This window comes from Pristis pectinata, chromosome 13 (assembly GCF_009764475.1).
Source record: "Pristis pectinata isolate sPriPec2 chromosome 13, sPriPec2.1.pri, whole genome shotgun sequence".
Lineage (NCBI taxonomy): Eukaryota > Metazoa > Chordata > Chondrichthyes > Rhinopristiformes > Pristidae > Pristis > Pristis pectinata.
In genome coordinates this window covers 3,485,279-3,609,158 of record NC_067417.1, presented here as the reverse complement: position 1 = coordinate 3,609,158, position 123,880 = coordinate 3,485,279, and the positions used below count along the sequence as shown (strand labels likewise).

The following is a 123,880-nucleotide window of genomic DNA, read 5'->3' as shown; positions in this document are numbered from 1 at the left end:
CCTGATGGGTTTCCCAGAGCATTGTATAAGAGTAACCAGAGCTGACTTTGTCATAAGACAGTCCATGAAGTTATTGGAACTGATCTTGCTCTTTGCAGTAGGAAGACACATTATTGTTGCTGAGGGCCAAGACATGTTGTTCTATTGACAGTTGTGACTCATCCGCCAACCATGGCAGAGAACTTTCACAATGAATTAACAGCTGCTTGACATTTACTGTATCTTCAGCTGGAAGCATAGACACAAGCAACGTCAGACACACAGCACCAGACCTGCCACAGCGACGAGAAAAGGCAGTTGAAATTTCCTCTATTTTCAATTATTTTCATGACCTCAAGGAGTCAGAAGGTCAAGTGCTATATAAATGTGCCTTTCTTACACACACAGGAAGACTCACTGAGGTGCTACTTCTTCCAAACAGATTAATTAAAAACTGAAATCACTGTAAAAACAAAGATCGATAGTTCGATAGATCTTTAAATGTTAAGAGAATTCGGGGATATGGGACTATGGCAGGAAAGTGGTGCAGAGATAAGTGACCAGTCAATAATATATGATCAGGGTGTCTAAAACTAAAGGAAATTGGCTAAAGGTGAGAGGGAGGAGGTTTAAAGGGGATCTGAGGGGTAAATGTTTCACTCAAAGAGTAGTTGGTGTCTGGAATGAGCTGCCAGAGGAGGTGGTGGAGGCAGGAACAGTAACGTTTAAGAGGCACCTGAACAGGGAGTTTATTGAGCGGGGCATAGAGGGAGATGGAATTAATGCAGGCAGGTGAGATGAGTATAGATAGGCACGATGGTCAGTATTGGCGAGGTGGGCCAAAGGGCCTGTTTCTATGCTGTACAACTCTACGACTCTATGAACGGTGGAGTAGGCTCAAAGGGCTGAATGGCCCACTCCTTCTTCTATCCTCCTGTGTTGGAAATACTCAGCAGGTCAGGCAGCATCTGTGGAGAGAGTTAATGATTCAGGTTGATGTCCTATCATCAGATCTTCCACCTGAAACGTTACATATCAAAGACCCCACCCACCCGGGTCATTCGCTCTTCTCTCCTCTTCAATCGGGTAGAAGATACGGGAGTCTGAGAGCACGTGCCACCAGACTTAAGGACAGCTTCTATCCCACCGTGATAAGACTACTGAACAGTTCCCTTATACAGTGAATAGACTCTGACCTCATGATCTACCTTGTTGTGACCTTGCACCTTATTGCACTGCACTTTCTCTGTAGCTGTGACACTTTACTCTGTACTGTTATTGTTTTTACCTGTACTACATCAATGCACTCTGTACTAACTCAATGTAACTGCACTGTGTAATGAATTGACCTGTACAATCAGTATGCAAGACAAGTTTTTCACTGTACCTCGGTACAAGTGACAATAATAAACCAATACCAATACCAATCTGCTTCCTTTCCTGAAGTAGCTGACTGACCAGATGAGTGTTCTCTGTTTCCTTTCAGATTTCCAGAATCTGCAGGGCTTTTTTGGGAGGAATGTTTTAGTTGACTGAATGGGAAAGGCGTGGGCAAATATCTCGCTCCCCCATACCCCTCCTACTCCATCCAGAACTAGAAGGCAGAAAATTCACTCCACTAAATATTGAGATGACCAAAGCCTTCACCTCAACTCCATTCCAACACAATCTCTCCAGCTGGCCCCAGAAGGGTTTTCTTTGTCACCCTTCGATAATGAACTCACTCTGTAACCAAGAGCCACTAATACCAGCTGCACAACTTGTCACCCTCCCCTATGCCATCCCTGCCTCAGCTTCTCCCCTGCTCAAACCCTCACGTCCTTCGGACCCACCTACTGCCCTTCCTACCTCCCATCTTCTGTAGATTGGAGGTCCATGTCCCAAGGTTTACCAAGGCTCTGGCTTACACTGGGTCCCAGTCTATTTTTATATTGTTGGCTCAGTTCTTTTCTTACCCTGCTCATTGAGGAGGGGGCAGGACCCTTTACCTCACAATTAACAACACACTACACAGACAAGAAGCTAAATGTGCTAGTAATTGCTGCCATTTCAACTCATCCTATCACAGACATTCCCTTTGTTCTTCACATCCCTGCCCCACCTTTTGTCCTACTGAAAACTAACTTGTTTCCTTCCTTTCCCAATTCCGAGGAAGAATCGCAGACCCGAAACAGCGGCTGGTTTCTCTCTCCACAGATGCTGCCTGACTTGCTGAGTTTTTCACCGTTATATATTTTCTAGCCTCTCGTACATTGCATTGTTGGTGGCCGTGCCTTCAGCTGCCAAGACCCCCAAGCTCTGGAGCTCCATCCATAAACCTCTCCACCCCTCTCCCTCCCCCTCCTAGTTGAAGATGCTCCTTAACTCCTCACCCATAGCTAAGCACAGAGTCAGTCAGACAGCATCAGTGATGAAAGTCATAAACCCTTCCTTTCCTCTCTCCAACAAAGCTGCCCAACCTGTTCCCGTCCTGATGGCCACTTATATGGCTGGGTGTCAAATTTCCTCTTGTAAAACGTTGTGGGACATCTCATGGTGACATTAACTGCCTCTCTCTCCACAGATGCTGCCTGACCTGCTGAGTGTTTCCACTATTTTCTGTTCGTATTTCAGACAGTGCAGGGAAGGGGGAATTCATGGGATCCACACAACCCAATGACTGACAGAACTGAGCAGCTCTCTGTTGTTAGAAAATGGAACGTGGAACATAGAATAGCACAGGAACAGGCCCTTCAGCCCACATTGTCTACACCAAACATGATGCCAATCTAACTAATCCTATCTGCCTGCACTTGGTCCATCTCCCTCCATTCCCTGCCTGTTCATGTGTCCGTCTAACTGCCTCTTAAATGTCGCTGATGTATCTGCTTCCACATCCTGGTAGCATGCTCCAGGCACCTACCACTTTATGTGCAAAGAACTTGCCTCGTGACTCTCCTTTAAACTTTTCCCCTCTCACCCTCTTGACATAGAGTCACAGAGCAATGCAGCACAGATACAGGCCCTTCGGCCCAACCAGTCCATGCCAACCATGGGGCCCACCCAGCTAGTCCCAATTTCCTGCGTTCGGCCCACATCCCTCCAGGCCCCTCCCCTCCATGTACCTATCCAAGTGCTTCTTAAATGATACTGTTGTACCTGCCTCACCCACTTCCTCTGGCAGCTCACTTTTGACCTTTCCACTCTGGGAAAAAGGCTCTATGTACTCTATCTATGTCTCTTATAATTTTATAAACTTCTATCAGGTCTCCCCTCAGCCTCCGACACACTCAGAGAAAACAATCCAGGTTTGTCCGACCTCTCCTTATAGCTAATACTCTCTAATCCAGGCAGCATCCTGGTGAACCTCTTCTGCACCCTCTCCAAAGCCTCCACATCCATCCTGTAATGGGGCGACCAGAACTGCACACAATACTCCATATGTGGCCTAACCAAAGTTTAATACAATTGCAATCTGCTAATCCACTCCCAAGGTCATCAGTGAGGATCAAATACAAGTTACAGCGTTCTCTCCATTAGCAAAACACACTGTTCTGCACCAGTATTTCAGGGACGCTGCAGAAAGAATGGCAGCAAACAGCACAGTCAGATCTTGGATCGCCTTTTCCAAGCCCTGAGCTTTTCTTCCCACGACTGGAACTTGTGGAGTTTCAACTATTCACTGGTGATGTGAAGTCCCTGTAGTCTTTGCACTGGTTTTAAGTACTTATTCATCAGACGTGAGTAAATCTCCCCATTCACTATCATTTTAATTAGACGTGGCATACAGGGTCTCAGGGGACCTGGTGTTTTGCTGGCTGTTACCAGATGGGACCCTTGCATAGTGTAGGCAAATATCTCCCAAACTCTCAACTCACAGATGGGCCCCACTCGGCACGTATTCCCCAAGCTTTCGAGTTGCATCAGCACCCTGGGGCAGCTCACAAGCATCAGTGATTCAACGGTGGGCAGGTTGCCTTGAATCGGGAAAAGGAACTAGTTGCATTTTTATAGCAAATTTCACATCCCTTCAAGACATCCCAAAGAGCATTGCAGCCAATGAAGAAGTGTGGCCATCATTAAGGTGTAAAATGTGGCAGCTCATGCTCTCACAAACAGCAACATGCTTCCAGTGATGTTAAATATTGGCCTCAGCAAACTAACGATAAATCCCCTGACCTTCTTCAAATTGTTTTACATCTGCCTGAGGAAGTAGATGGTGCTTTGGTTTAACATCTCACCCAAACAACAACATCTGAGTGTGCATCAGTCTCTCACTGTGCAATGGATTGTCAGCGTAGGTTACCAGCCCTTTCTTGACTCCACCTAAGATGCTGGAGGACCTCAGCGGGTCAGGCAGCATCTGTGGAGGGAAATGGACGGTCGATGTTTCGGGTCGAGACCCTTCATCAGGATTGAAAAAGTGGAGAGGGGAATAGCCAATAAAAGGGTGAGGGGAAGGGGTGGAGCAAGAGCTGGCAGGTGGTAGGTGGATCTGGGTGGGGGGGGTGATAGACAGATGGAGGAGGGGAGGGTGGGAACAGCGACAGAGGCCAGGAGGTGAGAGGTGGAGGTGACGGAGGGCTGCGGATGGTGGGATCTGATAGGAGAGGAAGGTGGAGCATGGAATCGGGAGGGTGGGGAGGGCAGGTGGGAACAGTGAGGGAGGGGACCCAGTGGGAGGGGTGTGTGGGTGATGGGCAGATGGACTGGGTGGAGGGGGGGAAAGAAACAGGGTGATGGTGGTGGGGTGGAGGTAGGAGGACAGGGACAGAGGGGGCTCTCTCTTTTTCTGGCTCCAAAGCCTTCTGAGTTACCTGAAGGTCAAAAGTACCAAGTGGTCCTCGTGTTGTTGCTCCGATGAGAAGAAATATCCTTGCCTCTCAGACGGTCATGGGTTCGGACACCACCTCAGAAACATGAGCCTCCTCTGGACACTCTCCAGGCCCAGCATGTCTTTCCTTAGGTACAGGGCCTGAAGTTGCTCACAATATTCCAAATGTGGTCTGACCAACGCCTTATAAAGCCTCAGCAGTACATCCTTCCTTTTATATTCTTGTCCTCTTGAAATGAATGCTAACGTTGCATTTGCCTTCCTTAACCTTCAGGGAATCCTGCACTAGGGATCCCAAGTCCCCTTGCACCTCCGATTTCTGAATTCGCTCCCTGTTTAGAAAACAGTCTACACCTTTATTCTTCTAACCAAAGTGCATAACCCCACACTTCCCTACGCTGTATTCCATCGGCCACTTCTTTGCCTGCTCTCCCAACCTGCCCAAGTCCTTCTGCAGACTCCCTGCCTCCACGACACTACCTGTCTCTCCACCTATCTTGGTACCATCTGCAAACTTGGCCACAGTGCCGTCAGTTCCTTCATCCAGATCATTAATCTATAAAGTGAAAAGTTGCCGTCCCAGCACTGACCCCTGTGGAACTCCATGGTCACTGGCAGCCCTCCTGATAAGGCCCCCTTTGTCCCCACTCTCTGACTTCTGTCAGTCAGCCAATCTTCTACCAATGCTAGTACCTCGCCTCTAACACCATGGGATATTATCTTGTTTAGCAGCTTTGTGTGTGGTGCCTTGTCAAAGGCCTGAAAATCCAAGTAAATAACATCCCCAACTCTCTGTATAACCTGCTTGCTACCTCCTCAAATACTTCCAGCAGATTTGTCAGGTAAGATCTCCCCCTTAATGAAACTGTGCTGACTTCACCCTATTTCATCATGTACTTCCAAGTACTCCGAAATTTCATCCTTCGTAATGGACTCTAAAATCTTACCAACCACCGAGGTCAGGCTGACCGATCTATAATTTCCTGTCTTTTGCCTTCCTTCTTAAACAGGGGTGTCACATTTGCAATTTTCCATTCCTCTGGGACCCTCCCTTCTTGAAAGATCACTACTAATGCCTCCACAATCTCTTCAGCTACCTCTTTCAGAACTCTGGAGTGTAGTCCATCTGGTCCAGGTGGTTTATCCACCTTCAGGCCTTTCAGGTTCCCCAGCACCTTCTCCTCAGTAATGGCCACTACACTCAGCTCTGCCCCTGACTGTCTTGAATTTCTGGCACGTTACTGGTGTCTTCCACTGTGAAGGCTGACGCAAAGACTTAATTACCTCCTCCACCATTCTCTGTTGCCCATTACTACAGCTCCAATGTCATTTTCCAGTGGTCCAATATCCAGTCTTGCCTCTCTCTTACCCTCTCTGTATCAAGAAAACTTTTGCAATCTTCTTTTATATTATTGGCTAGTTTACCCTCATATTTCATCTTCTCTTTCCTTATTGCTTTTTTAGTTGTCCTCAGTCCACCTTTGGTTTCATATTCAAAGCCTTCTTTTCAAATTGCTCCATTGTTTCCCTTCTTATTGATTCTGTATCTCTCTCTGGCATATATGTACAGCATTATTTCCACTACAATGGGTTGAGAGCCAGTGCATGGACTTATTTACCTGTAGAGTCAGTCACAGAGACATACAGCATGGAAACAGGCCCTTCAGCCCAACTCATCCATACCGCCTGTGCTGCCCAGTGAGCTAGTCCCATCTGCCTGCGTTTGCCCCATAGCCCTTTAAACCTCTCCTATCCATGGACTTATCTAGATGGCTTCAAAACATTGCCTGCCTTAAGCATGATTTCTGGCAGCTCATTCCAAATACACATCACCCTTTGCGTAAAGAAGCTGCCCCTGATGTCCCTTTTAAATCTCTCACTTCCGATCTTAAACCTATGCCTTCTTATTTTTAGCAGCCCCTCCCTGGGAAAAAGACTATGTGTTTCACCCTGTCTATGCCCCTCATGACCTTATACACCTCTATCAGGTCACCCCTCAATCTCCTACGTTCCAGGGAATAAAGTCCTAGTCTACACAATTTCTCCTTGTAACTCAGGCCCCCAGGTCCAGGCAACATCCTGGTAAATCTTTTCTGCACTCTTTCTAGTTTAATATCATCTTTCCTATAACAGGGCGACCAAAACTGTACACAATGCTCCAAGTGCAGCCTCACCGTCTTATGCAACTGCAACATAATGTCCCACTCTTATACTCCTGTATTCAGGGAAACAACAGAAATATTCACCATTTTCTAGATTAAGTAGTAACAAATTTGTCATCCCCAAAACTTCACCCTGAGTTTAACTAGGAATTTATTCTGAATTTTGAGATTTGTTCCTCTAATGTCTAAAAGAGTCTTAGAGAAGAAACAACCAACAATCAGCTGGAGGAACAGCGGGTCGAGCAGCATCTGTGGGAGGAAAGGAATGGTTTGTTCCTCCAGATTCCAGCAGCTGCAGTCTCTGGTGCCTCAGAATCAGAATCAGATTTATTTTCACTTACGTATAACGTGGCAGTAACAAGAAGTGGGCATGTCCCAGATTGTGAGGGTCCTCAGTGATGGATGCCACCTTCTTGAGGCATCGCCTCTTGATTATGTCATCGATGGTGGAGAGGGTTGTGCCTGTGATGAGTCCACAACCCTCTGCAGCCTCTTGCGATCCTGTGCATTGGAGCCTCCGTACCAGGCGGTGATGCAACCAGTCAGAATGCTCTCCATCGTACATCTATGGAAATTTGCAAGAGTCTTTGGTGACATACCGAATCTCCTCAAACTCTAACGAAGTAGAGGCACTGGTGTGCCTTCTTCATGATTGCATCAACGTGTTGGGCCCAGGATAGATCCTCTGAGATGTTGACTCCCAGCAACTTGAAGCTGCTCACCCTTTCCACCGCTGACCCCTCAATGAGGACTGGTGTGTGTTCTCCCGACTTCCCCTTCCTGAAATCCACAATCAGTTCCTTGGTCTTGCTGACATTGAGCGCGAGGTTGTTGTTGTGACACCACTCAACCAGCCGATCTACCTCACTCCTGTACGCCTCCTCATCACCATCTGAGATTCTGCCAACAACAGTGGTGTCATTGGCAAATTTATAGATGGTGTTTGAGCTGTGCCTAGCCACACAGTTATGAGTGTAGAGAGAGTAGAGCAGTGGGCTAAGCACACATCCTTGAGGTGCACCTGTGTTGATAGTCAGCGAGGAGGAGATATTATTGCCAATCTGCCATTCTGATTTGGTCTGGTCTACAGGTGACTCCAGGACTACCAATGTGGTTGACTTCTGGCTGCCTCTGAAATAGTTAGGGACCAATTTGGTGCACACAAACAAACAAATCTATGAATTAACGGCAGGAGTCAACCCTCAAGCCAGCTACCATGCAATAAGAGCATACCCAAACTTCTCACAACCTCATCTCCACGTTGCCACGAACCCACAGCCACCTTCCACCCCCTCGCTTATCAAGAATCAATCCACATCTGCCTAAGAAATATTCAAAACCTCTACTTCCACCACCATTTGAGAAAGAGAGTTCAAAGCCCTCTGAGAGAAAAAATACCCCACATCTCTGCCTTAAATTGGCACCCCCTTATTTTTAAACAGTGACCCCTAGTTCTAAATTCTGCCACAAGGAAACATCCTCTCCACACCCACCCTGTCAAGACCTCTCAGCATTTAAGGAACAGACATAAAATATTTTCCTCTCCAGCGATGGCCACCTGCTGAGTGATTTTTCTTTTAAATAGACGGTCAAATGAGCTTATAAAGATCTCAGTTAAAAGACACCAATGCTTTGTCTTTTGTGTTTCTGCAAGTTAAACTACATTCTGATTTCAGTAAATGTAAGGAACCCTGCTCAAAGCTCATTGTAAAACTTGTAATTTTCACGTCATAAGAATTCTTTTTGGAGGGATTTATGATTTTACAACAACCAACAAGCGGTAGTTTTAACCAATCCATTCACCAGTTCATTGCATAAGGTCAAAGCCTGGTGTTGATACTATGGAGTGCAGTCTTACATACACACTTGACGTGTGGCTGTCAAAATTCCATTTCCACTGCATTAAAGTCAAAGTCAAAGTTAAGTTTATTGTCAGATGCACAAGTCCACGTGTGCACAGGTACAGTGAAAAACTTACTTGCAGCAGCATCACAGGCACATAGTATCAGATAAGCAGCATTCACAAGAAAAACAAATTAATCATAAATTATACACAACTTTTACCAGAAAGAACACAATTAGAACAAAATAAAACAAAGTCCATTTTAGTGCAAAGTGATCAAAGTGGTCATAGTGTTGCTAAACTGTAGTGATTAGGGTTGTGCAGGTTGGTTCAAGAACCGAATGGTTGAAGGGAAGTAGCTGTTCCTGAACCTGGTGGTGTGGGACTTCAGGCTTCTGTACCTCCCGCCCGATGGTAGCTGCAAGAAGATGGTATGGCTCGGATGGTGGGGATCTTTGATGATAGATGTTGCCTTCTTAAGGCAGCGCCTCCTGTAGATACTCCCGATGGTGGGGAGGGATGTGCCCGTGATGTATTGGGCAGAGTCCACTGCTCTCTGCAGCTTCTTATGTTCCTACACATTCGAATTGCCGTACCAGACCATGATGCAACCAGTTAGGATACTTTCAACAGCACATCTGCAGAAGTTTGTCAGAGTGTTCGGTGACAAGCCGAACCTCCTTAACCTCCTAAGAAAGTAAAGACACTGGTGCACCTTCCCTGTGACTGCATCTATGTGCAGGGCCCAGGACAGGTCGTCCGATATGTTAACGCCCAGCAATTTAAAGCTGTTGATTCTCTTAAAGCTGCCAATCCCCCAATGTGGATATTAGAAGGTCACGTGAAGTGGACAGATTAGTGCAGGTGGAACTGCCCTGCACCAGAGGGCTGAAAAGCATGTTTAATGTTGATTTTTACCTCCTATCATCCACTCTCAAGCTTATCAGAATCAGGTTTATTATCACTGACATATGTCATGAAATTTGTTGTTTTGTGGCAGCAGCACAGTGCAAGACATAAAGACATAAAAATGACTATAAGTCACAAAAATAAATAGTGCAAAAAAAGGGAATAACGAGGTGGGATAGACACATGAATGACAGAGGAATAGGGGGCTATGTGGGAGGGAAGGGTTAGGTAGATCTTAGAGCAGGATAAAATGTCGGCACAACATTGTGGGCCGAAGGGCCTGTACTGTGCTGTAGTGTTCTACGTTCTAACAACAGTGGTGGCATCGACGAATTTATAGATGGCGTTTGAGCTGTGCCTCGCCACACATTGTTGTATCTTCTGCCAGACAAGAGGAAGAGAGAGATACCGGGGTGGGAGGGGTCCTTGATTATGTTGGCTGCTTTCCCAAGACAGCAGGAAGTGTAGACGGAGTCAATGGAGGGGAGGCTGGTTTGCGTGATGGACTGGGCCGCGTTCACGACTCTCTGCAACATGGATGATGCTGGAATCTGGATGAAAAACACAATGATGCTGGAGGAACTCAGCAGGCCAGGCAGCATCCGTGGAGAAAAGCAGGCGGTCAACATTTTGGCACAGGACCCTTGCAAGTTCTCTACCTGGAGTGGCTCAGTGGTAGGCACAAAGATCTGGGCTGCCACATCATTGGTCGAAGCCAACATTCTGTCCGCGCTCTCACCTGGTGCCAGAGCTCCCTGGTGCTACCGGGGAGACCAGGTGAATCTAGGGTCAGTCTTTCTCAGTCAACCTTACGAAAACAAAAGCTGATCTGGTCACTATGGAGTGTTTATGTGGAATCTTGCTGTGCTTGAATTGGACTGCTGCATTTCCGACAATGGTGATGTGGGGAGAATAAAATATAAGGATGATTGTGGATGGGCATTTGATGGTCGGAAGTGGGCCGAAGTCCGTGACCCTATAACTTCAGAAAATCCTTGAGCGACTATGAGGCCCTTTGTACCCTTATAAAACCCTAAAGCACACCATGTGGATAGGAGAGGTTTAGAGGGATATGGGCCAAACACAGGCAAACAGGACTAACTTAAATGTGCATCTTGGTTGGGAGGGCACGGTAGTGTAGCGGTTAACGTAATGCTATTATAGCGCCAGCAACGAGGGTTCAATTCCGGCCACCGTCTGTAAGGAGTTTGTACGTTCTCCCCATATCTGCGTGGGTTTCCTCCGGGTGCTCCGGTTTCCTCCCACATTCCAAAGACATACGGGTTAGGAAGTTGTGGGATGCTATGTTGGCGCCGGAAGCATGGCGACACTTGCAGGCTGCCCCCAGAACACTCCACGCATAAAGATGCATTTAACTGTGTGTTTCGATGTGACTATTAAAAATCTTATCGTAGCATGGACTGGTTGGGCTGAAGGGCCTGTTTCCGTGCTGAATTACTCTGTGACTCAAACTGTGCTATAGGAATATTTCATTTTTAAAGATGTCTAATGGCATTGGGCTAACTTTTAATTTTATTCTATAATTAATATTTTTGTAATTGAAAAAACAAATTAAGATTTTCAGAAGAGATTTTACCTCTTGAAAAGGAAAGGGTGGCCCTTTAAAATCTAGAAGTTGGCAAGTCGCTTACATATAACCAGATGTTCAGATAATAAAGTCACATGGAGATATTTTAAACGTGGCTGCACAAATTCTTGCCCGGGATCCCTTTCATACTACACGTTGAACAGGAGGACAAGGGACCACCCTTCCTCCCAACACACCAAGCTTGCTGGGATGTATTGTCATTAGTTTTTGGATAGTGGCGCAGCTATCTCTTCGAAGTAATCCATTGCTTGCATTTTACCGGAGGGAGAGCAGGGGGGAGGGCGATCAGATAGGTCGTGCAGTGTGTTGGAGATACAGATTATTCGTGCATTTGCAGCGGCGGTTAGCAGTGGGGAATCTTTTGACAGCGAGACGCAGAGAGGGAGATTACAAGCAATGGCAACCTGGTCCAGCCGAGTATCGGAAGGATAAAAGGCCCTTTTATATATATATATAAAAAATAAAACTCCCACCATCTCTGCTCCGGCTGGCATCCGAGTCGCCCACCATTAGGGGAGGGGCAGGGACAAAGGAACATTCACCTAAGTAGTTATTTCGCCGGCATATGCAGTTTGATGGGTTGAGACCGGCGCATGGAGATTATCAGTTACCTATACTCAGGTAAGGCAACAAAAATATTCCTCATTTTCTAGATTAATCAGCAACAAATTCATCTTCCCCAAACTTCACCCCGCCCTTAACTCGGAATTCCCAATGTAATATTAGACCTTGCCCCTCTAATGTTTAAGAGGGGTTAACAAAGATAACTAACGTCCACCAATTTCAAAAATAAAACTATGACGTGGTTTTAATTATTTTTATTTCATTTTTTTTTGTGAAAGGGTTTTAGTTTTCCTCCCGGTTTCTTAAATGCATTATTTTTGAGGTGTAAAATCAGGTTAAATTCGGATTGCTTTAGGCATGAAACAATCTGCTGAAGGAACTCAGCGGGTCGAGCAGCATCTGTGGGGGGAGAGGAATAGTCGACGTTTTGGGGTCCGGATTGTTTGCAGTTTGGTCCCGGGAGCAGCGATGAGTGTTGGGTGTGTGCTGGCGTGAATTGTCTCTTCCATCAGAATGTCAAATCCCCTTCCCCTAATTATTTTTGTCACTTGGGGGGGGCTTCAAGTTGTCCGCAAGGTTTCACTCGGCGGTGAAGTTTCGAGGGTCTGTCTCCATCGATCACAGGAGACTGGCCGCGTCTTTGCTTTTGAACGGGATTTAAAGGGATTGTTCTACCCTGACCCAGATCAACTCTCTGTGATACCTTGTGCAGTTCACTGCACTGGTAGTTAGTGCCAACGCTGCTCCCTACTCTATATTTACATAATGCAATTAAAATATAAATTCTTACGCTGAAATAAATGCTCAAAAGTTCCCAGGTCATCCCTCGAAGTCTGTCAAAATGAAATGGTTTCAATTATTTCTTTTCCAAAAACCTCCATTGCTCTAAAAAGGCGCAAAGGATAAACTCAGACAATGAATGGCATTCAGATATCTCTGGGGGTTTTGATCAGACTGTTCACTCTCAGCACCCAGACAGCTGGTTTGTTTTTCAAGGGCTTTTGTTCTCTGGGATTGGTTTGGTTTGAGAGGAGAGTGATTTGTGGGGGAAGGATCACTGCTTTGGCAAAGGAGCCGTATCTTGGACAAGACATCGCTATAGCCCTGTTGGCACACAGTGGAGCAGTGGGTAGAGTCGCTGCCTCACAGTGCCGGAGACCCGGGTTCGATCCTGACCTCCGGTGCTGTCTGTGTGGAGTTTGCACGTTCTCCCTGAGTGTATGAGTTTCCCCCGGGTGCTCCGATTTCCTCCCACGTCCCAACAACATGGGGGTTGGTAGATTAATTGGTCACTGTTAGTTGCTCCCAATGTGTAGGTGAGTGGTAGAATCTGGGGGTGGGGAGGAAGCTGATGGGAATGTGGGGAGAATAAAATAGGGTTAATGCGAGATTAGTGTAAATGGGTGGTTGATGGCTGGCACAAATCAAGTTGGCTGAAGGGCCTCGTAGAATTATACAGCATGGAAACAGGCCATTCAGCCCAACTCATTCACTCCCACCAGTGGGCAGCCTTCTGTTTTAGCCCCATTGCCCAGAACTTGGTCCACAGCCCTCTATGTGATTCAAGTGCTCATCCAGACACTTCTTAAATGCTGTCAGTGACCCACCTTGCACCGCGCTCACACACAGTGCATTCCAGGTACTCAGCACTCTCTGGGTGAAGAAGGTCCCCCTCAGATCTCCTCTGTATCTCCTCTCCCATCCCCTAAATCTATGTCCTCTAGTTTTATCTACCTCTGATATGGGGAAGAGTTTCCTGCTGTCTACCCTATCTACACCCCTCAACTTTATATACCTCAGTAATGTACCCTCTTAACCTTCTCTGCTGCAGGGAGAACAGACCCAGTCTCTCCTCAGAACTGTCCCCATGCCTTCTCTCTATGACTTGTCGGGTGAATGTAGAAGACCCTGAGATACCATGTTCCTGAGAGAGGGTGGTCTCCCCATCGTCCTGGCCAACATGTATCCCCAGTTAACATTGGTGTCGTGGGATCTTGCTGTACATAAATGGGCTGCCATGTGTCTGACATCACAACAGTGAGTCCAGTTCACAAAAGTACTTCATGGGTTGTAAAGTAGTTTGACACGTGCTGAGGGAACATGAAATTCAAGTCTTTCTTTCAGAGTTTAATATTTGTCTACCAATTGGTAGGAGTCCTTCCGAGCCTTAATTATATGAATAGGATTATATAACATCTCTCCTCACCAAAAAACAACACACGCAGGTCATATTGCTCCTGCAATTACTGCCAAAGTGTTTCTAGCAACAAGAGGTGGGATGCATGTGTTCAAAGATGAATTCTCTGCTTTAATGTGTTCTGTTGGGATGTAAACCATTAGAATGAATGCACTTGTGCTGAAAACTCCAGAGTGTGAGTCTTTGCACCAGAATTTGAAGAAACATCAAGAATGTAACAGCGGAGTTACTAAAGTAGTGCTCCTGAGTATTTTTACAAAGACAGGATTAAACCAAGCGATAGACCATTGTGTTCCTGAAATGCAGCAATGTGTAGCCCAGTGTTTAATTGCTGGGGCTTCCTGATGGATGGAAGCTAATTGCATAACGGCAAATCCTGAGCTCAATTAAAGGTCAAGTTGACTGGCCTTCTTTCCTCTGCTGTTTTGTTTTATTAAGTAAAGTAACATCCATCTGCCATCTTGAGTGGGTGTGAAGGAACAGGGCAATTCTCCCAAGGGTAATGGACCCAAAAAAGCAACTCATTCCATGGCTATTTCACTGCTGTTTGTGGGAGCTTCCTGTACGCTTTCCATTGTTACAATAGTAATTCCACTTTCAAAGTACTTGTTTGGCTCCAAAACATTTAGAACCATAGAAAACTACAGCACAGAAAACAGGCCATTTGGCTATTCTGCTAGTCCCATTTACCTGCCCCCAGCCCATACCTCTCTAGACCTCGCTCGTCCATGTGTCTATCTAATTTACTCTTAAAAGTTAAGAGCGAGCCCACATTTACCACGTCAGATGGCAGCCTGTTCCACATTCCCACCACTCTTTGAGTGAAGAAGTTCCCCCTAATGTTCCCCCTAAACCTTTCCCCCTTCACCCTAAAGCCATGTCCTCTCGTACTTATCTCTCCTAATCTAGGTGGAAAGAGCCTACTTGCATTAACTCTGTCTATACCCCTCATCATTTTGTAAACCTCTATCATATCTCCCCTCATTCTTCTCCGCTCCAAGGAATAAAGTCCTAACATGCTCAATCTTTCCCTGTAACTCAACTCCTGAAGACTCAGCAACATTCTAGTAAATCTCCTCTGCACTCTTACAATCTTACTGACATCCTTCCTGTAGTTCGGTGACCAGAACTGCACATAATATTCCAAATTTGGTCTCACCAATGACTTATACAACCTCACCAAAATATTCCAACTCCTATACTCAATACTTTGATTTATAAATGCCAGGATGCCAGAAGCCTTTTTTTACAACCCTGTCTACCTGTGACTCTACTTTCAGGGAATTATGTATCTGAACTCCCAGATCCCTTTGTTCCTCCGCACTCCTCAGTGCCCTACCATTTGGCTCAGATTACAGCCACGGGAAAGTTCTATGCAAATCATGGAGACACAAGGGACTGCAGGTGCTGGACTCTGGCACAAAAAAACCGAAACATCAATTGTCCATTTCAAGTCAAATCGAGTTTATTGTCACATGCACAAGTACACATTTGCACAGGTGCAATGAAAAACTTACTTGCAGCAGCATCACAGGCACACAGCATCAGATAAGCAGCATTCACAAGAGAAACCTAAATTAAACATAAATTATACACAATTTTTACAAGAAAGAACACAATTAGAACAAAAAAAAGTCCATTTTAGTGCAAAGTGATCATAGTGTTGCTATACTGTAGTGATTAGGATTTTGCTGGTTGTTTCAAGAACCGAATGGTTGAAAGGAAGTAGCTGTTCTTGAACCTGGTGGGGTGGGACTTCCCTCCACAGATGCCACCTGACCCGCTGAGTTCCTCCAGCAGTTTGATTTTTATTGCTCTATGTAAATCATGCTTTTTTTTTAAATTTTTGGATTATTCTACATTTGAGATCTTCCCATGTGTGCCCACTTGTTGGGGAATAAAATATATCTCCACCTCCATCCCAGAGAGCAGACAGTGTATCATCTTAATGTCTCATCTGAAAGGTGACAGCTGTCACAGTGCAGCACTCCCTCTGCACCAGAGTGAAAGCCTAAGTTTCATACTCAGTCTCTGGACTGGGATTTGAATCCCCCCCACCTTTACCTCACAATCTACCTCGTCGTGGCCCTTGCACCTTATTGTCTGCCTGCACTGCACTTTCCCTGTAACTGTAACACTTTATTCTGCATTCTGTTATTGTTTTCCCTTGTAGTACCTCAGTGCACTGATGTGGTGAAATGATCTGTATGGATGGCATGCAAAACAAGGTTTTTCACTGTACCTCGGTCCATGTGACAATAATAAACCAATTTATCATTCTAACCATTTAGCCAAAGCTCTTCCATATCAAACTTATCAACAATTTCCCACCCCCACCTCAATGTGCTGCCTGATCTGCTGAGAACTTCCTTCTCTCGCCGTCCTTGGCTGAGATTTCCAGTGTCGGCGGTACTTTGGTAAGAGATGTTTCTCTTTCCTCAAGTTGTGATTCTTGTTTTTTTTAAATTTTCTAGCCAGTCTGTTTTGCCTTCCTCTCATCCTTGGGAGCTCCATTCGGGTTGGCCTGGGAGGAAATTACTCCAACCTCTGTGAGTGACTCGTTGATGTGACTAATTTCTACTGGGGGGGGAGGGATTCAGCTTTGTGTGGCCTCACGGAGTGAGATCACTGGCTGTTTGTTGACTGCGTCTTCACACGTTTCGTTAGAATGACTCCTCTGGAATCGAGTGTGTAGGTGGTGAATATGAGTTGCTACCCATGTTTGCACATTTGCTCAGCACTGGCAAACAACAGAAAGTTCCTCCCTTGTTGCTGGGTTAGAGATGGGGGTGGTCATATGACCATGATCTTGGAGCAGAAAGGCCATTCAGCCCATTCCATTCAGTCTGTTCCGCCATTCAATCATGGCTGATTTTGTTTTCAACCCGTTCTCCCCGTACCACTTAACCCCCTTACCAATCAAGAATCTCTGCCTTAAACACACCCAATGACTTGGCCTCCGCTGCCCTCCGTGGCAGCAAATCCCACAGATTCGCCACCCTCTGGCTGAAGAAATCCCTCCTCATCTCAGTTTTAATGGGACGTCCCTCTATTCTGAGACTGTGCCCACAGATCCTAGACTCTCCCACTACTGGAAACATCCTCTCCACATCCACTCTATCCAGGCCTTTCAGTATCCGGTAGGTTTCAGTGAGATCCCCCCTCATCCTTCTGAACTCCCGAGTACAGGCCCAGAGACATCAAACGCTCCTCCTATGTGAAGCCTTCCATTCTTCAACCTCCTCTGGACCCAGAGACATCAAACATTTGCTCCTCGTACATTAAGCCCTTCATTCCTGGAATCTTTCTTGTGAACCTTCTCTAGACCGTCTCCAGGGGCAGCACATCTTTCCTTAGATACAGGGCCCAAAATTGCTCACAGTGATGGGACTAAACATGAGGAAGTCAAGCAATAGGAAGTTGCACAACACCAGCATTCAGGAGCTTTACAAAAGTTGGCAAGGCTTGAGGATGGGGTATAGAGGGTAGTGACCAGGTCAAGATACCAATGCCCCAACTGCATTAAATATTAAAGCGCTTAAGACTGGAGATGCTGGAATCTGGAGGAAAAAGCAACCTGCTGGAGGAACTCAGCGGGTCAAGCAGGACCTGTGGAGAGAATGGAATTTTCAAAGTTTTGAGTCAAGGTCCTGATGCAGGTCTTGATCTGAAATGACCGCGGTTCTTTTCCTCCCATAGATGCTGCTCAACCCGCTGAATTCCTCCAGCAGTTTGTTGTTTTAAATATCCACCATTTAAACCACCTGTGTATCAAATAGAGCCATTCCATTATTTAATGTATAACAACAATACAGTTCTGATTGTTCCACAATGCATGGGTATCATTTGTCATCAAGATGTCATTAAGCTGGAGAGTGCACAGAGGAGATTCACAAGGATGTTACCGGGACTGGAGGGCCCGAGTTACAAGGAGAGGCTGGATAGGCTGAGGCTTTTTTCCCTAGAACGGAGGAGGCTGAGGGGTTTATAAAATCATGAGGAGCATAGATAAGGTGGATGGCCACAGTCTTTTCCCCAAGGTAGGGGAGTGAAAAACTAGAGGGCATGGGTTTGAGATGAGGGGGACCTGAGGGGCAACTTTTTCCACACAGAGGGTGGTGGGTGTGTGGAACGAGCTGCCAGAGGAAGCGGTAGAGGCGGGTACAATTACAACGTTTGAAAGACATTTGGACAGGTACAGGGATAGGAACGGTTTAGGGGGATTTGGGATAAACACAGACAAATGGGACTCGCTCAGATAGACATCTTGGTCAGTTTGGACCTGTTGGGTCGAAGGGCCTATTCCGTGCGAATAACTCTGACTCTGTGACTCTATAAGGTGGGGAGCTGGGCTCCCTGACTCCAATTCCTCCGCCCAACCTCCACTTCCCTCTTGTGTGGAATAGGCCCCCCCTTTTCAATATCCTCCACAAATCCACCCCCCCCCCAACTGTCCTCCCTGTGGTTCTGCAAACTCAATTGTAATTTTAAAACTTCAAAAGTTTATTTATACAGCACGGTAACAGGCCCTTCCGGCCCAACAAGCCCGCACCGCCCAATTACACCCACGTTAACCTACTAACCCGTACGTCTTTGGAATGTGAGAGGAAACCAGAGCACCCGGAGGAAACCCACGCAGTCACGGGGAGAATGTACAAACTCCTTACAGCCAGCAGCAGAAATTGAACCCCGATTGCTGGCGCTGTAACAGCGTTATGCTAACCGCTACACTACCGTACCGCCCAATGTGCAGTACTGTGCACTGCAATCTTTCCTATGAAATTATTCCTCAGTTCCTGTAAGTGGGAAAGTGCTCCCTTCTTGCTCTTAGTTAAGTGAATGCGCAGGGACGTGACGGATGGAATATAATGTGGAAGAGTGTGAGGTCATCCACCCTGCTGGGAAAAATTAAAGGTGTTTTTTTAAATGGTGAAAGGTGTTGGTGTTCTGAAGGGCCTGGGTGTCACTCTAAGTTGACATAGAGATACGTAGCATGGCAACAGGCCCTTCAGCCCAACTCATCCATGCCAACCAAATTGTCTACCTGAGCTAGTCCCATTTGCCCGCATTTGGCCCGTATCTCTCTAAACCTTTCCTCTCCACGAACCTGTCCAAATGCCTTTTGAATGTTGTAATTGTACGCACCTCTACCACCTCCTCTGGCAGCTCGTTCCACACACCCATCACCCTCTGGATGAAAAACTTGCCCATCAGTTCCTCTTTAAATCTTTCCCCTCTCACCTTAAAGCTATGCCCCCTAGTTGTAGACTCCCCTACCCTGGGGAAAAGACCGTGACCATCCACCCTATCTATGCCCCTCATGATTTTATAAATCTCTATAAGGTCACCCCTCAGTCTCCTCTGCTCCAGGGAAAGAAGCCCCAGCCCAATAACCCAAGCCCTCCAGTCCCAGTAACTTCGCTGTGATGTGGGTATAACGTGAGGGTGTAGCAAAATATTAGGAAAGCAAAAGGTATGTTGGCCTTTATTTCAAAAGGACTTGAGTATTAGAGTAGAGACTTACTCCAATTATACAGAGCCCCAGTGAGGCTGTGGAGACGCCAGAGACTGCAGATGCTGGAATCTGGAGCAACAAGCAATCTGCTGGAGGAACTCAGCGGGTCGAGCAGCGTCTGTGGGAGACTGTATTTGGAACGTTGTGTACAGTTTGTTGTCCCTACCTAAACAAGTATATACCAGCAGGAGTGCAGTGAAGGTTCATCAGACTTATCCCTGGGAGAGAGGGTTTGCCTTTGACCCTGGCTTGGTTGTTTGGAACCAGAGGCCACAGTGCAAAGATCAGGGGTCAGCCATTTCAGAGGTGAGGAGACAGTTCTTCATCCAGTGGGTGATGGATCTTGTGAATTCTCCATCCGAGGGCTGTGATAATTAGGTCACTGAGTATATTCAAGATCGATAGATCTTTAGGGATGAAGGAACCTGTGTGATGTGGAGGTTAGTGCAGAGAAGTGCTGAGTAAGAGATCAGCCATGATCTCTCTGAATGCTAGGGGAGGGGCTCTGTGGCTTATTACTGCTTCTATTTCTCATGTTCACAGAACTACTGGCTGCAGTCAGCAAGACTCAGACTGAAATGAGAACACAGATCTTTCCTTATTAGCCAATAAGCCTTGGATTTACATACAAGACCCCTGCAGGTGACCAGGCAGCTCTCCAGAAAACAACCGATTGACTTTGAGTAATTCAGTATGTGTTTGTACCACAGCTGCATTCAGATTGGGAGGGAAAATAGTCAGCTGAGGTTCCTGTTGTAAACCTTGGATACCGTTGAAGTTTTTAAGTTCAATTTGCTGTAATAACCATGGAACGTGGGGCTTTGGAACAAGGATAATTGAATTGTATAATGTGATGCAGTCACTGTGTTTTCTGATCCCATGACTTGTTCACCTATGCAAATACACCACACGTCTTTCCCTCTTTGTAAATGCTCTTCACAGTTAATCTCAGTCATTGTAGCTTGACTGTCTTCCTTAGTTGCCTTGACCTCCTTAGTGGAATTAGTGGAATTATGATCTAGTGATCATAATTCCATTAGTTTCAAGATAATTATGGAGAAGGATAGGTCTGGCATGACACAAAGGTTAGTAGTGTTGTGGATAGTGTAGCAGGTTGCTGTAGGTTACAACAGGACATTGATAGAATGCAGACCTGGGCTGAGAAGTGGCAGATGGAGTTCAACCCGGAAAAGTGTAACGTGATTCACTTTGGAAGATCGAATTTGAAGGCAGAATACAAGGTTAATGGCAGGACTCTCAGCAGTGTGGAAGAACAGAGGGATATTGGGGTCCACGTCCATAGATCCCTCAAGGTTGCCTCGCAGGTCATTAGGGTTGTTAAGAAGGCATATGGTGTGTTGGCCTTCATCAGTCGGGGTATTGAGTTCAAGAGCCGCAAGGTGATGTTGCAGCTCTATAGAGCTCTGGTTAGACCACCCACATAGTATTGAGTTTAGTTCTGGTCGCCTCATTATTGGAAGGATGTGGAAGCTTCAGAGAGGGTGCAGAGGAGATTTACCAGGATGTTGCCTGGATTGGAGAGCATGTCTTATGAGTATAGGTTGAGCGAGCTCGGGCTTTTCTCTTTGGAGAGAAGGGGGATGAGAGGTGACTTGATAGAGGTGTACAAGATGATAAGAGGCATAGATCAAGTGGGCAGTCAGAGACTTTTTCCCAGGGCAATAATAGCTAATACAAGGGGACATAATTTTAAGGTGATCAGAGGAAGGTATAAGGGGGATGTCAGGGGTAAGTTTTTTTACACAGAGAGTGGTGGGTGCGTGGAACGCACTGCCGGCAGAGGTTGTGGGGACAGATACATTAGGGACATTTAAGAGACTCTTAGATTGCCACATGAATGATAGAAAAATGGAGGGCTATGTGGGAGGGAAGGGTTAGATAGATCTTAGAGCAGGATAAAATGTCAGCACAACACCGTGGGCCGAAGGGCCTGTACTGTGCTGTAATGTTCTATGTTCGATATATGTCTGGTCCTCGGGTTGAGATTCTAAACTGGAGAAAGGCCAGTTTTGATCACGTCAGAAGGGATCTGGCAGGCGTGGATTGGGATAGGCTGTTTTCCGGCAAAGAGGTGCTTGGTAAGTGGGAGGCATTCAAAAGAGAAATATTGAGAGTGCAGTATCTGTATGTTCCTGTTAGAATAAAAGGCAAGGCTAACAGGTTTAGGGAACCTTGGTTATCAAGGGATATTGAGGCCCTGGTAAAGAAAAAGGAGGCGCATATCAGGTGTAGGCAGTTAGGATCAAATGAGGCACTTGAGTATAAGAAATGCAAGAGAACATTTAAGAGAGAAATCAGGAAGGCTTAAAAGAGGACATGAGGTTGCTCTGGCAGACAAGGTGAAAGAGTATCCCAAGGGTTTCTTAGCTATATTAAGAGCAAAGAGGTAGCAAGGGACAGAATTGGTCCTTTTGGAGATCAGTGTGGAGCCAAAAAGGATGGGGGAGATCTTAAGTGAATTTTTTGCATCTGTATTTACTCTGGAGACAGACACAGAGACTGTAGAACTGAGGCAAAAGAGTAGCGAGATTATGGACCATATCTGGATTACGGAGGAGGAGGTGCTGACTGTCTTGAGGCAAAGGAAGGTGGATAAATCCCCAGGGCCTGACAGGGTGTCCCCTCAGACCTTGTGGGAGGCTAGTGCAGAAATTGCAGGTGTCCTGGCAGAGATATTTAAAATGTCCTTAGCCATGGGTGAGGTGCCCGAGAACTGGAGGATAGCTAATGTTGTTCCATTGTTTAAGAAAGACTCTAAGGGTAGGCCAGTGAGCCTGGCGTCAGTCATGGATAAAGTATTGGAAGGTATTCAAAGGGACAGAATACATCTGTATTTGGATTGACAGGGCCTGATTAGGGATAGCCAACATGGCTTTGGATGTGATAGGTCATATCTAACCAATCTTGTAGAGTTTTTCGAGGTGAAGGTTGATGATTAGCAAGGCCTTTGACAAAGTCCCACATGGGAGGTTGGTCCAGAAGGTTAAGTCACTGGGTATTCAGGATTAAGTAGTCAATTGGATTCAACGTTGGCTTAGCGGGAGAAGCCAGAGAGCGGTAGTAGATGGTTGTCTCTCTGACTGGAGGCCTGTATCTAGGCTGTGCCACAGGGATCAGTGCTGGGTCCGTTGTTGTTTATCATCTATATTAATGATTTAGATGATAATGTGGTAAACTGGATCAGCAGATTTGCAGATGACACCAAGATCAGGAGCGTAGTGGACAGCGAGGAAGGCTATCAAAGTTTGCAGCGTGATCTTGACCAGCTAGGAAAATGGGCTGAAAAATGGCAGATGGAATTTAATGCAGATAAGTGTGAGGTGATGCACTTTGGGAGGTCAAACCAGGGTAAGACTTACACAGTGAATGGTAGGGCTCTGTGTGCGGTAGAACAAAAGGACCTGGGAATAGTTCCTTGAAAGTGGCATCACAGGTAGGGTTGTAAAGAGAGCTTTTGGCACTTTGGCCTTCATAAAACAGGGCATTGAGTACAAGACGTTGGTGAGGCCGAATATGGAGTATTGTGTGCAGTTCTGGTCACCTACCTACAGGAAAGATCTCAATAAGCTTGAAATAGTGCAGAGAAAATTTACAAGGATGTTTCCGGGACTTGAGGACCTGAGTTACAGGGAAAGGTCGAATAGGTTAGGACTTTATTCCCTGGAGCGCAGGAGAATGAGGGGAGATCTTATAGAGATATACAAAATTATGAGGGGTATAGACAGGGTAACTGCATGCAGGCTTTTTCCCCCTCAGGCTGGGTGAGACTAGAGCTAAAGGCCATAGGTTTAGGGTGTAAGATGAAATATTTAAGGGGAATCTGAGGGGAAACTTCTTCACTCAGAGGGTGGTGCGAGCATGGAACGAGCTGTCAGCGGAAGTGGTGGATGTGGGTTCAGATGTAACATTTAGGAGAGGTTTGGATAGGTGCATGGATGGGAGGGGTTTGGAGGGATAAGGTCAGGGTGCAGGTAGATAGGACTTGGTAGGTGGCATGGACTAGATGGGCCAAAGGGCCTGTTTCTGTGCTGTAGTACACTATGACTCTGTGACTAGTGGAGTAGTTGCATCTGATGTCGTATTTTGACATTGAAACTAGTGAACTTGCAACCTCTTCACTCGACTCACTGCTGGACTGTGACTATACATCAGTGATTGACGTCAGGAATGGATTCATCGTCCTATATTGCTCCTTTATCACAGGCAGATCAGATTTACATGGATGTCTCTGGCATGATTTCCAATATGAAGTAAATACTTCTTCAGAGTTGAGACTGCTTCACTGAAGTCCCATTGCTGAGTCTCATCTTTGTCCTGACTCTGATCTCTCACTGATTCAAAGTTGCTACTCTCTTCCTAGAAACATAGAATATAGAACAGTACAGCACAGAACAGGCCCTTCAGCCCACAATGTTGTGCCGACATAGCTAATCCCTCCTACCTACAGAATGCCCAGATCCCTCCATTTTCCTCTCATTCATGTGCCCATCCAAGCCCCTCTTAAAAGCCCCCAATGAGTTTGCCTCCACCACCCCATCAGGCAGCACATTCCAGGCATCCATCACTCTCTCAGTAAAAAAACGTACCCCTTCACGCCTGTTTTGAACCTACCCCCTCTCACCTTAAATGCATGTCTTCTGGTATTGGAAACCTTACCCTTTGCTTCAGTCACTGCCTTTCCACTTGTCTGTCTAAATTAGGCTGTTCCAAGACCAAATGCGTGTGAGGGTGGTGACGCACCACAGGTCTGCCAGATCAGAACCAGTGGCGGCAGAGCGTAGAAACATGCAGCATTTGAACAAGGAGTCAGCCAATTGATGATTGATTTACAATAATCTTGAAACATTTATTACTTCAAGGCTTCTTTTAACAAACGTACAGATGTCTCTCCTGCCCTATTGGAAGCACCGTGATACAGAGGAATCAGTAGATGTTTGATGCCATTAGATGGAATGAAATTCCCAAATGAATACAAAGTACGCCGTGCTTCATTGTCAGATATTAATTCTAGTGCTGGGATACCATGCAAATCAACTCTTCAACAGTACTTTCAGCTGATGTACGAGTACCAGATGTCTGATCTCAATCTAGTTTAAGTGTGTGTTGATGGACGCATGCAAACGATAATTGCCGATTTGACAGAAATCATGGATTTTCTCGGAACCGTTGGGTTATAATTAAATGGCATCGATGTGTATTTCTGGCAAATTGTAACGTGGACACAACTTCCTCCAATTCTTTATTAATGTTCACCCTACACACAACAGGGTCGTGATCCGGCGCTCCTGGTGCAGCCTCCTCTACATCAGTGAGACCTGACGCAGGTTGGGGGGGGGGGGGGAGCGCGGGGTGTGGGGGTGGGTGGGTGTCACTTGGTCGAGCACCTCCGCTCCGTCTGCTGTACCAGCCAGGATCTCCCGGTGGCCAGCCATTTTAACTCCACTTCCCATTCCCACACTGACGTGTCTGTCCACGGCCTCCTCTACTGCCAGGTTGAGACTAGACGCAGATTAGGAACAGCGTCTCATATTCCAGCCTCGGTAGTCTCCAACCCGACAGCATGAACATTGATTTCTCGAACATCTGGTAACCGCTCCCCTCTGTCCCTTTTTTTCCCTTTTCCCACCAGCCCCCATCACCCCCTCTCTTTCCCCTCCCCCACCCTCTCTATCTGCCCACCACCCACTCGTTCCCCCACTCCCCACCTCCTTCCCTTTATTCCATGGTCCACCTGTCCTCTCCTATCAGATTCCATCTTCTTCAGCCCTTTGTCACTTCTGCCTGTCACCTCTCAGTTTCTCTCATCATTCCCACTCCCCCCTCCTCCATCTGCCTATCACCCCCCTCACCTGGATCCACCGATCACCTGCCAGCCCTTGCTCCACCCCTTCACACCCCCGCCCACCTGTTTATGCCGGCTATCTCCCTTCTTTCTTTCCAGTCCTGATGGAGGGTCTCGACCCGAACATCGACTGTCTGACCCATTGAGTTCCACCATCTTTTTGTGTGTTGCTCTAGATTCTAGTGTCTGCAGTGTCTCCATAATTCCAGTGCGTTTGGGATATAACCTGTCTATAGTCCTTTTCTTGAGAGGACTTGGAATGAGTCATCAGTGTTCCCATTTTAGACATCCTTACTCAATCAATTGGTAATTCAAACCTGCAATTGAAGAATGGCTGTAAATTTTCACTTGGATACTTGCCCAGGCAGTTCCACCCCAACAGACTTGTTTCAATACAACTTCTTGCTGAGATGCCTGAGCCACTCTCGCCCAGAAGTTGCAGTGTGAAAATCAAACTTTCAATCCTAATATCAGATGATTTTCCACAGTAATCCAGACAAGGTATCAGTTACCAAGTGCTGCCTCACTGAGTGATAATCATATTGTGCCTTCCCATCCACCCTCCAGCTTTGCATCTTGGGATTGAAATTCCAGGATCCAGGAATGCCAATAGTGTCTGATCAGAAATGGGAACAGTATGAACTGATGGAACTTCTTCCTTAATTAGGGCATAGTTTCACTGACTGTTGTTGAGAGTATACGAAGCAAAAGCAGTGGAACATTCCAGCCCGTCATCTGCATCGTGGCTGATGATGGCACCTCCTCCTTTAGCGTTCTCCACGAGGAGCAGGATAGAGGGAAGTGAAGCAGAGGTGGGCCGTATAGCTCCTTGTCCACTTTGTCATATCCCAGAAAGGTTCACCACCCAGACTGTGTTTGCATTAATCAAGCACTCTCTGTGCAAATCAGTCTAGTTCTATCCTTGCTCTAACGAAGTTGAGGCCATAGCTCGATCAGGCAAGATTTTGGGACACTAATATGTCAGACAAAACTCTGCGATGTCATCTGGCTTTGATAATATCACTGAGGTTTGGGAGGTCTCAACCCATCAGATCAAGGTACACCATCACTGCTTACCATGGCCCACTTGGACTATTTCAGTTTTACTGTGCAGTGGTGAAGTCACTTAATGCTTCCTGCGAGATGCAAAGACTATTCTCTGTGCTAACCGATGGCAATGAGAAGATCCTGGTGAACAGGAGGGTCCAGGATCCTCTGAGGACCTGATTCTGTCAGGCCAGTTATATACAAGTCAACTGGAGAGGGTGCATAAAAGATATATGAGGATGTTGCTGAGACTGGAGGGCTTGGTTCATCAGGAAGGGCTGGATAGGCTGGGACTGTTTTTCCTGGAGCATAGAAGACGAGGAGTGACCTTATAGAGATTTATTCCATCATAAGGGGCATAGATAAGGTGAATAGCTGAAGTTTTCACCCCAGGATAGGGAGCCCAGACCTACAGGGTGTAGATTTAAGGTGAGAAGGGAAAGATTTAAAAGGGACCCAAGGGGCAAGTTTTTCACACAGAGGGTGGTGGGTGTGTGGAACAAGCTGCCAGAGGAAGTGGTAGAGGCAGGTACAATAACAACACTTAAAAGACATTTGGACAGGTACATGGATAGAAAAGGTTTAGAGGGATATGGGCCAAACACAGGCAAATGGGACTAGGTTAGATAGGCAAGTTGGTGGGTGTGGAAAAGTTGGTCCAAAGGGCCTGTTTCCATGCTGTACAACTCTGACTCTAATGCAGTCTAAGTGCATTGATTGAAGGGATCATCCTCATCCAGCTGTATATAATCAGGTGATGAATATGGTTTTGGATCTGGCTCGCTATGTATACAGGTCCTGGGAAGTTCCTTGTCAACTGTGCAATTTCTCACTATCGTGTAGTCTCTGCATAGTTTACTGTTTTACCTGCTTTTGCTGCATCTGCACTTGGAATTGCCCCATCATTGAGTTACTTGGAGTAAAACACCGTTTCTTTCCAACTTCTTGCTCTTTGGAGCTTGTGCCAAACTGTAGCTCTCCACTATCTCCAGCTATGGGTTGAAGTTATCTTCTGGGCTTCAAACTATCTCTGCAAACTAAATACCTGTGGAACCACTGAGATAATGAGCATGTGATACACTATGGAGTCTCTAACAAAAGGACATGGTAACAAGATAAGGGAGCAGACATTTAAAACTAAGGTGCGTCTTCTCACAGAAAACAATGAATCTCTAGAATTCTCTACACTGGCGGTTTATGGAGGCCAGATCACTGGAGATATGTAGAAACAGACACTTGGGCCCACTGCGTCTATAGTGAGCATCCAGTACTGGTCTATTCTAATCCCACGTACCAGCACTGGGTCTGTTGCCTTCTCTGCCTTGGTGAAGTCAAATTCTGGTAGAATATTTAGAGTAAATGGGGGGTGGGACAGGGGTGGGATCTGGGACCATTGATATACAGAGAAACCTTGGGGTTTCAGTCCATTGGCTCCTTAAAAGTGGTTACGTAGGTGGATAGGGTAGTGAGAAGACATTTGGTAGTTGAGACATTGAGTATTAGAGTTGGGACGTCACATTGAAGTTGTACAGAACATTGGTTAGACGGCACTTTGAGTATTGTGTACAGTTCCGGTTACCACACTACAGGAAGGATGTGGCAGCAATAGAGAGAGTGCAGGAGAGACTCACCAGGGTGTTGTCCAGAATGGAGGGCTGTAGTCATACGGAGAGATTGGACAGGCTGGGTTTGTTCTCACTGGAATGTGGGAGGCTGAGAGGTGACCTTAATTAGGTTTATAAAATTAAGGGGAATAGATAGAATAGATAGTCTTTTTCCCAGGGCAGGGGAGTCCAGAAATAGAGGGCACAGGTTTAAGGTGAGAGGAGAAAAATTCCAAGGAGATCTGAGGGGTAAGTTTGTTACACAGAGAGCGGTCGTTATCTGGAACAAGCTGCCAGAGGAGGTGCTGGAGGCAGATACACTTACAATATTCAGAAGGTATTTGGACAGATACTTGGATTGGAAAGGCCGGGAGGGGTATAGTCCTAATGGGGGCAAATGGGGTTAGCATAGGTAGGCATCATGCTCAGCATGGACAAGGTGGGACAAGAGGGCCTGTTTCTGTGTTGTATTTTTCTATGATTCAAATGCTCATCCAGGTACTTCTCATATGTTAGAACATAGAACATAGAACACTACAGCACAGAACAGGCCCTTTGGCCCACAATGTTGTGCCAACATTTTATTCTGGTCTAAGATCTATCTAACCCTTCCCTCCCACATAGCCCCCTATTTTTCTATCGTTCATGTGTCATATCTAACAGTGTCTTAAATGTCCCTAATGTATCTGTCCCCACAACCTCTGCCAACAGTGCATTCCACGCACCCACCACCCTCTGTGTAAAAAAAAACTTGGCATCCCCCTTATACCTTCCTCCAATCACCTTAAAATTATGTCCCCTCATGTTAGCCATTGTTGCACTGGGAAAAAGTCTCTGTCCACTCGATCTATGCCTCTTATCATCTTGTACACCTCTATCAGGTCACCTCTCATCCTCCTTCTCCGAAAAGAAATAAGCCCTAGCTCACTCAACCTATCCTCATAAGACATGCTCTCCAATCCAGGCAGCATCCTGGTAAATCTCCTCTGCACCCTCTCTAAAGCTTCCACATCCTTCCTATAATCAGGCGACCAGAACTGAACACAATACTCCAAGTGTGGTCTGACCAGAGTTCTATAGAGCTGCAACATCACCTCGTGGCTCTTGAACTCAATACCCCGACTAATGAAGGCCAACACACCATACGCCTTCTTAACAACCCTATCAACCTACGTGGCAACCTTGAGGGATCTATGGACATGGACCCCAAGATCCCTCTGTTCCTCCACACTACTGAGAGTTGCTCTGAGAGTCTCTGCCTCTGCCATCCCCTCAGGCAGTGTGTTCCAGATTCCACCCATCCTCTGGCTGAAAAATCATCTTCTACACATCCCCTTTAAACCTCCAACCCCTAACCTTAAACCTATACCTTCTGGTTTTGTATACGTCTGCTTACCATCTACACCCCTCATAACCTGTCAGCTCCCCGCCACCCCCCCCCCCCCCCAGCATCCTGCATTCCATGGGATACAAACTCAACCTATCCTGTCTCTCCTCATGACTAAAATGGAAATATGCCATCTCAGAGGAGGTAGATAAAGTTTAGAAAGATTGGGGAATTCAGGACTGTGGAGATCTGCAGGGAAGAAGAGTTGAGGCCATGATCACATTGAATGGCAAGGCAGGCTTTGAGGAAACAGATGGTTCCTATTTTCATCTGTTCTTGTGTACTGTATGTCCATGGTGAAATCAAGCCAGTTGGGACCAGGGAATTGGAAAGGGTAGAAGTGACAGAGGGCATCAGAGTTGTCAGGGATGAAAGTGGGAAGGGACAGGACCAAAGGTAAAAGGGTGGAGCATCACACAATCTGCTGGAGGAACTCAGCAGGTCGAGCAGCATCTGTGGGAGACAAGGAACTGATTTTCCCTGGTGCTATCTTGATGTACTTGTGGACTGAAATGATCTGTATGGATGGCATGCAAAACAAAGTTTTTCACTGTGCCTCGGTACATGTGACAATAAAATATCAATTACCAATTGTTGACATTTTGGGTTGAAACCCTGCATCAGGACTGAGAGTGGAGAGGGGAGATAGTCAGTATAAAGAGGAGAAGGGGAGAGGTGAGTTGGAGGCCGGAAGTGATTGTGGATTGAGGGGGGTGGTGGGTAGCGCGAACCAGGTAGGGGTGGGGGGGTGGAGTTGGGACAGTAGCAGGTATCAGAATCAGGTTTATTATCACTGACATATGTTGTGAAATGTGTTGTTTTGCGGCAGCAGGACAGTGCAAGACATAAAGATGGAAAAATGACTATAAGTCCCAAAAATAAATAGTGCAAAAGAGGAATAACGAGGTGGTGTTCGTGGGTTCATGGACCGTTTAGAAATCTGATGGTGGAGGGGAAGAAGCTGTTCCTGAATCATTGAGTGTGGGTCTTCAGGCTCCTGTAACTCCTCCCTGATGGTAGTAACGAGAAGAGGACATGTCCCGGATGGTGAGGCTCCTTAGTGATGGATGCTGCCTTTTTGAGCCACCACCTCTTGAAGACGTCCTTGAGAGTAGATGATAAATGAAGGCAGACAAAAAAAAAAGGTGGAGGCAGGAGGAGGGTGGCAAGAGTGAAGGAGGGAGTTGAGAGGCAGGAAGAAATAAGTTGATTGGGACCTGCAACAATGAGTCTGGGACACTTCTGGTGCATCTTCCAGTGGTTCATATTTGATTATCCTCTGTCACAGTCACATTTACTGAGAACCCTTGACTGCTTGTGTGGGCTATCAGAAATTTAAAAGAAGTAATTAATTCCCACATTTCCTAACAACATAGAAGGAGGTCATTTGGCCCATCGAATCTATGCTGGCTCTCAGATCAATCCCATCCACCGTATTCCCTTGCTTATTTTCCTGAAACCTATTCTGTTAATATATTCCCAACAACTCTCTCTTACCACCCACCTACACACTAGGAACTATTCACAGTGGCCAATTAACCTACCAACCTGCGCATCTTTGGCATCTGAGAAACAAAGGACTACAGATGCTGGGGGAACTTAGCCGGGTCAGGACCCTTCTTCAGTCCTGAAGAAGGGTCCTGACCTGAAACATTGACCACCTGCTTTTCTCCACAGCTGCTGCCTGGCCTGCTGAGTTCCTCCAGCATCATCATGTTTTTCACCTTTGGGATCTGGGAGGAAACCAGAGCACCTGGGGGAACCCGTGAAGAAACGGGGAGAACGTGCATACACCACACAGAGAGCACTGGAGGTCAGGATTGAACCCAGGTTGTTGGAGCTGTGAGGTAGCAGCTCTTAGTGCTGTACCACTACGCTGCTCGTTCATGGTGTGTTTACTTTCCCATATACCTTTTGTGGCTTCTGGGCACCCCAGCACACTTCACAGCCAAAGAAGTGTCGTCGCTTCAGTGTGACATTGGGGCAGCCAGCTCGTGCATTGCAAGAGCCCACATATGTGACAATGACCATTTGGTCTTTTGGCTTATCAATTAAAATATGGAACATTGAACAGTACAGCACAGAAACAGGCCCTTCTGCTCACAATCTCTGTGCTGACCATGATGCCAATCGAGACTAATCCTATCTGCCTGTTCTCAACCTGTTCATGTGTCTGTCCAAATGCCTCTTGGACATTGCTATTAAGGCTGCTTTCCACCACTACCCCTGGCAGTGTGTTCTGGCACCTACCACTCTCTGTGTATATATATTAAAAAATACCTGCCTCACACATCTCCCTTAAACTTTCCACCTCTCACCTTAAAGCTATGCCCTCCCAGTATTTAACATTTCTACTCTGGCTCTCTCTGTGTTGCAAGTTAACAGAAATCAACAAAAGAATAAGATTATACCACGCAAAATACATGGAGGCTTGTGGATCCAGAGGTCCAGGACCATTGATCAGGACAGTGCAAGTGTGCATCCCACCACATCATCTGTGGCACTTAAAGTACAATTAATGAAAAAGGTTTAGAGCAAAAGACCAGGGGTTCCCACATCACATCAATGAGTTTTGAGTTATGAGCATTGAACCAGGCCTTTAGCTCTGATCATCAAACATTCATTTACACTAATCCCATTTTGTTGGGCATAAAAACCAGCTTTTTGTTCAAAGTTGGAATTAAAATTGGGGAAAAGCCTCCTAATGTGGCCAAAACCTTTACTTAGAAATGAGAGGAGGCCCTCAATGTGTTCCACCTTTTCCACAACATCATGGCTCGGCACAGTAGTGTAACAGTTAGCGTAACACTATTGCAGCGCCAGTGACCCGGATTCAATTCCGGCCACTGTTTGTAAGGAGTTTGTATGTTCTCCCTGTGTCTGCGTGGGTTTCCTCCGGGTGCTCCAGTTTCCTCCCACATTCCAAAGACATATGGGTTAGGAAGTTGTGGACATGCTATGTTGGCGCCGGAAGCATGGTGACACTTGTGGGTGCCCCCAGAACACTCTACGCAAAAGATGCATTTCACTGTGTGTTTCGATGTACATGTGACTAATAAAGATATCTTATCAATGCTTTAATTCCTTGCCACTATTTCCCCAAGTACCTTTTGGTCAATAATAATCTATCAACTTTGTATTTAAAATGAACAATAAAATAATTGTCCTATTTCTGCCACCATTTCAGATAACTGCCACCATTTCAGAGAACCTTTGGGTATGCAAGATCCTGTCTGTTGCAGAGAGAAGTTTTTTGTTTAAATCCTGGTTCAGTAGCCAATATATAAATCCCCCAAGTCAGAAACAAAAGCAAGAAATTGCAAAGTGTACGGAAAGCAGGTGCAGGGCAGAACCAGGCCCTTCAGCCCATCTGACCTGTGTTGGCATCCATGCTTCACATGCCATTTTTTTCCACAAGTATTTCTCCTGAGGCATCGCCTCTTGTAGATGTCCTCGATGGTGAAGAGAGCAGTACCCATGATGGAACTGGCTGAGTCCACCACTCTTTGTAGCCTCTTGCACTCCTGGAGTTCCCATACCAAGCCATGATGCAACCAGTAAGAATGTTTTCCATCTATCCATCTTGTGTGGGTGCATTCTCTTACCCTGCAGCCACACATTAATTCCTTGGTTTCAAATCAGGCATCATCTCATTGGATAGTAGAACAAGGTATTAGATCTGAAGATAATGTTGACCAGAAGGTTCTTCAGAAGTCAAGAATGAGGTGAAAATCTTATGATCACAGCTGCTTTATTAGGTGTTCATCATAGTACAGGTCAGGCAGGGTCAGACAGCCAGCAATGCAACAGTTACGAGAAGTAACTGGACTATAACAGAGGGACCAGAGCACATGCTTCCCTTTTTTACTGCAAACCAGTCTGGACCAGTTTTGATAAGAAACCTGTTTAGCAGGTACTGACTGAATCACACTTCAGCTTTGCGGACAAAGAAATTACAGAAGTATAGAACCAAATGTACTGCAAGCAACTAAAAGTTTACAGACAAACAGGTGGTTATAGAAGATTTATTTATGAAAAGATGTGCCAACATTGGAAAGGGTTCAGAGAAGATTCACTGGAATGATTCCAAGAATGAGAGGGTTAACATATGAGGAACGTTTGCTGGCTCTTGGGCTGTACTCCTTGGAGTTCAGAAGAATGAGGGGGCACCTCATAGAAACATTTCGAATGTTAAAAGGAGTAAATGTGGCAAAGTTATTTTCCATGGTAGGGGAGTCTAGTACAAGAGGGCACGACTTCAGGATTGAAGGGCGCCCATTCAGAACAGAGATGCGGAGAAATTTCTTTAGCCAGAGAGTGGTGAATCTGTGGAATTTGTTGCCACGGGCGGCTGTGGAGGCAAAGTCATTGAGTGTATTTAAGGCAGAGATTGATAGGTATCTGAGTAGCCAGGGCATCAAAGGTTATGGTGAGAAGGTGGGGGAGTGGGGCTAAATGGGAGAGTGGGTCAGCTCATGATAGAATGGCGGAGCAGACTTGATGGGCCGAATGGCCGACTTCTGCCCCTTTGTCTTATGGTCTATTGGAACATATAAGATTGTAAAGAAAGCTAAAACTACGAGGAAAAGCACAATAAAAACAATAGTCTGGACCCTAATCCAACAAAGGGAACCAACAACCTCCTTGCTTTAGTGCTTCCTTCCGATATCCTCGTTCCCCTGCCTTCCCCATCTCCATGTGTTTGCTTTCAGATGCCCCACTTCAACCCCAGCTACCTTGGGTTATCTTCTGGACCCCACACGCAATGGCTCAACGTGAGGTAGAGCAGCTTAAGTGGACCAGTAGGATTGGGTGTGGAGCAAGTTTAAAGTAAACTTGGACTAATGCATCGAGTTCAGTCTGGTTTTCAGATCACCAGTGCCAATAGCTATATCTAAATAAATAAAATATCTCAGGTGACGTGACGCTGAGTGACTTTTCAAAAACGTGAATGTAAGGTTTGTTCATATTAAAAAAATAATTTCACGCAGTGGATTGCATTTGGCCCAGATCGATGTACAATGGAAATCAATGAGAAGGGATTTGGTCTATTGGAATTATGTGCAATGGAAGTGAATGGGAAGGGGGTTGGTTCCACTGGGATTCTTTTACAAACACGGTAAATGGGAAGGGGGTGGTTCCACTGGGATTCTTTCGCAAAGATGGTAAATGGGAAGGGGGTGGTTCCACTGGGATTCTTTTGCAAAGACGGTAAATGGGAAGGGGTTTGGTCCGTGATTCTATGTAGAGGGGATATATGGGAAGGGAGTGGTTCCATTGGGATCCTATGCAAATGGGGCTTAAATGGGAAGGGGTTTGGTCCTGTTGGGGTTCTATGGAATGGGGATGCATCCGGTCCACTGGTATTCTGTGCAATGGAGATAGCTGGGAGAGAAGTTTCCACATCTGTCAGACATGTATTGCTCAAGAGTTCCCTGTTCCATGCCTTGCTATGTAACTGATGTCCACCTCCTCTGGTTTAATCAGATGAACAAAACATACTTCCCTGCAAGAAGGACGAGCGGCAATGTGGAAATGGCCTGTGTCTTCTCAACTGGCTGCGCTGTCACTACAGGAAGGACTGTGGCCGAGAGTACACCTCCATCAAGTTAATATGTTCAAGTAGGTTCTGCCTTTGAAATTACACCACGCCGTGTGTAACGGCTTAAAAACACTGAGCCCGGACAATTCCATCGACCCCTCTCGTCACCAGGCTTCTGGCAGACCTCCCAAGCAGCGGGCTTTTCAGTGCGTGCACCCACCTGTAGCCTGGGGCATCGTAGTCCTCGTCTGAGTCCTCTGCGGAGAAGTCATGTGCAACCTCGCCCTGTGGTGAGCTAGCGCCAGTGCTGCCCTCCCCCCACGCCTAGTGTCTCGTCGTGTGCAGACCCAGCCTCAATGCTGTCCTCTAAGTTCCACACAGTGTCAGTGTCTGAGCTGGTGGATGCAAGTGTGAAACCACGTGACGGTGAGTGGATCGTCACCGTCTTCTTACTGTTCCGCCGCTGCTGAGGTGAAATGGGGGAGGAGGGTAAGTGGTGCTGAGGGGCTAGTGGGGCAACATGTTGGCAAACGTTATCTGTAATGTGTAACTTGAGTAATTGGTATTGGTTTATTATTGTCACATGTATACATACAGTGAAAAGCTTTTGTTTGCGTGCCATCCAGGCAGATCATTCCATACATAAGCACGTCAAGGAACTACAAAAGGAAAAACGATACAGAATAAAGCATTACAGTTACAGAGAAGGTGCAGTGCAGGCAGACAGGTAAAGTGCCAGGGCCACAACAAGGTAGTTCGAGAGTTTAAAAGTTCATCTTTATCATACAGTAGGTCCGTTCAAGAGTCGGATAGCAGTGGGATAGAAGCTGTCCTTGAGCCTAGTGGTACATGCTCTCAGGCTTTTGTATCTTCTGCCCTGTGGGAGGGGGGAGAAGAGAGAATGACCAGGGTGGGAGGGGTCCTTGATTACGTTGACTGTTTTCCCGAGGCAGCGGGAGGTGTAGATGGAGTCCATGGAGGGGAGGCTGGTTTGCTTGATGGACTGGGCTGCGTTGACAACTCTCTGCAGTTTCTTGCGGTCATGGGCAGAGCAGTTGCCACACCAAGCCGTGATGCATCTGGATAGGATGCTTTCTATGGTGCATCTGTAAAAATTGGAAGAGTCATCGAGGACTTGTCGAATTTCCTTAGCCTTCTGAGGAAATAGAAGCATTGGTGTGTTTTCTTGGTTGTAGTGTCAACGTGGCTGGACCAGGACAAATTGTTGGTGATATTTACACCTAGGAACTTGAAGCTCTCGACCATCTCCTCCTCAGCACCATTGATACAGACAGCGTGTACTCCACCCCATTGCCTGAAGTCAAAGGGGAAGGAGGAATGTGAGGAGGAATAGGAGTGAGGGTCTTCTCACCTTCTTCACTTCCAACACATCACTACTAGCAGCACCTAGTAATACTCAACACCAGCAGTGGCAGGGGGTGAGGACGAGAGGGGACATCAGTCTCTAATCGTGCACCCATCTTGTTCTGCAAGGGAGAGAGAAGTGTGGCAGTGTGTGTCACAGACACTGGGGTTATCACAGTTGAACATCTGGCAGTGTGTGGAAGCTGTGAGTGTGTGTGTCTGGCAGCGGTGGTGAGGGTGAGGTGATGCCTGTGGACACTGGACTAGTGCCTGGTTGCTGGAGGTTGATGGTGGGTGAGTGGTGGAGATAGGGTGAGTTGAAGTGTGTGTGCGTGTGCGTGTGTGTGTGTGTGTGTGTGTGTGAGACTGTGTGTAGGTTATGGGACCTGAAGATGCATTTGCTGCCTTTGACCTTGGGGTGTGAATCATTGAACATCCGGATGAAGATGGAGCTTAATCCGTGCAAATGTGAGGTGTTGCACTTTGACATGTCAAATGTAAGGGGAAAGTATACAGTAAATGGCAGGACCCTTAAAAGCATTGATGTGCAAAGGGATGTTGGGGTCCAAGTCCATAGCTCCCTGAAAGTGGCAACACAAGTAGATGGGGTGGTAAAGAACGTGTGTGGCATGTTTGCCTTCATTGGTCGGACCATTGAGTATAAAACTGGGAAGTCATGTTGCAGCTGTATAAAACTTTAGTCAGACCACACTTGAAGTATTGTGTGCAGTTCTGGTCACCCCATTGCAGGAAGGATGTGGAGACTGTGGGGAGGGTGCAGAAGAGGTTCACCAGGATGCTGCCTGGATTAGAGGATATGAGCTATAAGGAGAGGTTGAACAAACTTGGGTTGTTTTCCCTGGAGTGTCAGAGGCTGAAGGGAGACCTGATGGAAGTTTATAAAATTATGAGAGGCATAGATAGGGTAGGCAGTCAGGGTCTTTTTCCCAGAGTAGAAATGTCTAATACTAGAGGACATGCATTTGAGGTAAGACAGGGAAAGTTTAAAGGAGATGTGACAGAGCACAGTGGGTGCCTGGAATGGACTGCCTGGGGTTAGTGATGGAAGCAGATACCGTGGACAGATCCATGAATATACAGGGAATGGAGGAAATGGACCGTGTGCAAGAAGAAGAGACTTAGTTTAATTCAGCATCGTGTTCGGCACAGACTGTCGGCCGACAGCCTGTTCCTAGCCTCTACTGTTCTATGTCTGGTGAATCAGCATCTGGTCCCCAGCCCCTGGCATTGACCCCACCACAGCCTTCCGAGAGTGCCCCTCAAGACCTCCAGTCTACACAAGACTCCTCTCTCACACTCTACCTCCCCACAGCACCCGCCTCACATATGAAGTCTCTTGCGCGTGCTTGCTGCCTCCAGGGATGCACCATTTTCCGTGGATTGTTCCGGAATATCTGCTGACAGCTGGTCCACCGCAGTGCTGGCCTTAGCCGATGCTGGCCACTGACACTGTTAATCCCCAGCTAGTGGCTGCAACCGGTGCACAGGTTGCTTGACAGCAGTACGACAGACAGGTGGCAGAGAGCTGGCTTGGAGCCAACAGGGGCCGTTGTATCCTACAGGGATATCGGTTCGAGTCTCCATGACTCCCTGCTGAGACCTCCCGTCCCCTCCCTCTCCTCCTCCTCCTCCTCCCAGCATCCTAGGAGACCCTGCAAGACCTTCTGCTCAACCTCTCACGGGAAAAATTGTGGCCCTGTATCTGAGGAAGGATGTGCTGGCCCTGGAGAAGGTCCAGAGGAGGTTGAAGAGTGGAAGGCTTCACATATGAGGAGCGTTTGATGTCTCTGGGCCTGTACTCGGGAGTTCAGAAGGATGAGGGGGGGATCTCATTGATACTGAAAGGTCTGGATAGAGTGGACATGGAGAGGATGTTTCCCTTAGTAGGGAGAGTCTAGGATCCAAGGGCACAACCTCAGAATAAAGGGATGCCCCTTTACAACTGAGATGAGGAGGAATTTCTTCAGCCAGAAGGTGGAGAATCTGTGGAATTCGTTGCCACAGACAGCTGTGGAGGCCAAGTCACTGGGTGTATTTGAGGCAGAGATTGACAGATTCTTGATTGGTCAGGAAGTTAAGGGTCACAGGGAGAAGGTGGGAAAATGGTGTTGAAAAAAAGTCAGCCATGATTGAATGGCAGAGCAGACTCGATGGGCCGAATGACCTGATTCTGCTCCTATATCTTATGGTCTTATGGAAATGCCAGCTTAAGCACCAAAGCATAAATACTCGGCCAGTCAGACAGCATCTGTGGAAAGAGAAACCAGTCAATGTTACAGGTCAGAGACCCTGCCTCAGAACTGCGGGGAGAGTTTTCTGCAGGGATATCAGTTTTCAAAGCAGAGTTGGGGTGGCGAGGACTGAGGTGTCAGACTAATGGAGATGGGTTAAGACAGATCAAGTGATGCGGAGCACAAGCGCTGACCATTAGCAAGCTATAGCACCAATGGCTGGCGGACCTGTTTGTACAGAAGCTTTGAAGTCATTACCAGCCTCACATTGCCACCTGAAGCAAGGGCAAGGTTTTGCAAAATTCCACCAACTCTCAGAAGGTGTTGACCAGCATGAACCTGCAAGCAGTTGCTGGTCCCTTTGGGTAGACTTTTTTAATTTGAAAATTATTTGGTAAATATAGTAGTATTCATTAAAAGCAATGGGACAGCTCCCTCTCATTGTATCCTCACTTCAATACATTCTTACAATGCATGAATGTCACTCATGCTTCCTCCTTAAACAATACACACATGAAGCGTCTGAGAGGCTGTTATACAGGACCCAGCCCCTCAGTGTCCAGTGACAGCAGGACTCTAGACTGTGGTCCTTCCCCACAGAGCCTTTGCAGTGGCTGCACCGAGCTTCAGTGTGTCCCTCAGCGCATACTCCTGCAGCCTGGAATGCACCAGTCGGCAGCATCCCCTTGCGGATATCTCCTTACACTGGAAGGCCAACAGGTTTCAGGCAGACCAGAGTGCGTCTTTCACTGAGTTGATGGTCTGGCATCAGTTTTTGATCCAATTAGCCAGGTCACCTTGGGGCCCATGTGCCTTATCCTTCTGGACCAGCCCACAATGCGAGATCTTATCAAATGCCCTACTGATGTCCATATAGACGATGTTTACTGCCCTGCCTTCCTTTATGTTCCTGATCAAAGCGTCAGTGTCATCCAAGGTTCCTTAATCTTGCCATTTTGCTTTTTACCCTTATCCAAGCATGCTGGCCCTGAACTCTTACTAAGTTATGCTTTCAGATGACACAGAAGAAAGTCATTTGGCCCATCAAGTCTGTGCCAGCTCTGAGAGGAATCCCATCAGTTCTTCTGCCCCACTTGTTTCCCCATATCCATTCTCTCTCACATACCCAACAAACCTCCTCCCTCGATTCTTCTGACATCCCACATAAACTAGAGGTAATTTACAGCAGCCATTCAATTTACCAGCACGTCTTTGGAATGTGGGAGGAAACCGGAGCACCCAAGGGAAACCCAAGTGGTCACAGGGAGAACGAGCAAACTCCACACAGACAGCACAAAGATCAGGATTGAACCTGGGTTGCTGGATTTGTATAGCATCAGCACCACCTACTGCACCGCGGTGCGATCCTTTGCCCATGGATATAATGTTCTTTTTTTTAAACCTTCTCCTGTATGCTTTCTGTAATATGGAATCCAAAACAATGTCCCTTGTCTGTGAGAAGCCAATGAAAGTTCTACATCTGTGGAACTTCACTGCTTTTCAATTCTGACCTTGACAAACATCAGGATCTAGTTCTGAACATTCTGGCTTTTGTAACTTCTGTGTCTATTCCTGTCAAAGAACTGAAACATTTGTGCCTTTTCCAGCAGTGAATGGTGGCACCATTGTGAAATGAATTTCCAGTTATTGTTTGAACAATATATACACATACCCTCGGGCTACTGGGAAACTCTTGACAGGATGAAGTAATAACAGGATGTCAGCAGCACTCAATGGCACATGGGGCGAGGAACAGAGTTGGAGCTTCAAATCAGTGACTTTCATTCTCCAAGGAGGGCTCCACTTTCTGCTTCTTGTTTGATTCTCATTCCCCTGGGTGTGTCCGTCCCTATACTCTTCACTTTTCTGTTGGAAGCTACCGACGTGAAGTCAACCATCTCCATTTCTCTGCTCCCTCCCTCATTCTCGCCTACCCTGCCCTGAGTTTGCAGCGATCCATTACCTCAAGGCTCACAGCCCCATCAACCCGGGTTCAATCCTGACTTCTGGCGCTGTCTGTGTGGGGTTTGCATGTTGTCCCTGTGCATGGGTTTCCGCCGGGTGGTCCGGTTTCCTTCCACGTCCCAAAGACATGTGGGTTAGTAGGTTAATTGGTGACTATAAGTTGCCCCCAGTGTGTGTGGATGGGTGGTAGAATCTGGGGGGAGTTGATGTGAATGTGAGGAGAATAAAATGGAAATCAAAGTCAAAGCTGAGTTTATTGTCACATGCACAAGTACACGTGTGCACAGATGCAATGGAAAACTTACTTGCAGCAGCATCACAGGCACAGAGCATCAGATAAGCAGCATTCACAAGGAAAACATCAACTATACATAAATTATACACAATTTTTAACAGAAAGAACACAATTAGAACCAAAAAAACAAAGTCCATTTTAGTGCAAAGTGATCAAAGTTTCATCCCACATTCCAAAGACGTACAGGTTAGGAAGTTGTGGGCACGCTATGTTGGCGCTGGAAGCGTGGCGACACTTGCGGACTGCCCCCCAGAATCTCTACACAAAAGATGTATTTCACTGTGTGTTTCGATGTACATGTGACTAATAAAGATCTTATCAAAGTTGTCATTGTGAGTAGAAATGAGTAGAAACTCAGGTCTTTGAGGGAGGGACTTCCTTCTCATGTTGAACTGAACCACATCAAAGTCAAGGTCGAGTTTATTGTCATCTGCACAAATCCATGTGTGCATAGGTGCAATGAAAAACTTACTTGCAGCAGCATCACAGGCACAGAACATATAAGCAGCATTCACAAGAAAAACATCAATTATAATGTTTACAAGAAAGAACACAATTAGAACAAAAAAAAAGCAAAGTCCATTTAAGTGCACAGTGATCAACCTGGTCACAGTGTTGCTAAACTGTAGTGATTAGGGTTGTGCTGGTTGGTTCAAGAACCGAATGGTTGAAGGGAAGTAGCTGTTCCTGAACCTGGTGGTGTGGGACTTCAGGCTTCTGTACCTCCTGCCTGATGGTAGCTGCGAGAAGATGGCATGGCCCGGATGGTGGAGATCTTTGATGATGGATGTTGCCTTCTTGAGGCAGCGCCTCCTGTAGATAGTCCCGATGGTGGGGAAGGATATGCCCACGATGTATTGGGCAGAGTCCACTACTCTCTGCAGCTTCTTGCGTTCCTGTGCATTGAGTTGCCGTCCAGACTGTGATGCAACCGTAAGAGAAATAGTATAGGATTGGTGTAAATAGATGGTTGATGGTCAGTGCAGACTCGGTGGGCTAAAGGACCTGTTTCCTTGCTGTATATCTACGACTTCTTGTGTCCTCTGCCATGTTTCTTGGCCCTAACTATCTCATATAGATGTCCAGTCCTTGATCCTCTGTGTCTCTCTCCATGATGGTTTGTGGGTTAACCAGGCTGACACTGGAGTAGAGTTGATGCCAGTTGAAATGGACTCGGGACACTATTGATGCATGTGACTTTAATTCTCCACCCCAGTCTCACATTCGTTTATCTGTCCTTGGCTTCCTGCACTGTCAGAACAAGGCCCAACGCAAGCCTGAGGAACAGCACCTCATCTTCTATCCGGGCATGTAGCAGCCTTCCATACTCACCATTGAATTTTCCAACTTCCGATAACTCACTTGGCTGTATCAGAACATCGAACTGTGCGACTCAAGAAAAGGCCCTTTGGCCCACGCCGTCTATGCTGACCATAATTCCAATCTAGACTAATCCCATCTGCGTGCTCGTGGTCCACACCACTCCATCCCCTGCCTGTTCATGTGTCTGTCTAAATGCCTCTTAAACGTTGCTATCGTACCTGCTTCCACCACCTCCTCTGGTAGCCTGTCCCAGGCACCCACCACTCTCTGAGCTAAAAAATAAATTGCCTCACAAATCTCCTTTAAACTTCCCCCTCTCACCTTAAACCTATACCCTCCAGCATTTGTATTTCCACCTTCAGGAAAAGACTCTGACTCTCTACTCTGTCAATTCCTCTCATAATTTTTTATACCTCTAACAGGTCGCCCCTCAGCCTCTGACGCTCCAGAGAAAACAACGCACGTTTATCCAACCTCTCTCTATAGCTAAAGCTTTCTAATCCAGGCAACATCCTGGTGAACCTCTTCTGCACCCTCTCCAAAGCACTTGGACAGGTACATGGATAGGAAAGATTTAGAGGGATATGGTCCAAATGCAGGCAAATGGAACTAGCTTAAATGGGAATCTTAGTTATCAAGGACAGGTTGGGCTGAAGGGCCTGTTTCCGTACTATATGACTTTATGGCTTTATGACTTTTGAGCCACATTGTGAAATATTAGGATGGATGGCTAGCAGGTTGATAGGAGGTAAACTTTTAAGGACCATCTTAACAAAGGATGGAGAGGCAGAGTTTGATGGATGAGAGAGGGATTTTCAGAGCTTGGAGCAGCACTTCCTAATCCTTACCTGAGCATCAACAAGCAAAACACTGCAGATACTGGAAACCTTAAATTTAAAAAAATGTTGGAAACACTCAGCAGGTCAGGCAGCATCTGTGGAGAGAGAAACTGAATTAACATCTCAGTTGTATGACCTTTCTCCAGAACTCAGAAAGTCACCACTTTGTGCCCACCTATCACCACCTTGTGCCCACCCCTCTTTTGTCCACCTATCACTGCTCTGCTTCCCCCCCCCCCCTTATATATTGGGCTTCCCTTTCTCCTTTCTTCAGTCCTGAAGAAGGGTCCTGACCTGAAATGCTGACCGCCTGCTTTTCTCCATGGATGCTGCCTGGCCTGCTGAGTTCCTCCAGCATCTTAGTGTTTTTCCATCAGAACTCAGAACATTTCCTTAGCGTGACCCATTTCAACACAGGAAATTTTTTGCAGCTCTCTGCCCCAAATCATGCAAGCAACATGTCATAAATGCACATTACTATTCTGCCAAAGATCCTCGTGCTGAAGCAGCTAACATAATCAGAGACCCCACCCACCTGGGTCATTCTCTCTTCTCCCCTCTGCCATCAGGTAGAAGATACAGGAGCCTGAGGGCACGTACCACCAGGCACAAGGACAGCTTCTATCCCACTGTGAGAAGACCATAGGATGCTCAAAGCAGCTGTGCAGGTTGACTCTGTGGTTAAGAAGGCATATGGTGTATTGTCCTTCATCGATCGGGGAATTGAATTTAGGAGCCAAGAGGTATTGTTGCAGCTATATAGGCCCCTGGTCAGACCCCACTTGGAGTACTGTGCTCAGTTCTGGTCGCCTCACTACAGGAAAGATGTGGAAGTCATAGAGAGGGTACAGAGGAGATTTACAAGGATGCTGCCTGGAATGCAGAGCATGCCTTATGAAAGCAGGCTGAGGGAACTCGGCCTTTTCTCCTTGGAGAGATGGAGGATGAGGGGTGACCTGATAGAGTTGTATAAGATGATAAGAGGTATTGATCGGGTAGATAGAGGCTTTTCCCCAGGGCTGAAATGGTGGCCACAAAAGGACACAGGTTTAAGGTGCTGGGGAGTAGGTATAGAGGAGATGTCAGGGGTAAGTTTCTTACTCAGAGAGTGGTGAGTGTGTGGATTGGGCTGCTGGAAACGGTGGTGGAGGCGGATACGATAGGGTCTTTCAAGAGACTGTTAGATAGGTACGTGGAGCTAAAGAAAATAGAGGGCTATGGGTAAGCCTAGTAATTTCTAGGGTAGGGACATGTTCGGCACAGCTTTGTGGGCTGAAGGGCCTGAATTGTGCTGTAGTTTTTCTATGCTTCTATGTTTCTAAGACAATTGAACGGTTCCCTGATATGATGAGATGGACTCTTGACCTCACAGTCTACCTCGTTATGACCTTGCACCTTATTGTCTGCCTGCAATGCACTTCCCTGTAGCTGTGAAACTTTACTCTGTATTCTGTTATTGTTTTTACCCTGTACTACCTCAATGCACTGTAGGCACAGTAGTGGGCAGACACAGTAGTGTAGCGGTTAGCATAACGCTTTACAGCGCCAGAGACCCGGGTTCAATTCCGACCGCTGTCTGTAAGGAATTTGTACGTTCTCCCCAGGTCTGCGTGGGTTTCCTCCGGGTGCTCCGGTTTCCTCCCACATTCCAAAGACATATGGGTTAGGAAGTTGTGGGCAAGCTATGTTGGCGCCAGAAGTGTGGCGACACTTGCGGGCTGCCCCCAGAACACTCTACGCATAAGATGCATTTCACTGTGTGTTTTGATGTACATGTGACTAATAAAGAAATCTTATCTTATGAATAGATCTGTACGAACGGTATGCAAAACAGGTTTTTCACTGTACCTCAATACAAGTGACAATAATATACCAATACCAATGTGATCCCTTTTCTTCAAATCTATGTCTATCCCAAATTGGATTGCAAGCCCACAAATAGGAATGACTGACTTAGTAGTGAAGTGAGGGAAAGATAGAAGGCAGAAGTGGTTGGAATAGAGAGGCAGGATCCTTAGGTTTATAGGGTTGCTTGGAAGGTAAGAAGTAACACTGGTGTCACCTGCCAGAGTGTTTCTATCTCATTGTTCCTTTGATGCATTTCATGGCACATCACTCCACTCTACCTTACTGTACAGATATTAATGAAGCAAATTAATTTTAGATTCTTTAATCCTTTCTTGTGCAATGTGCAGCACTGCACATTTAATGAACCCACTCCCATGGGTATTTGATCCAACAAGACAATAAATCTCCTGGATGATTAAAAAAGCTCAGCTGAAATGCAGCTGGAAGTGGGTTGTCCGTTTTGTATAGGATTCTCTCAGCATTTATGTACAGTTAATGTGCCATCAGCTTTCTTACTAATCACAACCGTAAACTGCTTATACGTCATTCAATCAAACTTCAGTCCATTTATTCCTTCTCTTCTCAGAAATAATCTGTTCCTTCCTCCAGATCGGCCAGTTCTTGATATATTTCAAGTGGTATCTGCCCATCAGATCTTTGAGATTTAGACCAGAAACAAGCAGAGCATGGTGGTTAAGTTCCCGAAATAATGATCTGTAGAGACAGACCCAGAGCCATGTTTTTGACAGCAGCTGGTAAATTTAAATACAAATACATCTCCGGAATTAAAACGCAGTATGTTCACAAAACTACTGAATTGTCGTAAAATCATCAGGCAAGGAAATCCGTAGCTTTTTTACACAGTCTCGGTTCATTTATATTTCCCTTGGGTATGTGTTCATTTTCTGGGCAGATGTATACGTTGGTGGCCAGGCCAGCATTTATTCCCATCTCTAATTACCCTGAACTTGCAGAGGACATTTCGAAGACAACGGCATAGTGAGTGAAAAACAGAAAGAAAACCTGCAGATGCTGAAAGTCTGAAATAAAAGCAGAAAACACACAGCAGGTCAGGCAGCATCTGTGGAGAGAGAAACTGTTAACCTTCCAGGTCCGCACCCCTTGGTCATTGTGAGTCGGCCTACTACGCCTGTCATAGCCCATAAATTAATCAATTTAAAGTCCTCGCTGATGTCCTGGCTGATATTTCTCTCTGAAGCAACATCACTTTTCAGCATGGATTACATCAACATTGCTGTTTGTGGAATCTTACCAAGCCTCCCAACCCCATTTTACATGGTGATTGGACACCACAACTAAACATTCTCCTTGAATCAACATTGGGTGGGTTTCCTCGGGGTGCTCCGGTTTCCTCCCACATTCCAAAGAACGTAGGGGTTAGGAAGTTGTGGACATGCTATGTTGGCACCGGAAGCGTGGTGACACTTGCGGGCTGCCCCCAGAACACTCTACGCAAAAGATGCATTTCACTGTGTGTTTCGATGTACATGTAACTAATACAAAGTACACGTGACCACCCCTCCACAGCCAACTAAATAATGGAGTCATTAGCATGAAGGCAACAGGTAATCACATAACAAATGGGACAGGAAGAAATAGACGGTGCACAAAATTTAGGAAGGTGTCAGATGCAGGAGCAGATATTGTTCCTGCTTCTGAGTTCAAGTCCCACACTAGACCCCAGATATGCAGTGTGTTACTGAGGGAGTGCTGTAGTGTCAAGGGTACTGCCATGACATCCCTTCTGCCTCTTCATGTGACTTAAAAATCCCATGGTGTTATCTCAATGAGGAGTAGGGAAGTTCTTCCTGATGTCCTGGCCAACCTTTCTAAACCAGCCTCAGTTTTCCATCATTGCTCTTTGTGTCCATCAGAATGACCCACCAGAGGAAGTGGTCGAGGCAGGTGTAATGACAGACTTTACAAAAAAAATGGTTGTGCAGGTAAATGGATAGGAAGGGTTTAGAAGGATTTGGGCCAAACGCAGGAAAATGGGACTACCTTGGATGGGCATCTTGGTCGGCATGGACCAGTTGGGCCGAAGGGCCTGTTTCCATGCTGAATGATCTAAATTGGTTTATTATTGTCACATGTACCAAGATACAGTGAAAAACTTTGTTCTGCATGCCATCCGTACAGATCATTTCATCACATCAGTGCATTGAGGTAGTACAAGGGAAAACAATAACAGAATGCAGAATAATGTGTTACAGTTACAGAGAAAGTGCAGTGCAGGCAGACAATAAGATGAGTAATTCTTAAAATTGTAGAATTTAGATTTAAAAGAATAAAATAATTATATTAGAAGTAATGAGTAGATGCAGATCTTGCAATGAGTCCCCACTCTCTGGCCCCACTTTGCATCAATTTAAGTTAGCTACTGAGTTACACTGTGCGTACACTTCAAAAAAACCGTTTCAGCACATCCAGAGTTTGTGATAGGTGGTCACAGAAGTGCCAGTTCTTGTTCCTGTCCTTGCACATACCCCAATTTGGTCGTGTTCCATTGAGTTGTGAATGAGAGTCTGTGTCTAGAGTACACAACCTGCCACCTACTTGGGGAGTAGTACGGCAGGGCTTCTATGAAATTAAGGTGCAGTGATCTCTGTTGATTTATAAAATTTTAATTAAGCCTCTTCAGGTAATCAGAAGCCCCGATGTACAGCTCCTCGCCAACACACTGGCAAGTGGGAAAATAACGCAGTAATGTTCAAAGTTCCCTGAAAGACAAGGTCTCAGCAATTAGTGATGTCGCAGGTGGCTTAAGCAGACACCAGATGTCACTTATGCTCTCCCCACACTCTTCAATTTTCTTTCTAATTAGTGGCTCTCTCCATTAACGGTGCCTTTAATTACCCTTTGCACTTGAATGTCGATCCAAGGCAAGAGAGCAGTGAGCCCTTCATCAGCACAGGGGTAAAATATTTGCTGGCGTTAATCTCACCATTTCTTTTTCCCTCTGCTTGATCTCACTCTCTCTCTCGCTGTTTCTTAGTTCAACTTTGCCACTTCTGTCATTGTCAGAAACCATCAGCATCAAAACACTCCACCCCAACATATGTGCGTGCACAATGGGAATAGGTAGGGAGCTAAAGGGAAGGAAGGGCTTTGGGGAAAGAAAATTACATCTGCTGTCCACAGAGAGAGTAAATTAAATGAGTAAAAGTTACTTGTTTGATATTAAATCTATGATCCCCTGCTTAAGGGGAGGCATCAAACTTGTTTGTTCTCAATGTGCTCTTGCTTCTGTTATGCAAGGATTAATGAATTTAATGCCAGTGCAGATCACGCATATCCAATAATCTTTGCACTGTGTCCCTTGAAAGGATTAGTCGTATGAAGATTCCTTAAGTATGAAGTGGGTGGAAAGTGAGGAAGCAAAAAGAAGGGAAGGAAGACATGGACTTCTGTCGCACTTTACAGGACATCCCACGGCACTTTACAATCAGAGAGTCAGAGAGTTGTACAGCACGGAAAAAGGCCCTTCAGCCCGTACTTGTCCATGCCGACCGAGATGTAAATTCAAGCTAATCCCATTTCCCAGCACTTGGCCTATATCCCTATAAACTCTTATCATCCATATATCTGTCCACATCCTTCTTCAATGTATCTGAGGTACCTGCCTCACCCACTTCATCTGGCGGCTGGTTCCAAATATCTACCACCCCGTGTCTTAAAAGAATTGCCCCTCAGGTTCTTATTAAACCTTTCACCTCTAACCTTAAAAATATGTCCTCTAGTTTTCCATTCCCCAACCCTGGAAAAAAGACCGCTCATCGTATCTATACCCCTCCTGATTTTATATACCTCCATGAGATCACCCCTCAGTTTCCTACACTCCAAGGAGTTAAGGCCCAACCTGTCCAACCTCTCCCTATAACTCAGTCCCTCGAGTCCTGGCAACATCCTCATAAATCTTTTTTGCACTCTTTCCAGTTTAATTACAACCTTCATATAACAGGGTGACCAAAACTGAACACAATACTCCAAGTGTGGCCTCACCAACATCTTGTACAACTGCAGCATAATGTCCCAACTTCTATATTCAGTTCCCTGACCAATGAAGGCTAGCATGCCAGAAGCCTTCTTCACCACCCTGTCTACCTGTGACACCACTTTAGGGGAACTATGCACCTGTATTCCAAGGTCTCTCTGTTCTACAACAGTATCCAGGGCCCTCCTGTTCAACGTATAAGATAAGATTATAAGATTTCTTTATTAGTCACATATACTTCGAAACGCACAATGAAATGCACCTTTGCGTAGAGTGTTCTGGGGCAGCCCGTAAGTGTCGCCACGCTTCCGGCACCAACATAGCATGTCTGCAGCTTCCTAACCCGTACATCTTTGGAACGTGGGAGGAAACTGGAGCACTCGGAGGAAACCCACGCAATGTAAAAGCCCTACCTTGATTTGTCCTTCCAAAATATGACACTTGGTACTTATCTGAATTAAATTCAGTTTGCCATTCCTCAGCCCAGCTACCCAGCCGATCAAGGTCCTGCTGCAATTCTTGCCACTCCTCGTCACTGATTACGACACCACCTATTTTAGTGTCATCTGCAAACTTACTAACTATTCTTCGTATATTCTCACCCAAATCATTAATATAAATGACAAATAACAATCATAAATAACATAGATGACAATCAGTGAAGTAATTTTTGTAAAGTAGTCAAACACAGTGGGACTAGCTCAATTGGGCATCTTGGTCAGCATGGACAAGTTGGGCCGAAGGGCCTGTTCCCATGCTGTATAACTCTATGGCTCTATGATTCTAGTCCTTGTTGGAGTTTAAGAATTGCGGAATCAATTTCCACACAGTAAGATCCCACGAACCAGCCGGGTGACAGTGACCAGATAACCTGTTTTTCGGCGATATTAATTCAGAGATAAATGTTGACCAGGGCACAGAAGAGAACTCACCTACTCTTCAAACTGATGCAATGGGATCTTTACACCTGCAGACAGACCAACAATTCAATGTTACATCCAAAAGAAGACACTTCTGACAGTGCAGCACTCTCTCAGCACTGCAATGAGCAATGTCGGCTGCTTCTATAGAGTTCCTGGAGTTATACAGCGTGGAAACAGGCCGTTCGGCCCAACTGGTCCATGCCGACCAAGATGCCCTGTCCAAGATAGTCCCATTTGCCATAACCTTCTAAACATTTCTATGCTCAAGCTCCTGCTGCAGGACTTGAACCCACCATCTCTTTGCTCCACTGAGTCATCTGATGGACTCCAGTGCAATTATTTTTAAGGTGCACTGGTTGCTCATTAGTGTAATTTCTAATATGGCATCCAATGATACACCTGGTTTATGTTCTCAGGAGTGTGATACCGAGTACCACCAAGCGGGTTACTCTGCCATTTAGGTGCAGTTGTGTTTGGGGTGATCTTTATCTCTTAGGTGTCAGGTGATCTTTTTCCAAAGACTCATGAGGGAAGAAACTTCTCTTCATCTCCACTCCAAATGGCTGCCCGTTTATCCTGAGGCTCTGACCTAAGCCCTCAAGCCAAGGGAAGAAGCAATCCCGTCAGGTCCTCCCCAACTCTCTTCCCTCTGAACTACAGGGAAGAAAGGCACCATTCTACGCAGCTTCCCATCCTGTGAACGCCAGGATCCAATTTGGTGAACCACTTCCAAAGCAAGGATATCCCTTTTGGAAAGAAGGTCAAATGATGGTGTGTGGCCTCTCCAAAGTTTGGTACAATTCAATTTTCTGTTGAAGTCTGCCATGCTAGCACACCACAATCACGAGTTTATGGGTGCTCCTCGATAAGGCTGTTGGAGATGAGCAGTCAATAGCCTTTCCTTCACGCAGACAGTGGGACAGTGGGGGGCTGAGAGATCTTGGCACCATTACTGAGCCTCACAGGAAGTGTTCCTTAATGCTTTTCAGGAGGAAGAGAAGGAGAATTTCATCGCTTGCCATCAATGAACTATTGAGGTAAAGTCACTGATGATAAGTATGCACTCACAAAGGACAAGCTGCCACAAACAGCTCAGTCTTGTCTGAGAGACTACGTGCTGAGGATAAGGAGTGAAGAAAAAAAGAGGTTATTACCCAAGAGGCTTCCCCCTTCACCTTGCCTTTCCCCTTTCCCAGCCACCATGAATATAAGAAAATTCATTTATAGGGAATTGAAAACTGTAGACAAGGAGAGAGGCCTATACAGAAGGCATTCCTGCATTAGGGTACATGAGGGTAGTGGTTAAATTAAGGAAAGATAAGATTTATTTATTAGTCACATGTACATCAAAACACACAGCGAAATGCATCTTTTTGCGTCGAGTGTTCTGGGGGCAGCCTGCAAGTGTCGCCACACTTCCGGCGCCAACATAGCACGCCCACAACTTCCTAACCCGTAAGTCTTTGGAATGTGGGATGAAACCGGAGCACCCGGAGGAAACCCACACGGACACGGGGAGACCGTACAAACTCCTTACAGACAGCGGCTGGAATTGAACCCGGGTCGGTGGCGCTGTAAAGCGTTACGCTAACCGCTACACTACCGTGCCTGCCTAATCATAAGAGTACAGCCGGAAAACAGGCCCTTCAGCCCACCATGTCCATACTGACCATCAAGTACCATCTATACTAGTCCCATTTACCAGCACTTGGTCCATAGTCTTTGTCCCCTTTTAATATCCAGGGCCTTGACCATTGATTAAGAGGCTGCAGTTCCACTTACCCTCACCACTGGGAATGTAAATTCAAATTATGTAAGCAAATGTGGGATTTAAAAAGGAGGTCTGGGTAATGGTGAGTAATGGTTGTAAAAGCCCAGCTGGTTCAGGGAAGAAATCTGCCATCCTTTACTCTGTGGCTCCAGACACACCGGTGTGGTTCAGCTTTGACTGCCTCAGTTCAGGGGTCAATGCAGATATACAATAAGTGGGAACAAATCCATGATTTTTCTTTGAAGTATTAGTTTGTTGTTTGAAATGTAAATTTGGTGAGACTGACTGGCCCCTAATTATTGTAAGTGCTTTGTGTCTGATATGACTCTCCTGCAGTAGCTGTGACCTGTCAGTTTTGGTTCTGTGTATGAAGGTCACATTGATTTTATGGGAGTGATTGCTCACTGATAACTGAGGTTCAGGCTCTGTCAGGTGTTTGAGGCTTCAGGTCTCCTGCCTTCATTCTCCCTGTATCCCAGCTGTGAGTGCCTGCTCTCAGCTCAAACCTCTCACTAATTCAGTCATCTGAAGGACCACACTGTTAATGAAATCAGTCTCTTCCACTTTGCTTTAATATTTCATCTCTCTCTCTTTTCCTTTGCCCTCTCTCCCCCCAACTCCCTTCCCCCCTACTCCTGCCCCGCCACTCCCTTCCCCCACTCTCCCTCCCCTCTCCCCCACTCTCCCTCTCCCCCACTCTCCCTCCCCCCCACTCTCCCTCTCCCTCTCCCCAACTCTCTCTCTCTCCCCACTCTCCCTCTCCCCAATCCTTCCCCTCTCCCTCCCCCAACTCCCTCTCCCCCCAACTCTCCCTCTCCCCCCAACTCTCCCTCTCCCTCTCCCCCCAACTCTCCCTCTCCCCTCCCCACTCTCCCTGCCCTGCCCCACTCTCCCCCACTCCTACCCTCATGCATACACACCATCTCAGCTTCAACTGTACCCCTGACTTGGAAGGGTGTGGGTTCAATTCCCACTCCGGATTGGAGCACAATATCCTAGTTTTCGATGGCCGTCGGTTACCTGGACACGTCATCGTGTATTGTTTCTGACAACTTATTTATTGAAGCAAGGAGTTATTTTTTAAAGTCCTAAATATTAGTGACTAACCTGGTATGGAACGACTCCAGTACCAAAGGGTCAGGATCTATTGTACCCACCTTCACTGCCTCCGAACACTAATTACTGTTTAGCTGTGTCAGTTGTAACACCCTCACATCTGAGTCATGAGGCTCGAGTTCAAGGACTGTGTGCAGATGTCTCAGTTGTTACAGCCATGGTATTGACAGAGTGCCACCCTACTTTAGGTCCAGGCTGTTGTTCCCTCAGACGTATATAAAAGCTCCTTTGGCGCAGAAAGGGCAAGGGGCAGTGTAGTTGGTGGACTTGTTGCCTCCCAGCTACAGCGATCCGGGTTCAATCCCCAGTTACGGTGCTGTCTGTGCCGAGTGTATGCGTCTTCCCTGCTGCGACCGTGTGGGATTCCTCCGGGTGCAGTGGGATGTTCAATGTTCTTTCTGCTGTTGGTACTTGCCCTATCCATGTTCCGCCGGAGAGGCTGTGGACCTCAGTGCCTTTCCACATGCTCATTCTCCATAGAGTCACACAGCACAGAAAAAGGCCTTTCAGCCCAACTACTACATGCCGACCAAGATGCCCATCTAGGTTAGTCCCAGTTGCCTGCATTTGGCCCATGTCCCTCTGAACCTCTCCTATCCATGTACCTGTCCAAGGATGTTGAGGTGCGGCCGCCCAGGGACTCCCGTGAGTTGCTGAGGATGTTACATTTTCTGCCATGTCTCGCACATTACGGCAGAGACCACCTTCAAAATGTAGACACGGGAGACTGCAGATGCTGGAACCCAGAGTAACAAACAATCTGCTGGAGGAACTCAGCAGGCTGAGCAGCATCTGTGGGAGGGGGAAAGGAATTGTTGATGTTTCAGGTGGAAATCCTGCAGCAGGACATGCAAAATGTAGTTAGTTGGCTGCAACTTTAGAACATAGAAGAGTACAGCGCAGGAACAGGCCCTTCGGCCCACAATGTTGTGCTGAACCAATTACATTAATAATAAAATGCCCGACTGAACTATTCCCTTCTGCCTACACAATGTCCATATCCTACCATCTCCCTCATATTCATGTGCCTATCTAAGGGCTTCTTGAACACCTCCATCGTACCTGCCTCCACCACCACCCCTGGCAGCACATTCCAGGCACCCACCGCTCTCTGTGTAAAAAAAACTTGCCCTGCACATCTCCTTTGAACTTTCCCCCATCACCTTAAACGCATGCCCTCTGGTATTAGACATTTCAACCCTGGGAAAAAGACACTAGCCATCTATCTATGCCTCTCATAATTTTATGTACCTCTATCAGGTCTGCCCTCAGCCTCCGCCGCTCCAGAGAGAACAACCCAAGTTTGTCCAACCTCTCCGCATAGCACATGTCCTCTAATCCAGGCAGCATCCTAGTGAACCTCTTCTGCAAAGCTGTAACATCCTTCCTGTAATGGGGCAACCAGAACTGAATGCAACACTCCAGATGCGGCCAAACTAAAGTTTTATAAAGCTGCAGCATAATTTCCTGAACTGAGTGCCTCGACTAATGAAGGCAAGCATGGCGTATGCCTTCTTTACCACCCTATCAACCCATGTAGTCATTTTCAGGGAGCTATGAACTTGGATCCCAAGATCCCTCTGCTCATCAACACTGTGAAGGGTCCTGCCATTAACAGTGTACTGTCTCTTTACAATTGATCTCCCAGGGTGCAACACTTCACATTTGGCCGGGTTGAACGCCATCTGCCATTTCTCCGCCCATATCTGCAACTGATCTCTATCCTGCTGTATCTTTTGCCCGTCTTCTACACTATCCACAACACCACCGATCTTCATATCATCTGCAAACTTACTTACCCATCCATCTACGTTCTCATCCAGGTCATTTATATACATCACACACAGCAGAGGTCCCAGTACGGATCCCTGAGGGACACCACTGGTCACAGACCTCCAGCTAGAATGAGTCCCCTCGACCACTACCCTCTGTCTCCTTTGGGCAAGCCAGTTCTGAATCCGAACGGCCAATTCACCGTGGATCCCAGGCATCTCAATCTTCAGGATGATTTATGCATTTTTTGGATTATGGGAATCACTGGCAAGGCCAGCATTTATTACACATCCCTAATTGCCCCTTGAGAAGGTGAGCCATCTGCAACTGAGTGACTTGCTGGGCCATTTCAGAGACGACCCTACAGAGTGGGTGCAGAGTTACATATAGTCTAGACTGGGTTAGGGTCGCAAATTTCTTCCTCGGAAGGACCGTCATGAACCAGGTGGGTTTTGACATCAATCCAAGAGTTTTTGAACTCATCATTACCAAGTCATCTAGTTGTACCAAATTATTAACAATTTAAATTCCACATCTCCCAGAGTGCGACTTGAACTCAAGTCCCTGGATTAATAGCAAAAAGCATACTGCTGGAGGAACTCAGCGGGTCAGGCAGCATCTGTGGAGGGAAATGGACAGTCGACGTTTTGGGTCAAGAATCTTCATCTGGACTGAAAGATAGAGGGGAGGTAGACGGTATAAAGAGGTGAGGGGAAGGAGTGGAGCAAGAGCGGGCATGTGGATCCAGGTCAGGAGGGGTGATAGGCAGATGAAGGAGGGGAGGGCGGGAACAGCGACAGAGGCCGGGAGGTGATAGGTGGAGGTGACAGAGGGCTGCAGATGGTGGGATCTGATAGGAGAGGAGGGAACTAACTTCCAGTATCTGCAGTCTCTTGTGTCTCTGGATTAATCTGGTAATTAACCACTGCAGTATCATTGAAAATCACGGGGAAGGCACAGTGTAGATATGTCAGTCTTTTTTTTCTGATGATATCTAACAAAACTGTGAGTGTACCTCGAATATGTTGTTCTTCAGCCCATATTGTTGGGAGCCAATGCAATTCCCACTCCCAACCTGGAATACGAGAGTGGATGGCACAGTTACACCCCGAAGTTGTGTGTAGTGGGCCAACTCTTCATATGTACATCATTTCTATCACTAGAATCTCTCGATCACTTTGCAATGTAAATGCAACCTGTCGATTTTGTTTTGGTTGAAGTTTTGGGATCTTTCTGTGTACAAAGCAGCTGCCATAGTTTGCATGCTGTGACCACTTTTCGAACAGTGTTTCGTTGGCTAGATATCCCATGGTTGTGAGAAGCAAGACTCTGCTCATTTATCCCAGGGGGACTGGCAGAAGCTACAATTTCCCTTTGAGCTTCAGGGAATGCAGAGAGATGGGTTTACCGCTGTAGAGCGAGATGAGTCTGCAGTAACCCAATTTCTCGAAACGCACAGGCAATTGCAATCGGCTAATGTCCTGCTCCACATCCCACCCCCACTCCCTCATCACTACACACCTCCTCCCCCACCTTCCCTGGAAACCATCAGATCTCTGGAATAACAACATGTCTCTACAAAGCGCCTTTATCAGACTAAAACACCCCAAGGCACTTCTGAGGAACGTTATCAGACAAAATCCGCACTGACCCATTTACAAAGATGCTCAGACAGTTGACAGAGTGTTCTGTGGAAAAAGGCGGGTTTAATGAATTGAGGAAAAAAGGGGAGAGGAGAGGTTTAGGGCAGGAATTCCAGAGACGGTTTGGAAATAGGGCCTTTAAGAAATAGGGTAATTCCTAAATTACCTTTAGCAAGCTAAAAATCAGGGATACAAAGGAGGTCACATTTCTACATTACAACACAGGAAGAGGCCATTCAGCCCATCTTCTGTACCTCCTGCCCGATGGTAGCTGCGAGAAGACGGCATGGCCCAGATGGTGGGGATCTTTAATGATAGATGTTGCATTCTTGAGGAAGTGCCTCATGTAGATACTTTTAATGGTGGGAAGGGATGTGCCCCTGATGTACTGAGCTGAGTTCACCACTCTCTGCAGCTTCTTGCATTCCTGCACATTCGAATTGCCGTACCAGACGGTGATGCAACCAGTCATCTACCACCCACCTACAGAGGGCCAATTACAGCGGCCAATTAACCCATCAATCCGTTCGTCTTTGGGACATGGGAGGAAACTGGAGCACCAAGAGGAAACCCATGCAGTCTCAAAGGAGAGCGTGCAAACTCCACACAGACATCACCCGAGGTCAGGGTTGAACCCAGGTCACTGGTGTTGCGAGGCAGCAGCTGTACTGGATGCACTACTGTGCAAGGGTCTTGGAGGGTTGTAACACTGGAGGAGATTACAAAGATAGGATGGGCTAAGAACACAGCTTGCAACAATGAAAGTTTACAGACCAAGTGTTTCCGGACTTGGCACCGGGGTAAGTCAGCAATGGATGGAGGGGACTTGGCAAATCAGTGACATGATGGCCAGGTAGAGGAGTGGGATCTTGCTCGAGGACATCTTCAAGAGGCAGTGCCTCAATAATGTGGCTTCCATCACTAAGGACCCTCACCAGCCGCGACATGCCCTCTTCACGTTACTACCATCGGGGAGGAGGTAAGGGAGCCTGAAGACCCACACTCAACGATTCAGGAACAGCTTCTTCCCCTCCGCCATCAGATTTCTGAACGGTCCATGAACCCATGAACACTCCCTCGTTATTCCTCTTTTGCACTATTTATTTATTTTTGTAACTCATAGTAATTTTCTGTCTTTGCACTGTGCTGCTGCTGCAAAACAACAAATTTCACGTCATTTAAGTCAGTGATAGTAAACCTGATTCTGATTCTGAGTTTGTCATGCAGCCAGTTGGTAACACACAGCTCACAGCTCGCTAGAGAGGTGCACAATAGTTGAGTTATCCACCCTGACAATCCAGAGATGGCTTTGTTTCCCCATGTAGCTGGATGATTTGAAATTCAGTAATTTAATTTTTATGGTGCTTAACTTAGTTTTTTCTTTTATATAAAGCAACTAGACAGCACTGTGGCACAGCTGAGAGAGCTGCTGTCTCACAGCTCCAGCAACCGGGTTCAATTCCGACATCCAGCGCTGTCTGTGTGGAGTTTGCACGTTCTCCCTGTGACCACGTGGGTTTCCTCCGGGTGCTCCGGTTTCCTCCCACATCCCAAGAACATGGAGGATAATAGGTTAATTGGCCACTGTAAATTGCCCCCAGTGTATAGGTGAGTGGTTGAATCTGGAGGGAGTTTGGGAATGTGGAGAGAATAAAATAGGATTGATGTAAAATGGGGGCAGATGGTGGACCAAGGGACCTGCTTCATTACTGTCTGACTCTATGGATTGTTGTAAGAACCCATCTGAGTCTTGAATCTCCAAAAGAGACGTCTCCATGAGCTACAGGTGTCCAGAGCACTGGGTGATTTGTATCACTCCGAGGCTTGCTTTGCACAAGTAGCCTCTCATTCTCAGCCTTCCCTGTAATTCAAGGGCTTCCATGGTAAGTGTGCATTGAACAAGCAGTAGGAGCCTGTGATTGGGTGATTAATTCTGTAAGAACTTTCTTCAGTTTTAATGCAACACCTATCAACTCTTTGCCTCAGAATTACAGCGGCTTAAACTGTGGATCTCATTACTTAAGTTAGTCAATTCTTATCAGAGATTTTACATTAAATCATCTTTCTTAATGTTCCCTTTGGTCTTTCCCTCTCTGTCTCCCCCTCCCTCACCTCCCCCTCTTCTCTCTCTCTTGCAATACAATCTTTTATTTCTCTCTGTCCCTGATCTTACTTTAATTTGTCCTATTTACTTGCTTGGTATCTCTCTGCATCCTAACGTTTCATTACATAAGAGGGGCTGCTGATATCACTGTCTGCTAATGTCACGATGCTTCTAACTGCCGGCATAATGTTACCAAATTACATTCACAACAGAAGCCCAAGTGAAGTGTGCAGCTGAAGGTCTATGAATGGACAGTACAGTGTTGCAGCACTTAACGCTGCTCTCTCACAGCTATAGTAACCTGGGTTCGATCCTGACCTCAGGTGCTGTCTGTGTGGAGTTTGCACATTCTCCCCGTGACCACCTGTGTTCCCCCCGCCCCCCCACCGAGTGCTCTGGTTTCCTCCCGCAATCCTTGGTGTAGGTAAAAGTTTAGGGGAGGGAGGGGATAGGGAATGCACATGAGAGGGAATGCTACAGAGGCACAGAGAAGTAAGGCAATGGGGAATAGGACTGATGGGATTACTTTGTTGGGAAACAACATGGATCTAGATGGGCTGAATAGTCTCCAGTGTTATAGTGAATAAGGAAGAATTGGGGCACAATGTAATAGTTTTTGCCTTTTCCATTCTAATATTGGGCAGAAGCACAGGGATATCTTTAACCTCCTGAAAGTGCAGACAGTGGTTCATCTGAAAGTCACTGCCTCTGGTACTAGTCAAAGTCAAGTTTACTGTCAGATGCACGAGTCCATGTGTGCACAGGTGCAATGAAAAACTTACTTGCAGCAGCATCACAGGCACACAGCATCAGATAAGCAACATTCACAAGAAAAACATAAATTAAACAAATTATCCACAATTTTTACAAGAAAACACAATTAGAACAAAAAAAACAAAGTCTATTTTCGGGCAAAGTGGTCATACTGTTGCTAAACTGTAGTAATTAGGGTTGTGCAGGTTGGTTCAACAACTGAAAGGTTGAAGGGAAGTAGCCTGAACCTGGTGGTGTGGGACTTCAGGCTTCTGTACCTCCTGCCCGATGGGAGCTGTGAGAAGATGGCACGGCCCAGATGGTGGGGATCTTTGATGATGGATGTTGCCTTCCTGAGGCAGCGCCTCCTGTAGATACTATCGATGGTGGGGAGGGATGTGCCCCTGATGTATTGGGCAGAGTCTCTGCAGCTTCTTGCATTCCTACGCATTTGAATTGCCGTACCAGACCGTGATACAACCAGTCAAATTTTACAAACATCTGTTGAATTTTGTTAAAATGTTCAGTGACAAGCCAAACCTCCTTAACCTCCTAAGAAAGTAAAGACACTGGTGCACTTTTCTTATGATATGCCACTGCACTCCCTCAGTGCTGCGATGTCATTGAATCTTATACAGAGAAGTTAATAGGATGGAACAAGAATAAACTGAACATTCTGTCCTCTCGCAGGATGTGACTAAATTATTGATCACACAAAAGGAAGTCAGCAGGCAATCTCAGCTGGAGATAAAGATCCAACAATAAGGAGATTGCCAGCTGTAAGTCAGTATTCGTAGGTTGCAATCTTCAATAACTGAGCAACAAAGAAAAATTACATGCTTGGATTAATTGAATCAGGAAAAGTAGGCTTAATTTGAGAAATCCTCTTTGCACTCTTGTTATTGTGAAGCTGGTCTGTTGGAAATAGGTCCTCGTACTGAAGCAGGGGACATCTTGTGAATTCTGCAGATCCTGGAATGGTCCCTGTGGACTGGAGGGCAGTAAATATGGGCCCACAATTTGACAAAGGAGGGAGACAGAAAAGAGGTGAACAACCATCCTAGAACATAGAACATTACAGCTCGGTACAGGCCCTTTGGCCCACAATGTTGTGCCGACATTTTATCTTGCTCCAAGGTCTATCTAACCCTTCCCTCCCACATAGCCCCCTATTTCTCTATCATTCATGTGTCTATCTAAGAGTCTCTTAAATCTCCCTAATGTATCTGCCCCCACAACCTCTACCAGCAGTGCGTTCCATGCACCCACCACTCTCCGTGTAAAAAAACTTACCCCTGACATCGCCCTTATATCTTCCTCCAATCACCTTAAAATTATGTCCCCTGGTGTTAGCCATTGTCGCCCTGGGAAAAAGTCTCTGACTGTCCACTTGACCTATGCCGCTTATCATCTTGTGCACCTCTATCAAGTCATCTCTCATCCTCCTTCTCTCCAAAGAGAAAAGCCCCAGCTCACTCAACCTATCCTCATAAGACATGCTCTCCAATCCAGGCAACATCCTGGTAAATCTCCTCTGCACCCTCTCTAAAGCTTCCACATCCTTTCTATAATGAGGCGACCAGAACTGAACACAATACTCCAAGTGTGGTCTGACCAGAGTTCTGTAGAGCTGCAACATCATCTCATGGCTCTTGAACTCAAAACCCCGACTAATGAAGGCCAACACTCCATATGCCTTCTTAACAACCCTATCGACCTGCGTGGCAATCTTGAGGGATCTATGGATGTGGACCCCACAATCCCTCTGTTCCTCCACACTGCTAAGAGTCCTGCCGTTAACCTTGTATTCTGCCTTCGAATTCAATCTCCCGAAGTGTATCACTTCACACTTATCCGGGTTGAACTCCATCTGCCACTTCTCAGCCCAGCTCTGCATCCTATCAATATCCCGTTGTAATCCACAGCAACCTTCTACACTATCCACAGCACCACCAACCTTTGTATCATCAGCAAACTTACTAACCCACCCTTCCACATCCTCATCCAAGTCATTTATAAAAATCACAAAGAGCAGGGGCCCCAGAACAGATCCCTGCAGAACACCACTGGTCACCGACCTCCAGGCAGAATACGCTCCATCTACCACCACCCTCTGTCTTCTATGGGTGAGCCAATTCTGAATCCACACAGCCAAGTTTCCCTGGATCCCATGCCTCCTGACCTTCTGAATAAGCCTTCCATGAGGAACCTTATCAAATGCCTCACTAAAATCCATGAACACCACATCCACTGCTCTACCTTCATCAATGTGCTTTTAACTTATCCTACTAACTTATCGTCAGTGGTAGGGGAAGTGCTGGAACCTGTAATGTAGGCTGTATCAAGACAATATCTTGAAAAGAATAATAAGATTGAGCAGAGTCACTCTGGGTCTATGAAAGGGAAACCATTGACTGATCTACTGGAATTAGTCGAGGATATGACTCATAGAGTAGATGAGTGGAGCCAATGGGTGATGCACTTGGATCTGCTGAGGCTGTGAATTAGAGTTTGGGCACGAAGGTTGGGACACATGGATTTGGGAAGTAATATATTGACACAGATAGAGAAATGGTTATCGGGCAGAAAGAAAACAGTAGGAATAAATAGATTGTTCTCAGGTTAACAGGCTGCCTCTACTAGTATACCACAGGGATCTGTACTTTGGCCCCAGCTACTCACAATCTAAATCAATGTTTTGGCTGCATTTCAAAAGAAATGACTGTGTAGAGTGAGAGGGAGGTGTGGAGGGAGATAGGATCAAGGAAAAGCACACCAGTGGAAACTGACACCATCGTTTCTGATAAAGGCTGGGTGTGGGGGTTTATATACAAGATAACAGATACCTGGGAGTGAGCTGCAGACTGGAACCACATTGAGATGTTCACAGGTTTATATATAGAATAGTGGAAAGCTGAGAGTGAATTACAGGCTGCAATCTGCTCAAGGGATTCAGGTGGGAGGGAGGGAGGTACATAAATAATAAATGCCCAGGAATGAGTTACAGGCTGGAATCTTTTCTAATGTATAAACCTCTCAATTAGGTGACTGCCTTTTGAAGACAATCTAGGAAGTTCTCCCCAGAGTCCCAGCTAAGTGAAGTGTGATGTCTGATCATTGCTGTGGGAACTTGCTCTGCACAGATTGGCTGTTGCATTTCCTATGTTACATCAGTGACCACAGTTTGGCAGTATTCCACTGACTGGGGACATCATTGGGTTGAAGAAATGCGCTGGGAATGCGAAGTCATTCATACTTTTGATTTTATAAGGTTAGTGTAAAACAGGCGAGAGAGGGGAGCGAAGAGGAAAGATTTGCCTGGAAATTCAACTGTACAACATGGCTACTGCTTCCAGTTTTCTGTTGGAGGCAATGACAGACATGGCTGTTGATATGCAGTTGGCGCCTCTATCTCTAGGCAAGGCTCTCTGACACATACACTCACAGCAGGTATTGGTATCGGTTTATTATTGTATTGGTATTGGTTTATTATTGTCACTTGTACCGAGGTACAGTGAAAAACTTGTCTTGCAAACCGATCGTACAGGTCAATTCATTACACAGTGCAGTTACATTGAGTCAGTACAGAGTGCATTGATGTAGTACAGGTAAAAACAATAACAGTACAGAGTAAAGTGTCACAGCTACAGAGAAAGTGCAGTGGAATAAGGTGCAAGGTCACAACAAGGTAGATCGTGAGGTCATAGTCCACCTCATCGTATAAGGGAACCGTTCAATAGTCTTATCACAGTGGGGTAGAAGCTGCCCTTAAGTCTGGTGGTACGTGCCCTCAGGCTCCTGTATCTTCTACCCGATGGAAGAGGAGAGAAGAGAGAATGCCCGGGTGGGTGGGGTCTTTGATTATGCTGGCTGCTACACCAAGACAACGAGAGGTAAAGACGGAGTCCAAGGAGGGGAATCTGGTGTCCATGATGCGCTGGGCTGTGCCCACAACTCTCTGCAGCTTCTCGCGGTCCTGGGCAGAGCAGTTGCCGTACCAAGCCGTGATACATCCAGATAGGATGCTTTCTATGGTGCATCGGTAAAAGTTGGTGAGAGTCAAAGGGGACAAACCAATTCTTTAGCCTCCTGAGGAAGTAGAGGCACTGGTGAGCTTTCTTGGCCGTGGCATCTACGTGATTTGACCAGGACAGGCTGTTGGTGATGTTCACTCCTCAGAACTTGAAGCTCTCAACCCTCTCAACCTCAGCACCATTGATGTAGACAGGTGCATGTACACCTCCCCCTTTCCTGAAGTCAATGACCAGCTCTTTTGTTTTGTTGACATTGAGGGAAAGGTTGTTGTCATGACACCATTCCACTAAGCTCTCTATCTCCTTCCTGTACTCCGACTCATCGCTGTTTGAGATACGGCCTACAACGGTGGTATCATCTGCAAACTTGTAGATGGAGTTAGAGCAGAATCTGGCCACACAGTCATGAGTGTATAGGGAGTAGAGTAGAGGGCTGAGGACGCAGCCTTGTGGGGCACCAGTGTTGAGAATAATCGTGCCGGGGGTATTGCTGCCTATCCTCACTGATTGCGGTCTGTTTGTTAGAAAGTCAAGGATCCAGTTACAGAGGGAGGTGTTTAGTCCCAGGTCTCGGAGTTTAGTGACAAGCTTGCTTGGAATTATTGTATTGAAGGCGGAGCTGTAGTCAATAAACAATGGTCTAACGTAATGTCACTTTGTAACCCACTTTTCATTAACCAAGAAGGGCAGTGTGTTGGTGAGACCACGCCTGGAGTACTGTGTGCAGTTCTGGTCGCCATACTACAGGAAGGATGTGATTAAGCCAGAGAGGGTGCAGAAAAGGTTCACAAGGATGTTGTCGGGACTGGAGGGCTTGAGTTATGAGGAGAAGCTGGTTAGGCTGGGACTGTTTGCCCTGGAGGGAAGGAGGCTGAGGGGTGACCTTGCAGAGGTTTATAAAATCATGAGGGGCATAGATAAGGTGGATGTGCACGGTCTTTTCCCCAGGGTAGGGGAGTCTAAAATTAGAGGGTATAGGTTTAAGGTGAGAGGGGAAAGATTTAAAGGGGACCTGAGGGGCAAGTTTTTCCACAAAGAGGGTGGTGGATGTGTGGAACAAGCTGCCAGAGGAAGCAGTAGAGGCGGGTACAATTACAACATTTAAAAGATATTTGGTCAGGTACGTGGATGGGCCAAATGCAGGCAAATAGGACTCACTCGGGAAGACAACTCAGGCAGCATGGACGAGTTGGGCCGAAGGGTCTGTGTCCGTGTTCTTTGACTCTTAAGGGACAGAACTGGAGTTCATGAACTCTGTACTGGCTCTCACAGCATTCCCAATTCCCTGTGACCTATTCTCTCTCTCATTCCCATCAATAACCACTGATTCTCCTGCCACTCACACAACACACATGGTGATTTACAGCTTCCAATTAACCCTGCAACGTGCACGTCTTTAGGATGCGGGAGGAAACCGGAGCACCCAGGGGAAACCCACGCGGTCACATGCAAACTCCACACAAACAGCACCCAAGGTCAGGATCAAACCCGGGTCGCTGGAGCTGTGAGGCAGCAGCTCTACCAGCTGGTACCACTATGCTGTGAGGAAAGAACAAGTGGTGTGGGATTGATCTTTTGAAGAGCCAACATAGACACAGCAGGATGAGTGGCCTCTTTCTGTGCTGATTCACTCTCCGAAGCCAAGATGTTTGAGCTTGAAATTGTTGTGAGGTTTCAAGACCTTGTTGAATAAATCTCAGTCAGAACCTCAGGATTGTTTTGTAGTAACAAGGCAGCAGTTGCCCTTTGAGGGCAGCGGGACAGCAGGTAGTACTGCTGCATCTCAGCTCCAAGGACCTGGATTTGAGCCTGATCTCCGGTGAGGTCTCTGCGGAGGAGTCTGAGTGTTCTCCCTCTGACTGTATGGATTTCCCCCAGGGGCTCCGGTTTCTTCCCACATCCCAAAGATGTGCTGGTAGATTAACTGGCCGTTGTAAACTAACCTCTTCGTGTAGCAAAAAGAATCAAAGGGGAGTTGATGGGATGGAATAAATTGCAGGACTACCGAGAAATAATGAAGTTGGGAATAGAATTGATGGGATTACTGAGCTGGGAGCTGATGAAATTCCTGCACCATAATAAGAAAATAGCCAGCTGATTACTATAAGTGACAAGGAGCTCCAGTAACTTAGAGAGCTCACTAGAACCCTCTTTCACTCTCCACAGATGCCGCTTGACTTGCTGAGTGTTTCCAGCATTTTCTGCTTTTATTTCAGATTTCCAGCTTCTGCAGTTTTTTATTTGCTTTTAAAGTTGTGCAGAATCTTGCCCAGACCCCGTGCTCTATTCCGGGCTCACACCTCGGGGAGAGGTTGTCCAGTGTGAGAGGTGGTGGTGGTAGGAGATTGGATGTGTATTCCCTTTGGATTAGAAAGATTGAGGGCAGAATACAGGGACTTGTGGGAGAGTCCGCACCAGGAGCAAAAAACCCAGGAGAGAAAGAGATGGAGCTTTGAAGGAGTTGAGTCCCTGTATCATTTTATTATATCACTTGTGGGGAAAGTGCCATTAAGCTGGGAAGAGCGCGGAGGTGATTTACGCGGATGTTGCCAGGACTCAAGGGACTGAGGTTTGGAGAAGGGTTGAGCAGGTTGGGACTTTTTTCATTGGAGCGTAGGAGACTAAGGGGTGACCTTAAAGAGGTGTATAAAACTGTGAAGGGCACAGATAGGGTGAATGCACAGTTGTTTCCCCAGGGTTGGGGAATCAAGAACAAGGGGGCATAGGGTTTAAGGGGACAGATTTAATAGGAACCTGAGGGGCAACTTTTTCACCCAGAGAGTGGTCAGTATATGGAACGAGCTGCCAGAGGAAGTGGTTGAGGCAGGTACTGTACATTTATCAACGTTTAAAAGGTACTTGGACAGGAAAGGTTGAGAGGGATATGGACCAAACATGGGCAAATGGGACTAGCTCAGATGGGAATCTTGGTCGGCATGTACGAGTTGGGCTGAAGGGTCTGTTTCCGTGCTGTATGACTCTATGACCTTATGTGCCCTCAAGGTGCTGCGGATCTCTGTGTTGACCACAGCAGCCAGCCTAAAGAGCTCAGACATCATGGCTTGGTACTAATGGATCTATAATTGCCTCCTGGCTCCCTGGTAGCTGGCAGTGTTTCCGAGACTTCTCTGTGTCCTGCTAATGGCTCATTAGAGCATACCATTTTGCCTACAGAAGCTCTTTTGTTCTTTGCTCCAGGATGATGTCAGTTTGATCAGGTTCTACTGGGATTTTCCTTTGTGCTGCTTTAACACTTGGCTTGCCGGACCACTGCCTGTCACTGCAGTGCTGAGGCCCTCTGTGTGTTGCTGTGGAAACTGGAAGGGTTGAGGACATTCCCTTTGAGTCTGTCTGCCATCTTGCATTCAATTTGGCTTCGGAACGAATCAGGACAAGGAAAAAGCATGTGCAGCTTGGAGACCTTGAGTAGGCAGCTCCTCGGGATCGAGGACCACATGCTTCCACTCCGGACCTGAGGAGGGGAGACGTTCGTGTGTGAATTCCTTTACCGTGTGGTGGAGGGGAAGCATCGCCCACCAGCTGCTGTGTGGATGTGACAGAAAGAGGTGTCCGTCCTGTGACATGGAGGCCAGGCTCTGCTGCGCACAGGCACACGTACACACGCATAAACCACATCACACTGTGCACACACACTCACTCAGAAACCCCACTGCACATGTGCATGTGTGTGTGCACAAGACAAATCACACCTCCCTCACCAGTGCGCGTACACACACACATGAGCAAACGACACCCCCATCCCCCCCGCCCGCGCGCAAACACACATGCACAAGCAAACCACACACACAAGCACACATGGACACATGGACACATACAACATACACAGCACATGCACAGAACCCATAGAACATATGCGTAAAACACAGCACAGCATTCACAGTGTGCATACACACATGGGCAAACTCTCACACACGTACAGGCAAACCATTCACACATTCTGTCTCCCCCCTCTCCCTCCCCCCTCTTTCTCCCCCTTCTCTCCCCTTCTCTCCCCTTCTCTCTCCCCCTCTCTTCCCTTTCACTCCCCCCTCTCTCACCCCCGTTCCCTCCCCCTCTCTCCCCCACACAGCACAGAACGAATCCTGTGCATTGGTCCTGGAGGGTGGAGCCATGTGATTAAACAAAAATGAATGGTCTCCGTGCATCTGTGCAGATGTTGAGGAGGGATAGGGAAAGGGGGAGAGAAAGAGATATGGAGAGGGAGAGGAAGAGAGAGGGGGAGGGAAATGGAGAGATAGATGGATGGATATAAGAGAGAGAATCAGAATTAGATTTATTATCACTGACTCCGATGACGTGAAATTTGTTGTTTTCATAGCATTTAGCTGCAGCAGTACAGTGCAAAGACATAAAATCACTATAAATTGCAAAAATAAATAAATAGTGCAAAATAAGGAATAACGAGGTAGTGTTCATGGCTTCATGGACTGTTCAGAAATCTGATAGCGGAGGGGAAGAAGCTGTTCCTGAATCAGGTGAGAGAGATGTATAGAGAAAAAGGGAGAGAGGGAGAGAGAGAGAGAGAGAGAGAGAGAGAGAGACTACTCAAGGGCACAGGATGACTCCCACAGCCTGAAAATTTTCCTGTATAAAATTCCCATTTTAAGAAGCCTTCCACTGCCTGAACGTGGGATTGTTGGGCCCATTACGTTACAATTCCATCATTTCTCGTGTGTGGTGTGTTGGTGAAGAGGCTGTTCACAGATAGCACTGATGGCAATTGGCAGAGTGGTCCCGAGGAGAACACCATCACTCCAATCATCTTCACTCCTGTGGGCAGAATTTTCACAGCTCTGAGTGCTGCCAAGAAGTTCCTCTTGTGTGCCCTGTGATGTGGTGGTGCAGTTGAGAAGGGAAAATCAAACAGTCTCTTCACTCATTTGCTGTTTTCTGCTAATCTAACTGAAGGATGTTAACACTGAAAAACGAATGTTTTAACAACTCAGCAGCCAGCCAGAGGGCATCCAAACAGGAGCAGTACTAGTTGGGTATTACCTCATCCATACCAGGGGCCTTTAACCTTTTCTCTTCCAGACCTGAGAGGTGAAAGATTATGAGAGGCATGGATAGAGCAGACAGCCGGTATCTTTTCCCCAGGGTTGAAATGTCTAATATCAGAGGGCATGAATTTAAGACTGTTGAACAGTTCCTTTATACAATGAGGTGGACTATGACCTATGACCTCATGACCTCACGATCTACCTTGTTGTGACCTTGCACCTTATTGCACTGCACTTTCTCTGTAGCTGTGACACTTTACTCTGTACTGTTATTGTTTTTACCTGTACTACATCAATGCACTCTGTACTAACTCAGTGTAACTGCACTGTGTAATGAATTGACCTGTACGATCAGTTTGTAAGACAAGTTTTTCACTGTACCTCGGTACAAGTGACAATAATAAACCAATACCAATACCAATAAGGTAAGAGGGGGTAAGTTCAGAGGAGATAAGTTCAGAGGAGACATGCGGGGCAAGTTTTTTACACAGTGTTGGGTCTGGAATGTGCTGCCGGGGGTGGGGGTGGAGGCAGATACAATAGAGGCATTCAGGAGGCTCTTAGATGGGCACATGGATGTGCAGGAAATGGAGGGATGTGGACATTGAGTAGGCAGGAGCGATTAGTTGGACATTTGATTTTTAATTTAATTAGTTCAGCACAACGTGGTGGGCCAAAGGGCCTGTTCCTGTGCTGTACTGTTCTGTGTTCTATCTGACCTGATGGTGATATATAAAATTATGAGAAGCATAGATGGGGTAGATAGCCAGAGTCTGCTCCCCAGGGTAGAGGTGTCTAAAACTAGAGGGCATAGGTTTAAGGTAAGAGGGAGGAGGTTTAAAGGGGAAATGTTTCACACACAGAGTAGTTGGTATCTGGAATGAGCTGCCAGAGGAGGTGGTGGAGGCAGGAACAGGAACAACATTTAAGAGGCATCTGGACAGGTACCTGAATGAGCAGGGCAGAGAGGGATACGGAATTAATGCAGGCAGGTGGGCACGATGGTCAGCAGAGCTGCAATGGGCTGAAGGCCCTGTTTCTGTGCTGTACAACTATGACTCCATGACTCAAATACAAGGGCTCATGGTCCTCTTAAGCCTCAGCTCCCGTCTGACGCTGGCAGGTTTTCCCAGACCCACTGTCTCCTATGGTTATCGCTCAAGGCTTCAATGATGTAATTACCATTTCTTGTACTAACAATGAGATCAATTATCAGACATTTTAGCTGCTTTCAGCACTTAGCTGTTGGAGATGCAGGAAGTGTTGGTGTGCAGAAGTGTACCCAGTCACTGAAAGCAAACATGCCGGTGCAGAACTACAGGCCAAGTCACCCCGATCTCTCCTCGTATGACAATCCTACCATTCCCAGGAGGTGGTCCTTCTTACCCTCCCTCCATGGCAAGTATGTCCTTTCGTAGGTAAGAAGGCCTGCCAGAGGAAGTGGTAGAGGTGGTTACAATTAGAATGTTTGTGACACTTGGACAGGTACATGGATAGGAAAGGTTTAGAGGGATATGGGCCAAACATGGACAAATGGGACTGGCTCAGGTAGGCAACTTGGTTGTCATGGACAAGTAGGGCTGAAGGGCCTGTTTCCATGCTCTATTATAACTCCTTGACAGAGGGCATAGGTTTAAGATCAGAGGCCAGGAATTTAAAAGGAACATCAGGGGCAGCTTCTTCACGCAAAGGGTGGTGTGTATTTGGAATGAGCTGTCAGAAATAGTGGTTGAGGCGGGCACATTAGCAACGTTTAAAAGCCAGCTAGATTAGGGCAGCACGGTAGTGTAGCGGTTAGTGTGACACTATTACAGCGCCAGCGATCGGGGTTCGATTCCCGTCGCTGTCTGTGAGGAGTTTGTACGTTTTCCCCGTGTCTGCGTGGGTTTCCTCTGGGTGCTCCGGTTTCCTCCCACATTCCAAAGATGTACGGGTAGGTTCATGGTGTTTAAAATGGGTGGCGCGGACTAGTTGTGCCGGAAGGGCCTGTTACCATGCTGTAAATAAAAATTTTTTTTTTTAAATTTAAAAAATTTAAAATAAGTCCATGGATAGGAGAGGTTTAGAGGGCTATGGGCCAAATGCGGGCAGATGGGACTAGCTCACTGGGCAGCACAGTCAGCATGGATGAGTTGGGCCGAAGGGCCTGTTTCCATGCTGTTTGACCCTGTGACTCGTCATGCCCTGTATAATTTTATCTGGTCATCCTTGGTCCTCTACTGGAAACCTCTTGCAATGAAAGTCAACATACCACTTGCAAACTGTTTGCTGAACCCCTACCCATCGGTACTAATCCCATTTACCCACATTAGGTCCCAAGCTTTCTTTACTTTGGCAATTCAAGTGTCTGCCCAGATGCTTCTAAAATGCAATGAGAGTCTCTGCCTCCACCACCCCCTCGCTCCAGACTCCAAACACCCTCTGGGTGAACAAACTTCCATTCAGATCCACTCTAAACCTTTCACTTTCTACCTGCACCTTCTTGCCTTAGACAGCCTTAGGTCACCCCTCAACCTTATAATTTTGGATAGAGTCATAGAGCTATACAGCATGGAAAACCAGCTCAACTCAGCCATGCTGACCAAGTTGCCCAACTGAGCTAATCCCATTTGCCGGCGTTTGGCACATATCCATCTAAACCTTTCCTATCCATGTACCTGTCCAAATGCCTGTTAAATGCCGTAATTATACCTGCCTTTACCACTTCCTCTGGCAGCTCGTTCCATATACCCACCATCCTCTGTGTGAAAAGTTTGCCCCTCGGGTCCCCTTTAAATCTTTCCCCTCTCACCTTAAACTTACGTCCTCTAGTTTTGGACTCCCCTACCCTGGGGAAAAGACTTTGGATAATGACCTGAGCTATGTCCCTCGTGATTTTATAAATCTTTATAAGGTCACCCCTCAACCTCCTAAGCTCCAAGGAAAAACATTCTAACCGATCCAGCCTCTGCTTATAACTCAAACCCTCTAGTCCCGGTTAACACACTCGTAAATCTTTTTTGCGCTCTCTCCTATTTAGTGACATCCTTCCCATAGCAGGGTGACCAGAACTGTACACAGCACTCCATCTGTGGCCTTACCAACATCTTGTACAGCTGTAACGCGGCGTCCCAATTCCTGTACTCAATATTCTGACTGACGAAGGCAAGCATACCCAATGCCACCTTCACCACCCTGTCTACCTGTGTCTCCACTGGTAGCTCTTGGCAATTTTTGCCCATCTGTAGCTGCCGTGTTTTTAATACAGCAAGGGGACATGTCAAAGGATGGGTAAAAGCTGTGGGATGAGAGATGGGACTGAACTGGAGACACATAAGGATACTGAACAGATTGGGAAAGGAGTGGTGTACAATGGGCTAGAGTTTGTTGTAAGTTGTACAGTAGATGGAAGGACCCTTTGGAACATTGATGTACAGAAGGATTTTGGGTGCTTGTCCATGGTCCCTAAAAGAGGCAACACAAGTGCGTAGGGTGGTAAAGTAGGCATATGGCATGCTTGCCTTCATTGGTCAGGGCATTGAGTATAAAAGTCGGGAGGTCATCCTGCAGCTATAGAAAACTATGCTTAGGCCACATTTGGAGTATTGTGTGCAGTTCTGGTCTCCCCATTACAGGAAGGATGTGGAGGCTTTGGAGAGGGTGCAGAAAAGGTTCACCAGGATCCCTGGATTAGAGGGTATGAGCTACAAGGGGAGGTTGGACAAACTTGAGTTGTTTTCTCTGGAGCATTGGAGGCTGAGGGGAGACCTGATGGAGGTTTGTAAAATTATGAGAGACTTAGATAGGGTAGGTAGAGTTTTTCCACAGGGTGGAAATGTCAAATACCAGCAGTATTTAAGTCAAGAGGGGAAAGTTTAAAGGAGATTTGCGAGGCAAGTTGTTATACACAGAGAGATGGCTGCCTGGAATGTGATGCTGGGGGAAGTGGTGGAAGCAGATATGACAGCAACATTTAGAGAGGCATTTAGACAGGCACATGAACAGGCAGGGAGTGGAGGGATACGGACCATGTGCAGGCAGATGAGTTCAGTTAAAATTGGCGTCATGGTCAGCACAGACATGGTGGGCCGAAGGGCCTGTTCCGTGCTGTACTATTCTGTGTTTAACTGGGTGGTACATTTTGTACATAACAACAATGCACATGCTCCAAAGAAAAGGGTTTCATTGGTGGTAAACTTTATGACGTAATTAAGTTGTGAAAGACTCAGGATAAGCACTGACTTCCTTCCAGTCCCTGCAACCACCTCTTTAGCCCAAATCCACCAGAGTTGCTACTGGAAATTTCGGGTTGTGCGCATTGCTGTGTTTCTATTTGTTTCTCCTCAGTCAGAGTCAGGATTTCAAAATAAATGAAAATGCAGAGTCACAGAGGCAGCAGGAGCAGCACCAGGGGGCTGTGAACTGTTGGGTAATGTTTGAACACCGACTGTGAACTCTTTCACACTGTCAAAAGCTCATCGCAAACCTTCTGTGCCTCCTTAGAGCTCCTGTCGAACCAGAGCGGAGGGAACCACGGGTATCCGCACTACAACGAGAGCGGCAGTGATGCCAACCTGCTGGTGTCGCCCTTGGTTGTGGCGGGCATCGTGATCGGACTGGTCCTCTTCCTGTCCTGCATGACCATCATTGTCGGGAGCTTCAGGAAGGATAGCCGCCTGAGGAACTCCAATGTCAGGATGGAAGCCAGTTACGGTGAGGCCCTCGAGCACTCTGACGCTCACCCCCCCCCCCCCCCAAGGCGCTCGTGGTGAAACGGCCTCGCGCGGTGAAGGAAGAGAGCTTCCTTGACTCAGTGTGTCACCAGGAGAAGTTCAGGGTTAGGCACCAGGGAGAGATGATAGTGACTGGGGGAGACACTTCAAGTCCAATGAGAAGCTGATAGACGGGCGCAAATTGGTTCAGAAGACTAATGCAGTGTTGGCCGCTATCTCAAGAAGGCTGCAAGGGTGGACATTGGGCTACAGTTGAGCGGAGGCCCAGTCAGACCTTAAGATAAGATAAGATATCTTTATTAGTCACATGTACATCAGAACACACAGTGAAATGCAACTTTTGCGTAGAGTGTTCTGGGGGCAGCCCGCAAGTGTTGCCACGCTTCCTGTGCCAACATAGCATGCCCACAACTTCCTAACTTGTTCGTCTTTGGAATGTGAGAGGAAACCGGAGCACCCGGAGGAAACCCACGCAGTCACGGGGAGAACGTACAAATTCCTTACAGACAGCAGTGGGAATTGAACCCGGGTCGCTGGCGCTGTAATAGCGTTACACTAACCGCTACACTACCGTAAGAACATGAGGAAGAGGAGCAAGTCGGCCATTCAGCCTCTCGAACCTGCTTCACCATTCAGTGAGCTCGTGGCTGATCTTGGTCTCGGCTCCATCTTCCTGCCTCTTCCCCGAACCTACGGACCAGAAATCTGTTTCCCCAAGTAAATGCCTTTTGTCCTGAGCAGCTCAGTGGATATACCCTCTGAGGGTAATGCAGGGTCATGGGAATGGGTCCGTCACTAAAAGTGTTACCGGTTGCCTCAGCTAGGATTGTATTCCCCAGTTGAGAAGATTAACGGCTGGTTCAAAATATGCGCACACACGCACAAACACATGCACACACACACCGGACACAAGTGTATGCATATATATATATATGTATAGACATGCACCACCACCCCTCCTCAATACCAGCATGTAATCCTCAACCCTAGTGAAAGATATTGAGCTGGCTGTTCTCATAGAATGGCTCTGACTGTCAGTGAGGCCATGCCCCCAAACTCAGAACTGTCATTGTGGATGGAGCCATTGACACCACCACACCTTTCCCTCCACACACAAACACACACACACACACACACACACACACACACACACACACACATATACACACACACACACACCAAATGAAAACAAAGTGTTGTTCAGCAAAATGTTTGTTTAAAGCAGGAGTGGGCCATCTGTAACTTCAAAACTGATCTTTTATCTCAGAACCACTTTTCCATTTTTATTCTGGGTAATGGTCATTTTAAAACATAACTGAAAACAGAACTACTCCCCTCTCTCCCGGGAGCCGAGTTCTCCCATCCATTTGAGTTGACTCAGGGGTGTTTACTGTGGCACAGGTTGGGGGCAGGTTCACCAGCCTAACTGCAAGGAGACAGAGAAAGATCCCACTGTTCACTGGGGAGCAGCACAAGGGCAGCAGTAGACCCCACTGCTGACTCTGGCCAATACCAGCACTATAAACCAAGAGACACAGGAGACTGCAGATGCTGGAATCTGGAGCAACAAATAATCTGCTGGAGGAACTCAGCGGGTCGAGCAGTGTCTGTGGGGGAAAGGAATTGTTTCTGGTTGAAAGTCTTGATGCAGGGTTTTAAGCCGAAACGTCGACAATTCCTCCCCCCCCCCCCCCCCCCCCCCACCCACAAATGCTACTCGACCCACTGAGTTCCTCCAGCAGTTTGTTTGTTGCTCTATAAACTGGGAGTTCTGTGGGAAGCCAGAGCAAAGATCCACAACCTAGTTTGAATGTAAATGGGTGGCTGCTAGTCAGCACGGATTCGACGGGCCAAAGGGCTTGTTTCTGTGCTGTGTGACTCTAAGTCCCACCTGACCATAAACAAAAGCTGGACTGATGAAGGGTCTCGACCCAAAACATCAACTGTTCATTTCCCTCCACAGATGCTGCCTGACCTGCTAAGTTCCTCCAGCTCCCTTGTGGGTAGGAGAGAAGGTGGGGGAGGAGGAGGGGTAGAACAAGGGGTACATGTATGTGGAACGAGCTGCCAGAGGAAGGAGATGAGGCAGGTACAATAACAAATTTTAAAAGGAGTTTGGACAGGTACATGGATTGGAAAGGTTTAGAAGGTTATGGGCCAAATGCTGGCACATGGGACTAACCTGGATGGAGCATTTTGGTCAGCATGGACCAGTTGGGCCGAAGAGCCTGTTTCTGTGCTGTATGACTATATGAACAAAAGGAATAACTTTGATCAGAATCAGGTTTATTATCACTGACATATGTTTTGAAATTCGTTGTTTTGTGGCAGCAGTACAGTGCAAAGACATAAAGACATAAAAATTACTGTAAATTACAAAAACAAATAGTGCAAGAGAGGAATAACGAGGTAGTGTTCATGGGTTCATGGACTATTCAGAAATCTGATGGCGGAGGGGAAGAAGCTGTTCCTGAATCGTTGAGTGTGGGTCTTCAGGCTCCTGTACCTCCTCCCTGATGGTAGTAACGAGAAGAGGGCATGTCCCAGATGGTGAGAGTCCTTAGTGATGGATGCCATCATCTCGAGGCACCACCTCTTGGAGATACCTTCAATGGTGGGGAGGGTTGTGCCCATGATGGAGCTGGCTGAGTCTACAACCCTCTGCAGCCTCTTGCAATCCTTCACATTGGAGCCACCATACCAGACGGTGATGCAACCAGTCAGAATGCTCTCCACCGGACATCTGTAGAAATTTGCAAGAGTCTTTGGCGACATACCGAATCTCCTCAAACTCCTGATGAAGTAGAGCTGCTGGCATGTCTTCTTCGTGATTGCATCAGTGTGATAGGGTGAAACCATCAGACTGTTAAGAGGCCATTAAGATCAGATTCAGATTCTTTGTCACTGAAAAGCAGAAGCTGGTCTGAATTAGGAGAGTGTGAAGCGTGAGACAGACCATTAGTGAACTGTCAGCCCGTGTAATATATCCAGCATTGACCCTGACTTGTGCTTGCAGAGGTAACATTGGATTAGATTCCAGCACCTGCATTGTTGGTTTGCTTGTCACGTCTGTGGATTGGTTCAAGGTCATTGGCAGGACAATTCAGAGCACCAAAGCCTCCTGGAAATTTGCCACCTTTTAATGCAGCCTGTACTGCTTGGTACGTCACTGATCTCAGATTTATTTCTGTCGGAGTTTGTTCCATCAATAAGCTTCTTGAAAAATCAAGGGACAAGAGAACAATCTTTAGCCTCAAGTCAAGGTTACTGTCTTCAAAGATACCTCTTCCCTTTCACATCTCTCCTTTCAGCCTTGTTAACATATCGATAACACTACCACGTTATTCCTTTTTTTTTGCATGATTTATTTATTTAGATGATTTATAGTAAGTTTATGTCTTTGCACTGCACTGCTGCTGTAAAACAACACATTTTATGTCATATAAGTCAGTGATAATAAACCTGATTCTGATCAATCCACCTTCGCCATGAACATTTAAGTGCTGGTAGAAATTCAGTACTTTGAGGGAGGGACTTCCTTCTCATGTTGAACTGAGCCACATCAAAGTCAAAGTCGAGTTTATTGCCATATGCACAAGTCCATGTATGCAAAGGTGCAATGAAAAACTTACCTGCAGCAGGCACGTAGCATATAAGCAGCATTCACAAGAAAAACGTAAATTACACACAACATTTACAGGAAAGAACACGATTAAAACAAAAGAAGCAAAGTCCATTTAAGTGCACAGTGATCACCCTGGTCACAGTGTTGCTAAACTGTAGTGATTGGGCTTTTGCCAGTTGGTTCAAGAACCGAATGGTTGAAGGGAAGTAGCTGTTCCTGAACCTGGTGGTGTGGGGACTTCAGGCTTCTGTACCTCCTGCCTGATGGTAGCTGTGAGAAGATGGCACGGCCCGGATGGTGGGGATCTTTGATGACGGATGTTGCCTTCATGAGGCAGCACCTGTAGATACCACCGATGGTGGAATGGGATGTGCCCCTGGTATTGGGCTGAGTCCATCACTATCTGAAGCTTTTTACATTCCTGCATTCCTTATTGACATTGTTGGAAATGTCTATCTGTCATTACCCTGGGAGTGTGTGATGAGGCGATGTTAGAGGGACCTTTACTCTGTATCTAACAGCATGCTGTCCCTGCCTGGGAGAGTGTGTTAGAGTAGAGGGTCAAATTGAGTTTGATTGGCTGGGGTTGGCTGCAATCGGGTCGGGTTTGATTGGCTGTGGGCAGGTCGTTTCTGGTTAGCCGTGGGCAGCTCTGGTTTGATTGGTTGTGGGCAGGTCCAAGTTCTGGTTGGCCATGGGCAGGTTGGGTTTGATTGGCCGTGGGCAGGTCGGCTTTGATTAGCTGTGGGCAGGTTGGGTTTGGTTGGCCGTGGGCATGTCGGGTTTGATTAGCTGTGGGCAGGTCGGCTTTGGTTGGCCGTGGGCAGGTCGGCTTTGGTTGGCCGTGGGCAGGTCGGGTTTGATTGGCCGTGGGCAGGTCGGGTTTGATTAGCTGTGGGCATGTCGGGTTTGATTAGCTGTGGGCAGGTCGGGTTTGGTTGGCCATGGGCAGGTCGGGTTTGATTGGCTGTGGACAGGTCGGGTTTGGTTGGCCATGGGCAGGTCGGGTTTGATTGGCCGTGGGCAGGTCAGGTTTGATTAGCTGTGGGCAGGTCGGGTTTGGTTGGCCATGGGCAGGTCGGGTTTGATTGGCCGTGGGCAGGTCGGCTTTGATTAGCTGTGGGCAGGTTGGGTTTGGTTGGCCGTGGGCATGTCGGGTTTGATTAGCTGTGGGCAGGTCGGGTTTGGTTGGCCATGGGCAGGTCGGGTTTGATTGGCCGTGGGCAGGTCGGCTTTGATTAGCTGTGGGCAGGTTGGGTTTGGTTGGCCGTGGGCATGTCGGGTTTGATTAGCTGTGGGCAGGTCGGGTTTGGTTGGCCGTGGGCAGGTCGGGTTTGATTGGCCGTGGGCAGGTCGGGTTTGATTAGCTGTGGGCATGTCGGGTTTGATTAGCTGTGGGCAGGTCGGGTTTGGTTGGCCATGGGCAGGTCGGGTTTGATTAGCTGTGGACAGGTCGGGTTTGGTTGGCCATGGGCAGGTCGGGTTTGATTGGCCGTGGGCAGGTCGGGTTTGATTAGCTGTGGGCAGGTCGGGTTTGGTTGGCCGTGGGCAGGTCGGGTTTGATTAGCTGTGGGCAGGTCGGGTTTGATTGGCCGTGGGCAGGTCGGGTTTGATTAGCCGTGGGCAGGTCGGGTTTGATTAGCTGTGGGCAGGTCGGGTTTGGTTGGCCGTAGGCAGGTCAGGTTTGATTGGCCGTGGGCAGGTCGGGTTTGATTGGCCGTGGGCAGGTCGGCTTTGATTGGCCGTGGGCAGGTCGGCTTTGATTGGCCGTGGGCAGGTCGGGTTTGATTAGCTGTGGGCAGGTCGGGTTTGATTAGCTGTGGGCAGGTCAGGTTTGATTAGCTGTGGGCAGGTTGGGTTTGGTTGGCCGTAGGCAGGTCGGGTTTGATTAGCTGTGGGCAGGTTGGGTTTGGTTGGCCGTGGGCATGTCGGGTTTGATTAGCTGTGGGCAGGTCGGGTTTGGTTGGCCATGGGCAGGTCGGGTTTGATTGGCCGTGGGCAGGTCGGCTTTGATTAGCTGTGGGCAGGTTGGGTTTGGTTGGCCGTGGGCATGTCGGGTTTGATTAGCTGTGGGCAGGTCGGGTTTGGTTGGCCGTGGGCAGGTCGGGTTTGATTGGCCGTGGGCAGGTCGGGTTTGATTAGCTGTGGGCATGTCGGGTTTGATTAGCTGTGGGCAGGTCGGGTTTGGTTGGCCATGGGCAGGTCGGGTTTGATTAGCTGTGGACAGGTCGGGTTTGGTTGGCCATGGGCAGGTCGGGTTTGATTGGCCGTGGGCAGGTCACGCCTGATTAGCTGTGGGCAGGTCGGGTTTGGTTGGCCATGGGCAGGTCGGGTTTGATTGGCCGTGGGCAGGTCGGCTTTGATTAGCTGTGGGCAGGTCGGGTTTGGTTGGCCGTGGGCATGTCGGGTTTGATTAGCCGTGGGCAGGTCGGGTTTGGTTGGCCGTGGGCAGGTCGGGTTTGATTGGCCGTGGGCAGGTCGGGTTTGATTAGCTGTGGGCATGTCGGGTTTGATTAGCTGTGGGCAGGTCGGGTTTGGTTGGCCATGGGCAGGTCGGGTTTGATTAGCTGTGGACAGGTCGGGTTTGGTTGGCCATGGGCAGGTCGGGTTTGATTGGCCGTGGGCAGGTCGGGTTTGATTAGCTGTGGGCAGGTCGGGTTTGGTTGGCCATGGGCAGGTCGGGTTTGATTAGCTGTGGACAGGTCGGGTTTGGTTGGCCATGGGCAGGTCGGGTTTGATTAGCTGTGGGCAGGTCGGGTTTGATTAGCTGTGGGCAGGTCGGGTTTGATTGGCCGTGGGCAGGTCGGGTTTGATTAGCTGTGGGCAGGTCGGGTTTGATTAGCTGTGGGCAGGTCGGGTTTGGTTGGCCGTAGGCAGGTCGGGTTTGATTGGCTGTGGGCAGGTCGGGTTTGATTGGCCGTGGGCAGGTCGGCTTTGATTGGCCGTGGGCAGGTCGGCTTTGATTGGCCGTGGGCAGGTCGGGTTTGATTAGCTGTGGGCAGGTCGGGTTTGATTAGCTGTGGGCAGGTTGGGTTTGGTTGGCCGTGGGCATGTCGGGTTTGATTGGCCGTGGGCAGGTCGGGTTTGGTTGGCCGTGGGCAGGTCGGGTTTGATTGGCCGTGGGCAGGTCAGGTTTGATTGGCCGTGGGCATGTCGGGTTTGATTAGCTGTGGGCAGGTCGGGTTTGGTTGGCCGTGGGCAGGTCGGGTTTGATTGGCCGTGGGCAGGTCGGGTTTGATTAGCTGTGGGCATGTCGGGTTTGATTAGCTGTGGGCAGGTCGGGTTTGGTTGGCCATGGGCAGGTCGGGTTTGATTAGCTGTGGACAGGTCGGGTTTGGTTGGCCATGGGCAGGTCGGGTTTGATTGGCCGTGGGCAGGTCGGGTTTGATTAGCTGTGGGCAGGTCGGGTTTGGTTGGCCATGGGCAGGTCGGGTTTGATTAGCTGTGGACAGGTCGGGTTTGGTTGACCATGGGCAGGTCGGGTTTGATTAGCTGTGGGCAGGTCGGGTTTGATTAGCTGTGGGCAGGTCGGGTTTGATTGGCCGTGGGCAGGTCGGGTTTGATTAGCTGTGGGCAGGTCGGGTTTGGTTGGCCGTAGGCAGGTCAGGTTTGATTGGCCGTGGGCAGGTCGGGTTTGATTGGCCGTGGGCAGGTCGGCTTTGATTGGCCGTGGGCAGGTCGGCTTTGATTGGCCGTGGGCAGGTCGGCTTTGATTGGCCGTGGGCAGGTCGGGTTTGATTAGCTGTGGGCAGGTCGGGTTTGATTAGCTGTGGGCAGGTCGGGTTTGATTAGCTGTGGGCAGGTTGGGTTTGGTTGGCCGTAGGCAGGTCGGGTTTGATTAGCTGTGGGCAGGTTGGGTTTGGTTGGCCGTGGGCATGTCGGGTTTGATTAGCTGTGGGCAGGTCGGCTTTGGTTGGCCGTGGGCAGGTCGGCTTTGGTTGGCCGTGGGCAGGTCGGGTTTGATTGGCCGTGGGCAGGTCGGGTTTGATTAGCTGTGGGCATGTCGGGTTTGATTAGCTGTGGGCAGGTCGGGTTTGGTTGGCCATGGGCAGGTCGGGTTTGATTGGCTGTGGACAGGTCGGGTTTGGTTGGCCATGGGCAGGTCGGGTTTGATTGGCCGTGGGCAGGTCAGGTTTGATTAGCTGTGGGCAGGTCGGGTTTGGTTGGCCATGGGCAGGTCGGGTTTGATTGGCCGTGGGCAGGTCGGCTTTGATTAGCTGTGGGCAGGTTGGGTTTGGTTGGCCGTGGGCATGTCGGGTTTGATTAGCTGTGGGCAGGTCGGGTTTGGTTGGCCATGGGCAGGTCGGGTTTGATTGGCCGTGGGCAGGTCGGCTTTGATTAGCTGTGGGCAGGTTGGGTTTGGTTGGCCGTGGGCATGTCGGGTTTGATTAGCTGTGGGCAGGTCGGGTTTGGTTGGCCGTGGGCAGGTCGGGTTTGATTGGCCGTGGGCAGGTCGGGTTTGATTAGCTGTGGGCATGTCGGGTTTGATTAGCTGTGGGCAGGTCGGGTTTGGTTGGCCATGGGCAGGTCGGGTTTGATTAGCTGTGGACAGGTCGGGTTTGGTTGGCCATGGGCAGGTCGGGTTTGATTGGCCGTGGGCAGGTCGGGTTTGATTAGCTGTGGGCAGGTCGGGTTTGGTTGGCCATGGGCAGGTCGGGTTTGATTAGCTGTGGACAGGTCGGGTTTGGTTGACCATGGGCAGGTCGGGTTTGATTAGCTGTGGGCAGGTCGGGTTTGATTAGCTGTGGGCAGGTCGGGTTTGATTGGCCGTGGGCAGGTCGGGTTTGATTAGCTGTGGGCAGGTCGGGTTTGATTAGCTGTGGGCAGGTCGGGTTTGGTTGGCCGTAGGCAGGTCAGGTTTGATTGGCCGTGGGCAGGTCGGGTTTGATTGGCCGTGGGCAGGTCGGCTTTGATTGGCCGTGGGCAGGTCGGCTTTGATTGGCCGTGGGCAGGTCGGGTTTGATTAGCTGTGGGCAGGTCGGTTTGATTAGCTGTGGGCAGGTCGGGTTTGATTAGCTGTGGGCAGGTCGGGTTTGGTTGGCCGTAGGCAGGTCGGGTTTGATTAGCTGTGGGCAGGTTGGGTTTGGTTGGCCGTGGGCATGTCGGGTTTGATTAGCTGTGGGCAGGTCGGGTTTGGTTGGCCATGGGCAGGTCGGGTTTGATTGGCCGTGGGCAGGTCGGCTTTGATTAGCTGTGGGCAGGTTGGGTTTGGTTGGCCGTGGGCATGTCGGGTTTGATTAGCTGTGGGCAGGTCGGGTTTGGTTGGCCGTGGGCAGGTCGGGTTTGATTGGCCGTGGGCAGGTCGGGTTTGATTAGCTGTGGGCATGTCGGGTTTGATTAGCTGTGGGCAGGTCGGGTTTGGTTGGCCATGGGCAGGTCGGGTTTGATTAGCTGTGGACAGGTCGGGTTTGGTTGGCCATGGGCAGGTCGGGTTTGATTGGCCGTGGGCAGGTCAGGCCTGATTAGCTGTGGGCAGGTCGGGTTTGGTTGGCCATGGGCAGGTCGGGTTTGATTGGCCGTGGGCAGGTCGGCTTTGATTAGCTGTGGGCAGGTTGGGTTTGGTTGGCCGTGGGCATGTCGGGTTTGATTAGCTGTGGGCAGGTCGGGTTTGGTTGGCCATGGGCAGGTCGGGTTTGATTGGCCGTGGGCAGGTCGGCTTTGATTAGCTGTGGGCAGGTCGGGTTTGGTTGGCCGTGGGCATGTCGGGTTTGATTAGCCGTGGGCAGGTCGGGTTTGGTTGGCCGTGGGCAGGTCGGGTTTGATTGGCCGTGGGCAGGTCGGGTTTGATTAGCTGTGGGCATGTCGGGTTTGATTAGCCGTGGGCAGGTCGGGTTTGGTTGGCCATGGGCAGGTCGGGTTTGATTAGCTGTGGACAGGTCGGGTTTGGTTGGCCATGGGCAGGTCGGGTTTGATTGGCCGTGGGCAGGTCGGGTTTGATTAGCTGTGGGCAGGTCGGGTTTGGTTGGCCATGGGCAGGTCGGGTTTGATTAGCTGTGGACAGGTCGGGTTTGATTGGCCGTGGGCAGGTCGGCTTTGATTGGCCGTGGGCAGGTCGGCTTTGATTGGCCGTGGGCAGGTCGGGTTTGATTAGCTGTGGGCAGGTCAGGTTTGATTAGCTGTGGGCAGGTTGGGTTTGGTTGGCCGTAGGCAGGTCGGGTTTGATTAGCTGTGGGCAGGTCGGGTTTGATTAGCTGTGGGCAGGTTGGGTTTGGTTGGCCGTGGGCATGTCGGGTTTGATTGGCCGTGGGCAGGTCGGGTTTGGTTGGCCGTGGGCAGGTCGGGTTTGATTGGCCGTGGGCAGGTCAGGTTTGATTGGCCATGGGCAGGTCGGGTTTGATTGGCCGTGGGCAGGTCAGGTTTGATTGGCCATGGGCAGGTCGGGTTTGATTGGCCGTGGGCAGGTCGGGTTTGATTGGCCGTGGGCATGTCGGGTTTGATTGGCCGTGGGCAGGTCGGGTTTGGTTGGCCGTGGGCAGGTCGGGTTTGATTGGCCGTGGTCAGGTCGGGTTTGATTGGCCGTGGTCAGGTCGGGTTTGATTGGCCGTGGGCAGGTCGGGTTTGGTTGGCCGTGGGCAGGTCGGGTTTGGTTGGCCGTGGGCAGGTCGGGTTTGGTTGGCCACGGTCAGGTCAGTTCCATTTGGCTGTGGGCAGTTTGTGAGCTGGTTCTGACAGTATTTAGTTTCACAGTAAATAACAAACAAAAAAATTGATGACGTTTGAAATCTGAAATAAAAACAAAATTTCAGGGAAACTCAGCAGGTCAGGCAGCATCTGTGAAAAAGAAACAGCTGACATTTCAGGTCAAAGACCCTTCATCAGAACTGTTTTACACCCGGGGAGACCTCTGCTGTGACAAACAAACGGCTGGAGGAAGTCAGCGGGTCGGGAGCATCTGTAAGGGCAAAGGAATTGTCGAAACTCTGCATCAGGACCAAGAGCGGGGAGGGAAGGTAGCCAACATACATAGTAGAGGTGGAGTTGGGAGACACAGGCAGGTGGGTGATAGGTCAAGGCAGACAAAAAAATCTTTGTGAAAAGGCAGATGGAGCTGGGTGGGGACAGGAAGTGTGAAGGTGGAGACAGAGGCTGTCACATAAGCAGGAACACATAAACCACCAGTGTTCACTTCTCCTTTAAGTCTTTCCCCTCTCACCTTAAACCCATGCCCTAGACTCCCCTACCCTGGGAAAAAGAATCTGACTATCTGCCTTATCTATGCTCTCATAATTCTCTCTAAATTCACCCCTCAGCCTCCTTCGCTCCAGGGGAAACAGTCCCAGCCTGTCCAGTCTCTCCTGATAACTCAAGCCCTCCAGTCCCGGCAATATCCTTGTGATTCTTCTCTGCACCCTGTCCAGTTTAATCACATTCTTCCTATAGCGTGATGATGAGAACCTCCCATTGTCACGTCACTGTTCTGCCTCTGACAGCAACACACAAACTACTAGAGGAACTCAGCGGGTCAGGCAGCATCTGTGGAGGGAAATGGACAGTTGACGTTTCAGGCCAAGACCCTTCATCAGGACTGGAAAGAAAGAGGGCAGATAGTCGGTATAAGAAGGTGGGGGGTAGGGGTGGAGCAAGAGCTGGCAGGTGATAGGTGGATCCAGGTGAAGGGGGGGAAGTAGGCAGGTGAGGGAGGGGAGAGTGGGAATGGTGTAAGGAGCTGGGAGGTGATGGGTGGAAGTGACAAAATGCTGAAGAAGATGGAATCTGGTAGGAGAGGACAGTGGACCATGGAATAAAGGGAAGGAGGTGGGGAGGGGAACCAGAGGGAGGAGTGTGTGGGTGATGGGCAGATGGGAAGGGTGGGGGAGGGGAAAGGGATGGGGTGATGGGGGTCAGTGGGATAGGGGAAAACAAAAATAGGGGCACAGATGGAAGTGGTGACCGGAAGTCGGAGAAATCGACGTTCATCCCATCAGGTTGGAGACTGCCCAGGGGGAATATGAGGGGCTGTTCTTTTGTATTTAGCCTGGACCTGGCAGTGGAGGAGGCCAAGGTCAGACGTGTCGGTTTGGGAATGGGAAGGAGAATTAAAATAACCGGGCACCGGGAGATCCCGATGGGCACCGATGGATGAAGCGGAGGTGTCCCTCAAAGCCCACAGCTTGCAGCCAGAGCTTTCTAGAGTTTGGTTCTTGCCACCATGGTGGGAAGGGAAAGCTTGGTTTTCTACCAGTTCCTGGAATGGGTCACAAACTACACAGTGCACAGTGGACCTTGAGAGCCCTGGCTCAATCTTGGGCAGGTTACGGGTGTCACCCTGACCCCATTGGACAGCACGTGCCGGAGGGGAGGTGGCTGAGGTCACTGTCTCTGTTTGTACCAGTATCACTCATGAAGGCTTCTGCTGAGAAGGAGATTCCTCAGCTTCCCAGCTGATTACTGCAGGAGACACAGGAGACTGCAGCTGCTGGAGGGACTCAGCAGGTCAGGTAGCATCTATGGAGGGAAGTGGTCAGTCAATGTTTCGGTTTGAGACCCTTCATCTAGACTGAAAGACAGAGGGGAGCTAGCCAGTATAAAGGGGTGGAGGGAAGGGGTGGCAGGTGATAGGTGGATCCAGGAGGGGAGGGTGGTGATAGGCAGATTGGTATTGGTATTGGTTTATTATTGTCACTTGTACCGAAGTACAGTGAAAAACTTGTCTTGCATACCGATCGTACGGGTCAATTCATTACACAGTGCAGTTACTTTGTGTTAGTACAGCGTTCATTGAGGTAGTACAGGTAAAAACAATAACAGTACAGAGTAAAGTGTCACAGCTACAGAGGAAGTGCGGTGCAGGTAGACAATAAGGTGCAAGGTCACAACAAGGTAGATCGTGAGGTCAGAGTCCATCTCATCGTATAAGGGAACCATTCAATAGTCTTATCACAGTGGGGTAGAAGCTGTCCTTGAGCCTGGTGGTACGTGCCCTCAGGCTCCTGTATCTTCTACCTGATGGGAGAGGAGAGAAGAGAGAATGTCCCAGGTGGGTGGGGCCTTTGATTATGCTGACTGCTTCACCAAGGCAGCAAGAGGTAAAGACAGTCCATGGAGGGGAGGCTGGTGTCCGTGATGTGCTGAGCTGTGTCCACAACTCTCTGCAGTTTCTTGCGGTCCTGGGCAGAGCAGTTGCTGTACCAAGCCGTGATGCATCCGGATAGGATGCTTTCTATGGTGCATCGGTAAAAGTTGCTGAGAGTGGGAAATTATGTCAGAAGCTGGGAGGTGGTAGGTGGAGCTGACAAAGGGCTAAAGATGAGGCAGGTGGATCATGGAATCGGGAGTGGGGAGTGGTAGGGGAGGGGAACAAGTGGGTGTAGGTGATGGGCACACACGTAGGGGAGAGGAGGGGAAAGAAGCATGGAGATGGGAGCCGGGTAGATCTGGAAGGGAAAGAAAATGTACAGAGCAGGAGCAGTTCCCGGAAATTGGAGAATTCAGTGTTCATGCTGTTGAGTTGTAGACTGCCCAGGGGGAATATGAGGAGCTGTTGCTCTAGTGTGTGTTTAGCCTCACCCTGGCAGTGGAGGAGTCTGAGGACGGACATGTCGGTGTGAGAATGGGGAGGAGTATTAAAATGGCTGGCCCCCGGGAGATCCAGACGGCGGACAGAGCGAAGGTGCTCGGCGAAGCAGTGAGATTACTGCTGGGATTGTCAACCACTCGTCCTGCAGGTGATAGAGTAACAGAGCACGGAAACAGGCCCTTCGGCCCAACTGGTCCATGCTGGCCAAGATCCCCATCTAAGCTAATCCCATTTGCCCACATCTGGCCCATATCCCTCTAAACCTTTCCTATCCATGTTCCTGTCCAAGTACCTTTTAAATGTTGTTACTGTAACTTCCTCAACCACTTACTCTGGCAGCTCAACCCATATACTGACCACCTTCTGGGTGAAAAAGTTGCCCCTCAGGTTCCTATTAAATCTCTCCCCTCTCACTTTAAACCTGTGCCCTCTAGTTCTTCACTCCCCAACCCTGGGAAAAAGATTGTGCGCATTCACCCTATCTATGCCCCTCATGATTTTACACACCTCTGTACGATCACCCCTCAGTCTCCTACGCTCCAATGAAAACAGTCCCAACCTGCTCAACCTCTCTCCATATCTCAGTCCCTCAAGTCCTGGCAACATCCTCGTAAATCTCCTCTGCACTCTTTCTGGCTTAATGGCATCTTTCCTGTAGCAGGGTGACCAAAACTGGGCACAGTATTCCAAATGCGGCCTCACCAACATCTTGTACAACTGCAGCATAACATCCCAATTTCTATACTTCTTTTCCCTGGTATTCCACTAAAGAGGGGGATTGTGCAGGAAAAAAATTGCAGATGGCTGTGGGAAAAGAAGGTTGGAATAACTGGGGAGCTTCCTGAACAAGTTGCCACCAACACAATGGGGCAGATCTCTTCCCCTGCAGTATGAGTATTTCAGTGTCATTTATAAAGCAACTGAACCAAATGTGGTTTGATCACATCTGCATTTCTGTCCCACAGCCCCAGATGCCTTCTCATTTGGAGGGTCCATTGGAGAGCTTAGGTCGACTTGTATCGAGGACTATCCACCCATCTTTGACTTTGATTCCTACACTGAGACGCTCTCGCAGGTCAATGTGATGTATCAAGATTCTCCGCCACAGTAAGTATCTCCCCAGCCTGTTCCCCAGCCTTCAAGGTCAGTGACAGCAGAATATACCATGGAGACCAAGCCACCAAGGTCTTTCCTCTTCCCAACCAAGTCTAGTGTCCAGTTTTACCTCCAACTTTACACTGGTCGCCCTTTCAAATCATTATGCAGGAACTTGCATCCCCACGTGGTCTGGTCGTTCCGTGGGTGCAGGGACACACCTCAATTCCCACTGTCAAAGCTGAACTCACTAAAGGCTTGAAAGAGACAGATGTTTCGGAGTTAAGTGGTGAAGGAGAGGGGCTGACCAGACAGTTCATTTATAGAGTCAACACAGGAACTGTGGGTTAATTGACCTCCTGTGCTGTCTCCTGCTAGACACAGTGGTGAAGGATGCTTTTGGAAAGCTTGCCTTCATCAGTCAGGGCACTGAGTACAAGAGTCGGGACGTCATGTTACAGCTGTACAAGACATTGGTTTGACTGCACTTGGAGCACTGTGTGCAATTCTGGTCGCCCAGCTATAGGAAGGATGTCATTAAGCTGGAAAGGATGCAGAAAGGATTTACGAGGATGTTACTGGGACTGGAGGGCTTCAGATATAAGGAGAGACTGAATAGGCTGGGGCTCTTTTCCCTGGAGCGTAGGAGGATCTGGGGTCACTTTATAGAGGTTTGTAAAGTCATGAGGGACATTGATCGGGTGGGTGGTTGCAGTCTTTTTCCCAGGGTAGAGGTGATCGTTGCCTGGCACTTAGAGTAGTAAAGTCCCACAGCACAGAATCAGGCACACTGGCCCACCAAGTCCATCTCTCCGTCCCAGGCAATATCCATCCTGTTGAGTCTTCTCCGCACCCTCTCCAGTGCAATCACATCCTTCCTATCACAACTGCACACAATATTTCAGCTGTGCCCTAACCGTTATTTTACACAGTTGTACATAATCTTGTGCCTCTTATATTCTTTCCTTTGGTCGATGAAGGCTCCAGCCCTTGTGCCTCCTTCACCACAGTGCTGCCATCTTCAAGAGTCCTCGGACCAGTGAAACATGTTGAGAAGTTTTACTACGTTAAAGGTGCTACTTAAATGCAAGGCTCTGTGACATTGAAGGCACACCCTAGGACAGCATAGGTCACAATCGAGAACTGGGAGCAAAGGTGGGAGGGGGAAACGCGGTCAGTAGCTGACAGAGACCACGGAGTGCAGCAACTATCCCAGCCATTCTGTGAGGTGTTTGGAGTGAGGAGGAGCCAGGTGAGTGTATTCACTGGAACAGGTACAAAGTGAGCTGCCTGGTTTCTCAGCAGACTGCAGGAGTACGTGCTGAGGGACGCACTGAAGCTCGGTGCAGCCAATGCAAAGGCTCTGTGAGGAAGGACCACGGCCTGGGCTCCTTCCGCTACAGGACATGGAGGGACTGAGTTGGGTGGGGGAGCCCCTCAAACATGTATCACCCCAGGGGACCACATCGGGCTATGGTGCTGTGGTTTTAAAATACAAGTTAATACGACTGAATGTATTGACCATGAATGTAAAAGTTTTGACCATTTCTTCTTTTGTATATATTTTTTATTATGAATGAAGTCTATTTTTGAAATATTCTGCAGGACTGATTTTTTTTATTTCAGAAATAAACTTTATTCATTATAAAAAACATTTATAAAAGAAGAAATAGTGCAAAGCTTTTACATTCATGGTCATTACATGGTCATTTCAATCAAGATAGGTGTGAGGTAATTGCATTTTGGGAGACCAAACCAGGGTAGGACTTGTACAGGGCCCCTAGGGTAATGCACCCTCTCATTGTTTGAGGGGCTTCCTCACTCGACTCAGCCCCTCCACGTCTGGAAGATCAAACTGTTGACCTTCCCCACAGATCCATAATAATCAGTCCTGAAGTATAATGAATGCAGTCACGTCAGGGGGACAGCAGCAGTGAGGTGCCAGTGACTGACCTACTAATGTCACTTCACAGCCATCTCTCAGCAACTATGCTTCTGCGTTTCTCTGCGGTGAAGACAGAGCGCAATCCAGGCAGTACCATCTCCGTACGGTCAGACATGGGCTTTCACCAGCGTAAGGTCCAGCTTCTCAGCAGCAGCTCAGTGGATCACACTCTTGTCTCAGGGTCAGAGGTTCAAGGATTCACACTCCCTGCTGCCAACACATAATACGATGATACTAAAATAGGTGGTGTTGTAGATAGTGTAGAAGGTTATGAAAAATTACAGGGGGATCTTGATTGGCTGGGTATGTGGGCTGAGGATTGGCAAATGGCTTTCAATCCAGATAAGTGTGAGGTATTGTATTTTGGGAGGTCAAACCAGGGTTGGACATACAGTGAATGGTAGGGCCCTGGGGAGTGTTATAGAACAGAGGAACCTGGGAGTGCAAGTGTATAGTTCCCTGAAAGAGGCGTCACAGATAGACAGAGTGGTGAAGCTGGCCTTCATCTGTCAGAGCACTGAGTATAGGAGTTGGGAAGTTATGTTGCAGTAATATAAGACATTGGTGAGGCCGCACTTGGAGCATTGTGTACAGTTCTGGTCACTCTGTTATAGGAAAGATGTTATTAAACTAGAAAGAGCGCAGAAAAGATTTACCAGGATGTTGCCTGGACTTGGGGGCCTGAGTTACAAGGAGAGGTTGTGTAGACTAGGACTTTATTCCCTGGAACGTAGGAGATTGAGGGGTGACCTGATAGAGGTGTATAAGTTCATGAGGGGCATAGACAGGGTGAAAGCACAGAGTCTTTTTCCCAGGGAGGGGGAGCTAAAAACAAGAGGGCATAGGTTTAAGATCAGAGGCGAGAGATTTAAAAGGGACATCAGGGGCAGCTTCTTCACACAAAGGGTGGTGCGTATTTGGAATGAGCTGCCAGAAATAGTGGTTGAGGTGGGCACATTAGCAACGTTTAAAAAGCCATCTAGATAAGTCCATGGGTAGGAGAGGTTTAGAGGGCTCTAGGCCAAACACGGGCAGATGGGAGCAGCTCACTGGGCAACACAGTCGGCATGGACGAGTTGGGCCAAAGTGCCTGTTTCTGTGCTGTATGACTCTGTGACCGACAGTTCGGTGCTGCACAGCCCAGATACTACACAGGAAAATAGGAGCAAGAGTAGGCCACTCGGCCCCTCAAACCTACCCCACCATTCAGTACAATCATGGCTGATCTACCCCAGGCCTCAATTCCTCTGTACCAGTAGCCTCAATCCCCTGATCTTTCAAAAATGTAACTACCTCCACCTTAAATATATTTAATAATCCATCCTCCACGGCTCTCTGGGACTGAGTATTCCAGAGACTCCACTACCCTCTGCAAGAAGGAATTTCAAGAGACCTGATGTAAATTTATAAGATTATGAGAGGCATTGATAGAGTAGACGGTCGGTATCTTTATCCCAGGTTAAAATGTCTAATACTGGAGGGCACGCATTTAAGGTGAGAGGGGGTAAGTTCAAAGGAGATGTGTGGGGCAGGTTTTTTACCCAGAGAGCGGTGGATGCCTGGAAAGCACTGCCGGGGTGGTGGTGGAGGCAGGTACGATAGAGGCACTGAAGAGGCTCTTAGACAGGCACATGAATATGCAGAGAAATGGAGGGATATGAACATTGTGTAGGCAGAAGGGATTAGTTGTTGGGCATTTAATTACTAGTTTAATTAGTTCAGCACAACATTGTGGGCTGAAGGGCCTGTTCCTGTGCTGTACTGTTCTATACTCTATGTATCTTGGTTTTAAATGACCACCCCTTGATCTGGTAACTATGACCCCTCGTCTGAGACTCTCCCACTGGTGGAAATGTCTCAACATCTACCCTGTCAAGCCATTTAGGATCTTGTATGTTTCACCCCTTTATCTTTAAGATAAGGTAAGATATCTTTAGTCACACGTACATCGAAACACACAGTGAAATGCATCATTTGCATAGAGTGTGCTGGGGGCAGCCCACAAGTGTCGCCACGCTTCTGGCGCCAACATAGCATGCCCACAACTTCCTAACCCGTACGTCTTTGGGATGTGGGAGGAAACCGGAGCACCCAGAGGAAACCCAGGCAGATACGGGGAGAACGAACAAACTCCTTACAGGCAGCGGCGGGAATTGAACCCGGGTCGCTGGCGCTGTGAAGCGTTACGCTAACCGCTACACTACCGTGCCTGCCCCTCTAAACTCGAACAAATATAGACCCAACCCGTTCAACATCTCTTGGTCGGACAACCCCCTCGTCCCAAGAATTAGCCTGGTGATTCTCTTCTGGGCTAACACCAATTCTTGTATCTCCTTTCTTAGGTAAGGGGACCAAAACTGTACACTGTGCTCCGGGTGTGGTCTCACCAACACCCTGTACAACTGCAACAAAACTTTCTCATTTCTAAACACGAACCCCTTTGCGATAAAACCCAATCTGCCATTTTCCTTTTAAGACACGTGTGCCTCACTTTCCTGTTAACTGGTCATGGTACCAGAACATAGAACATAGAACATAGAAACCTACAGCACAATTCAGGCCCTTCGGCCCACAAAGCTGTGCCGAACATGTCCCTACCTTAGAAATTACTAGGCTTACCCATAGCCCTCTATTTTTCTCAGCTCCATGTACCCATCCAAAAGTCTCTTAAAAGACCCTAGATCACTAGATCCCTCTGCACCTCACTGATTTGCACTTGCTTGCAGTCCAAGTCGTCATCTTTCTGGTTGGGCATAAATTCGAGGCCCTGCCTAAGCATTCGGGCTGATATCAAAGGGATGAGATTACTCCCCAGGACTCTGGCGATAATCTGGTTATCATCGCTTTGCTGGATCTGGGATCTTGCTGTGCACAAACAGCACAACATTTCCCACAACGTTGACAAAAACGTGGAATCACATAAAGTTTATGTCAGAGGAGAAGAGGAGTTGCCCAGCCGAACTCCACACTGGGCCTGTAGCCCTGGGGTCACAGCCCTTCAAGAACCGTTCCAATAAGGGGCTGGTGTCTGTTCCTCCCACACTTTCAGGCAGGGCGTTCCAGACTCTCCCTGCCCTCCAGGTGAAAAAAATGTCCCTGATCTCCCATCTAATTGTAGGGTCAAAGTCATACAGCACGCAAACAGGCCCTTCTGCCCAACTGGGCTAGTCCCATTTGCCCGTGTTTGGCCCATATCCCTCTAAACCTTTCCTATCCATGTACCTGTCCAAGTACCTTATCAATGTTGTTATTGTACCTGCCTCAACTACTTCTTCTGGCAGCTCATTCCATATATGGACCACCCTCAGGGTGACAAAGTTGCCCCTCAGGTTCCTATTAAATCTCTCCCCTCTCAACATAAATCTATGCCCTCTAGTTCTTGATTCCCCAACCCTGGGGAAAATGACTGTGCGCATTCACCTTCTGCCAGTTACTTTAAGTCTATACCCAATGGTTTTTCGAGCTCTCTGCTGAGGGAAATGCATCTTTCCTATTTAGTCTATCTGGGCCCCTCATAATTTCATCCACCTCAATTAAGCCTCGCGTCAAGTTTGGTCACCCTGTTTGTTAGAAAAACATCATTCACCTGGAAAGTGTACAGAGAAGATTTATGAGGATGCTGCCAGGACTCAAGGGCCTGTTATAGGGAGAGGTTGGCCAGACTAGGACTTGAAGTGTAGGAGAATGAGGGGTGATCTTTCAGAGTTGTATAAAATCATGAGGGGTATAGATAGGGTGAATTCACACAGTCTGTTTCCCAGTGAAGGGTAACCATAAACTAAAGGGCATAGTTTTAAGGTGAGACGGGAAAGATTTAAAAGATACCTGAGGGGCAACTTCCTCTCACAAAGCGTGGTCAGTATGTGGAACGATCGACCAGAGGAAGTGGTTGAGGCAAGTACAATAACAATATTTAAAAGACTTTTGGATAAGTACATGGATAGGAAAGGTTTAGAGGTATATGGTCCAAACACAGGCAGATTGGACTAGTTTGGTGAGTACCTTGGTTGGCATGAACAAGTAGGGCCAAAGGGCCAATTTCCGTGCTGTATGACTCAATAACTAGGTAAGAATCTGAAAGGAAAACAATACTGCAAGTGGGACCAGCTGACTTGCCCTTGGTATTGGTATTGGTTTATTATTGTCACTTGTACTGAGGTACAGTGAAAAGCTTGTCTTGCATACTGATCGTACAGGTCAATTCATTACACAGTGCAGTTACATTGAGTTAGTACAGGTAAAAACAATAACAGTACAGAGTAAAGTGTCACAGCTACAGAGAAAGTGCAGTGCAATAAGGTGCAAGGTCACAACAAGGTAGATCATGAGGTCAGAGTCCATCTCAATGTATAAGGGAACCGTTAAATAGTCTTATCACAGTGGGGTAGAAGCTGTCCTTGAGCCTGGTGGTACGTGCCCTCAGGGTCCTGTATCTTCTGCCTGATGGGAGAGGAGAGAAGAGAGAATGTCCCAGGTGGGTGGGGTCTTTGATTATGCTGGCTGCTTCACCAAGGCAGCGAGAGGTGAAGACAGAGTCCAAGGAGGGGAGGCTGGTGTCCGTGATGCGCTGGGCTGTGTCCACAACTCTCTGCAGTTTCTTGCGGTCCTGGGCAGAGCAGTTGCTGTACCAAGCTGTGATACATCCAGGTAGGATGCTTTCTTTGGTGCATTGATAAAAGTTGGTGAGTGTCAAAGGGGACAAACCAAATTTCTTTAGCCTCCTGAGGAAGTAGAGGCGCTGGTGAGCTTTCTTCGCCGTGGCACCTATGTGATTTGACCAGGACAGGCTGTTGGTGATGTTCACTCCTCAGAACTTGAAGCTCTCAACCCTCTCGACCTCAGCACCATTGATGTAGACAGGTGCATGTACACCGCCCCCTTTCCTGAAGTCAATGACCAGCTCTTTTGTTGACATTGAGGGAAAGGCTGTTGTCATGACACCATTCCGCTAAGCTCTCTATCTCCTTCCTATACTTCGCTCATCGCTGTTTGAGATACAGCCGACGATGGTGCATTGAGCCAGGACAGGTTCAATGGGCTGAATGGCCTCCTTCTGTAGTGTAACTCTTCTGTTGGTTCCTGCTGCTTCTCAAAGTAGTGCAGTGTGCTTACTGAAAGTGAGCTGACAGGGGGATCAGTTGAATCTCTCTTCCAAAAGGCAGCACCTCTGCCACTGGAGCACTCCCGCGGCACTGCATTTTATTGTCCTATGTCTCTGAAGTGAGAGTTGAAGCCTCCATCTTTTGTCCAAGCTTGGAGCCCTGCTCACCAAGCCAAGGCTCAGAAAATCCTGAGGGGTATCCTTCAATTTGTCTCCTCTTTGAGTCATTGTTCTGGTTTAGTTGGGGAGTTCATTCACTTATTATCATCGAAAATTTTGCTGAGCAATCAGTGGACAAAAAAAAACAGGCAAGTCCATTAAACTCAGTTTCTACATCAGCTGATAATCACAAATAATACTTGCTCATTGATTCATCCATATTCTACTATTGAAGGTTATCTCCCGGAGTTGCTCAATGGCATCACTAACCAGTGTATTCTATTAATGTGCGTGCAAACAAACCCAGATTAATGCTCTGTGCACAGTATTTATACTTTAAAACATAGACTGTCAGAATCTTTTTCCCAGGGTAAAAATGTCAAGCACTAGTGGACATGCATTTAAGGTGAGAAGGGCAACGTTTAAACAATATGTGCGGGGCAAGATTTTTACACAAAGAGTGGTAGGTATCTGGAACAGGCTGGAAGGGGTAGGCATGGAAGCAGATACGATAGTGGCGTTTAAGAGGCTGTTAGACACATGAACGTGCAGGGAATGGAGGGATGTGGATCACGTGCAGGCAGAAGGGATTTAGTTTAATTCAGCATCGTGTTTGGCACAGATATTGTGGGCCGAAGGGCCTGTTCCTGTGCTGTACTGTTTTGTGTTCTATATGCTCTAAAAGGTATATCCTAAAATAAAAGGTGTAGTTAATGTTATAAAACATATTACCAATGCAAGAGCAAAAAATTGAATTTCAGTTTTACTTGTGATCAGTGAAGGATGAAACTTTTAAAATAAAACTAATTTCCCAAGCCTCAGGTGTCCTACAGAAAGGTCCATGTTCTTGTAAAAATCTTCTTTCCCCCCACCCCCCAACTCCCCACCCCCACTGCTTCCCTGCACTGTCTGCCAATGACCAACCGTTAAACAAGGTTTTTTTTTGGTTTAGGTCGTCATGGCAATCCAGCTATCTCATTATTCATTGCAATACGATGTGACAAGGTGAAGATCTTGCACTACCGCCCCCAACGTTTTAACTGAGATGTGGCGATGTGGTTTTCCTTATTTTCTGTGCCATTCCAGAAATCTGGATGCTGATAACAGGAAGCAGCCCCCTTGCTGCTCCTTCACAAGCCCTCTGCCCTCAACCTTCTCCCCACCCACACCCCGCAGCGTCAGGGTTACGGTTCCCAGAATGAGCCCCAGTTCTGATGGCTGTTGCAACAGGAAGGTTATAAGAACCTTGTGCTGTAGTGTGTTTGGTGACCTCTGTTCTCAGTCCTGTGCTGTGGAGAAGACTGAAATAAGCAGTAATGAGGAATGAAAGTGTGAATAATCCTTTAAATGATCATCTATTTTAGCATCCAGCTGTAAAGCAACCCAGACAATGCTGATCTGAACCCAAATCACAGTGTAGCATTAGCCCACTGATTGAACTAAGTCTCACTGTGACTTTGGAGATAAGGATTAATCAAAAAATTCCAGGCTCAAACTCAGAGATTTCCCAATAATTACCATTTTGTAATCCTTAATCTTCCAAAAGGGGGGCATGAATAGATAAAGAAAGATTTGTATTTCTATAGCAGCATTCACAGTTTCAGGATGTCTCAATGTGCAAGGGGTACATTTTGGGAGGGCAGAAGGGTAGGACATGCACAGTAAATGTTAGGTTCTGAGAAGCATTGATGAACAGAGGGACCTTGGGGTACAAGTCCATCGATCCCGGAATGTGGGAGCCCAGGTGGAGAAGGAGGTGGAGAAGGCGTACGGAATACTTGCCCCCATTGCCCATGGCATAGTATTCCAGAGCTGGGATATCACAACTTCATACAGTATCAGTTAAGCTACTGTTGAAGTATTGTGTGCAGTTCTGGTCACAATGCTATAGGTATTTAAGGTATTTATTTATTAGTCACATGTACATCGAAACACACAGTGAAATGCATCTTTTGCGTAGAGTGTTCTGGGGGCAGCCCGCAAGTGTCACTACACTTCTGGCACCAACATGGCATGCCCACAGCTTCCTAACCCGTACGTCTTTGGAATGTGGGAGGAAACCGGAGCATCTGGAGGAAACCCACGCAGACACGGGGAGAACGTACAAACTCCTTACAGACAGCGGCCGGAATTGAACCTGGGTCGTTGGCGCTGCAATACCATTACGCTAACTGCTATACTACTGTGATGTGATCATAGGAATAAGAATATTCAGCAGAATGTTGAGCAAAATACAAACTGCTAGAGGGACTCAGGTCAGGCAGCATCTGTGGAGGGAAACGGACGGTTGACATTTCAGGTCGAGACCCTTCATCTGGACTGAAGTGTTATGTTTGTTCTTCATCAAGAGACAAACTTCGCGTGGGTTTAACATCTGAACATTTTATTAACCAACAACAGACAGGCTTGCTTTCTCTCTCTTTTTACAGCCTCTTCCTGTTCCCCCCATGTGACCCCTTGCATTGCCTACTGGGAACTGTAGTTCTTTATTATAGCTACGTAATAACGCATAATAACTCATGAAGGGCCTGCTTCCATGTGCTGTAACCTTGCTATCTGCAGCAGATGAGTTGGGTCAGGGTCAACGTTGGATGATTTACACAGGTGACCACAGTGCAGTGTTACACCATTGGCTACACCAGTTATACCATCAGCTACACCAGTGTTACACCATCGACTACACCAGTGTTACACCATCAGCTACACCAGTGTTACACCATCAGCTACACCAGTGTTACACCATCGACTACACCAGTGTTACACCATCAGCTACACCAGTGTTACACCATCGACTACACCAGTGTTACACCATCAGCTACACCAGTGTTACACCATCAGCTACACCAGTGTTACACCATCGACTACACCAGTGTTACACCATCAGCTACACCAGTGTTACACCATCAGCTACACCAGTGTTACACCATCGACTACACCAGTGTTACACCATCAGCTACACCAGTGTTACACCATCGACTACACCAGTGTTTTGCCATCGGCTACACCAGCGTTACTGCCTCAGGCTTCATAAATGGCTAAAAAAAATGCCAACCTACCCTTCCCACCAGCTAACCCAAACTCTGCTCATCAAAGGTAGTGATCTCCCAACTGTGACCTTGCTTCTTTCAAGCTAACAGCTTTGCTTTGATTAGGAGAAGCAATGGTCATTCTTTACTGAGAGCAGGATTTGATAGCACGTTAGTGCAAGGGTGTGTGAAGTGTTCTGGGTCTCTGTTGTCCCTTCAGAGAAAGGTCCAACTGGGCTGAACCTCAGCAGGCTGGATAAGCAACGTCCTGGGAGAAGGTCTCCTTGGCCATCGAGTTCCCCTCAAGATTGGAAATGGATCAATCCTTTGCCCTCTCTGCCAGAAAAGGCTGTTAACACATCCCACTGGACTTTCTCGGCAGTAGTTCTTTCATCCCTTGGGACAAAACATGCTGGGGTCAAGTTCGTTGCTTCATCATCAGTGGGTCCAAATCCTGGAACTCCTTCCCCAGCGGCACTGTGGGAACACCTTCACCAGAAGGACTGCAGCGGCTCACAGAGGCAGCTCACCACCACCTTCTAAGGGGCAATTAGGGTTGGGCAATGAATGCTGGGCTTTCTGGTAGCACTAGATCTCGACAAGAGGTTTTAACAGTGCCGGTTCTGAAGGAGTGCTGCACTGTTGGGTGTGCCTTGGTTTAAATGAGGCTTTCAACTGTGGTACTCTCTGGTCTTCCAAGTGGAAGCAAAGTTTCCTCAGCACTGCCTTAACAGCATCTGGATCAATATTTATCCCTCAATTAAATTATTGAAGCAGATTGTTTTCACATTGCAGTTTGTGGAAGGTTGCTGTATGCAAATTAACAGCCCTGTTTCCCCCTATCATCAGTGAATGGATTGGCTTGAAAGTGCTGTGGGTATGCTGTCATGAAAGATATTTAGATGTAGAAAGGATTGAGGGATGATTTAATGGGGTGACTGAAATCTCAAGGGGTTTGAGCAGAACAGTAAGGAAGTGTTTCCCACTGACAGGCAGTCAAGAACGAAGGGTGATTGTTCAATGAAGTGGAAAGGTGAGGATAGTTTGGTTTGCGTGGTGAGTCTCTGTGCTCAGGAACACGCCTCTGGAAAGGCCGGAGGAAGCAGATCGGACAGCAGGAGAGAGACACCAGAGATGGCAGGGGCTGGAATCAGGGGCAAAAAAAAACAAACTGCTGGAGGAACTCAGCGGGTCGGGCAGCATCTGCGGAGGGAAATGGACAGTCAACGTTTCAGGTCGAGACCCTTCATCTGGACTGAAAAAGAGGGGAGATAGTATAAAGGTGAGGGAAAGGGGTGGACCAAGAGGTGGAATGATAGGCAGATCCAAGTGGGGGGGTGGGTGAGGGGGGATCGAACAGCAACTTGCAGAAGCCAATGGATAAATTGTTGAAGGGGTACTGCATCCAGGGCTGTGGGGAGAATTTGTGGGGAATGTGTCCAATTGATTCAAAAGCAGATTAAAGGAAGCAGGTTAATCCAACATTCCTTGCCAGGGTTGTCCAGAGCGGGATTCGAACCCTGAACCACTCAGCCAAGGGAGCACTGCAGGGAAAGACAAGGGAGCTCTCTATCAAAGGGTGAGGTATGAACCAGTCAGCCTGATTCTCCCCTTCGGTGAGTTCATGCCTGAACTGTGTGTATCTCAGCCCCATTGCAACAGAGTCATACAGCACAGAGACAGGCTCTTCAGCCCACTGTGCTGGGCATCAAGTAACTCATGGAAGAATGCGGCTGAATGCTGGAAAATGGGATCAGTATAGATAAGTCAGCACAGACATGATAGGCCGAAGGATCTGTCTCTGTGCCTTATGACTCAGTAAATTGGTTTATTATTATCACATGTACCAAGGTGCAGTGAAAAACTTGTCTTGCATACCGTTCATACAGATCAATTCATTACACAGTGCATTGAGGTAGTACAAGGTAGAAGCAATACCAGAGTGCAGAATGGCAGCCACGGTAGTGTAGCGGCTAGCATAACGCTATTAGAACGCCAGCGACCTGGGTTCAATTCCAGCCGCTGTCTGTAAGGAGTTTTACGTTCTCCCCGTGTCTGCGTGGGTTTCCTCCGGGTGCTCCGGTTTCCTCCCACATTCCAAAGACGTATGGGTTAGGAAGTTGTGGGCATGCTATGTTGGCACCAGAAGTGTGGCGACACTTGCGGGCTGCCCCCCAGAACACTATGCAGAAAGGTGCATTTCACTGTGTGTTTCGATGTACATGTAACTAATAAAGGTATCTTATAAAATGTCACAGTTACAGAGAAAGTGCAGTGCAGGCAGACAATAAGGTGCAAGATCACAACGAGGTAGATTGTGAGGTCAAGAGTCCATCTTATCGTATTCAATAACCATAACAGTGGGATAGAAGCTGTCCTTGAGCCTGGTGGTACGTGCTTTCAGGCTTTTGTATCTTCTGCCCAATGAGGGGGGGGGGAGAAGAGAGGGGGTGAATTCTACATTTCCCCAATTATTGTCTTGACAGCCGTGAGCAGAATGTGAAAGGTGATTGATCTGGGCCCAAGTGCCTGGAGCATTTAGTTCCCAAGCATTAATCATCATTTCCATTGACAACAAACCAGACCTCTTGGACACTGCTCATCACTCTACAATCTATTTCAACCCCTACTTATCACAGTCAATTCCATTAACTCTCTCATAATCAGATTAAAAAATAAAAAAATCAGGAGAGAGAGATGTTCAGAAACAACATCCTGAGGTGGAGTTTTCTCAGCTTTGTGTCCCAGTGGGCCAGGTTTGCTGGAGCTGTTGGGGAGGGGTTATACGAGGTTGGCAGGGGGATGGGAACTAGAGTGTTAGGTCAGATGTTGGAGCAGTTGGTGTAGAGGTAGATGCATTGTGCAGAGACTGTGAGGAAGGACAGACAGTGGATAGGGCATAAATACAGTCAGTTGGATGGGTTGAAATGTCTTTACTTTAATGTGAGAAGTGTTGAGAATAAAGGTGATGAACTCAGAGCATGGATCCGTACATGGAATTACGATGTTGTGGCCATTACAGAGACTTGGCTGTCGCAAGGGCAGGATTGGCTGCTTGATGTTCTGGGGTTTAGATGTTTCAAAAGGGATAGGGAGAGAGGTAAAAGAGGTGGGGGAGTGGCATTGCTAATCAGGGATAGTATCACAGCTGCAGAAAGGGAGGACATCGTGGTGGGATTGTCTACTGAGTCAGTGTGGGTGGAAGTCAGAAACAGGAAGGGAGTGATCACTCTATTGGGAGTATTCTATAGGCCCCCCAATAGAGATTGGGACACTGAGGAGCAGATAAGTAGGCAGATTTTCGAAAGGTGCAAAAATAACAGGGTTGTTGTCATGGGAGACTTCAACTTCCCTAATATTGATTGGCACCTCCTTAGTGCAAAAGGTTTAGATGGGACAGAATTTGTTTGGTGTGCCCAGGAAGGATTTCCGACACAGTATGTGGACAGGCCAACTAGAGGAGAGGCCATAATGGATCTAGTACTGGGCAATGAACTTGGTCAGATGACAGACCTCTTGGTGGGTGAGTATTTCAGGGATGGTGACTGCAACTCCCTGACCTTTAGCATAGCCATGGGCAGGGATAGAAGCAGACAAAATGGGAAGGTATTTAATTGTGGGAAGGCTAATTACAATGGTGTTAGGCAAGAGGAGCATAAATTGGGAGCAGATGTTCTCAGGGAAATGCACAGCAGGAATGTGGAGGCTATTTTGGGAACACTTGCATGGGGTTCTGGATAGGTTTGTCCCACTGAGACAGGGAAAGGATGGTAGGGTGAAGGAACCATGGCTGACAAGAGAGGTGAAATATTTAGTCAAGAGGAAGAAGGAAGCATACTTAAGGATTACAAAACAAAAATCAGGCAAGACTCTTGAGAATTATAAGGTAGCCAGGAAGGAGCTTAAGAAGGGATTTAAGAAGGGGACATGAGAAGGCCTTGGCGAGTAGAATTCAGGAAAATCCCAAGGCGTTCTACACATACGTAAAGAACAGGAGCATGACTAGAGTGAGAGTAGGACCACTCAGGGATAAAGGGGGAAACATGTGCCTGGAGGTAGGGGAGGTCCTTAATGAATATTCTGCTTCAGTGTTCACCAGGGAGATGGACTTTGACAAATGTGAGGTCAGTGTAGAACAGGCTAATGTGTAGGAGCATGTTGAGGTTAAGAAAGAGGTAGTATTGGAGCTTCTGGAAAAAATTAGGATAGATAATTCCCTGGGGCCAGACAGGATATACTCCAGGTTACTATGGGAAGCGAGGGGAGGTTACTATGGGAAGCGAGGGGAGATTACTGGGGCATTGACAATAATCTTTGCATTCTCACTGGCCACAGGAGTGGTACCAGAGGACTGGAGAATGGCTAATGTTGTTCAAGAAAGGTAATAGGAATAATCCTGGGAATTATAGGTCAGTGAGTCTTACATCAGTGGTGGGCAAGCTATTGGAGAGGATCCTTAGGGACAGGATTTACAAGGATTTGGAGAAGCATAGTCTTATTAGGGATAATCAGCATGGTTTTGTGAGGGGCAGGTCGTGCCTCATGAGCCTAATTGATTTTTTCGAGGTGACGACAAAACAAATAGATGAAGGTAGAGCAGTGGATGTGGTGTATATGGACCTTATAAAGCAATTGACCACATGAATGATAGGGAAACGGAGGCCTATGTGAGAGGGAAGGGTTAGATAGATATTAGATCAGGATAAAATGGTGGCACAACATCATGGGCCGAAGGGCCTGTACTGTGTTGTAATGTTCTATGTTCCCTGTAGTAGGCTCATCTAGAATGTCATGAGGCATGGGATCTATTGAAACCTGGCTGCGTGGATTCAGAATTGGCTTGCCCACAGAAGGCAGAGGGTCGTAGTAGATGGACCATATTCTGCCTGGATGTCGGTGACCAGTGGTGTTTCACAGGGATCTGTTCTGAGACCCCTGCTCTTTGTGATTTTTATAAGGATGAGGAAGTGGAGGAATGGGTTAGTAAGTTTGCAGATGAGGTGTTGTGGATAGTGTAGAAGGTTGTCGTAGGTTACAACAGGATATAGACAGGATGCAGAGCTGGGCTGAGAACTGGCAGATGGAGTTCAATCCGGAAAAGTGTGAAGTGATGCACTTTGGAAGATTGAGCTTGAAGATGGGGTACAAGGTTAATGGCAGGATTCTTACCATTGTGGAGGAACAGAGGGATCTTGGGGTCCAAGTCCATAGATCCCTGCAAGTTGCCACACAAGTTGATAGGTTGGTAAAGAAGGCATATGGTGTGCTGGCCTTCATTAGTCAGGGGATTGAGTTCAAGGGCCATAAGGTAATGTTGCAGCTCTATAAAACTCTATTTAGACCACCCTTAGAGTATTGTGTTCAGTTCTGGCCACCTCATTATAGGAAGGATATGGAAGCTTCAGAGAGGGTGCAGAGGAGATTTACCAGGATGCTACCTGGATTAAAGAAAGTCTTATGAGGATAGGTTGAGTGAGCTCGGGCTTTCTCTTTGGAGAGAAGGAGGATGAAAGGTGACTTGACAGAAGTGTATAAGATTATGAGGGGAATAGATAGAGTGGACAGCCAGCACCTTTTCCCCAGGGCAGCAATGGCCATTACCAGAGGACATCCGTTAAAGGTGAGTGGAGGAAAGTTTAGGGGAGATGTTAGAGGTACGTTTTTTACACAGAGAGTGGTGGGTGCCTGGAACACACTGCCGGGGGTGGTGGTAGAGGCTGATACGATAGGAACATTTAAAAGACTCTTAGATAGGCACATGGATGAAAAGAAAAATGGAGGGTTATGGGCTGTGTGGGAGGGAGGGGTAGATTGATCCTGGAGGTGGTTTATATAGGTCGGCACAACATTGTGGGCCGAAGGGCCTGTACTGTGCTGTGCTGTTCTATGTTCTTTCTGCTTTAGGAGACCCAGGTACATTTAGCTTTTAATTCTTTTATCAAACCAATCCTTTCTGTAAAGAGAACCTGCATGTGAAGAAGCTCCATCACTCACAGTAATAGGGAGAATGCACACAGAGACACTCTTCATTAAATTATTCATGGCTCCAATTAAAACCCTGAAGGCCAAACCTGCCACTTTGGCTCAATCTTGCTTGAAAGACAAAGTCCTGTTCTGAGTGGCTGATGTCCTGCAGATGGAGAGGGAGCCATTGATGTAGACTGTTTTATTATTCCAACCATTTCACAGCCACATGATAACTTTCTGATGTGCAATCACTATTGTTAGGTGTATGATTTTGTGTTCGGCAGGCTCCCTCCGGTACCCCGCAAGTACTCAGAAGTCCATAGTGTTTACAGCACAAAGCACTTTACCAATCAGCATGTCTGGTCACAGCTGGAGCTTCGAGTCCACACAAGCATCGTCCTGTCTTATTTCATCTCATAACCATAAACACATCCTATTATTTTTGTTCCTGGGCATTTATCCAACGACATTTAAAGGCAACTACGCTCTGTGCTTCAGTTGATCTTTTAGAAACTTCCTGGCATTATCTCCTGCATATTTTGTTTAATCTCATCATTTGGAAGTTAATTGTATTGGATCATATAAAAGAAGGCCATTCAGTCCATCAGCTTTATCAGAATCAGATTTATTATCACTGACTTTCATGATGTGAAATTTGTTGTTTTGCAGCAGCAGTACAGTGCAAAGACATAAAGTTGTTATAAATTACAAAAATAAAAAAAGCGCAAAAAAAGTTCAGAAATCTGATGGTGGAGGGGAAGAAACTGTTCCTGAATCATTAAATGTGGGTCTTCAGGCTCCTGTACCTCCTCCCTGATGGTAGTAACGTGAAGAGGGCATGTCCCGGATGGTGAGGGTCCTTACATAGAACATAGAACACTACAGCACAGTTCAGGCCCTTCGGCCCATGATGTTGTGCCGACATTTTATCCTGCTCTACGATCTATCTAACCCTTCCCTCCCACATAGCCCTCTATTTTTCTATCGTGTGGCTATCTAAGAGTCTCTTAAATGTCCCTAATGTATCTGCCCCCACAACCTCTGCCGGCAGTGCGTTCCACGCACCCACCACTCTCTGTGTAAAAAACTTACCCCTGACATCCCCCTTATACCTTCCTCCAATCACCTTAAAATTATGCCCCTTCATGTTAGTTTTTTTCACCCTGGGAAAAAGTCTCTGACTGTTCACTGCATCTATGCCTCTTATCATCTTGTACACCTCTATCAAGTCACCTCTCACTCTCCTCTCCAAAGAGAAAAGCCCTAGCTCGCTCAACCTATCCTCGTAAGACATGCTCTCCAATCCAGGCAACATCTTGATGAATCTCCTCTGCACCTTCTCTAAAACTTACTGATGGATGCCACCTTCTTGAGGCACAGCCTCTTGGAGATATCCTTGATGGTGGGGAGGGTTGTACCCGTGATGGAGCTGACTGAGACTACAACCCTCTGCAGCCTCTTGTGATCCTGCATATTGGAGCCTCCATACCAGGCTGTGATACAACCAGCAGAATGCTCTCCACTGTATATCTATAGAAATTTCTAAGTCTGGATTCAGTCCTATTTTCCCACTCCTACCCCTTAGCTCTGAAATCCTGAAATCTATTCTCTCTCATGTCTGCCGAGTTCCCTTTTGAAAGCCCTGATTGGCTCCACTATCCCTGTAGGCAGTGAGTTCCTGATATTCGAACATACATAACAAAAGCACTAGAAGACCCCTCGAGCCTGTTCTGCCATTCAATAAGATCAAGGCTGATCTGATTGCAATCCCAGCTCTGCATTCCCACCTACTCACAGTGACCATTCACCCCCTTATCTATAAATATGTCTACACCTGCCATAAAAATATTCAAAGGTTGTCGTCAAAGTTGAGTTTATTGTCACATGCACAGGTACATGTGTGCACAGCTGCAATGAAAAACTTACTTGCAGCCACATCAAGGGCACAGAGCATCAGAGACATGACATTCACAAGAAAAACATAAGTTAGCAACATCAATTGTGCAAAATTATACAGGAAACAACACAATTAGAACAGATAAAGGTCCATTGTAGTGGAAAGTAGTGATAAGGGTTGTGCCGGGTGGTTCAAGAACTGACTGGTTGAAGGGAAGTAGCTGTTCCTGAACCTGGTGGTGTGGGACTTCAGGCTTCTGCACCTCCTGCCCGATGGGAGCTGCGAGAAGATGGCACGGCCCGGATGGTGGGGATCTTTGTGTTGCCTTCTTGAGACAGCGTTTCATGTAGAATCAGAATCAGAATCAGATTTACTATCGCTGACTTAAATGACGAGATGTGTTGTCTTGCGGCAGCAGTACAGTGCAAAGACATAAAATTACTATAAATCACAAAAATAAATAGTGCAAAAAAATGGAATAACGAGGTGGTGTCCATGGGTTATGTTCCTCAAACAGCAGCTGTGAAAATGATCTGGTCTTCGTTACATTACAGTTGATGGGAGCTGGCCGTGTGTAGATTGGCTGCCTTATTTTCTACTTAGTGACAATTACTTGTGCTGCAATGAAGTCATGAAGTTTGCAATATTAATGCAAATCCACTGCAAGCTGCCCCGAGGTAAAAGCTGTAACATGTCAAAACCAATGTTGAACTGGAAACACATGAGGATGCAGAGAGTTGTTTCTGCTGGAAGCAGGGGTAATAAACAGTAGCACTGATTCAATGTAAATGGCAGTGGGGTGGGTGGGGGGGGGGGTGCGAATTTATTTTTAAACACGGAGCCTTAAAGTGACCTGGAACATGCTGCCTGAAAGGGAAATAGAAGCAGATTGCAGGGTAGTTGGAAAAGGGGAAAGGGATGGGAATGCTCAGAGGGTTTTTTTTCCAAAGAGTAAGCATCATCATATGAGCAGAATGGCCATCATAGGTTCATAGTCTCACAACACGGAAACAGGCCATTCAGCCCACACATCCATGCTGAGCAGTAAGCACCCACCTGTATTCATCCCATGCTCCAGCATTGTATGCCAAGGGATTCATGTGCTCCTCTAGGTACTTCTGAAATGCTGTCAGTGACTCTGCCTCCACCAGCCTCTCAGGGAATGTATTCCAGGTACTTGACTTCCTGGGTAAAAAAGGTCCCCCTCTAAATCTGTTACCCCTGACCCTAAATCTATGTCCCCTACTTTTATTCACCACTGATAAAGGAAAGTTTCCTGCAGTGTACCCTCACAATTTTATATACCTCAGTCATACCTCATAACTGAACCACTCCTGGTGAATCGCCTCTGCACCCTCTCCAGCACTGTCACATCCTTCCAACAGTGTGGTGACCAGAACTGCACGCAGTGCCCCAGCTGAGCTATGACCCACGTTTTATAAAGGTGGAGCATAACCTCCCTGCTGTTGTACTTAGTGCCCTGACTAATGAAGGCCAACATCTGATATGTCTTCTTAACCACGTTATCTATCCACACTGCTACCTTAAAGGATCTTTGGACTTGTACACCAAGGCCTCGGTAAAGCAGCCAGCATAATTAAAGACCCCTCCCACCCCGGACATTCTCTCTTCTCCCCCCTCCCATCGAGCAGAAGATACAAAAGCCTGAAAGCATGTACCACCAGGCTCAAGGACAGCTTCTACCCCGCTGCTCCCTAGTATGATAAGATGGACTCTTGACCTCACAACCTACTTCGTTATGGCCTTGCACCTTATTGCCTGCCTGCACTGCACTTTCTCTGTAACTGTAACACTTTATTCTGCATTCTGTTATTGTTTTCCCCTGCACTACCTCAATACACTGAGCACTGAATTGATCTGTATGAACGGTATGCAAGGCAAGTGTTTCACTGTACCTCAGTACATGTGGCAATAATAAACCAATTCCAATTCCAACCCTTCTATTGCACAATACTCCCTGGAACCCTGCCATTCATGGATATGTCCAAGCTTCATTAGAACCCCCAATATGTATCACCTCACATTATAAAAGGATTGAACTCCATCTGCCACGTCTCAGCCCATTCACCAACACATCAATATCACCCTGCAGCCAACTACCCACCAAACTGTCAACACGCCACCAATCTTTGTGTCATATTGATCATACCTTCCACATTCACATCCAAATCGTTCACATATGTTACAAAGAGCAACCTGTGTCATCTCTGCTGTCCAGATTTAGGATCGGAAAGGTTTTTTGTTGAAAGCAAGAGTCAGGCAGAGGTGAGACAGCAGGCAACACCGTTCTGTGACCAAGTGCCTTGTGTGCAGCAGTGTTGCTTCAAACCATTCCGCTTGGTTTGACAACCTTCAGAAATCCAGCTTAATCACCAAGGAAAATGATTGACGTAACGGCTCAGTCCTTCTCATGTAGAGATTTACAGTCAGAGAAAATGAAAAAAGCAAGCTTGAAGAGTGAGAACGAGGTCTAATTGAGAACAGAAGTAAAACATTCCTCTGACCTCTGCTCAAATTAAAATTGAATATCAGTTTCATTCAGAAGCTTCAAAGGACAACTAATTTTCATGCAAATTCATGCATCTCATTATTTATTGCTTTAATGAGCAATTATAAAACAAGGATTAATTATTCTTTGCCAGTTCAATCGCAATGAAAACTTCACAGTGGTGCAGCTGGCAGAGCTGCTGTTTCACTGCTCCAGCAACCTGGGTTCAATCCTGACCTCGGGTGCTGTCTGTGTGGTGTTTGCACATTCTCCCAGTGACCATGTGAGTTCTCCCTGGGTGCTCCAGTCTCCTCCCACATCCCAAAAATGTGCAAGTTGCTAGGTTAATTGGCTGCTGTAAATTCCCCCCAGTGTGTGGGTGAGGGGTAGAATCTGGGGAGAGTTGATGGGAATGTGGGGAGAATAAAATCAGATAAGTGTAGGATTGGTGGAAATGGTTGGGTGATGGTCAGCATGGACTCAATGGACCGAAGGGCCTGTTTCTGTACTATTGTGTGATAGGATGGTGTGGAGGGAGATTCACTTTGTGTCTAACCCTTGGAGTGTGTGATGGGACAGTGTAGAGGGAGCTTCACTCTGTGTCTGACCCTGTGAGTGTCTGATGGGTCAGTGCAGACAGAGCTTCACTCTCTGTCTGACCCCAGGAGTGTGTGATGGGATGGTGTGGAGGGAGCTTCACTCTGTGTCTGACCCCAGGAGTGTGTGATGGGATGGTGTGGAGGGAGCTTCACTCTGTGTCTGACCCCAGGAGTGTGTGACGGGACAGTGTAGAGGGAGCTTCACTTTGTTTCTAACCCTTGGAATGTGTGATGGGACAGTGTAGAGGGAGCTTCACTCTGTGTCTGACCCTGGGAGTGTGTGATGGGGCGGTGCAGAGGGAGCTTCACTCTGTGTCTAATCCTTGGAGTGTGTGATGGGACAGTGTAGAGGGATCTTCACTTTGTGTCTGACCCCGGGAGTGTGTGACAGGACAGTGTGGAGGGAGCTTCACTTTCTTTCTAACCCTGGGAGTGTGTGATGGGACAGTGTAGAGGGAGCTTCACCCTGTGTCTGACCCTAGGTGTGTGTGATGGGACAGTGTAGAGGGAGCTTCACTCTGTGTCTGACCCCGGGAGTGTGTAATGGGATAGCGTAGAGGGAGCTTCACTCTGTGTCTGACCCCGGAAGTGTGTAATGGGATAGCGTAGAGGGAGCTTCACTCTGTGTCTGACCCCGGGAGTGTGTAATGGGATAGCATAGAGGGAGCTTCACCCTGTGTCTAACACCTACTTAGTGCCAAGGGTTTAGACGGGGCGCCGTTTGTTAGGTGTGTCCAGGACGGATTCCTGACACAGTATGTTGACAGGCCGACTAGAGGGAATGCCATATTAGATCTAGTTTTAGGTAATGAACCGGGACACGTGACAGATCTCTCGGTGGGTGAGCATTTGGGGGACAGTGACCACTGCTCCATAACCTTTAGAATTGTCATGGACAGGGATAGGAGCAAAGAGGACGGGAAGATATTTAATTGGGGAAAGGTGAATTATGAGGCTATAAGGCGAGAACTTGGGAGTGTAAATTGGGATGACATTTTTGAAGGGAAATGTACTATGGAGATGTGGTCGATGTTCAGGGATCTTTTGCAGGATGTTAGGGATAAATTTGTCCTGGTGAGGCAGAGAAGGAATGGTAGGGTGAAGGAACCGTGGGTGACGAGAGAGGTGGAACAACTAGTTAGGAAGAAGAAGGCAGCATACATAAGGTGTAAGCAGCAAGGATCGGACAGGGCTCAGAATATAGAGTAGCAAGGAAGGAGCTTAAGAAAGGGCTGATGAGAGCGAGAAGGGGACATGAAAAGGCTTTGGCGAGTAGGGTTAAGGAGAATCCCAAGGCTTTTTTCTTGTACGTGAAGAGCAGAAGGATGACGAGAGTAAAGGTGGGTCCGATTAAAGACAAAGGTGGGAAGATGTGCCCGGAAGCTGTGGAAGTGGGTGAGGTTCTCAATGAATACTTCTCTTCAGTATTCACCAAGGAGAGGGGTCTTGATGATGCTGAGGACAGTGTTAGTAAGGGTAATGTTCTAGAGTATGTAGATATCAAGAGAGAGGATGTGTTGGAGCTGTTAGAAAATATTAGGACAGATAAGTCCCCGGGGCCTGACAGAATATTCCCCAGGCTGCTTCGTGAGGCAAGGGAGGAGATTGTTCAACCATTGGTTAGGATCTTTGAGTCCTCGTCGTCCACGGAGATGGTGCCGGAGGATTGGAGGGTGGCAAGTGTTGTCCCCTTATTCAGAAAAGGTAGTAGGAATAGTCCAGGGAAGTACAGGCCGTTGAACCTTACGTCTGTGGTGGGTAAGCTGTTAGAAGGGATTCTAAGAGATAGGATCTATGAGCATTTAGAGAATCATGGACTGATTAGGGACAGCCAGCATGGATTTGTGAAGGGAAGATCTTGCCTCACTAGCCTGATAGGGTTCTTTGAGGAGGTGACCAGGAAGATTGATGAGGGTAGTGCAGTGGATGTGGTCTACATGGATTTTAGTAAGGTGTTTGACAAGGTTCCGCATGGTAGGCTTCTTCAGAAGGTCAGAGGCCAAGGGATCCAGGGAGGCTTGGCCATGTGGATTCAGAATTGGCTTGCCTGTAGAAAGCAGAGTGTTGTGGTGGAGGGAGTGCATTTGGATTGGAGGGCTGTGACTAGTGGTGTCCCACAGGGATCGGTTCTGGGACCTCTACTTTTTGTGATATTTATTAACAACTTAGATGAGGGGGTGGAAGGGTGGGTTAGCAAGTTTGCAGATGACACAAAGACCGTTGGTGTTGTGGATAGTGTGGAGGGCTGCCGAAGCTTACAGAAGGATATTGATAGGATGCAGAGCTGGGTTGACAAGCGGCAGATGGAGTTCAATCCGGAGAAGTGTGAGGTGGTACACTTTGGAAGGACAAACTCCAAGGCAGAGTACAAGGTAAATGGCAGGATTCTGGACAGTGTAGAGGAGCAGAGGGATCTGGGGGTTCATATCCACAGATCACTGAAAGTTGCCTCACAGGTGGATAGGGTAGTTAGAAAAGGTTATGGGATGTTAGCTTTCATAAGTCGTGGGATCGAGTTTGAGATCCGCGAAGTAATGATGCAGCTTTGCAAAACTCTGGTAGGACCACACTTAGAGTACTGTGTCCAGTTCTGGTCGCCTCATTATAGGAAGGATGTGGAGGCGTTGGAGAGGGTGCAGAGGAGATTTACCAGAATGCTGCCTGGATTAGAGAGTATGGATTATGAGGAGAGACTAAAGGAGCTCGGGCTGTTCTCATTGGAGAGAAGGAGGATGAGAGGAGACATGATAGAGGTATACAAGATATTGAGAGGAATAGATAGAGTGGACAGCCAGTGCCTCTTTCCCAGGGCACCAATGCTCAATACAAGAGCGCATGGCTTTAAAGTAATGGGCGGGAAGTCCAAGGGAGATGTCAGAGGGAGGTTTTTCACCCAGAGAGTGGCTGGTGCATGGAATGCGCTGCCTGGGGTGGTGGTGGAGGCTGATTCATTGGACAAGTTCAAGAGATTGTTAGATAAGCATATGGAGGAATTTAAGATAGAGGGATATGTGGGAGGAAGGGGTTAGATAGTCTTAGGTGTGGTTTGAAGGTCGGCACAACATGGTGGGCCGAAGGGCCTGTATTGTGCTGTATTCTTCTATGGTTCTATGGTTCTATGGAATATGTGATGGGATGGTGTAGAGGGAGCTTCACTCTGCGTCTGACCCCAGGAGTGTGTGGTGGGACAGTGTAGAGGGAGCCTCACTCTGTTTTGTTCAAACATGACAATTTGTTTTTCATATATTTGAAGCAGGGGGGAGATCTTGCTTCCCCGACTTTGTCAGAGCTGAACAATGTCCAATGTACCATAAAGTTTTTCCTCACTGTATCAGGTAACAAAGGGATGTGAGCTTTGCAAGCAGTGCCAGCATTTAATTGCCCATCCCCAGTTTCCCTTGAGAAGGTGGTGTGAGCTGCCTTCTTGATCCGCTGCAGTCCTTGAGGTGTGGGTGTACCCACAATGGTGTGAGGGAGGGATTTTAACCCAGCGACGGTGAAGGAGCTACTCTCTCGAGCAGAGAATTCTAGAGATTCACGCACTTCACCATACTAAATTTCTTTGAGTGAATGTGCCATGGTTTGAAGGGTGGGAAGGATGGAAGGTCAGTCAGGATGATGGAACATGCACTGGATGGTTCTGGGTCATTGGTCATGCTGGGATTTATGTATTTGTTAAATGTTGTGAATTATAGAACAAAGACCAGCAACAGGCCCTTCAGCCCACCATGTCTATACCATCCATGATGCCCATTTTAACTAATCCCATCTGCCAGCACATGGTCCATCTCCCTCCATTCCCTGCCTGTTCACGTGCAGTCTACATGCCTCTTAAACATTTCTGTTGTATCTGCTTCCACCCCCTCCCCTGGCAGCGTGTTCCAGGCACCCACCACTCACTGTGTGAAAAAAAACTTGCCTCGTAAATCTCCTTTAAACTTTCCCCCTCTGACCTTAAAACTGTGCCTTCTGTATTTGACATTTCCACCCTGGGAAAAAGTTTCTGACTATCTACCCTATCTAAGTCTCTCATAACTTTATAAAGCTCTATCAGGTCTCCCCTCGGCCTCCGACGCTCCAGAGAAAACAACCCAAGTTTGTCCAACCTCTCCTTACAGCTCATACCCTCTAATCCTAGCAACATCCTGGTGAACCTCTTCTGCACCCTCTCCAAAGCCTCCACATCCTTCCTGTAATGGGGCGACCAGAACTGCACACAATATTGCAAATGTGTCTTGAGTAGCTGCAACATGACTTCCTGATTTTATAAACCTCTGTCAGGTCTTCCCTCAGCTTCCAATGCTCCGGAGAAAACAGTTCAGGTTTGTCCAACCTCTCATAGCTAAATTAGAACATCGAACGTCGAACATTACAGCACAGTGCAGGCCCTTCGGCCCACAATGTTGTGCCGACGTTTTATCCTGCTCTAAGAGCTACTTAACCCTTCCCTCCATTTTTCTATCATTCATGTGTCTATCTAAGAGTCTCTTAAATCTCCCTAATGTATCTGCCCCCACAACCTCTGCCGTCGGTGTGTTCCACCCACCCACCACTCTCTGTGTAAAAAAACTTACCCCTGACATCCCCCTTATACCTTCCTCCAATCACCTTAAAATTATGCCCCCTCGTGTTAGCCATTGTCGCCCTGGGAAAAAGTCTCTGACTGTCCACTCGATCGATGCCTCTTATCATCTTGTCACCTCTGTCTTGTGCCTTACTCCCCAGCTATGAAGACTGTGTCCGTGATGGAGCGCCGGGAATGTACCTCCCAGAGGATGACCCTCCGCCATACTCCTTGACCGACCCATGGCAAAGACATGATCTGACTCCCCAGATCCCCGCTGAGCAGGAATCCACCCGCCAGGAGACTGGGGGATGCACGAGTGGTCCGGCGAATGCCCCGGAGAGCCAGCAGGCAATCTCGTCCATTTCCTCCACCTCGCCTCCCGCGGATCAGGCCCCCCCTTACGAGCGAGTGGTCCTGAGCGGGCGAGACGTGGCGCTCCCGCTAATCCCACAGGCTGAACTGAAGGATGGGGCGGGGGAAGGCAGATCTCTCTCCCGCACTATCGTGTGAGGGGAGCCTCTGGCACATCAGGGGCACAGGTAGCACAGAGGCAGCACGGCGTGCCACCCACACCGACCTCATCGCACCCCCACCCACCACCCCCACCCTCAACCAACCCCTAACCCTCACTCCCATTGGCACAGGGAGCTTGAAGGTGGCTTGGCCAGTGTGTGATTGGAGGGTGAGGGTACTGGGACTACCCCGTCAGTTTAATCTGAGGGTGAAACCCACCATCCAACGCAAGAGCTGCAGTTTGCTCCTGGAGGTTACGGCAAGGTCGTGGTTCTACCCCAGAGACCTGAGCGCAAAAACCTACCCTGAGCAGTACTGAGGGAGTGCCGCACTGTCAGAGGGTGAGCCATTCAACTGAGGTCCCCTCTCAGATCCCATAGCACTGCTTAAAGAAGAGCAGGGAAGCTCTGCCCTGTGCCCTGGTTAATATTTCTCATTAAAATAAATAATCTGGTTGTTAGATCACTGCTATTTGTGGGAGCTTGCTGTGCACAAATTAGCTGCCGCATTTCCTACAACAAAGACCAAAAAGTACTTTATTGGCTGTACTCTGAGATGTTCTGAAGTTGTTGAGATGCTATAGAGGCAGGTCCTTCTAATGACGTGTTTGATATATACTCTCCTGTCTCACATTGATGTTTTGTGACAGCTCTGTCCACCTTCCCCTCGTGACATCCCCAGTATCACAGAAGAGTGGAATTATAAACGGACTTGGACCTTGCATTGTAATATGTGCTGTACATAGGGCAGAATAAAATACAATTTGTGCAAACGCGTGTGTGTGTGCGTGTGTGTGTGCGTGTGCGCGAGAGAGAGCAAGGATTGGAGATTGGCTACTGCACAGAAGATTGTGTTCAGTTCTGGTCGCCCCATTATAGGAAGGATGTGGAGGCTTTGGAGAGGATGCAGAAGAGGCTCACCAGGGTGTTGCCTGGATTGGAGAGTATTAGCTGTAAGGAGGCTGAGGCAAGACCTGATAGACGTTTACAAAATTATGAGGAGCACAGATAGGGTAGAGAGTCGTTGTCCCAGGATGAAAATGTCAAATACCGAAGGGCATAGGTTTAAGGTGAGAGGGGGAAAGTTTAATGGAGATTTACAAGGCGAGATTTCTACACACAGAGTGGTGGATGCCTGGAACTGGCTGCTGGGGAGGTGGAAACAGATACGATAGCAATATATAAGAAGCATTTAGACAGGCACATGAGCAGCAATTTATAGTAATTTAATGTCTTTGCACTGTACTGCTACCGCAAAGCAACATATAAGTCAGTGATAATAAACCTGATTCTAATTCTGATACAGTATATACCATGAGCAGGCAGATAGGATTAGTTTAATTTGGCATCATGTTCAGCACAGACATGGTGGGCCGAAGGGCCTGTTCCTGTGCTGTACTGTTCTATGTAAGACAAAGAGTTGGAATACAGGTCTTTCTAAGGATGGAAAGATGTAACTAATGGAGTTCCCCAAGAGATCGGTTCGTGTCCCTGAATCATTTATGGTTTATATTAATGACCTGGAGAAGGAGCCAAAGTGTAAGGTATCCGGGTTTGCCGATGACAAGAAAATAGGTGTGAGGGCATGCTGCAATGAGGATTTTGTGTCTCCGCAACAGGATATTGATGGGTTGTGTAAATGGGTGAACGTTTGACAAATAGAGTTTAACGTGGGCAAGTGTGAAGGTCATCCACTTCATAAGAGGAATCCGAAGGCAGAGTATTCAAGAAAGATTGGAGGTGAGCAGTACAGAGGGAGCTAGTTGTTCTAGAGAGCCTGAAAGAGTGACCTGACAGGCCTCCAGTGGGCATGGAGATGATGTTTCCAGTGGTCCAGGACCAGAGGGCACAGCCTCAGAAAAGGGCGTCCCTTTAGAACAGAGATAAGGAGGAATTTCTTTAGCCAGAGGGTGGTGAATTTGTGGAATTCATTGCCACAGACAGCTGTGGAGGCCAAGTCATTGGGTATATTTAAAGCAGAGGTTGATAGGTTCTTGATTAGTGAGGGTGTCAAGGGTTACGGGGAGAAGGCAGGAGAATGGGGGAAAGTTGAGAAGGAAAAATAAATCAGCCATGATGGAATGGTGAAGCAGCCTCGATGAGCCGAATGGCCTAATTCTGCTCCAATGTCTATTAGTCTTCTGCACGAACTGCAAAATATTAGCAAGCAGGTGGAGCAAGTGGTTAGGGGGGCAAATGACGTCATGGGCTTTATCACAAGAGGGTTGGACTTTAGAAATGGGGAAGAATTGGTACAATTGTACAGGGTACTAGGGAGACCCCTCCTGAAGTACTGTGTACAGTTTTTCTCCCCTTATTTAAGGAAGGAGATACTGGCATTGGAGGAAGTCCAGAAGAGGTTCACCAGGCTAATTCCTGGGGTGAGAGGTTTGTCCTGTCACCAGCAGCTAAATAAATCAGATCCAAATTTAGAAACGTGAGGGGCGGTGTTATTGAAACACACAAGAGTCACAGGTAGACAGAGTGGTGAAGAAGGCATTTAGCACACTGGCCTTCAGGACACGGAATATAGGGGTTGGGATGTTACATTGCAGTTGTACGAGACATTGGTGAGGCTGCACTCAACAATTTCGATCACCCTGTTGTAGGAAAGTCGTCACTAAGCTGGAGAGAGTGCAAAGAAGATTTACGAGGATGTTGCCAGGACTCGAGAGATTGGGCAGGCTGGGACTTTATTCCTTGGAGCGTAAGAGATTGAGGAGTGATTTTATCGAGGTGCATAACATCATGAGGGGCATAGATAGAGTGAATGCACACAGACTTTTTCCCAGGGAAAGAAAATTAAAAGCTAGAGGGGAAAGATTTAAAAGGGACCTGAAGGGTAACTTCTTCACATAGGGTACATGGTGGGTACATGGAACAAGCTGCCAGAGGAAGTGGTTGAGGCGGGTACAACAATAGCATTTAGAAGACAGGTACATGAATAGGAAAGGTTTAGGGGGATATGGGCCAAACACGGGCAAATGGGGCTGGCTCAGATGGCCATGGTTGGCATGGACAAGTTGGGCCGAAGGGCCTGTTTCTGTGCTGTATAACTCTATGATCCTGAGGGTACGGGACAGGGGAGATGTTGAGAAGTTTCCACTAGTGGGGGTATCTCAAACAAGGGGATATAGAAGATCAGTCATTTAAAACTGAGGTGCATAGGATCTTCTCCTCACAGAAGGTGGTAAATCTCTGGAATCCTCTAGCCCAAAGGGTTGTGGACACTAGATCATAGGGGGTATTTAAAGAGGAAATAAAGGGGAAGAGAAAGCTCTGGGGAACTGGCACCAAAGAGGAGTTGAGGTGTGGAGCTGATTAGCCATGATCACCAAGGCATAGAAGACTACAGACCAAGTACTGGTAAGTGGGGTTAGTGTAGTGGTCAGCATGGACATGGTGGGCCGAAGGGCCTGTTTCTGTGCCCTTTGCCTCTATGACTGGCTCACAGGAACAATATATATTAATAACCTTTGTGGGGCTGTGGCAAACACTTAGAGTCACTGTTTGAATTTTATTTGATTAGCCTTGAGCTAATAAAATTAAAATTAATCAGAGCCATTTCTTTATGATTATTATCAAACACCTCAGTAATAAGAGTTCCTGTATAAACATCTTCACAGGAATCAGAAATAAATCCCAAAAATGTAGGAAATGGGGAAGAGAGGACAGAAAGGGAATTACTTTCACTACAGAATACGTATTAGGCAGGTTAATGGAAATTAAAGAGGTTACCTCCCACGGGCAGAATGACCTACATCCGGGTGTTCTATTGGAAGTGGCTGAAGAGATATTGGCTGCACTGGTTGTGACTGTCCAATATTGCCTCGATTCTGGAGAGGTCCCACTAGATTAAAAAGTGTCCCACTTCAAGCAAGAAGAGTGAGAAAGCAGTTAGGCCTAGTATGATGCAGAAGATGGCAAGATCTTTGATAAGGTTCCGCATGGTAGGTGAAGAAGGCTTTTGGCACCCTGGCCTTCTTCAGACAGGGCATTGAGTATAGAAGTTGGGATGTTATGTTGCAGTTGTACAAGACGTTGGAGAGGCCACATTTGGAATACTGTGCTCAGTTTTGGTCACCCTGCTGAAGGAAAGATGCCATTAAGCTGGAAAGAGTGTAGAGGAGATTTGCGAGGATGTTGCCAGGACTCGAGGGTCTGAGTTGTGGAGATAGGCTGAGCAGGTTGGGACTTTTTTCATTGGAGCGTAGGAGAATGAGGGGTGACCTCAAAGAGGTGTATAACATCATGAGGGGCATAGATAGGGTGAGTACACACAGTCTTTTTCCCAGGGTTGGGAAATTGAGAACTAGAGGGGATAGGTTTAAGAAAAGAGGGGAGAGATTTAATAGGGACCTGAGGGACAACCTTTTCACCCAGAGGGTGGTGTGTATGTGAAACCAGCTGCTGGAGGAAGTGGTTGAGGCAGGTACCATAACAACTTTTAAAAGGCACTTGGACAGGTTCATGGATGGGAAATGTTCAGAGGGATACGGGCCAAACACAGGCAAATGGGACCAGCTTAGTTGGGAATTTTGGTCAGCATGGACCAGTTGGGCTGAAGGGCCTGTTTCGTGCTGTATGACTCTATGACTCGATGGCTCTTGTCTTTGCAAACGGTTTAGAATGGTGACAGAGTACATTCTGCTTGGTTTGAACTTTTGTGAACTTTGAGCACATGAACAACAAACATCATGATATCCCATAGAGTAGTAATGTGTAAACAACCTGGATAAAGCTGGTTGCTATAGTGAATTGTCACATGATGAGTTGTTCTCTTTTCTGTAAAAGCAGGGAAGATTCCACTGAAACATCAGACTCTGTATGAGACCCAAAGTCACAAACAGAGTCAAGGACTCTTGAAAAGAAGATAGTCTTTTAATCCACTGTTGCCAGGGATCCCCAAAAGCAGAAGGGATGTTAGAACATATTTCTCTTTAATAATTTAATGCATGTATTGGATAATATTTTATCGGTATTATTGCATTTAACTAATAATATAATTTCACAAACATATCGATTAGATCCAGCAACACACACAAACTGCTGGAGGAACTCAGCAGGTCACGGAGGGAAATAAACAGTCGATTAAATCCAGACATTTTTTTTGTATTAAACCAGCGTTGAATAACAGAGATGCAGGAGGCTGCAGATGCTTGAATCTGGAGCAACACACAAAAGAGCTGGAGGAACTCAGTGGGTCAGGAAGCATCTGTGGAAGGAAATGGACAGTTGACATTTCAGGTTGAGACACTTCATCTGGACAAAGAGTTGAGAGGAGACAGCTGGTATGAAGAGGTGAGGGGAAGGGTTGGGGCAAGGGCTGGCAGGCAATAGGTGGATCGAGGTGACGGGGGTGATAGATGGAGGAGGGGAGGGTGGGAACAGTGACAGAGGCCGGGAGGTGACGGGTGGAGGTGACGGAGGGCTGCAGATGGTGGGTTCTGATAGGAGAGGAAGGTGGACCATGGAATCAGGGGAGGGTGGGGAGGGCAGATGGGAACAGTGGGGGAGGGGACCCAGGGGAAGGAGTCTGTGGGTGATGGGTAGATAGAGAGGGTGAGGGAGGGGAAAGAGACACGGTGATGAGGAAGGGACAAGTAGATCAGGAGGAGAGAGAAAAGGGACAGAGGGGGAGCAGTTACTGAAGCTGGAGAATTCAGTGTTCATGCCGTCGGGTTGTAGACTGCCCGGGGGAAATATGAGGGGCTGTTCCGCTAGTTTGCATTTAGCCCCATCTTGACAGTAGAGGAGGCCGAGAACAGACAGGTCGATACGGGAATGGGGAGGGGCACTGAAATGGCTGGCAACTAGGAGCTCCAGATGGCCACGGTGGGCAGGGCGACTGATTTAATAACGATTGGTTTAGATGACGGCAACGTCTGTTGACTCAGTCTCCCTCTAGTGGGGCCAGTGCAGAATTCAGCACCCTCTGCAGAAAGAAATTCCTACACACATCCATTATAAATGATTGCCCTCTATCCCTTAACGGCGTCTCCTCATCCAAGATTCTCCCACAAGCGAAAACCAAAGAGAGAGGAGTCAGAATGGGAGTGAGAGTGCCCTTAATTTCTGGTAATACACCTGTCGAGTACCTCCGGTCACCTTAATGATGCCGTTGGCAGATAAACAGGCAGACAGGGATGAACCCACACTGGCCTCCACACCCTGAAGTTTAGGAAATAATTAAAACTGCGGAGGCGGGGTGCGGTAAGAGGACCCAGCAAGGATTTCTGGAGCTGCAGTGAACATTCAATGTGTGAGTGGAGATCATTGCTGTTTATTCTGCGTGCTGTTTGAGGGAACCTTGCTCATTGTGCACCAGTCATTACTCACTGGCTGGCTGACACATGAAAGAAGATGAACAGAATGTCATTACACTCCTGACTTGCCAAGGTGGCTCAAGCTATTTTAAGGTCATCCATTTGTAGCTCCACTATGAATGTCGGGCATGGCTAAGTTGGTCACATTGTTACTGCAAATACAGCAGGTCATGAGTTCTGATTCACTTCAGGGACTTGGGACGTAATGTACACTGGGACCTTAATGCCAAACTTCCAGAGAATGTAGCTCTGTGGACCTTAAACCTCAATAAAGTGTAGCGGTTAGTGTAACGCTAATACAGTGCCAGCAACCCGGGTTCAATTCCAGCCACTGTCTGTAAGGAGCTTGTACGTTCTCCCTGTGTATCTGCGTGGGTTTCCTCCGGGTGTTCCGGTTTCCTCCCACATTCCAAAGGCGTACAGGTTAAGAAGCTGTGGACATGCTATGTTGGCACCGGAAGCATGGCGACACTTGCGGGCTGCCCCCAGAACACTCTACGCAAAAGATGCATTTCACTGTGTGTTTCGATGTACATGCAACTAATAAAGATATCTTATAAAATCCCATTGCATACTCTCAAAGAAGATTGGGGGGAACATTCTCCATGATGCTCTGGCTGATGCTTAATAAACTTCATCCAAAATAAATTGAAAATTTACATTCAGTGATACACAGCAGACAGCATCAGTGGGGAGAAAGAGATACCAAATTAAAGTTACGAGAGGGCAGTATGAATGTGAGTCCTTTCTTTCTTTATGAGGGCTATTAGTGTTTGCAGCAGTCCATCTTGATATCAAACCCCACCTTGGGCAATCAGTGTACGGTTTAGACATTTTAGTGAGGCCTTAAATAAAAGTCCGAACTGTGGGGCTCAGGTCAGAGGTAAGGTTTCACCCTGCGCTCGCTGGGGAACTAGGAATTTCACTCCGCCTTCTTGGGAACAAGAATAGCTCTGTATACATGGCACCTGTAACGCAGTTAAAAACATCTCAGTACATTTCCCAGGTAGGTTCTGAAACAAAAATTAAGAAATGGGAGCCATTCAGCTCCTTGGTCTCCTACCCAAACTACCCAATCGGCACATCCCCATCGACCCTCACCAACTTTTATCGATGCACCATAGAAAGCATCCTATCCAGATGCATCACAGCTTGGTATGGCAACTGCTCTGCCCAGGACCACAAGAAACTGCGGAGAGTTGTGGACACAGCTCAGCACATCACAGAAATCAGCCTCCCCTCCATGGACTCTGTCTACACTTCTCGCTGCCTCAGTAAAGCAGCCAACATAATCAAAGACCCCACCCACCCCGGACGTTCTCTCTTCTCCCCTCTCCCATTGGGCAGAAGATACAAAAGCCTGAAAGCACGTACCACCAGGCTCAAGGACAGACTCTATACCACTGTTATAAGACTATTGAACAGACCTTTCGTACGCTAAGATGGACTCTTGACCTCACAATCTACTTCATCATGACCTTGCACCTTATTGTCTGCCTGCACTGCACTTTCTATGTAACACTTTATTCTGCACTCTTGTTGTTTTCCCTTGTACTACCTCGATGTACTGATGTGGTGAAATTATCTGTATAGATGGCATGCAAAACAAAGTTTTTCACTGTACCTCGGTAGATGTGACAATAATAATCCAATTACCAATTCCTAATTACCTCTTGTCATCCTTGAATATGTTCAATTAACTTGGTCGGCACGGATGAGTTCACCAGAAGGGCCTGTTTCCGTACTGTATAACTCCATGACTCAGTGACCCAGCTTCCATTGGGATAGAGTAGGAAATCCCTCTGAGGAGAAACGCCTCCTGCTCTCCTCTTAAGGGAATGAGTCCTTATTCTGAAATGATGCCCCCTGGTTCTATATTTCCCCACAAGAGGAAAACCCCTCCCAGATTCAGTCATCCCGTCAGAACACTTCAATGCACCCTTCTCTGTTTATTGAAATCTCAAATGAGTATGGACCCTACCTGCTCAAACTTTCCTTATAAAACACCCCAACAATGAACCTTATGAACTTCTCTGAACTGCCTCTGGTGTAAGTATATCCCTTCTTAATTAAGGAAACTAGAACTATACGCGGTACTCCAGATGTGGTCTCTTCACAGCTGTAGCGAGATTCCCCTGTTTGTAAAAGGCCTGCATTTGACTTGCCTGGGCACCATCTCCTTCTCTAATTTCTTCAAGTTGAAAAGATTTGACATGTCACCAATTACTCTAACAAACTTCTACAGATGCACTGTTGGAAGTTTCCTGACTTGCTGCATCACGGCCTGGTACAGCAATTCCAACGCACAGGAACGCAAGAGGCTGGAGAAAGCAGTGGACATAGCTCGGTCCATCATGGGCACAGCCCTCCGCACCATTGACAGCATCTACAGGAGGCACTGCCTTAAGATGGTGGCATCTGTCATCAGGGATCCCCGCCATCCGGGCCATGCCATCTTCTCGCTGCTACCATCGGGCAGGAGGTACAGAAGCCTGAAGTCCCAGACCACCAGGTTCAGGAACAGTTACTTTCCTACAACCATCAGGTTCTTGAACTGACCTGCACAACCCTAACCCTACCTCGGCAACGGAACACTACGGACCACCTCTCACACTGCCGTGGACTTGTCTCTGAATGTTTTTTTGCACTAACATCTTGTTTTGCAGGTTTTTTCCCTCTCTCTCCTCACTGGCTTGTATAATTTATGTTCTGTGTGTTGTCTGTACCTACATGCCCGTGATGCTGCTGTAAGTTTTCCGTTGTACCCGTACCTCACCGTACTTGTGCACATGACAATGTACTTGACCTAACTTGCCTTTCTTTTTACTTGCTGTACCTCAACACTACCTTCACGTGTCTCCAGTGCAAGGACACCCAGACCCCTCTGAGCAGCAGTGTTTTGGAGCTCCCTCCATTTAAACAATATTCTGCTTTTCCATTCTACCTACCACGTAGATAACATCCGGTTTCCACAAACTATACTCCATCTGCCAAAGTTTTAGGGACACAGAAATAGAGAAAGAGTAAGTCGTTCAGTCCTTCGAGCTGTTCATTATGATCATGGCTGACCCTTTATCTTAATATCATATTCCTGTGTTCTCCCCATACCTTTTGAATCTAGAAATATATCTATCTCCTTAAATGTATTCAGCAACTTGGCCTCCACACGGGTAGAGTCCTTTGAGTGAAGAAATTTCTCCACAACTCAGTCCTATATCTCTCACCTAGTAACCTGTTTCATTAACCTCGGCTTTGGATCCTCTTCATAACCTGCCTTCCCACCTAAGCACTGGAACATCAGCAAATTTGGGCACGCATTTAAGGTGAGAGGGGGTAAGTTCAAAGGAGAGATGAGGGGCAAGTTTTTTACACAGGGAGTGGTGGGTGCATGGAATGTGCTGCCAGGGTTATTGGTGGAGGCAGATATGACAGAGGCATTTAGGAGGTTTTTACACGGATGTGCTGGGAATGGAGGGATGTGGACATTGTGTGGGCAGAAGGGATTAGTTAAATTAGGTGTTTAATTACTGGTTTAATTAGTTCGGCACAACATCATGGGCTGAAGGGCCTGTTCCTGAGCTGTACTGTTGTATGTTCTATGTTCTAAATTTGGCAACAGTGCATGCAGTCTTTTCATTTGTTGTTAATATAGATCGTACACAGTGGAGAAAAATCAAAATGACCCGCAGACTCTGGAAATCTAAAACAAATTCAGAAAAATTTTGGAAATATTCAGCAGGTCAGGCAGAGGAAGAGAGTCAACGTTTCAGGCTGAAGACCCTTGGTCAGAATTGAAAAGGAGATAAAAGGAGCTCGTTAAGCTGCAGGGATGTTGGGGAGGGAGGTGTCTCTGATGGAGTAAAACCGGGGTGACCGTGGGATGAGCTGTAAACAAGGTTATCTGGTCCATGGGTGAATGGGAGCAGTGAGAGAGAGAGGGAACATGGACACAAGAGTGTAGGAGTTGTGAAATGCAGAGTGGGAGGACGTGCCTGGAAGGTCAGGCTGGGAATGCCCTCCACTCCCAGAGAGAGAGGAAGATAAGCTGAGCTGATATCATTGACTGATGAATGATACAGATCAAAAAACTAAGTTACCTGAAGTTGCAGAATTCAATATTGAGTCCAGACGGAAGATGAGCTGCGGAAGATGAGGTGCTATTCCTCAAGCTTGAGTTGAAGATAAGATAAGATAAGATATCTTTATTAGTCACATGAACATTGAAACACACAGTGAAATGCATCTTTTG

The 123,880-nt window shown here is 47.4% G+C and overlaps 1 protein-coding gene across 4 annotated transcripts; it reads left to right on the top strand.

Moving 5' to 3' along the window:
- The first annotated feature begins 11,620 nt into the window (after positions 1-11,620).
- Positions 11,621-114,078, top strand: bean1 (brain expressed, associated with NEDD4, 1). Of its 4 annotated transcripts, XM_052028204.1 has the most exons (6): positions 11,621-11,936; positions 16,551-16,625; positions 34,980-35,114; positions 72,557-72,766; positions 86,894-87,035; positions 112,952-114,078. In XM_052028204.1, exons 1-6 carry the CDS (start codon positions 11,909-11,911, stop codon positions 113,301-113,303), a joined length of 942 nt encoding a protein of 313 aa, XP_051884164.1. In that variant the 5' UTR covers positions 11,621-11,908; the 3' UTR covers positions 113,304-114,078. The 4 variants fall into 4 exon arrangements, with proteins under 4 accessions (XP_051884164.1, XP_051884165.1, XP_051884167.1 ...); XM_052028205.1 differs by lacking the exon at positions 16,551-16,625 and having other exon boundaries at positions 11,623-11,936; XM_052028207.1 differs by lacking the exons at positions 16,551-16,625; positions 34,980-35,114 and having other exon boundaries at positions 11,627-11,936.
- Positions 114,079-123,880: the final 9,802 nt, after the last annotated feature.

Bases quoted from the DNA above. Each gene is read 5' to 3' on its own strand.
- bean1 (XM_052028204.1), top strand. From the start codon at position 11,909: ATGGAGATTATCAGTTACCTATACTCAG. The intron at 35,115-72,556 runs GTAGGTTCTGCC...GTGCCTCCTTAG, and splicing joins CATCAAGTTAATATGTTCAA to AGCTCCTGTCGAACCAGAGC. The intron at 72,767-86,893 runs GTGAGGCCCTCG...TCTGTCCCACAG, and splicing joins CAGGATGGAAGCCAGTTACG to CCCCAGATGCCTTCTCATTT.